The sequence below is a fragment of the Rhinopithecus roxellana genome, chromosome 4, assembly GCF_007565055.1.
Source record: "Rhinopithecus roxellana isolate Shanxi Qingling chromosome 4, ASM756505v1, whole genome shotgun sequence".
Taxonomy (NCBI): domain Eukaryota; kingdom Metazoa; phylum Chordata; class Mammalia; order Primates; family Cercopithecidae; genus Rhinopithecus; species Rhinopithecus roxellana.
The window spans coordinates 28043346-28146999 of NC_044552.1; the positions used below are offsets into that span (position 1 = coordinate 28043346).

The following is a 103654-nucleotide window of genomic DNA, read 5'->3' on the forward strand; positions in this document are numbered from 1 at the left end:
TGGCGGCGCCTGTAGTCCCAGCTACCCGGGAGGCTGAGACAGGAGAATGGCGTGAACCCAGGAGGCGGAGCTTGCAGTGAGCTGAGATCCGGCCACAGCACTCCAGCCTGGGTGACAGAGCGAGACTCCGTCTCAAAAAAAAAAAAAAAAAAAAAAGAAAGAAAAGAAAGTTAAAATTACCTGGCATCCTAAACAAGCAAACAAAAATTGCAAAATCTGTCACGTGTTGAACCTGACGGCCAGCCTTCGCTTAGGTATTCTGCTTGCGTTTAAGGTACAGTGCCACTAGGTGGCGATGGTATCTGGGCCATAGAGGCTTGTTCGAGAGCCATTACCCTCAGGACAATCTCAAGTGTCCTTTCTTTTTATACTTGGAGACAGGCACCCCCGAAGGACCCACTGAGCCTCAATTTCCTCAGTTGTAAAATGAAGATAAGAGTACCTACATGAGGGCAGGTATGTAAGCTCTTCCTGTGCATAGTAATGCCTTTAGTAAATATTTGCTTCTTTCCTAGCTGTATGATTAGGAACATGGCTTTTGGAACCAGACTGCCTGGGTTTGAATCCCAGCTCTACCACCTACCAGTTTTGTGACCTCAGGCAAGTTGCCTAACCTCTGTGGGCCTCCATTTTCCTGTCCGTGAAATGGGGGCTGGTAATCCCTATAGTTTCTATGTGTAAAGCTTAGAAAGTACGAAGGCCGGGTGCGGTGGCTCACCCCTGTAATCCCAGCACTTTGGGAAACTGAGGTGGGCAGATCACCTAAGGTTGGGAGTTCGAGACCAGCCTGACCAACATGGAGAAACCCCATCTCTACTAAAAATACAAAATTAGCTGGGCATGGTGGCACATGCCTGTAATCCCAGCTACTCAGGAGGCTGAGGCAGGAGAATAGCTTGAACCCAGGAGGCAGAGATTGCGGTGAGCCAAGATCATGACATTGCACTCCAGCCTGTGCAACAAGAGCAAAACTCCGTCTCGAAAGAAAGAAAGGAAGGAAGGAAGAAAGGAAGGAAGGAAGGAAGGAAGGAAGGAAGGAAGGAAGGAAGGAAGGAAGGAAGGAAGGAAGGAAGGAAGGAAACGAACCTGGTCCAGGAAAAGGGCTATGTTTGCCACAGTGTCTGTACGTCCTGGGGTGAGTAGGCTGGGTCTGGGTCTTAACTCTGGGCACCTCCCAAGACTGAGGGCCTTGTCAAGGTGAGACGTCATCTTCAGGGAGTTTTTAACCTCCCAGGCATGAGTCATGGACTGAGGAAGGCACAGTTCTGAGGCTCCTGATATCCTGGTTCAGGATTCAGGACACAGCTGGCAACAGCCTCTGTCCACCAGGCAGGTGATGGCACTCAGTTTGCCAGTGTGAAGCCAGCTGGTGGGAGGATAAGGCGAGGGCAGAAGGAGCTGTGAGGCTGTTTTTAAAGTACTTTTGTGCCTTGGGGGTGTCCTGCTCACGCCCCTGCGTGCTGCAGAAAGGCAGCTCAGAAAATAAAACACCACACTGGGCGACTGGGCCAATTGCTTTCCATGCTCTGACCTGCCCACCTCCATGCAGGTTTGTAGGGGGAGGAATCATGTGGCAAAGACAGCACCTGACCAGAAGTCAGGAGATCTGTTTTTAGCCCCAGCTCTGTCACGGATGTGCTGTGTGACCTTGAATGAGTCACTTTCCCTCTCTGGGCTTCAGAGTCCTGCTCTGCCAAAATTAGGGGAAAAATTCCATATCCTTTCTTTTTACCCAGAGATGTGGTAAGAATAGGGAAGCTCGTTAAAACCCCACCTCCTCCTTGAAGCCTTTCATATTGGACGGAACAAAAGGGAACCCACAGTGTTACCACCACCCTCCCGCTCTCCTAGTCTAAACATGCAATATTAATTAGCATCCATTATTCATTTATTGGTTGGTTGATTTCACAGGCTTGTCCAGTGCTGGTCTGTCCTTTCCACATGTTATGTCTGCATGTGAAAAATCCTCTGGGGAGGTCTGTAGGCCTGCCTCATTGCCCTCTGTGGTACAGACAGCCTAACGGAGGGGGCTTCTGATGGAGGGAGGGCTCGAGGCTCTCAGTGGGAAGGAAGGTACCATGGAAACTGAGGCTGGTCAGATCTTAATGAGACTGAGGAAAAAGTGCACTGAGGCCGGGCACCGTGGCTCACGCCTGTAATCCCAGCACTTTGGGAGGCCAAGGTGGGCGGATCATGAGGTCAGGAGTTAGAGACCAGCATGGCCAACATGGTGAAACCCTGTCTCTACCAAAAAGTACAAAAATTAGCCAAGCGTGGTGGTGCGCTTCTGTAATCCCAGCTACTCCAGAGGCTGAGGCAGGAGAATTGCTTGAACCTGGAAGGCGGAGGTTGCTGTTCGGAGGTTGCTGTTAACCAAGATCGTGCTGCTGCACTCCAGCCTGGACAACAGAGCAAGACTTTGTCTCAGAAAAAAGAAAAAACAGTGCATTGAGGAGAAGAAAGATGTGAAAAGTGCTTTGAAAAGTGAAAAGTGCTGTGCAAAAGGGAGAAAGTCTTATTCTCTGAGCAGGGGCACAAAACAATAAGAGAAAGAGGTGAGAGGAGAGAGAGATGGAGAGAGAGAAAGTTTATCTTTGATGAACATAAGTTTTGCAGACAGAAAATCTAGAAGAAAGCTAGTTTAATTTTAGGAGGCATGGAAGTTGTGTCAATTCCTAAAATAACAGTTTATTTTAGATTACACAGGACAGGAGTATGTGTGTGTGTGTGTGTGTGTGTGTGTGTGTGTGTGTGTGTGTGTGTGTGTGTGTGTATGCCACTCTTATTTTTTCAGGGCTTGAGGCTGCTAAGGCCTGAATTCAGCTTTAGGGAAGCCTCAACTCCTACAGGAGTAAGCCCAGCTCAGTCTTCTCTCTCACCCCTTTCCCCACCCACCTCCTCCCTGTCCCTACCTCTGCCCAATCAGGTTAGGGATGTGGAGGATGGCCCAGCCATTGCCCTTCCACACCGTCCCCAAGTGGCTCCACCCCTGCGAAGGCAGAGTCCTCCCTGTGCCCTCTGCATTACACCCCCTTCCCTGTGAATGTCCTCTTCCTGCTCTCGCCATCCTCCACCGACTGCCTGCTGCCGAGGAACATCGAGTGTCCTCTCTCAGTCAGTGTCCTCTCTCAGTCAGTGTCCTGTGCTCTGGACTTCACTGCCTTTTCAAAACCTTCCAGGCCTGGGCTCCATTCCATCTACATCAAAGCTCCTGACGACACATTGAGCCAGGCTAACGTATTAGTAGGGGAGGGGCCAATTGTTAGTCTATCCATCCTAGATTGTCCTTTAAGAGCCTCTTGGGGAATTAGCTTCTTTACATTAAAAAAAGTCCTGGTAGGCCAAGCACGGTGGCTAATGCCTGTAATCCAGCACTTTGGGAGGCTGAGGTGGGCAGCTCACTTGAGCCCAGGAGTTTGAGACCAGCCTGGGCAACATAGCGAGACCTTGTCTCTACAAATAATTTAAAAACATTAGCTAGGTGTGGTGGCATGCGCCTGTAGTCCCAGCTACCCGGGAAACTGAGGTGGAAGAGGATTGCTTGAGCCTAGGAGGTCGATGCTGCAGTGAACTGTGATTGCACCACTTGATTCCAGTCTGATCGAAAGAGTAAGACCCTGTCTGAAAAAAGTAAAAATAAAAATAAAGCTCTGTCTAAAGAGGGGTGTTTCATGCCACTGTGTTAGACCAGAAAAGCAGAAATTTTGGGGTGCATGTAGTTGATGATAATAATAATACCATTATTTTGGCACACCTACTAAGTCCCAGGCACTATGCTAGGTGACTTACGTTCTTTGTCTAATTGCAATAACCCTATAAGGCAAGTGTAATTATCATCATCATCATCATCATCATCAATACAACAAAATTAACTGAGTATGTATGTGCTAAGCAGTTCACCTAATTGTCTTGTGAGGTAGGTGCTGTTGCCATGCCCATTTTCCAAGCCGGGGAACCAAGGAACAGATCAAGTAAGCAACTTGCCGCATGGCTATTAAGATGAAAAGGCTGAATCTCAAGGGGTTGAGTTACCTGTCCATGTTCACCCAGCAAGCAAGCAACTAAGTGAAGTCGATGTTCCTCCCCTCTGCCACCCACATGCTCATTATACCTTCTTCTGGGGCTACTGGGAAATTCTAGGTTGGGGTAAGGGCAGCTAGGACCAGGAACTGCTGGAGTGGGAGTAGAGGGTGGGGCTTCACCATCCCGAGACAAACAGCATACTCCTTGCATAGAGGGTGTCCAGCAGTGCTCCACGACCCAGCCCTAGCCACTTGCCAAATGTCCCCTGGCCTTGCTGGCCTTTCCCAGCAATCCATCCCTGCCTCCTGCCCTGTCTGGCTCATCAGAATCCCAGTTAACCTTTGGCACCCTGTTGGAATGCTGCCTCCTCCAGGAAGCCTTCCTGGATGGCCCTAAACCAGAATCTTATACTGACCTTCTCCAGAACATTGTCCACTCACTTGGCTGTCCTAGTCAGCCTTGAGGTACATACTACCATCTGGCTTCCCCAGCTAGGTGTTGAGTTCCCCCAGACTTCAACACCTAACATGCAACCAGTGCTCAGAGAATTCTTATTGCACGAATAAATACTGCATTCAGGCATTCCCCTGGGTCACTGGGGCCATGAATTTCAGTGCCTCTGGTGAAGTGCGTGGAGAGGGAAGTCAGGAAATATAAACATGTGACTATTCCAGGCTCAAACAGTAGGGAGTAGTTAGGTCTGTGGCAAACTAGAGTCTGCATGCCTACCGAGGGGCTCACATTCAAATTCAGCCACCCCCCCCCCCCCATCCCTACACATGTAAAGGGCAGGGACTCATTCTGGTCCTGAGCAAACTCACTTCCTTTCCCTTCCTCCGGCTTTATTTTTCTACTCTGTGCATACCACTTTAAAATACACTCTGGGCGGGGCGCAGTGGCTCACGCCTGTAATCCCAGCACTTTGGGATCACCTGAGGTCGGGAGTTCGAGACCAGCCTGACCAACATGGACAAACTCCATCTCTACTAAAAATACAAAATTAGCCGGGCGTGGTGGCGCACGCCTGTAATCCCAGCTACTTGGGAGGCTGAGGCAGGAGAATCGCTTGAACCCGGGAGGCGGAGGTTGCAGTGAGCTGAGATAGCACCATTGCACTCCAGCCTGGGCAACAAGAGCGGAACTCCGTCTCAAAAACAAAACAAAACAAAAAAACACTCTTAGCTGCTAATATTGAATATCTATCTTCCCTCACATGTGTGAACTATGAGACGGCGGAGTTTTGGTCTGTTCTGTCCTCTGCTGCAGTCCAGCTCCTCATCAGTGCCTGATACAGAACAGGCCTTCAACAGGTACGTGCCCCGCTCCCCCCTGCAGTGTCCAGGCTCCAGGCAGCATTCAGGGCTCAAGTTCTGAAGAGTGAAGGTCGTTGAGGGTCCCCTGTTAGGCCCCAAGCCCCCTAGAGAGCCCCAAGGACATGGCCTGGAGTTTGCTTGGCGACAGACGGTCCTGCTGGAACTAGGACATAAGGGTTAGCGACCCTGCCCCATGGGGTCACAGGGCAGAAGCTGCGGGCGGGGGTGGGCATTGGTGGGGCAGTGGCGCAGCCACCACACAGGCACCCGCACGCACCAAGGGACGCCGAGGCTCGGGAGAGGAGGAAAGGCCAGGGCGGTGGGGAGATGGGGAAAGAGGCGGGGAGCAACACCCCGGGCTCCGAGCGCGCCAGTTGGGAGGGCTAGGGAGGGGGACGCACCGGAGGAATCCCAGCACGCGCGGGGCCGCGGGCAGACCCCAGAGGAGGGAACCAAGCAAGACTGCTGGGGCAGGGGTCCGCTGAAGCGGCAGGGGGCCGGACCCCACTCTCCACCCGCCACCCGCCACCCGCCACCCCCGGCGCCTGCCAAACTGGTTGCTGCCTCCCAGGCAGCAGCCGCGCGTCCACCTGCGCAGCCACCGCGCCGCCCTGCCGCGCTGCCATTGGCTCGCTAAAAATGCCTCTCTAATCTGCGCTGCTCTGTGCACGCCTCCTCCTCATCCTTCCCCCCTCTCCGCCTCGGCTCTGACCTTCCTCCTTCCCGCAGCCCCGGCGATATCCCAGAGAGACGCGGTGGCGGCGGCAGCGCCAGCCCCCTCCTCCCCCAGGAAGTCGACCGGGCTTGAGGCCGAGCCCCGGACGTCCCGCGTAGCCCCGAGGCGCCGCCGATGGTGCCCGGCGCTCCTGCCCCCAGGTAGGGGGTCTGGCCCTTGAATAGAGGGCGGGGGGTTGTGTGTGTGGGTGTCCAGTTAGGGAGTGCGTGTTGGAAGTGGGCCCCGGGACTGACATCTCCCTGGGCCAGAGCCCGGGAAGGGTTGGGCAGTTGTCTGGAGAGAAGTGGGTGCGCGTCCGGGGATGCTTTCAGGGGACAGAGTTCTCGGGCATCACCCAGGCAGTGTCAGAATGCCCCTGCGCTGGGTCCCTTGGGGGAGCGAGCCGGCAACGGAGGCCCTTACCCCAGGAAAAGCGCCGGAAATAGGTTCCTTGGGAAGCTGGAGCCTGGGCCCGGGCGGTCCGGGTCTCTGGACTGCTACCAGAAGGGGTGGGTGGACTGGTGTCAGCTTGGTGCGTAGGCTATTTATGGATCAGAGTGGGCTGGGGAGAAACAGAGCAGATGATGCCTGTCTGGCTTATGGTTAAAGGTATTTTCTTCTGTCCCCTACCCCTTCCCCCACAGCTGGGATGGGAGCGGGGAGGGAGGAGGAGGCAAGAAGGAGGTGATGATGCTAAAAGGCCCGCAGATATAGAAGCTATGGGCTCCTGGGCACTGCCCTCCCCTGCAAGCCCCAGGTCACTTGCTGCCTGTTGGAGCTGTCTCTGCCCCTTATTTTCACCTTACAAGAGGCCGTGAAAAGGTTAAAGGGTCATCAGGGTGTAGGGGACATGGTGGCAAACCCGGGAGCTTGGCCAGACCCAGCTTCAAGCCCCAGCTGCCCCTATCCACAACAGCCCAGCTCTGCACCACATAGGCGGTGACACATATGGCCGCTTATTTCTAGGCACAACCATAAATAACCCAAATTGCCCCAGCCCCTGGCACAGCTGGGGTGCAAACACGACTGTCTGTCAGCGATTTAGCTTCCATCCTCCATCCTGGCCTTTCTATCACATGCCCAAATCACCACTCTCAAGCCACCGCCTCCAGCGGCTTCCCTGATACCGCAGGTGAGATCCTTGCCCCCCACCCCATGTTCTTGGACTGCCTTGTGGCTGGGTTATTGGTTTTGTTCATCTCCTTCTAGACTGGAAGTACCTTCAGGCTGGGAATCTGTCTGATTCATCTCTGTCATTGCCCCTGCACCAAAGCACGGTTTGGCACCAAGTAAATAATTTGTGGAATGAATGACTTATTGAATGAGTGAATGTGAACTCTGGGAAATAGCTGACAACCTGAGGGAGGGGGTCGAGCCCCTTCTTGGGCTTTCTCTCTATTCCCCAGGACCAAAGAGCCACTCAAACCAGGTGGTTCTCTTTAGGCCCTTCCTTTTTTTTGAGAGAGAGTTTCACTCTTGTTGCTCAGGCTGGAGTGCAATGGCGAGATCTCAGCTCGCTGCAACCTCTGCCTCCCAGGTTCAAGCGATTATCCTGCCTCAGCCTCCCAAGTAGCTGGAATTGCAGGCATGCACCACCACACCCGGCTAATTTTGTATTTTTGGTAGAGACGGGGTTTATTCATGTTGGTCAGGCTGGTCTTGAACTCCTGAACTCAGGTGATCTGCCCGCCTCGGCCTCCCAAAGTGCTGGGATTACAGGCCTGAGCCACCACGCCTGGTTAGGCCCTTCCTAAGCCTGGAGTTGATGGGCAGCTATGGCTTTTGGAGATAGTCTTGCAACCTGCTGGCTCCAGAGTGTCTTATGGGCCCCTGGTTTGAGTGTCCAGGCCTGGTCCTGGCTTGGGGGAAGGCCTGACATGAAGGTCTGACTCTCCTCAGGCTGCTGGGTTGGCACTTTCTTCCTGGGGTGCCAACCTTAGACCAGGGTCTCTGCCTCTGTCCCAGTCCTTGGGAAAATCCAGGTCAACATCAGGAAAGCTGGGAAGGCCCAAGCCAGGCCGTTCTCAGCCTCTGGGGTCTTCATAGCAAGCTCTCAGGGGTCTTATGACCCTAGTGTGTGGAGGAGCAAACCCACTTCAGAGGAAGAGGCTGCCACCAAGGGTTCTGGCCTAGCCACAGGCCTGTGTCTGTGAAGGACATCAACATTTCTAGGCTTAGGAAGGGCCTAAAGAGAACTGTCTGGTTTGGGTGGCTCTTTGGTCCTGGGGAATAGAGGGAAAGCCCAAGAGGGGACTCAATCCTCTCCTTTAGGTTGCCGGCTATTTCCCAGAGTTCACATTCAGTCACTCAATCATTCATTCATTCCACAATGGCCCGTGTTACTATTTGACAGCCATGCAGTCTCACCGTTCCCACACCCAGGCCGTTTCTCCCTTCTCGCCCTCCCTCTGCCCCCTGGCTGCCCTGAGCTGCTTTCAGTTCCTCAGGCAAGTGGGGCTTCTGTCACCTGCAGGCCTTTTGCCCAGGCTGTTCCTATCTCCTCCTCTCCCTCTTCCTTCCCACCCAAATCTCTCACCCTCGGGAGCCCACTGAGACTCCTTTTCCCTCCAGAGGCTTCCCCAGCCTGGGCTGGGAGCCCCACTCATGAATCCCCTCCCCACAGCCTGGCTGCCTCCCCTGGGAACCCTTCCATCACGTAGTGTGCTCTCAGGCTTCTGACCGCCTCTCCCTGCTGGGCTGTGGGGTCTGTGGGGGCAGAGTCTGTGTGCTGTTTCCGGTGGTCCCATGGCCTGGCACAGAGTAAACCCAGCTCTGGCTTGTGGACTGAGTGAGTGACTGTTGGTCCTATCATCTACTTTCTCTCCTCACCAATATCAGGACATATTTTGCACTCTTCTCCCATTAGGAGATGAGGAACCCATTCGGAAGTTTGCAGGTATCCCCACAGCAAGAATGAGTTGGTGATAGAAAGCCTTCCCTGGAGAAGTGAAACTGGCTACAGGTCTGGAAGGACAGAAGGGACAGGAGAGGACATTAGGGGCGTGGGCATTCACTGATTTGGGGGGCCCTCCCTGGGGAACCAGGTGGAGGAGTTGGGGGAGGAGTGGGTATACCAGATAAGAAGGACGCTGCTTGGTTTTGTTTTACATTTTTCTTAAAGAAAAGTAGCTTTTATTATTTTTTCTTATTACCAAAGTAATATGTGTTTGCTGTGGGCAATTTAGAATATACTGGAAAGCTGAATGAAGGAAACCCATTAGCCACATCAGACCCACTCACCACGGTCACTTCGTAGCTGGTTTCCAGCCAGGGGCAGGGTGGACTGGAGGGGAGGGCTGGGCTGGGGACCTGGGGGCAGGTTAGGGTCCCAGGAAGTAGCCGTGAGGATTGGCAGGCAGGTAGGGGAGGAGTCCTGGAGCTTCACTGTGGAAAACAGGGAAGGAAGTGGGACTGGATGAAGGGGAAGTGGACTCTGATGCAGTCCCAACAGGCAACAGGGTGCCCTGGGGCTAGAATAGCCTTTCAGGTCATGCCCATTTGCTTGGGAGAGTCAGGCCCTAGACCCCAGCATCCTGCGCCCATCAGGCATTGGGTTTGGGCATGCCTTCTGGCGGGTGACTCTGTGGTAGCAGCAGTCCCTGAAGCATCTGCCCACTGAGGTCGCCTGCTGACAGCACCCACCCCGTAGGGGCAACAGATAGTGTTCACCACCAGGAAAGATGGGTTGGGAGGAACCCAGAGGTGGGCTGAAGGGACACGATCAACTGGAGCCTGGCCTCAGCTGGCTCTGGGGAGACGGAACCTCTAATGCCAGGGAAGTTGCTGGTGCCATTTCCAGAAAGGGAGCGTGTCTGTGGGGAGCAATTTAGAATGTACTGGAAAGCCAAATGAAGAAAACCCAGTAGCCACTTCAGACCCACCTGCTGTGGACACTTTGTGGCTGGTTTCCAGCCAGCGGCAGGGTGGCCTGGAGGGGAGGGCTGGGCTGGGGACTGGGATGGGGGGTTCCCCTCCACCCTCCCCTGGGTGCTGCCTCTGAAGACCTCAACCTTGGGTGTGAGGGGCTGCAGGATACCTGAAAACTGGGAGGGCAGAGGAGGACTTGGCTATTATTATTATTTTTATTTATTTATTTATTTATTTTTTGAGACAGAGTCTTACTGTGTTGCCCAGGCTGGAGTGCAGTGGCGCCATCTTGGCTCACTGCAACCTCCGTCTCCTGGGTTCAAGCAATTCTCCTGCCTCAGCCTCCTGAGTAGCTGGAATTACAAGTGCCCACCAGCACACCTGGCTAATTTTTGTATTTGTAGTACAGACAGGGTTTCACCATCTTGGCCAGGCTGGTCTCGAACTCCTGACATTGTGATCCACCTGCCTCAGCCTCCCAAAGTGCTGGGATTACAGGCGTGAGCCACTGTGCCTGCCCTACCTTGGCTATTATTTTAAAATCACTCCATATTGTTATTATTATTTTCTTTTTAGAGGCAGGGTCTTGCTCTGTCACCCAGGCTGGAGTGAGTGACACCATCATAGCTCACTGCAGCCTCGACCTCCCGGGCCCAAGGGATCCTCCCACCTCAGCCTCCTGAGTAGCTGGGACTACAGGTTGTGTGCTACCATGCCCAGCTAATTTTTCAATTTTATTGTAGAGTTGGGGTCTTACTACGTTGTCCAGGCTAAAAATCACTTGATATTAAAATGCTGGGTAGGGGCCAGGGTAGTCTTTCTATATAAAATGCAGGATACTCAGGGAATTTTAAATTTCAGAAAAATGACAGATGTGTTTTTGTTATTTTTTAGTCTAAGTATGTCCCAAACATTCCACAGGACATATTTTTAATAAAAAAAAAAGAAAACTGGCTGGGCGCAGTGGCTCACGCCTGTAATCCCAGCACTTTGGGAGGCCGAGGCCGGCGGATCACAAGGTCAGGAGATCGAGACCACGGTGAAACCCCGTCTCTACTAAAAATACAAAAAATTAGCCTGGCGCGGTGGTGGGCGCCTGTAGTCCCAGCTACTCAGGAGGCTGAGGAGAATGGCCTGAACCCGGGAGGCGGAGCTTGCAGTGAGCCAAAATCGCGCCACTGCACTCCAGCCTGGGCGTCAGAGCAAGACTCCGTCTCAAAAACAAAACAAAACAAAACAAAAACTATATTCGTCATTTATCTGAAATTCAGATTTAACTAGGTGTCCTGAATTTTTATTTTATTTTATTTTTATTTATTTATTTATTTTTGAGACGCAGTTTTGCTCTTGTTGCCCAGGCTGGAGTGCAATGCCGCGATCTCGACTCACTGCAACCTCCGCCTCCCAGGTTCAAGCTATTCTCCTGCCTCAGCCTCCTGAGTAACTGGGATTACAGGTGGCTGCCACCATGCTGACACCCAGCTAATTTTTGTATTTTCAGTAGAGATGGGGTTTCACCATGTTGGCCAGGCTGGTCTCAAACTCCTGACCTCAAGTGATCTGCCCGCCTCAGCCTCCAAAAGTGCTGGGATTACAGGCATGAGCCACCGTCCCTGGCCCTGAATTTTTATTGACTAAATGTGGCCAGTGTAGGCTGGGATAGGGAGGAGTGGAGAGAGAGGGTGAGAATTTTCTCTTCTTGAGTGTGGGGGAATAATCAATAGATACTTGTTTGAAGTTGACAGTTTTGAAACATTAACACATCCATTTTTAGAAACAGGTGAGATGTTCCAAATTTCCCATCTGTTAACTTTCTATACTGGCTAGAGAGTAGCCCCTTATTTGTGGATTTTGGCTCCTTACTGATGCTGAGAAATAATAAAACAATAGTTTTCTCATTTATGCAGGTGGGACAAAGGGAGATGTGGTGATCAAGGGTGGAATCGCTAAATAGGGTTAATCCATTTAAGAAATAAAAGTCCTCATCCTAAGAAAGCTCTCATCTGGAGGAGGGCATGGGAAACTGGAACTCTCACGTCAGTCGGGGAGCATACGTTAGCACTGTGTTTTTGGCAACAGTGGTCACAGTTTTGACTTGGCAATTCCACTTTTTGGGACTTATCCCACAGGTACACTCTGAGCAGGGTGCAAAGATTAGCTGAGCAGAGACAGTCAGTGTAGCGAAACTAGGTGTCTGTCAGAGGGACCAGTGACAAAGTCAAGACAGCTTTGTACGCTGTGATTTCAGGCAGTTGTTCGTTCTGGGATTTAGTCAACGGATCTCTCTTGATGTCTGCTGCCTGCCAGGCACCACTTTAGGTGCTTGGGGACACTGAGACAAGACAGGGCGGAGCTTATTACCAGTGTGGAAAGATGGTCACAACGTACTGATAAGTTAAAGCAAGTGGCTTTGTAGAACAATGTGTGTAGTATGATCCAATGTTTAAAGTACATGTGTTCCTCTCTGTTCATATTTACATAACAATGCATAGAAGACTGCATACCTGATTGTGATTAGAGCTTACCTGTGGGGGAGGCCTATCGCCGGGATGGAGGGAGAATGCATCCACTTTATTTCAGCCATTCTGTGCTGTCTGCATTTTATAAACAAATATCATTACTCATGAGGAAAAAAATTAAAACTGCACTTGATGATACTGGGAATTTTTTTCTTAGAAAGCTAAAAAAATGAGCACATAAACTGCATTCCCCTTAATCTGATGGCATTTGAGTCACATACTGCCACGTATGTTTGGAGAGGTTTTATTTGTGGCTGGTTCTTAGCTGGTTCCCTCATGGGCTTATTTCCCCTCTCCCTCCTCCCAGACCTGTGGTGCCTGAAACCTGGCGGGATGGGAACGGGGGTAAGGTAAGGTAACATCTGGGTACCAGGAGGGTTGCAGAAGGAGTATGGCGGAAGTGGGGTATCTGGCAAAGTGGTGGTTGCGTACCACTGGGGAGTTCTGTAGGGACACAAAGGAGGGGCCAGGGATCCCTGACATGTGCCAGGCACTCTTTTGTTTATCCGTATTTATTAACTCATTTAGTCCTCTTAGTAACCTCATGCGGTTATCCCCATTTTACAGATGGGGCAACTGAGGTTAAGTGACTTGCCTGAGGTCACACAGTGAGTTAGTGACTGAGCCAGATTCACAGCCATGCAGTCTGACTCCAGAAGCTGTGCTTGTGAGACTCTGTGTCTCAGCACCTGTTGTCAAGGAGTGGGGATAATCTCTTGTCTCAGAGACTGGAGGCAGGTGTGTTCTGGAAGACTGAAAGAGGGTTGTCTTCTGCAGAAGGCAGACCTGGAAGGAAAGGATGGTCAGATCCAGAGATGGGGGGAGTGCGGGGTACATTCCAGGCAGAGCGACAGCAGGGGAAAAGATGCAAAGGTGGAATGTGAGTGGTGGGCTCCAGGACTGGGGAGGAAATCCGCACAGGAACACGAGGGTGGACATGGGCCGTGAGGCTGGTGGGACAGCCAGCCTGGATTGCTGCTGCAGGGCATTTTAAATGATCCACCTCATTGGACCTTTTGGGACAGGTGGCCCAGGGCCTGCTTCTCCTTGCAGGGCCTGGCAAAGACCCTGCATCCCTCAGCCCCACTCTGCCCAATCTGGGCCTTCCCTGAAGTCACACATTTCATCCCTGGGTCCCCGAGGCCTAGCCTTGACAAGCCACTGAGGACAAGAGGGGCGGCCGAGGCAGGGCTGGAGGGCTGGGGGTTGGGGGTCTAGGCTGAGGTCCTGGCCCTGACAGTGACTCACTGAGGGGCCTAGGGCCACTCAACCCCCTCCCTTGGATTCTGTTTCCTCTTCTTTTATTTGCAAACTTTTTATTGTGAAACATTATAAGCATTTACAGAAGTAGAGAAAATGTTATATAACAGTCATATACTCATGGCTTAGCATCAACAGATACCAACACATGTCCACTCTCATCTCAATCAAGATATTTCTCTTTTTTTTTTTTTTTTTTTTTTGAGACGGAGTCTCGCTCTGTCGCCCGGGCTGGAGTGCAGTGGCCGGATCTCAGCTCACTGCAAGCTCCGCCTCCTGGGTTTACGCCATTCTCCTGCCTCAGCCTCCCGAGTAGCTGGGACTACAGGCGCCCGCCACCTCACCCGGCTAGTTTTTTTGTTTTTTTTTTAGTAGAGACGGGGTTTCACAGTGTTAGCCAGGATGGTCTCGATCTCCTGACCTCGTGATCCGCCCGTCTCGGCCTCCCAAAGTGCTGGGATTACAGGCTTGAGCCACCGCGCCCAGCCAAGATATTTCTCTAAAAGATAAGGACTTTTTCTAACGTAATCACAATACCATTATTATACCCAATAAGTATTAATTCCTTTATATAGTCAAATATTCACTTAGTATTCACATTCCCTGTTGTCTGAGATATGTCTTCTTGTTTTTTAAATAGTTTGTTTAAATCAAGTTCCAGGTAAGGTTCACACATTGTGATTGATTGATATGTCTTAGTCTCTTTCAATCCACAGTTCTCCTCTCTATCTTTTCTTATTCTTTTGCAGTTTATGGGAGAAAGCAGGTGGTTTGTCCTGCTGTGTTTCCTGCAGACTGGATTTTGTTGATTGCATCCCTTTGGTGTTGTTTAGTATGTTCTTCTGTCCTCTCTGTAAATTGGGAGTTGCATTTGTCTGTTTCTGACACCTCATCTTGTCATCAGTAAGTCCTTCAATTCTACATTCAGAACACCCAGAATCCACCCACTTCTTGTCACCTCCATTGCTGCCTTCCCTTCTCAGCCTCCACTATCCTCTCCTAGATGTTTGCAGCAGTCTTTACCTGGTCTTCCTACCCTGTCCTTGCCTCACCAGCCAAAGGTCCTTTAAACTTAAATCAGATCACATCCTTCCTCTGCTAAAGCTCTTCAATGACTCCCCTGCCATTCAGAATAAAGCCCAAAGTCCTATAACAGGCCAGATGCAGTGGCTCATGCCTGTAATCCCAGCACTTTGGGAGGCCGAGGTGGGTGGATCACCTGAGGTCAGGGGTTCGAGACCAGCCTGGCCAACATGGTGAACCCTCATCTATACTAAAATTACAAAAATTAGCCGGGCGTGATGGCACACAGCTGCAGTCCCAGCTACTCGGGAGCCTGAGGCAGGAGAATCCCTCAAACCTGGGAGGTGGAGGTTGCAGTGAGCTGAGATCATACCACTGCACTCCGGCCTGGGTGACAGAGCAAGACTCTGTCTCAGAAAAAAAAAAAAAAAAAAAAGCCCTATAATTGCCTACAAGGCCCTATGTGATCTGGCTGCCCAGTACCTCAGACCTCCTCTTGTACATCCTAGCCTCACTGATCCCCAGGTCATTTCTTGGGCCCCTCAAGCACCCTCCCCCAGGGCCTTTGCACTCCTATTCCCTATGCCTGGAATTCTCTTCCCCAAAGGCCTGCATGGCTCATAATGTTCACATCTCCACCCACATCACCCCCCTCAGGGAGGCCTCCCAGACCGTCTCATCAAAAATAGCCCTCGTTGTCCCCCATCCCCTGATCCTACTTTATCATCTTCATAGCACTTATCCCTGACATTGTGCTCTTGTTGGTTTCTTGTCTGTCTCCCTTACCTGCCCAAGCGTTCCATGAAGGCAGGGTTTGGGTGGGGGCAGAGCAGCATGACTGGCCTTCCCCTGCCCCTCGCCCCTGCCCACAGAGCTGACCGCCTTCTCCTCTCACATTGCTAACTCCTCTACTTTCAATGTTTCCTAAAATTAAAAAAAAAAAAAAATTTAAAAACACATATTTGTGCCTAGTGTGTCATTGTTTACAAAATACTTCCTGTCTCAGGTCTGGTCTTCTAGAAGCAGAGCTGAGACAGGAATTCCCGGGCAAATGATTTATTGCAGGCATGCTCATATTAGAGCAAGAAAAGATGTGCTTACAGCTAGGATCCCATGGAGAGCTCTAGATTATGAACAGCCAGTCTCACAGGGTTACCTTCCTCCAGACAAGGGCCCAGACCTTTGTAGCCCCTTAGCGGATGGTCATTGTCTGCAAGCTGCTCCCAGGGAAGGGCCTAGCCTCCCCCTGCATCTCCAGATGAGGCAGCTCCTGTAAGCTGAGGGCAGCTCTCAGGGGAAGGGGGCAGCGGTGAGCTGTTGGCAGCCAGCACCCACAGCTGCTGAGAGATGGGTACCCCACCTGATAGAATGACACTGGCAGTACCCCTTCTATTTCCATATCCATTTCTGCTTTGAGCCTTGCCACAAGCCTGTGGGGATGGTATTTATTAATGATCATTATTCCCATTTCCTAGAGGAGGAAGCTGAGGTTCTCAGGGCTAAAATGACCTGCTTGAGGTTTTACAGCCAGGAAGCGGTTAGATTTAGGCTCAGATTCTTACTCCGGATCCTCTGATTAGCTGACAAGCTGTCTTAGTGGCTGCTGGTTTGTAGTTTTACTCTCACGCGTTCATCCTTTTGAATGTTAAATGAATATGTATTGCGTGTGGTGTGCTGTGTGCGGAACTAGGCGTCGGGCCATTCAGCAGTGGATGACATACACTGTGTCCTTGTCCCTGGAGTTGCCAGTCAGTGGATCTGCCCAGTATTTAGCCGCCACCACCGTGGTTACTCCTACTGAGCCCTCAGCAGTCCCAGCTTCCATAATGACAACACGATGTCTATTGAGCATGAACTATGTGCTAGCACTGTGCCAGGCTCCCCTTCGCCTTCACAGCACCCCATCTTCAGATGTGTAAGCTGAGGCTGCAGAGAGACTTGCAACTCCCAGCCGAGGTCTCTCGGTAAATGTATGATAGAGCTGAGATTCGAAAGCACGGGGTTGAATTTGGCTCTCCAGCTTCCTGCAGCCCCTTCCTCAGCCCTCCCCATGCTCCCCCGCCGCCACCAGCAGGATATCTGGTGTCACCTCTATCATCAGGTTCATCGGACACTGGGCTGCCACTGCTGCCTGCTCCCCAGGTGTTGGATGACTGGCTGCCATCTCATCTGCCCCACTTGGCCCTGCCCCAGACGGGGCACCTCTGATAGGAGGCCTCCCCTACCCTACAGGGCCCAGGATCCCTGCCTCTGCCCCCTTGCCAGCCCCTTGTCATTGGCCCTGACAGCTGGGTGGGCCTTTCTGCCAGCCCCAGCATGGCCTGGGTGTTGATGGCCCCTCCCCCTTGCACCAGCTGGCCTGGTAAGCTGCAAAGCTGGCTTGGCTCAGCTTGGGGGCCCCTGGACAGGGCTGGGGGCGGGTGACAAATCACAGGGGACTTCCTTCTTTCCTGCCAAACAGGGCCAAGACAATCCTGACAGGGAGCAACCAAATCACAAAATTGCCACCTGAGGAATGTAAGGGTGGAGAGGGCACCCCCCAGGACTGCCTTGGTAATGGGCGTCTATGAGGCAGTAGCTCAGGGGTGGGCACTCCAGGCCTGTGTCAGCTCGGGATTTCCCTTCTCTCCCTAGGACCCCTCGTTCCCTGGCCCTCAGGCCTCTCTGACCGTTGCTCATTTGGGCTGCGGCAGAGGAGGCCAGCACTCTGTTCCAAACCTCAGCCCTGCGGGCTTCCTCCAGGGGCTGCACCCAGGGACTGTGCCTCTCTTGGCAGAACTTCAGGAATATTTGTGTGAATTTTGGACATGAAATAGTATGCAAAATATATGCAAATGAGCATGTCCAGGCCAGGCGTGGTGGCTCATGCCTGTAATCCCAGCACTTTGGAAAGCCAAAGCAGGAGGATTGCTTGAGCCCAGGAGTTCAAGACCAACCTGGGCAACATAGGGAGATGCTGTCTCTATAAGAAAGGACAGGAAAAGAGAGGAGAGGAGAGGGGAGGGGAGGGGAAGGGAGGGGAGGGGAGGGGAGGATCATGTCCATCTCACTGTGGGTGTGGCCTGCTGGGGTATCGTGGTCTGCAGGGAACAGGCACTCCCTGCGACAGCTGGGGGACCAGGGGCACAGAAAGATGAGGACCCCTGAGGGCTCTGGCCATCTCATCTCTACTGCAAGCTTAAGTCCGATTTCCATCATACTTTCTCCTCTCCAGATGGTTACTTTCTTTCTAATTTGATCATTTTGTTTGCATTTATGAGCTAGACTTATACAAAGAACTATTCCTCTTCACCTATTTTGTTATTCTGAAACATGGTGCATACTGGAAGATAAAGGCTCCATTCCTTCCCTTCATCCTTTTTTTTTGTTTGCTTTTTGAGACAGGGTCTCACTCTGTTGGCCAGGCTGGAGAGCAGTGGCATGATCTTGGCTTACTACAGCCTCAACCTCCTGGGCTTCAGTGATCCTCACAACTCAGCCTCCCCAGTAGCTGGGACTACAGCTCTGTGCCACCAAGCCTGGCTATTTATTTATTTTTTTTGTAGAGACAGGGTCTCCCCATGTTGCCCAGGCTGGTCTTGAACTCCTGGTCCCAAGTAATCCTCCCGCCTCAGCCTCCCAAAGTGCTAGGATTGTAGGCATGAGCCACCAAGCCGGGCCCCTTTATACTTTTTTTTTTGAGGCAAAGTCTCGCTCTGTTGCCCAGGTTGGAGTGCAGTGGCGTGATCTTGGCTCACTGCAACCTCCGGCTCCCGAGTTCCAGTGATTAGTTCCAGTGATTCTTCTACCTCAGCCTCCCGAGTAGCTGGGACTACAGGTGCATGCCACTGTGACTGGCTAATTTTTTGTATTTTTAGTAGAGACGGGGTTTCACTATGTTGGCCACGATGGTCTTGAACTCTTGACCTCGTGATCCACCTGCCTCAGCCTCCCCCAAAGTGCTGGGATTACAGGCGTGAGCCACCACACTGAGCCTATTTATCTTTTTTTTTTTTTTTTTTTTTTTTTTGAGAAGGAGTCTCGCTCTGTCACCTAGGCTGGAGTGCAGTGGCGCCATCTCAGTTCACTGCAACATCCGCCTCCTGGGTTCAAGTGATTCTCCTGCCTCAGGCTTCTGAGTAGCTGGAATTGCAGGCACGCGCCACCACTCCTGGCTAATTTTTGTGTGTTTAGCAAAGATGGGGTTTCACTATGTTGGTCAGGCTGGTCTCGAACTCCTGACCTTGTGATCCGCCCACCTTGGCCTCCCAAAGTGCTGGAATTACAGGTGTCAGTCACCGCACTCAGCCTATTTATCCATTTTTAAAGAAATGAGTTGGTGCTATAGCAACCTCCAATGGTGACCAATGAATATTTTTTCCTTTTTAAAAATATAAACATATATAAAATAGGTTGTACATTTGTCTTAGTCTTTTTTGTGTTGCTATAACAGAATACATGAGCCTCGGTAATTTAAAAGGACAAGGAACTTATTTGGCTCACAATTCTGAAGGCTGAGAAGTCCAAGCAGCATGGCGTCGGGTCTGCGTGACTTCTAGTGAGGACCACCTGGCTGCATTCTAATATGACAGGAGCAGGTGCCAGAGCGACAGTGGGCGAATGCAAAAGAGACACAGACGAGAGGCTAGGCTCACTTTATAACAGCGTGCTCTCATGGGAACTAATCCGTTCCCACAGCGCTCCCACAAGGTGGCATTAATCTAGTCATGAGGGCAGTGCCTTGTAATCCAAACACCTCTCACTAGGCCCTGCCTCCCAACACAGCCACATTGGGAATCAAATTTCAACATGTGTTTTGAAGGGGACACACTCAAACCACAGCAACATTTTTAACAAATTTAATATAAAGCCAGTGTCTCCATCATGTAGGTAAAACAAATCAGAACATTGTCACAGCACCGAAGGACCCCCTCAGACCCGTTCCCATCACAAGCCTCTCCCTCCCCAATTGGAATCCGCCATTCTAGATAGTTAGGGTTATTCACTGCTTTGTTTTTGGTTTTATCACGTAAGTATGCATCCAAAACCAAAGAGTTCTGTTTCTTTTTGAATTTTCTGATTTTTCTTTCTTTCTTTCTTTTTTGAAACAGAGTCTTGCTCAGGCTGGAGCACAGTAGCATGATCTTGGCCCATTTAGGCTCAAGCTCCTGGGCTCAAGCAATCCTCCCACCTCAGCCTTCTGAGAAGCTGGCGCCACAGGAGTGCACCACCATGCCCAGCTGTCTTTTTAATTTATTTTTATTTTTATTTTTTTAGAGACATGGGGATTCCCTCTGTTGCCCAGGCTGGCCTTGAACTCCTGGGCTCAAGTGATCCTCCTGCTTCAGCCTCTCAAAGTGCTGGGATTACAGGCATGAGCCACCACACTTGGTCTTTTTAAATTTTAAGTAATGAATTATGTGTTCGTTAAAGTCTGTTCTTTTTTATTTTATTTTTGATTTTATTATTATTATTATTGTTACTTTTTGAGACAGAGTCTTGCTCTGTCACCCAGGCTGGCGTGCAGTGGTGCAATCTCAGCTCACTGAAACCTTCGCCTCCTGGGACCAAGTGATTCTCTTGCCTCAGCCTCTATAGTAGCTGGGACCACAGGCACATGCCACCACGCCCAGCTAATTTTTGTATTTTTAATGGAGATGGGGTTTCACCATGTTAGCCAGGCTAGTCTCGAACTCCTGACCTCAGGTGATCCACCCACCTCAGCCTCCCAAAGTGCTGGGATTACAGGCATGAGCCTCCACTCCTGGAATCTAAAGTTTGTTCTTTTTTTAAACTAACATTTTCTTTTTACCAGGCATCTGGGTTGTTATTTGTAGCATCAGTCCTTTCATTTTCTTTTCTTTTCTTTTCTTTTCTTTTTTTTTTTTTGAGAAAGGCTCTCACTCTGTCACCCAGGCTGGAGTGTAGTGGTGCCATCACTGCTCAATGTAACCTCTGCCTCCCAGGCTCAAAACCTCTGCCACCTCAGCCTCTCAAGTGGCTGGGACCACAGGTGTGCACCACCACACCCAGGTAATTTAAAAATTTTTTTGTAGAGATGGGACTCTCCCCATGTTGCCCAGGCTGGTCTTCAACTCCTGGGCTCAAGCAATCTGCCCACCTCGGCCTCCCAAAGTCCTGGGATTACAGGCATGAACCACTGTACCTGGCATCTCATTTTTCCTTATATATAATAGTTTCTAATATGTGAATAAACCATGATATACCAGTCTAGTCTGTTTACAGACATCAGGGTTTTTTTCTGATTTCTGTCTACTAGGAAAAGTTCTGCTGGCTTCCATGAAGGGATAAAATAAAAAGTACTTAAAAAAAAAAATTCTGCTCTATACATATCCCCAGGTAAATATATGCATGCAGTTCTCCAGGGTTTATGCAAAGGAATGGAATCACTAGGTCATGGGGTATGCGATTTTCAACCTTATAGATAATGTGAAACTGTTTTCCAGAGTGCTTGTACCAAATCACACCTACACAAACCAGTAAGTGCAGAATCCAGTGGCCCACATTCTTGCAGATATGTGGTTACTAGCAGACTTTTTTTCTTTTTTTTTAGAATTTGGTTTTCATTATCATTATGGATTTTTATAAATTTGATGTATTTTAGCACTTGCAGTCATTATTCTCAGTAATGCTCAAATTGTCTCATCTTTGGCCAGTGGGAACTTCTTCAAGTGGACTCTGACATCATTTTCTTTCTTTCTTTTCTTTGTTTTTAGACAAGTTCTCACTCTGTTGCCCAGGCTGGAGTGCAGTAGGTGTGATCTCGGCTCACTGCAACCTCCACCTCCCTGGGTTCAAGTGATTCTTCTGCCTCAGCCCCCCGAGTAGCTGGGGCTGCAGGTGTGCGTCACCATGCCTGGCTAATTTTTGTATCTTCAGTATCTTTAGATGGGATTTCACCATGTTGGCCAGGGTGGTCTCAAACTCCTGATCTCAAATGATCCAGCCACCTTGGCTTCCCAAAGTACTGGGATTACATGCGCAAGCCACTGCGCCCGGCTTCTGACATCCTTTTCATACGTTAACACCAGTCTTTGAAAATGCCCGTGCTTTCTGGTGTGAAGATGTTCCATGTTCCTCAGAGCTAGACTCAGCCAGCTCTCCAAGGAGCTGTGGATCTTTTATATAAACACATTTTTTATTGAAATATGATTCATATACCATAATATTTACCCTTTTCAAATGTACACTTCAGTGGCTTTTAGTATATTTACAAAGTTGGGTAACCACTATCTAATTCCAGAATATTCCATAACTCCGAAAAGAAACTCCATATCCATTAACAGCTACTTCCTAATTCCCCCTCCCTCAGCTCAGGAAACCACCAAACAACTTTCTGTCTCTATAAATTTGCTTATTCTGGAAGATTCACATAAATTGAATCATATGAGCCTTTTGTCACTGGCTTCTTTTTTCATTTGTTTGTTTGTTTTGAGACGGAATTTCGCTCTTGTTGCCCAGGCTCGAGTGCAATGGTGTGATCTCGGCTCACCGCAACCTCCACCTCCTGGATTCAAGCGATTCTCCTGCCTCAGCCTCCCGAGTAACTGGGATTACAGGCATGCACCACCACACCTGGCCAATTTTGTATTTTTAGTAGAGATGGGGTTTCTCCAGGTTGGTCAGGATGGTCTCGAACTCCCAACCTCAGGTGATCTGCCCACCTTGGCCTCCCAAAGTGCTGGGGTTACAGGCATGAGCCACCATGCCTGGCCTATGTTTTTGTGTTTTTGAGGAGTCTTGCTCTGTTGCCCAGGCTGGAGTGCAGTGACGTAATCTCAGCTCACTGCCATCTCTCCACCTCCCGGGTTCCAGAGATTCTCCTGCCTCAGCCTCCCAAGTAGCTGGGATTACAGGCATGTGCCACCCTGCCTGGCAAATTTTTGTATTTTTAGTAGACATGGGGTTTCACCATGTTGGGCAGGCTAGTCTTAAACTCCTGACCTCAGGTGATCTGCCTGCCTCGGCCTCCCAAAGTGCTGGGATTGCAGGCGTGAGCCACCGCGCCTGGCCTTGGTTTCTTTCACTTAGTATAATGTTTCTAAGGGTCATCCCCCTTTGTAGCATGTAACTACTGCGTTCCTTTTCATGGTTGAATCCTATTGCCTTGTGTGAATATACTACATTTTGTTTATCCGTTCATCCATTGATGGACATTTGAGTTGTTTCCACTTTTTGGTTTTTATGAATAATGCATCTAAGAGCATTTATATGCATGTTTTGTGTGAACATATGTTTTCATTTCTCTTGGATATATACCTAGGAGCAGAATTGCTGGGTCGTATGGGGTAACTCGATGTTTTTGTTTTTTTGGTTTTTTTGTTTGAGATGGAGTCTCACTCTGTTGCCTAGGCTGGAGTGCAATGTCATGATATCGGCTCACTGCAACCTTCTCTTGCCTCCCGGGTTCAATTAATTCTCCTTACCTCAGCCTCCTGAGTAGCTGGGATTACATGCGCCTGCCACCATGCCCAGCTAATTTTTGTATTTTGTGGTAGAGACAGGGTTTTGCCATGTTGGCCAGGCTGGTCTTGAACTCCTGATCTCAGGTGGTCTGCCCACTTTGGCCTCCCACTCCCACAGTGCTGGGATTACAGTTGTGAGCCACGGTGCCCGGCCAACTCCGTGTTTAACCTTTTTTTTTTTTTTTGAGACAGGGTCTCACTCTTGTTGCCCAGGCTGGAGTGCAGTGGCACGATCATGGCTTACTGCAGCCTCGACTTCCTGGGTTCAAGCGATCCTCCCACCTCAGCCTCCCAAGTAGCTGGGACTACAGGTGTAAGCAACCACACCTGGCTAATGTTTTGCATTTTCAGTAGATACGGAGTTTTGCCATGTTATCCAGGCTGATCTCGAACTCCTGGGCTCAAGTGATCTGCCCACATTGGCCTCCCAAAGTGCTGGGATTACAGGCGTGAGCTACCACACCCGACCCAGACTTTTTGAATTCTAGAAGTCAACCTAAGGCCCCATCCAATAACCTCTGAAGCTCTGGACAAAGGGCCCTGGGCTGTAGAACCAACCTTGCCCAGCCCCTTCATCTTACAGTAATGCTGCAGGACGGAGGAGGGGAGTGGCTTGCGCAGGGCCACGTAGCCTGTAGGCACCAGAGTTGGGTCTCAGTTTAGTTCCTACTGCTCCTCTAGGGGTCCTCACCCCAGCTGGGCACATGTGCTCCAATCCTCCAAATTCCACTGCTCCCTTTACGTGGGTTCTGGTGCCCTGCTCTGTGGCTCTTAGCCACAGTCTTTCTCCTTCAGGGACTTTTTTCTTTTTTTTTTTTTGAGACGGAGCTTCACTCCTGTCGCCCAGTCTGGAGTGCAATGGTGCGATCTCGGCTCACTGCAACCTCCGCCTCCTGGGTTCAAGCGATTCTCCTGCCTCAGCCTCCCGAGTAGCTGAGATTACAGGCATGTGCCACCATGCCAGGCTAATTTTGTATTTTTAGTAGCGATGGGGTTTCTCCATTTTGGTCAGGCTGGTCTCGAACTCTCAACCTCAGATGATCCACCTGCCTCGGCCTCCCAAAGTGTTGGGATTACAGGCATGAGCCACTGTGCTCAGCCCCTTCAAGGACTTTATGGGCTGCCCCAGCTGAGAGAGGGGACTTGTCATCCTAGTGTGAGCTCCTGTGGCACCCAGGAGGTGGGAGGTAGCACCTGGACAGATTGTCCATGGTCAAATTTGGGAAATTTACTTTTAGGTTCAACCCAGGTAAAGGGTGCTCTTCAGTGCAGGCCTCATCAGGGCCTTTTTTTTTTTTTTTTTTTTTTGAGATGAAGTCTTGCTCTGTCGCGCAGGCTAGAGTGCAGTGGCACATTCTCACCTCACTGCAAGCTCTGCCTTCCTGGTTCAAGCGATTCTCCTGCTTCAGCCTCCCGAGTAGCTGGGATAATAGGCACCTGCCACCGTGCCTGGCTAACTTTTGTATTTTTAGTAGAGACGGGGTTTCACCATCTTGGTCTGGCTGGCCTTGAACTCCTGACCTCGTGATCCACCCGCCACAGCCTCCCAAAGTGCTGGGATTACAGGCGTGAGCTACCGCGTCCAGCCCATCAGGGCCTTTATCATGCTGCTGTGTCCTGTGAATGTCAAGACATTTCATTGCCAACATTTAGAAGCAATCAAGATGTCCTTCAGTAGGCGAATGGTTATATAAACTGTGGCACATCCTGGCAATGGAATATTATTCAGTGTTCAAAATAAATGAGCTATCAAGCCACGAAAAGACAAGGAGGAACCTTAAATGCGTTTTACTAAGTGAAAGAAGCCAGGCCGGGCGCGGTGGCTCAAGCCTGTAATCCCAGCACTTTGGGAGGCCGAGACGGGCGGATCATGAGGTCAGGAGATCGAGACCATCCTGGCTAATACGGTGAAACCCCGTCTCTACTAAAAAATACAAAAAACTAGCCGGGCGACGAGGCGGGCGCCTGTAGTCCCAGCTACTCGGGAGGCTGAGACAGGAGAATGGCGTGAACCCGGGAGGCGGAGCTTGCAGTGAGCTGAGAGCCGGCCACTGTACTCCAGCCTGGGCAGCAGAGCAAGACTCCGTCTCAAAAAAAAAAAAAAAAAAAAAAAAAAAAAAAAGAAAGAAAGAAGCCAACATGAAAAGGCCACATACTGTGTGATTCCAACTAGGTGACATTCTGGAAAAGGAAAAACTATGGAGATAGTAAAAAGATCAGTGGTTATCAGAGATTGGGGTGGGGCAGGGAGTGATAAATAGGTAGAAAGCACAGAGGATTTTTAGGGCAGGGCAACTTTTCTGTATGATACTACAGTGGTAGATACCTGTCATCAACATGAGTCAAAACCTATAGAATACACATCACCAAGAGTGAACCCTAATGTAAACTATGGACTCTGGGTGATAATGATGTGTCAATGTAGGTTCATCAGTCCTAACAAATGTACCACACAGATGCACGGTATGGACAGTAAGGGTGGCTACTGTGTGGGTGGGAGGGGGTGTATGGGAACTCTCTGTACTTTCTAGTCAGTTTTTCTATGAGCCTAAAACTGCTCTAAAAAATAAAATCTATTAATTAAAAAATATATGTATCCACATACACACACAAATATATTAGGAAGTGACAAGTATTACAAAGGAAAATAAAGCAGGATAAGGGTTTAAGTAAGGGGTGTGGGGCATGGGCTGGCTGTTCTGGATGGGGCAAAAGTGGGGGCCAGGATCATGAATCAGAGACTTAAAGCAAGGAAATGTGCCCTGCAGATATCAAGGGAGGAGGATCTCGGGACAGGAAGCCGCAGGTGCTAGCTCCGAGGCAGGGAAGAGGAAGCACAGGGTGTCTGGGGTGGAGTGAGGTGTGGAGAGTGGTCGTGGGGAGTGGGGGAGGTGAGGATGAGTCAACAGGTTGGGGCCCGGAGGCACAGCCAACCTGTTCTCAGATGGGTGAGTCACTCGCTGGAGGGTTTCGGCAGGGGTGTGATGTGTCAAAATTATATTTGTGTTTTTATTTTTCAATTTTAAAAAAGCCAGTCAAATTTAGCAGTGGGGGATTGTATATCAACTTTAGTGACATTATTTATGTTTTAAAAAGATGACTGCAGCTGCCGTCTGGCAGATAGACAGTAGGGGGCGAGGGTAGAAGCAGGGGGGCTCATTAGAAGGCCACATAGCCCTCCAGGTGGGAGAGGGGGCTGGGGCAGACCCTGGCATCTGTGGCCGACAGGTGAGAGGTGGCTGGATTCTGCATATATTTTGAAGGGAGAGTCAGCGGGGTGTAGGGTGAGGGAGATTCCTAAGTTCTTGGGTGAACAATGGTGTTGTGTCCTGAGATGGCAAAGGCCAGCGTTGGAACAGGCTGGGGGCTGTCATATGGGGACATGTTAAGTTGGCCTGTACCTACATCCAAGTGGGGCCGTTGAGGAGGTGGGTGGATGTGTGAGGCTGGAGTTCAGGGAGATCTAAGGCCACTGCTCTGATGAGATCCCAGAGGGAGCAGACATGAGTGGAGAAGAGAAGAGGCCCCAGGCCTGAGTCCTGGCCATGTGAGGACCCACTCAGGGAGACGGAGGTGTAACACAGAGTGGGAGTATGGTGTCTGAGGAGCCCGGAGGCACGGGTGCCAGGGCGGACAGCGTGCTGCCAAGGAGGAGGACTGGAGACTGGCCATGGGGGTCAGCAGTGGCTGGTGAGGGCCAGAGGTCGACTGGAAAGGCGTCGGAGGGAGTGGAGATGGAGAGGATGGGCAGGCCTTTCCAGGAGTATCCTCTGCCACCGGAGGGAGGAGACACATGGGCCCACAACGTGGGGGGCACTGGGCGGTCTAGGGGGCCCTTTTGACTTTCTCTTAAATGAGAGAAACAACAGCATGATTCTCTCTGGATGGGAAAGATTCTATGTGAGGGAAAACGGATCATTGGGGAGAGGGGAGAGCACATCCCAGCCCGGCAGCAGGAGTGCGCAGCCTAAGGGGTGAGGGGTGGAGGGACAGGGGGCCTGGGAACCCATGGGGAGGGCGGCAGGGCCTAGGGGTGGAGTGAGTGGGTGTGGGGCCGCAGTGTCTCTAGGTGCCTCTCTTTTTCTCAGAGAAATAAGCGGCACAGCTGTCAGCTGAGGGGGAGGGAGGAGGAGGTGTTGTAAAATATTTGTCTCCAATGCCGTTCTCACAGCCACCGGGTGAAGTAGGCGCCATCACCCCCGCTTTGCAGATGAAAAAACAGGAAGGGGGCCAGGTAAGTTGCCAGCTAGGGCAGGATTGAGGTCTGAACGGGGCCTGGAGGGCATGGGGTATGGAACTGGGATTCGACTAGACCCTGTCCCTCCCGCCTCCCATTCCAGTCCAGTGCTGCACCAGCTGGGAGGACACTGGGGTCCAGACAGGGTAAGTGATATCCCAAGGCCAGACAGCGAGAAGGTGACGTTGCCATTGCTGGTCCTTTTCCTCCCTCCCCTAAGCTCTATGGGCACAACACACCTGGGCCACTCTGTACCCACTGCTACCCTGTCAGCCGTGTAAGGCTGCCTTCCCGGGGCCCTGCTCCATGGGCCCCTCTCTCTCCCCCTGCCTTGGAGCCTCGGTACAGCTGCTCTGCATGTCAGGACAGCGCCTCTCTCCGCTGCAGCAGACCCCAGCCTAGGGTCTTCTGGACTCTGGCCACACATTAGACTTCTCTGATTTAACTGGGCTGGGGCCTGGGCATTGGTATTTTTTAAATTGAGATATAGCTGGGTGTGGTGGCTCACGCCTGTAATCCCAGCACCTTGGGAGGCTGAGGCAGGCAAATTACTTGAACTCAGGAGTTTCAGACCAGTGTGGGCAACACGGCACTGGTCTCTACCCAAAAAAAAAAAAAAAAAAAAAAATTAGCTGGGTGTGTGCGCCTGTAATCCCAGCTGCTTAGGAGGCTGAGGTGGGAGGATCAGCTAAGCCCAGGGAGGTTGAAGCTGCAGTGAGCTATGATTGCACCACTGTACTCCAGCCTGGACGATGGAGTGAGACCCTGTCTCGATCAATCAATCAGTTAATCAATTAATTAAAGTACAAAGTGCATGTCAGTGAACATGAGCCACTACACAGAACAGGATCCCACATCCCGGAAGGTTCCCTCCTGCCCCTTCCCAGTTCACGTCTGCCCCTGGTAACCACTCTCCTGTCAGGATCAGGATTGCCTGTTCTGGAACTTCATAGACATGGAATCACGTGGAATGTGCTGTTTGGCGCTCAGTGCGCCATCTGTGAGAGTCCGCCGTGCTCCGGTGGGCTGAGTGGTTTGCCCTTCTCCACCACTGTGTAGTTGGTGTAGGTCTAGTCTCTGGAAAAAATAGTCTGAGCTGAAGGTTTGGATGCAGGAGGTTTGGATGCAGGAGGTTTGGATTCAGGAGGTTGCTGCTGGAATCAACAGGATTGAAGGATGGAGGACTGGGCTGAAGGAGAAGTCACAGTAGAGGCCTCAGCTGACCCCACTTGGAGCCCTGAAGCTGGGGTGACTCTTGAACATCATACCATATTAAGGCAAGGGGCCAGGGCTTTGCACCCCCGCATTGACCAGTCACTGGTCAGTGCAGCTGGTCAGTGCAGCCACTGATCAGTGTAGTCACTGGTCAGTGCAGGCTGTCTCTGGGGAGGACGCATAACCTTGGACGAGGTGGCTCCCTTCAGCCCAGGGCAATGTCCAGAGAGGGACTCAGCCGTGGGCCATCAGCAGGCAACACCCCCAACAGCTGGGGTCAAAAGCCACCTCACCCTGAGGAGGTGGCAAACCTACAGCACCCACCGCAGCCTGCCCCTCGTGCTACTTGGAAATCTGAGCCCTTATAATAATCCCACCTGGGAACAGCTTCTTCAGGGTCCTGGTTGGTCTCTTTTCCTGGGGAAGCTAATAAGGGGAAGGTCAGTGAGACGAGCGACAGTCCTGCTGCTGCAGCAGGACGCTGGTCCACAACAGACACTTGCAATCTCCCTCTTCAGTGACCCTGACCTTGGCTAGCACCTCTGTTGGTCTAGGTGGCTTACCTTGTGAGGGGACCCGGCCCCTCATGTCTGAGGGAGTCTGATTCTCTGACCATCCTGCTCTTCTCAAACTGTGACCATTGCCCTTGCCCATTTCCCATCAATACCAGGCAAGGGAACACCAAGAGATGTCCCAGGGAATTGCCTGGCTGCCAATGCTATTCTTCTTCCCTGGCCCTTGCTGTACAAACAGTGTGAGGCTTTTACAGAAGGCCCCTGTGGATGATCAGGGCCAGTTATTCCTGCCAGGATGGTGACTCTGTGTTGTTTTTTTTTCCCTGCTGGTTTCTTGCCACAAGGGACCTGAAGGGAAGTGGTGGTAGTTATAGCTGAAAGTTTAATCTGACTCTTGCTGTCTCTTGGCGGAACTATTTCCCCTTTGGGAACCAGGATTTCTAACCTTGCAGTGCCCAGAGTTGTCCCTGGGTGTGGTGGTGAGTGGGGCTCCTCCTACTTCTACCCTGTAGCTCTTAGATGCATCTATTCTGGTCCCATTAGGGACTCAGCACCATACAGTAGTCATTACAATGTGCGCCGTGTTCCAGGAGACAGCTCGCCATCCTTGCAGGGGATCAGCTCCAAGCTGACACCTCATCTGCATCTTTTTATTATTATTTATTTGATTGACTGGTTGTTTGATTTGTTGCCCAGGCTGGTCTTGAGTTCCTGGGCTCAAGCAATCCTCCCGTCTTGACCTCCCAGAATGCTGGGATTACAGGCATGAGCCACCTCACCTGGCCTATTATTTTTTAAAGTGACAAATAAAAATTGTCTGTATTGGCTGTGCACAGTGGCTCACACCCATAATCCTAATACTTTGGGAGGCCGAGGCAGGCGGATCACTTGAGCTCAGGAGGTCGAGACCAGCCTGGGCAACATGGTGAAACCCTGTCTCTACTAAAAATACAAAAATTAGTCAGGTGTGGTGGCGTGTGCCTGTCGTTCCAGCTACTTGGGGGGCTGAGGCAGGAGAATCGCTGGAGCCGGGAGGTGGAGGTTGCAGTGAGCTGAGATGGTGCCACTGCGCTCCAGCCTGGGTGATAGAGTGAGAGTTTGTCTCAAAAAAAAAAAAGTATATTTTTATGGTGTGAAACATGATGTTTTGAAATTGTGGAATGGCTAAATCAAGCTAATTAACATATGCATAACCTCACATACTTTTATGGTGAGAACACTTAAAATCTATTCTTGTAGCAATGCTCAACAATACAGCACATTGTCAGGAATTACAGCCACCATCCTATACAGTAGAGCTCTTGGTCAGCTGCATCCAAAGGGCTGTTACATCACCCCATCCGGCGGCAGTGCTAGGTGGTGCGGTGTGTGGTGAGACCGGCAGGTTCGACGTCGAAAACCCACAGCCACACTTCCTTTGATGGCAGGTAATTTCAGAGGCAGTTTCAGAGGCTTCCGAGAGCTATCATAGTAGCTTTTGCCCCACGGGCCAAAGCACCAGTGTGGGGGTTCTGCAATGTGTGTCTATTCCAATTATACACTCAGGAACCAGCGAGACCACCACTGGATGTCCTGTGGATCCACTGGACTCCCTGTGAGCCAAAGCCAGGCCAGGACTCCACTCATCACCTGCCCCCATATGCTTCCACCCTAACAGGGGGCCATGATGCCTCTTTGGGTCCCCAGACCAATGTCCATGTGGACCCTGTGTCTGACAGTCTTTGAAATGCCTGAGTATTCATCTTTCTCGCACATATGGTTACTCAAGTAAAAGGCATGTAAGCCCTTCTCGGGAAGGATGATGGAATCATCATCACATGTGCTGATTCAGGGTTGCAGGGTCCTTCCTTCTGGGGACCTGGTCTCTCCTTCCGTCAGTTGGATGTGAAACCTTACTCAGGTCTGGAAACTTCTCAAAGGATCAGGACTTTTCATTGGGTTGCTGCCCTCAACCCCCATCATCAAGCCTTGGATGTTCTCTCTTTTTTTTTTTTTTTTTGGAGACAGGGTCTCACTCTGTCACCTAGGCTGGAGTGCAGTAGTGTGATCAAGGCTCACTGATTGCAGCCTCGACCTCTGGGTTCAAGTGAGCCTCCCGCCCCAGCCTCTTGAGTGGCTGGGACCATATGCATGCACCACCACACCTGGCTAATTTAAAAACTTTTTTTTTTTTGAGACAAGATCTCTCTGTGTTGCCCAGGCTGATCTTGAACTCCTAGGCTCAAGGGATCCTCCCACTTAGGCCTCCCAAAGTGCTAGGATTACAGGTGTCAGCCACCATGCCCAGTCCTTGGGTTCTTTTGATTGCATCGGGTGGGCAGTGTCCTTGTTGGCTGCCCATCTGGCTTGCCCTGGGACACGGGGTCTATGAACCATTTCCATGGCTTGGCGGGTCTGGCAGCTCTGACCTGGCTGCTAGCGGTGGTAACTACCTCCACCTGATGACTCCTAAGCCTGCGCTTCTGATGACCAGGTGCCACCACCTGGCCTCTTTCTTCGTGATCGTGTCATCCCCACTGTTGTCGGGGTACCCAGTTCTGTAACTGCAGCTCCAACTAGCAGGTCTTCAGAGGACATTCACCTGGGCTTCTTAGGGCTTTCCTGTTGGCCTTGGTAAATGAGGTGCCTGCCTGACCTTCCTGCAGAAGACAGATAGTGAGTGGGTTTCTGGCCAGACATGGCAGAAACCCAAGCATGCCCTCTTCTCCAGGTCTTTGGATCCTTTCTTCCACTGCCTGACACGGCATCCCTGGCGACTTCTACTGTGGGCTTTCGTTTTCTCCAAGCAGCATGTTAAGACCCTCTTGCCAGGGTGTTAATCCTCGTATTATGGGATTGACTCTCCTTTATCCCACTTGATGTCCCACCCCGGCCTTGGGCCAGCCCCTGATCCTATCTGCATAGTCTTCAAGCAGGGGGGGTGCTCCCCGGGGGTCACGTCTGCACCTCACTCTTTCCCAAGCAGGTTCTGAACTTGACGCAGCCGACTCATCGTGGGCTGAGCACTGAACTTCTTCTGTTTTACGCTCCACTCATAACTACACCCTGGCCTGCTCCTCAGCTTTTTCCTCCCCTCCAGCTGCAGGAGAGGAGGATTTATTTGCTGCTAAGGAGGCCCTTGGCTTTCTCACTTGGCCTTAAATTAGTGCTGAGTCACACTCAGCCTTGCGTTGTCTTTCTTTAGTGCACGCAGGCCCCAGCACAGCCATCCCCTTCCATAGACTTTATAATTAATTACCACTCCCCCGGCCTCTCCAATTCGGGAGCTCTTGTCCCTGCAGTGCGGTCTCTTCCCTGCTACCTGCTGGGTGCCAGCTCTCCTAGCACCAGCGACAGTGGGCGACCCAGCTTCTGGGTCCCAGGGTTCAGAGGCTGCTTCCTAGAATCAGTCCTGATACCAACTGGGGTAGGTTAGGTTCTGACTTGGAGACTTGTGTGCAGGAGGGTCGCTGGGAAGTGCTCGTTGGAACACCACGTATAAAAAGAGAGGGCTGTGTGCTCCATGGTGTAAATGCACCACATTTTCTTTAATCCACCACGTTGATTCCCTTTTTTGCTATTGTGACTAGTGTAGAGATGAACATACAAATATATGTTCTTTTTGGTAGAATGATGTGTTTTTCTCTGGGTATATGCCCCAGTGATGGGATTGCGGGTCAGATGGTAATTCTGTTTTCAGTTCTTTGAGAAATCTCTAAACTGCTCTCCATAGTGGCTGAACTCATTTACATTCCCACCAACAGTGTATATGTGTTCCCTTTTTTCCTCAGCCTTGCCTGCATCTGTTCTTTTTTGACCTTTATTATAGCCATTCTGACTGGTGTGAGATGGTATGTCATTGTGGAATATTATGCAACCATGAAAAACAATAAAATCATGTCCTTTGCAGCAACATGGATGGAGCTGGAGGCCATAATTCTTTTTTTTTTTTTTTTTTTTGAGACAGAGTCTTACTCTGTTGCCCAGGCTGTAGTGCAGTGGTGCAATTTCCGCTCATTGCAACCTCCTTCTCCTGGGTTCAAGCAATTCTCCTGCTCAGCCTCCTCAGTAGCTGTAGCTACAGGCACACATCACTATGCCCAGCTAATTTTTATTTACTTTTATTTATTTTGAGACAGAGTTTTGCTCTTGTTGCCCAGGCTGGAGTGCAATGGCTTGATCTCAGCTCACCGCAACCTCCGCTTCCTGGGTCCAAGCGATTCTCCTGCCTCAGCCTCCAGCTGGGATTACAGGCATGTGCCACCATGCCCGGCTCATTTTGTATTTTTGTAGAGATGGGGTTTCGCCATGTTGGTCAGGCTGGTCTCGAACTCCTGACCTCAAGTGATCTACCTGCCTCAGCCTCCCAAAGTGCTGGGATTACAGGCATAAGCCACTGTGCCTGGCCTGGAGGCCACAATTCTAAGTGAATTAATGCATAAACGGAAAACCAAACAGTGCATGCTCACTTACAAGTGGGAGCTAAACATTGAGCATCCAAGAATATAAACATGGGAATAGTAGATACCATGGACTTCTAGAGGAGGGAAGGAGGGAACTGTGGGTCATGAAACTACCTATTGGATACTGTGCTTACTACCTGGGTGCAATATATACCCATGTAACAAACCTGCACATGTACCTGTATCTAAAATAAAAGTTATAAATAAATAAAAACCACACACATGAGAAAAGAGGATAGGGAAGTGGGACAGGGCAGAGAGTGGGAGAGGGTGAGCTAAGATGCCCTTTTAACACAGGCCTCAGTTGATCCCATATGGAGTGGTGGGGCTGGGAGGGCACTTCAGAGTTGTCCTGAATCAAGGAAGGGATCCAGGCCTGGGTCAAACACTTGTTGGATATGAGTTGCCCCTGGGAGGGGGCCAGCAAGAGGAGGGGAATTCTTGGAAAAGAACTCTCAGAATTGTCAGCAGTAAATCCCCCCTGCAGCTGGGGGATGGAGAGTCTTCACTCTGATGCTGGGCTTTGGGGTGGCACAGGGCATAGCACTGGACACAGTTTATCTGCTTAGTCTTTCAGCTGTTGGTGGGCACGTGGATTGTTTGGGGGCTACTATGAATATGGCTGCTGCAAGCATTCATGTGCATGTCTTTTGGTGGCCTGGGCACTCATTTCTGCTGCATGTAAGCCCAAGGGTGGAAGTGCTGGTCTAAGGGGTATGTGTGCTGAACTTCAATAGAGATTGCTGCATAGTTTTCAACATGGCTGATCCCATTTTACAATCCCACCAGCAGTGTTTGAGAGTTCTGATTACTCTGCATCCTCACCAACGCTTGAAATTATCTGTCTTTTCATTTTAGTCACCCTGATGGTCCAGACATCACTGATTCTGTTGTGCAGCCTGGTGGGGAACCAATGCTCCCCAGTGGGTAGGAGGATGTGACATATGGGGAGCCCTTGGACCACCCTCACTTGGCTACCTGATTCTAATCCTAAGGGTCTTCCAAACCAAATCCTGGCAGACACATTAAAGTATTGTGAGATCATAACATCCTCAAGTGCCCAGGCTTGTCCAGCTCCTTTCAGCATGGGATTCCAGCTGTCAGGTGTGGGAAGGGAGCAAGGGTAAGCTTTGCTGCCTGGGAGGTCAGGCTTTTGTGGACACTAGGAAGCAGCCGCTTTGACTTGCCCTGTCCAGCGTTTCATGGCCTCCAATGCACTTTTTCTCATCTTAGCTCCTTTGGTTCTCATAATATCTCTAAAGGCAGCAAGAAGATAGAATATCAGCTCTATTTTGACAGAAGACAAAACTGAGGTCAGTTACTTGGGCAAAGTCACACAGAAATCAGTAAAACTGACCCTGAAACCAAGCTGTAGATTCCAAGTCCAGGACACAAAATTTAGCTGCTTGTCCGTTTTATTGGCCTATCTTACCCTCCCCTTCATTTAGAAAGCAACTCAGGCCAGCTCCTTGGTAGAGTTAACCTGCTCTGCCCAGTTCCCCAGTGCCCACCCCCATTCTTTGTTTCATGGTATGCCCCTACCTCTTGCTCATCAATGTCCTCTTCCGAGCAGGTCATTCCCAGAGCTCGCTGTGCTTAAATGTTAGACCAGAGCTTCTCCAACCTTAATGCACACAGGTGTCTCCTGGGGGCCTTTTTAAAAGATTCTGATTCAGTAGGTCTGGTGGTCCTAAGAGCCTGCATTTCTTTTCTTTGTTCTTTTTTTTTTTTTTTTTTTTTTTGAGACAGAGTCTCGCTCTGTCGCCCAGGCTGGAGTGCAGTGGCGCTATCGCGGCTCACTGCAACCTCCGCCTCCCGGGTTCATGCCATTCTCCTGCCTCAGCCTCCCTAGTAGCTGGGACTACAGGCACCTGCCACCATGCCCAGCTAATTGTTTTTGTATTTTTGGTAGAGACGGGGTTTCACCATGTTAGCCAGGATGGTCTTGATCTTCTGTCCTCGTGATCCACCCGCCTCGGCCTCCCAAAGTGCTGGGATTACAGGTGTGAGCCACTGCGCCCGACCTCTTTTCTTTGTTCTTTTTTGAGACAGAGTCTTGCTGTGTTGCCCAGGCCTGAGTGCAGTGGTGCATTCACAGCTCACTGCAGCCTAAACCTCTTGGGTTCCAGCAATCCTCCCACCTCAGCTTCCCAAGTAGCTGGAACCACAGGTGTGTACCACCATGCCTGGCTAATTTTTAAATTTTTTGTAGAGACGGTGTTTGGCTGTGTTGCCCGGGCTGCTCTTGAACTCCTGGGCTCAAGCAATCCTCCTGCCTTGGCCTCCCAAAGTGCTAGGGTATGAGCCACCAAACCTAGCCACAGCCCGCATTTCTAACAAACTCCCAGGTGATGCCAGTGCTGCTGGTCCTTGGACCATACTTTGAGTATTGAGGCGTTAGATCACTCCCCCAGCTATCGGCAATTATAGGCAGGTTTTTTTTTTTTTTTTGAGACGGAGTCTGGCTCTGTCGCCCAGGCTGGAGTGCGGTGGCCGGATCTCAGCTCACTGCAAGCTCCGCCTCCCAGGTTCACGCCATTCTCCTGCCTCCGCCTCCCAAGTAGCTGGGACTACAGGCGCCCACCTTGTCGCCCGGCTAGTTTTTTGTATTCTTTAGTAGAGACGGGGTTTCACCGTATTAGCCAGGATGGTCTCGATCTCCTGACCTTGTGATCCGCCCATCTCGGCCTCCCAAAGTGCTGGGATTACAGGCTTGAGCCACCGCGCCCGGCCTGTATAGGCAGGTTTTTATGCTGTGCTCATCCTCTTCCTCAGAGCTCCAGCAAACACTGGTTAGTTGTCTGAACTCTGGCACTAGTGCTAGTTACTGTAAGTCCAAGCCTCTCTCTGGTTTTCCCATTATGGTATTTACCATTCAAGTCATTTGGCTCAGTTCAAGGCGCCTCACTCTTAACACCTCTCTCAGAAGCAGCTCTATTCCCTCCCTCTTCCGGCTCTCTTCTCTTTCCTCCTCCATCAACACTCCTAATTCTTACCTTCTCCTCCCCCAAAATGGGCAGGATCTCAGCTAGGAATTAGGCAAAAAGCTAGCTGAGTGAGCTTATTTATACTAAAGTGTGAATGACTCACATCTCGTCCCTTAACTCTCTCAGTGGTTATTTAGATGTGCAAAAGAAGGAGCTTTTGGTTGTTGGAAATGGTGATGACAGTGAGGGAAAGAACAAGAAATATTCAGGAATTCTTTCCTTTATCACCTAACATTTCCCATATATGGGCTAATGATTGAAATCACATGAAGGAACTTTATAAGTGAAAACCAAAACAGGGACACTTGGATTTTACCCTAGATCAGCAGAATCAGAATCTCCAACGTGGGGATCAGGAATACGTTTTGTTTTTTTTTTTTTTTTTTTCCCAGAGTCTCACTCTGTCACCTAGGCTGGAGTGCAATGGCATGATCTTGCCTCTCTGCGGCCTCCACCTCCTGGGTTAAAGTAATTCCCCTGCCTCAGCCTCTTGAGTATCTGGGATTACAGGTGCGCACCACCACACCTGGCTAATTTTTGTATTTTTAGTAGAGACAGGGTTTCACCCTGTTGGCCAGGCTGGTCTTGAATTCCTGACCTCAGGTGATCCACCCACCTCAGCCTCCCAAAGTGCTGGGACTACAGGCGTGAGCCACCGCTGGCCAGGAATGTGTATTTTTTAAAGGAGATTTTGTTGCACATACAGGTTTAGAAACTACTTTCCTAAATCGTACTAGTTGTGTTTCCATCTCCCCACTGTTTCTGAAGGAGAGATTACTCAGAGGGTCCCTCTGTCTCACCCAGGCCCAGGAGAATGTAGAGTGGGAAGAAATGGGGTGTAGGTGAGGTGTTAAGATCTAACTCCTATCAGAACTCAACTGCTTACAGACCCCTTATCCTTGGTGAGGCCGAGCCTCAGTTTCCCCATCCCTACAACAGGGATGAAGTCAGCTCCCTGTGTGCTGTGTGGTTGTAGCTGGAGAGCAGAGAGGTAGCAGTTGTGCAGGTGATTGTGCCACGGGACTAAAGGCAGCCTATGATGGGGAGGGTGAAGGACCAAAACCTGGCTGGAGAGGCTCAGCACCTGGGCTGAGTGAAGCCTTGGTCACAGTGGCTCACTGGGGATAATTGCCGTGGTAATTATGAAGATTGCACAGGAAAATGGATTCTAGTTTACATTCTGCTCTCCTGCAAAGGTCATCTGTAATTGCCTGACTTCCTCCCCACAGTGGGGAGGAGGCTGCGGTGGGGGCCTGTCAGAGGGTCTCTGGGCTGCAGGCCCAGGCTGAGAGGGATAGGGGCTGGGGGCTTCTGGGGTGATCTCTGCCAGCCTGAGGCGGGAGGCAGATGGTGAGCTCTTGGCGCAGAGGCTGCTCGTCCTCCTCCTCCTGGATGGTACCCCAGCTCCTTAGTATGCCTTCAGCTGTGTTGGCTGGAGATGGGAGAGGCAGAGCTTGCTGACTCGTGGGGAGACTGATGCTGAGGCCAAGGCCGTGGCTTGTCCTGCCTGTCAGTCTGTTTAGAAGCCTCAGCTCTGCACCCTCCTCAATCTGACATGCTCCCTTCTCTGGTCATCTTTCTCTGCAAATGAAATGGTTAGACCTGACAAAATGGCTTTGAGTGACCCCTTCCAACTCTGGATTCCTGGATTCCAGGACTCCAGCCTCCAGTCCCCAAGTTTTGTGGAAGATTTGTGCATGGGCTTTGGAGCTGGATACAATAGAATCTGAATCCTGGCTCATTCCTGCTGTGTGACACTGGACAATTGACTTCACCTTTCTGAGCTCCAGTTTCAACTTAAAAAAAAAAAAAAGAGAGATAATGATATGCATCTCTCTCTCTCTCTCTCTCTCTCTCTTTTTTTTTTTTTTTTTTTTTGAGACAGAGTCTGATCTTGCTCTGTCGCCCAGGCTGGAGTGGAATCTTGACTCACTGCATCCTCCACTTCCCGGGTTCAAGCAATTCTCATGGTTCAGCCTCCCAAGTAGCTGAGAATACAGGCGCCCACCACAATGCCTGGCTAATTTTTTTTTTTTTTATCTTTAGTAGAGACAGGGTTTCACCATGTTGGCCAGGCTGGTTTCGAACTCCTGAGCTCAGGTGATCCTCCTGCCTCGGCCTCCCAAAGTGCTGGGATTACAGGCTGAGCTCTATGCCCAGCCAATGGTGTGCATCTCTTAGGGTTGTTGAGATTAAAGGAGATAATGATGGAATATATAACTGACAATATTGAGTGCTTCCTGTGTGTCAGGCACCGTTCCAGGTGCTTTTCATGCCTTAGCTCAGGTATCCTCCCAGTCGCCCTGTGAGGTAGGTGCTGCTCTCATCCCCGGTTAAAGATGAGGAGGCACCGTGGAAAGCATGGGCAGATAGGCTTTCGCAGAAGTTAGCTGCTGCAACAATTGGGAAGCTTCTCCAACAAGGCTCCTCGCAGGCTCACCTTGAGCTCTTCCTCCTTCTTGGAATCCCATCCAAGGGTGTGTGTGCCCCAGCCCTGCCCCCAGGCAGCCACACCTCTCTGATTCTGTGAACAGACAACCTGCCCCACACTGTCCATCACTCTGTAGCTATCCGACTCTATAGTCTCTCTCGATCCCTCCCACACTCTGCTGGGACTGAACCCATGGTCAGTTCTTATTCATCTTCTTGAATGCACCTGGCAAAGCAGTGGGCATGGCATGGTGCTGGGAGGCCCATTTATTTGATAATTTCTAGGACTAGAATCTCCCAAAGTCCCCACAGGGCCGAGTGTACACCCTATTCTGTGTGTCCATGGGCCACACCTCATGCTAGAAACTGAGAATACAGAGACCAATACAATTGGGACTAAAATTTCAGTGTCATAGACAATGGTTTTATTCCGGGCTGCCCATGGGAATCACCTGGGAAACTTTGAGTTCTGATGCCTGTGCCCCCACCACAGAGATTCTGGGGTGCAGAAAAGTCCTTTGCCTGTTTTTTGTTTGTTTGGGTTTTTTTTTTTTTTTTTTTTTTTTTTTTTGAGACTTAGTCTCCCTGTGTCGCCAGGCTGGAGTGCAGTGGCATGATCTTGGCTCACTGCAACCTCTGCCTCCTGGGTTCAAGTGACTTTTCTGTCTCAGCCTCCCAAGTAGCTGGGACTACAGGTGCGTGCCGCCACGTCTGGCTAATTTTTGTATTTTTAGTAGAGACGGGATATCACAATATTGGCCAGGCTGGTCTCGATCTCCTGACTTTGTGATCCACCTGCCTCGGCCTCCCAAAGTGCTGGGATTACAGGCACGAGCCACCACACCTAGCCCTTTTGCCTGTTTTTTAACTGGTTTGTTTGGTATTTTGTTATTAAGTTGTAGAAGTTCTGTATATATTCTGAGTATTAATCCCTCATCATATGACATATCATCAGATATATCATATATCATCAGATATATGATTCGCAAGTACTTTTTCCCATGCAACAGCTTGGTCTTGAGGATTTTTAAAAGTGTCCCGGCTGGGCACACCTGTAATCCCAACACTTTGGGAGGCCGAGGCGGGTGGATTGCCAGTCTGGGCAACATGGCAAAACCTTGTCTTAACTAAATATACAAAAAATTAGTCAGGCATGGTGGCACACAGCTGTAGTCCCAGCTACTCTGGAGGCTGAGGTGGGAGGATCACCTGACCCCAGGAAGGTCATGGCTGCAGTGAGCTGTGATTGCACCACTGCACTTCAGCCAAGGCCACAAAGCAAGACTTTGTCTAAAAAAGAAAAAAAATAAGTGTTCCAGGTAAGAAAACTGGATATCCACATGCAAAAGAATGAAATTGGATCCATACCTTGTACCACAGCGGCTCCCAACCTTTTTGGCACCGCGGACTGATTTTGTGGAAAACGGTTTTTCCACAGACTGGGGTTGGGGGATGGTTTTCCACAGACCAGGGTTGGGGGAGGTTTGGGGGATGATTCAAGCACATTACAATTATTGGATACTTATTTCCATTATTATTACATTATAATAGATAATGAAATAATTATACAACTGGCCATAATATAGAATCAGTGGGAGCCCTGAGCTTTTCCTGCAACTTGACAGTCCCATCTGGGGGTGATGGGAGATAGCGACAGATCCTGAGGCATTAGATTCTCATAAGGAGCATGCAACCTAGATCCCTCACATTCACAGTTCACAGTAGGGTTTGCGCTCCCATCAGAATCTAATGCTGCCAGACAGGAGGCGGAGCTTAGGCGGTAATGTGAGTGAAGGGGAGTGGCTAAATACAAGGTTCCTTGCTCACCACTTACCTCCTGCTGTGCAGCCTGGTTTCCAACAAGGGGTTGGGGACTCTTGTTATACTACATACAAAAATTAACTCAAAATGAATCAAAGACATAAATATAAGAACTAAATTTTTTAAATTCTTGGAAGAAAATATAGGGATGAGCTGGACACAGTGGCTCATATCTGTAATCCCAGCACTTTGGGAAGCTGAGGTGGGAGGATCACTTGAGATCAGGAGTTCGAGACCAGCCTGGCCAACGTGGTGAAATCCCGTCCCTACTAAAAGTACAAAAAAATTACGCAGGCATAGTGATGGGCGCCTGTAATCCCAGGTACTCAGGAGGCTAATTGCTTAACCAGGGAGGTGGAGGCTGCAGTGAGTTGAGATGGTACCACTGCACTCCAGCCTGAGCGACATAGTGAAACTTCGTCTCAAAAAAAAAAAAAAAAGAAAAGAAAAGAAAAAGAAAATATAGGGAAGAATCTTTATGACATTGGATTTGGCAATAATTTCTTGGATATAACACCAAAAGCACAGGCAACAAAAGGAAAAAATAAATTGAGCTTCATTAAAATTTAAGACTTTTGTACATCAAAGGACACTATCAAAAGGGTGAAAAGCAGCCCACAAAATGGGAGAAAATATTTGCAAATCATATATCTAATAAGGGGTTAATATCCAGACTATGTATAGAACTTCTACAACTCAATAGCAAAAACACAAACAACCCAGTTAAAAAACAGGTAAAGGACTTTTCTCCAAAGAAGATGTATAGTTGGTCAATAAGCACATGAAAAGATGTTCAACATCACTGATCATTAGGGAAATGCAAATAAAAAACACAGTGAGATACCACTTCACACCCGTTATGATGGCCATTATAAAAACAGAAAATAGCAAGTGTTAGGCGTCTCTGGGCCTGCTCTGGTTTGAGAGGTTTCCTGATTCACAAATAAAACTAAAAATAAAATAAAATTAAAAACCGAGTGTTGCAGGGAAGTGTAGAAATTGAAACACTTGTATATTGCTGATGGGAGTGTAAACTGGTACAGCCACTGTGGAAAACAGTTTGGTGATTCATTAAAAAGTTAATCATAGACTGGGCGTCGTGGCTCATACCGGTAATCCCAGCACTTTGGGAAGCCAAGGCGGGTGGATCATGGGTCAGGAGATAGAGACTATCCTGGCCAACATGATGAAACCCCATCTCTACTAAGAATACACAAATTAGCTGGGCATGATGGTGCGTGCCCGTAATCCCAGCTACTCGGGAGGCTGAGACAGGAGAATCGCTTGAACCAGGGAGTTGGAGGTTGCCGTGAGCCGAGATCGTGCCACTGCACTCCAGCCTGGTGACAGAGCAAGACTCCATCTCAAAAAAAAAAAAAAAAAAGAAAGAAAGAAAAGAAAAAAGAAAAAAAATGGCCGGGCGCGGTGGCTCATGTCTGTAATCCCAGCACTTTGGGAGGCCAAGGTGGGTGGATCACAAGGTCAGGAGATTGAGACCATCCTGGCTAACACAGTGAAACCCCGTCTCCACTAAAAATACAAAAAATTAGCTGGGTGTGGTGGCGGGCACCTGTAGTCCCAGCTACCAGGAGGCTGGGGCAGGAGAATGGCGTGAAGCCGGGAGGCGGAGCTTGCAGTGAGCCGAGATGGCGCCACTGCACTCCAGCCTGGGCAACAGAGCTAGACTCCATCTCAAAAAAAAAGGTTAATCATAGAATTACCATATGATCCAGCAATTCTACTTCTAGGTACAGGGAAACATTGGAAAGATTGTGGGTTTGGTTCTAGACCACTGCAACAAAGTGAATATTGCATAAGCATGAATTTTTTGATTTCCCAATGTATATTATAGCTATGTTTACACTATACTATAATAGTCTATTAAGTGTGCAATAGCATCATGTCTAAAAAGTGTACATACCTGGCCAGGTGGGGTGACTCACACCTGTAATCCCAGCACTTTGGGAGGCTGAGGTGGTCGGATCACCTGAGGTCAGGAGTTAAAGACCGGCCTGGCCAACATGGCAAAACCTTGTCTCTACAAAAATACAGAAATTAGCCAGGCATGATGGTGGGTGCCTGTAATCCCAGCTACTCAGGAGGCTATGGCAGGGGAATTGCTTAAACCTAGGAGGCGGAGGTTGTAGTGAGCTGATCGCGCCATTGCACTCCAGCCTGGGCAACAGAGCGACTTCCATCTCAAAAAAAAAAAAAGGCACATACCCTCATGAAAAAATACTTTGTTGCTAAATATATATGCACAAAAATATATGATCATCTATGATCATCTGAGCCTTCAGTGAGTCCTAATCTTTTTGCTGGTGGAACATCTTGCCTCAATGCTGATGGCTGCTGACTGATTGGGGTGGTGGTTGCTGAAGGCTGGAGTGGCTATGGCAATTTTTAAAAATATGACAACAATGAAGTCTGTTGCATCAATTGGCTCTTCCTTTCATAAAAGATTTCTCAGTAGCACATGATGCAGTCTGATGGCATTTTACTCACAGGAGAACTTCTTTCCAATTGGAGTGAATCTTCTCAAACCCTGCTGCTGCTTTCTCAACTAAGCTTATGTCATATTCTGAATCCTTTGTTGTCGTTTCAAGAATACTTCACAGAGGCCGGGCGTGGTGGCTCAAGCCTGTAATCCCAGCACTTTGGGAGGCCGAGACGGGCGGATCACGAGGTCAGGAGATCGAGACCATCCTGGCTAACACGGTGAAACCCCGTCTCTACTAAAAGTACAAAAAACTAGCCGGGCGAGGTGGCGGGCGCCTGTAGTCCCAGCTACTCGGGAGGCTGAGGCAGGAGAATGGCGTGAACCCGGGAGGCGGAGCTTGCAGTGAGCTGAGATCCGGCCACTGCACTCCAGCCTGGGCGACAGAGCAAGACTCAGTCTCAAAAAAAAAAAAAAAAAAAGAATACTTCACAGCATCTTCACCAGAGGTAGATCCCATATCAAAACACCACTTTCTTTGCTCATCCATAAGAAGTAACTCCTCATCCATTCAGGTTTTATCAGCAATTCAGTCACATCTTCAGGCTCTACTTCTAATTCTAGGTCTCTTGCTATTTCTACCACATCTGTGGATTCTTCCTCCACAAAAGTCTTGAACCCCTCAAAGTCATACATGAGAGTTGGAATCACTTTCTTCCAAACTCATATTAATGTTGATATTTTGATCTGCTTCCATGAATTGTGAATGTTTTTAATGGCATCTAGAATGATTAATCCTTTCAGAAGGTTTTCAATTTACTTTGCCCAGATCCATCAGAGGAATCACTATCTATGGCAGCTACAGCCATGTGAAATGTATTTCTTTCTTTCTTTCTTTCTTTTTTTTTTTTTTTGATACAGAGTCTCACACTGTTGCCCAGGCTGGTGTGCAGTGGTGTGATCTCAGCTCACTGCAACTTCCACCTCCCGGGTTCAAGCGATTCTCCTGCCTGAGCCTCCCGAGTAGCTGGTATTATAGGTGCCTGCCACCACGCCCAGCTAATTTTTTGAATTTTTAGTAGGGACGGGGCTTCACTATGTGGGCCAGGCTGGCCTTGAACGCCTGACCTCTTGATCCATCTGCCTCGGCCTCCCAAAGTGCTGGGATTATAGGCATGAGCCACTGCACCTGGCCTGTGAAATGTGTTTCTTAAATACAAAGACTGAAAAGTTGAAATGACTCCCTGATCCACGGGTTGCAGAATAGATGCTGTGTTAGCAGACATGAAAACAACATTCATCTCTTAAACATTTCCATCAGAGCTCTTGGGTGACCAGGTACATTGTCAATAAGCAGCAATATTTTGAAAGGAATCTTTTTTTCTGAGCAGTAGGTCTCAACAGTAAGCTTAAAACATTCAGTAAACTGTGCTGTAAACCTGGATGTGCTGTCATCCAGGCTTCCAGGCTTTGTTGTTCCATTTACAGACACAGGCAGAGAGATTTAGCATAATTTTCAAGGGCCTTAGAACTTCAGGAATAGTAAATGAGCACTGGCTTCAACTTAAAATCACCAGCTGCATTAGCCCCTAACAAGAGAGTCGGCCTGTCCTTTGAAGCACTGAAGCCAGACATTGAATGCTCTCTAGCTATGAAAGTCCAAGATGGCATCTTCTTCCACTAGAAGGCTGTTTCATGGGCATGGAAAAATCTGTTGTTTAGTGTAGCCACCTTCCTGAGTGATCTTAGCTAGATCTTCTGGATAACTTGCTGCAGCTTCTACATCAGCACTCACTGTTTCACGATGCACTTTGCTGTTATGGAAATGGTTTCTTTCCTTAAGCCTCATGAACCAACCTCTGCTAGCTTCAGCCTTTTCTTCTGCAGCTTCTTCACCTCTCTCAGACTTCATAGAACTGAAAAGCATTGCAGTCTTGGATTAGGCTTTGGCTTAAGGGAATGTTGTAGCTGTTTTCATCTTCTATTCAGACTACTAAAACCTTCTCCCTGTCAGCAATAAGGCTGTTTTGTTTTCTTATCATTTGTGTGTTCACTGGAGGAGCAATTCTAATTTCCTTCAAGAACTTTTTCTTTGCACTAACAACTTGGCTGCACTCCAGCCTGGGTGCCTCCACTTCCCAAAGTGCTGGGATTACAGGCATGAGCCACTGAGGCTGGCCTCCAATTTTTAAAAAAAATTACTTAGCATGTATAGTTTGGTAGACAAAAATCTTTTTTCAAGACAGGGGATTCCTTGGGTGAAGAAATACCTAAAGGGTCTCATGGTGGTGAAGAGGTTAGAAATTGCTAATCTGGTGCAACCTCCTCAGTTTGAGGGGAGCAGACCTACACCCAGAGAGGGGAGTAACCTGGACCAGGCAGTCTAGCAAGGGGCAGACAAGGTCAGGGCTAGAAGCCAGGACCTGGGTTTGTTGAAGAAACCAGTCCTGGGCAGTTTTCTTGGGCCCCAATGTGTGCCTGTCTGCCCCAAGCTGTCAGCTCCCCCAGGATGGTGAAAGTGTCTGTAGCATTTTTTTTTTTTCAATCAGTGACCAGAACAAGTGGAGAGGTTTAAAAGTCTCTTTGGTGGTGGTGTGATAAGATAAAACCTGTTCCCGATTGGTCACGGTGGCTCATGCCTGTAATCCCAGCACTTTGGGAGGCCGAGGTGGGCGAATCATGAGGTCAGGAGATTGAGACCATCCTACTAAAAATACAAAAAAATTAGCCGGGTGTGGTGGCACACGCCTGTAATCCCAGCTATTTGGGAGGCCGAGGCAGAAGAGTTGCTTAAACCCGGGACGCAGAGGTTGCAGTGAGCCGAGATTGTGCCATTGCACCCCAGCCCAGGAGACAGTGCAAAACTGTCTCAAAAAAAAAAAAAAAAAAAAAGCAAATTCTTGGGGCCCACTACAAACCTGCTGGGGTGGAGAAGTACACTGGTGTTTCTCACACCCACTGGTGAACCCTATCTCCTGGTATTTACACCCTGGTGCAGTGTTTTCCACAGTGACACTAGGCTTGGCAGTGTGACTTGGTCTTGCCAGTAAGACATTGGCAAGCATGACACAGGCAGAGGCTTAATAGAGAAATGCTCACACACTGGAACTTGTCCTTTGGAATGCTCACTTTTGGAGCCCTGAGTTACCATCTAAGTGGGTCCAGCTATTGTGCTGGAGAGACCACAATGAAGGAGAAACAGAGAGGAGAACAGGGGAAGGGACAGGGACAAGCATCCAGCCAACTGCCAACTACTACAGCCATCCCAGCTGAAGATAAGTCATGTGAATGAAGAAGCCATCTTGGACATTTTAGCCCCAGCTGAGGGCATGCAGAAGAGAAGAACCACCCAGCTGAGCCCAGTCAATCCACAGTCATCATAAATCATTGTTATTCTAAGTCACTAAAATCTGGTGAGCTTTGCTATGCAGCAATAGACAACTGAAACCCCTGCTGAATCAGAATCTCTGTGGCTGTGGCCTGAATCTCCATTTTGTACAAACCTCCAGTTGGTTCTAATGCTTACTAAAGTCTGAAGACCCCTGGAAGGGGCACTGCGTTTGGTATCCAAAACCTTGATTTAGGCCAGGCACAGGGCAACATAGTGAGACACTATTGCTACAAAAAATAAAAAATAAAAAATTAGCCCAGCGTGGTGGCACACACCTGTAGTCCCAGCTACTCTGGAAGCTGAGGCAGGAGGATTGCCCGAGGCCAGGAGTTCAAGGCTGCAGTGAGCTATAATTGTGCCACTGCACTCCAGCCTGAGCATCAGAGTGAGATCTTGTCTTTAAAAAAAAAAAAAAAAAAAAAAAGCCTGATTGAAATTCCCACAAGCTGTCTGACTTTGGACAATTTCTTGCTTCTTTCATACTCCAATGCTTTGTGTGTAATATAGAGGTGAGTCAAGACTCCAGAGAGCAATGGGAGGAAAGTTCTTTGCGATTTGGAAACACCAGATGGAAGTGAGGATGAGTATCGTCAGCACCGTTAGCCACACTGGAGCATGCATTGAACACTGCTGCATGCCCAGCACTGAGCCTGGTGCAGGCTGCTATGTTGGACTGTGGTTGCGAGTATCCTTGCCCTATTTAATTCCCCTCAGGTACCAGAGGTGAGAATGTGGGCTGGGGGTGCTCATGGAAGTCACTGCATCCACCTCACAGCAAGCCCTGTGCCTCCTTCTCCAGAGGGTGCCCTGAATCCACCCTTTGCCACTGTACTCTCGTGCTCTCACGGACGGTTGCAATAGCCTCTTTTTTGTTGTTTTTAATTGAAGTGTAACTTATAATGTTATATTTTTAAAATTGAAGTATAACACATCTTAGCTATGCAATTCAATGAACTTTACACCTGTGAAAACTGCCACTTGGATCAGAATAGAAAATATTTCCGGTGCCCCAGAGGCCATGCTCCTGCCTGTTGACATCTCCCAGAAGCAACTGCTGTTCTGACCTCAATCTCTATGAATTAGATTTGCCTGTTCCGGCTTATCTGTAGTGTTTTTGAGTGTATCTCTTTGTATAGATTTTTTTAAGTAGTTGCTTTAGGTATTACCACATATAGCTACATACCTATATCTATTTGTCTGTATCCATGTCCATCTACCCATCCATCCATCCATTCACAGCCTGCTGGCGTCAGTGTTTTGCCAGTTCAAGTGAAGTGCAGAAAGCTTACTTCTCCTTAAGTTCCTTTACCCTCCCATTTATAATCTAATTGTCAACAATATTTTTTCTGCATGCTTTGAGAAGCACATCAGAAAATGTTATGTGTGTTTGTGTGTGTGTGTGTGTGTGTGTGTGTGTATATATATATATATATTTTTTTTTTTTTTTTTTTTAACGGAGTTTTGCTCTTGTCACCCAGGCTGCAGTGCAGTGGTGCGATATAGGCTCACTGCAACCTCTGCCTCCGGGTTCAAGCAATTCTCCTGCCTCAGCCTCCCGAGTAGCTAGGATTATAGGTGCCCAACATTGCGCCCAGATAATTTTTGTATTTTTAGTAGAGACAAGGTTTCGCCATGTTGGCTTGGCTGATCTTGAACTCCTGACCTCAAGTGATCCACCTGCCTCGGGCTCCCCAAGTGCTGGGATTACAGGTGTGAGCCACCACACCTGGCCATAATGTTATAATTTTTGCTTCGACCCTCAAACATAATTTAGAAAGCTTAAGAGAAGGAAAGTTGATCATATTTACCCCTATTTTTACTCTTTCCATTTTTCTTTCCTCCTCCCCAATGTTCCAGGAGGATTCTTTCTTTTGTCTTTCCTTTCAGTTTCAAGAACTTCCTTTAACTATTATTTTAGGGCAGGTCTGCTAACAAAAAATTCTCTTAGTTTTTATTTATCTGAGAATACCTTGATTTTCCTTCATTCCTGAAGGATACTTTCTCTGGATATATGGCTCTGGGCTGGCAGTTCTTTTCTTTCAGCACTTGAGAACTGTTTTGCCACTTCTTTCTGGCTTCTATGGTTTTTGAGTTTTAAAAATCTGCTGTAATTTGTTTTTTCCTTGTATTTTTTTTTTATTTTTAGATTTTTTTTTAGGAATAAGGTATCACTCTGTTGGAGTGTCGTAGCATAATCATAGTTCACTGAAGCCTTGAACTCCTGGGCCCAAGTAATCCTTGGGCCCAGGAGGCCTCAGCCTCCCAAATAGTCAGGACTACAAGTGCACGCCACCACACTCAGCTGATTTAAAAAAATTTTTTTTGTAGAGATAGTGTCTTGCTATGTTGCTCGGCCTGTTTTTCCCTTTTAAATAAAGTGTCATTTCTCTCTCTCTCTCTCTCTGCTTTCAAGATTTTTTCGTTGTCTTTAGTTTTCAAGAGTTTGACCATGACGTGCCTTGGAGTGGATTTCTTGGGGTTTTACCTCTTTGGAGTTCACTTAACTTCTTAAATCCATTGTTTGTCTTTTGCCAAGTTCAGGATTGTTTTCAGCTACTATTTCTTTGAATATTTTTTCAGCCCCCACTTTTTCTCCACTTCCTCTTGGACTCTAAAAACATGAATGTCAGAGCTTCTATTTTAGTTCCACAGGTTCCTGAGGTTCTGTCCTTTTCTTTTTTCTCTCTCTCTTTCTTTTTTGTCTGTTTTGTCTCTGTTGTTCAGATTGGGGTAATTTCTATTGCTCTCTCTTCAAATTCAATGACTTTTTTTTATCTCTTACCTCTGTACTATTTTTTTTTTTTTTTTTTTTTTTTTTTTTGAGATGAAGTCTCACTCTGTCACCCGCCAGGCTGGAGTACAGTGGCACAATCTCAGCTCACTGCAACCTCTGCCTCCCTGGTTCAAGGGATTTTTGTACCTCAGCCTCCCCGGTAGCTGGGATTACAGGTGTGCACCAACGTGCCTGGCTGATTTTTGTAATTTTAGTAGAGATGGGGCTTCACCATGTTGCCCAGGCTGGTCTCGAACTCCTGCCCTCAAACAATCTGCCTGCCTTGGACTTCCAAAGTGCTGGGATTACAGGCGTGAGGCAACACACCCAGCTTCCATTCTATTTACAAAGCTCACTGGATGTTGAGCCCATCCAGTCAGCATTCTAAAATTCTATCAATTTGGTTCTTCTTTGTCGTGTCTATTTATTTGCTTGGGCTATCTATTTTTCTTTTTTTTTTTTTTTTTTTTTTTTTTTTTTTTTTTTTAGTTGCCGTCAATAAGAAATTTACTTGTTTTAAAAAAATCCAGGCTGGGCGCGGTGGCTCAAGCCTGTAATCCCAGCACTTTGGGAGGCCGAGGCGGGTGGATCACGAGGTCAGGAGATCAAGACCATCCTGGCTAACATGGTGAAACCCCGTCTCTACTAAAAATACAAAAAACTAGCCGGGCGTGGTGGCGGGCGCCTGTAGTCCCAGCTACTCGGAGGCTGAGGCGGGAGAATGGCGTGAACCCGGGAGGCGGAGCTTGCAGTGAGCCGAGATCGCGCCACTGCACTCCAGCCTGGGTGACACAGCAAGACTCCATCTCAAAAAAAAAAAAAAAAAAAAAAAAAAAAAAATCCAAATGCTGGCATTGTCCAGAAAAATTTAACAGGTTTATTTATAATTATTATAAAGTTGAACCGCTGAAACTTGTTCACTGAAACATTTTAACTTGCATTAATGCTTTACGCCTCTGCATTTATATTAAAAATTCACACACAAATGAAAATGGAAAAACTGCCAATACCTGATTTCTGTCCCCTATTTTTCCACTCGCAATCATATACTTAGGTACCTTTTGACCCCATGGAAAAAAAATATCTAACGTTCAGAACTACCAATAACAGGAAGAAGAGAATTTTTTTTTTTTTTTTTTTTTGAGAATGAAATGTTTCCCATCATAGTGGATTCTTAAGCACGTTCTCCACGTATGCGGCGTGCTAGCTGGATGTCTTTTGGCATAATTGTTACACGTTTGGCATGGATAGCACACAGGTTGGTGTCTTCAAAAAGGCCAACCAGATAGGCCTCACTTGCCTCCTGCAAAGCACCGATAGCTGCGCTCTGGAAGCGCAGATCTGTTTTAAAGTCCTGAGCAATTTCTCGCACCAGACGCTGTAGCGATGAGGTTTCTTCACCCCTCCAGTAGAGGGCGCACTCTTGCGAGCGGCTTTTGTAGCCAGTTGCTTCCTGGGTGCTTTACCACCGGTCGATTTGCGGGCAGTCTGCTTTGTACGAGCCATGGTACAGAGACCTCCTCACTTACCCCCCTTCTCCTTCGGCTCGAGCTCGGCGAGCGAAAGGCGGCGCTGGCGTTGGAGAGCGACGGCTATCTATTTTTCATTTGTTTCAAACATGTTCATAGCTGCTTGCCAAAGCATTTTTTAGATGGCAGCTTTAAAATCCTTCTCAGATAATTCCAGTATGGTGTTGTTGGCATTGTTGGTTGCCTTTACTCATGAAATTTGAGATTTTCCTGGTTCTTGGTGTGACAAAAGTTTTTCCTTTTTTATTTTTTTGAGATAGTCTTGTTCTGTTGCCCAGGCTGGAGTGCAATGGCACAATCACAATTTATTGCTGCCTCAACCTGCTGGGCGCAAGCAATCCTCCCACCTAAGCTTTTAAGTATCTGGGACTGCAGGCATGCACCACTATGCCAGGCTAATTTTTTCATTTTGTAGAGACAGGGTCTCACTATGTTGCCCAGGCTGGTCTCAAACTCCTGGCCTCAAGCGATCCTCCTGCCGTGGTCTCCCAAAGTGCTAGAATTGCAGGTGTGAGCCATTGCTCATGGCCACAAATTATTTTTGTATTATATCCTGGACATTTGGAGTATTATGTTATGAGATGCTGGATCCTCTTGTAATCTGTTTCAGCAGGCCTCCTTTAACCCTGGCCCTTATTAATGCCAGGTGGGGGTAGAAATCCAGGTCCCCTACTTGACCTTGGTTGACACCCTGGTGGGGGTCAGGGGTACCTCCTTACTTCTGGGCAGTGGTGGGAGGTCTGGCTTCAATGATCCTTCCCTGCATGGGAAGGGAGGGTGCCTTGTTACTGCTCCTATGTGGTCTCCACCCACCTGATTACTCTTGGGTGGGGGTGAAAGTCAACCCAGCATGGAGAGGGAGGGGCACCTTGTTATTGCTGGGTGGAGTGGAAGTCCTGGCTCTCCCTCATTCTTCACTGTTATTGCCCTGGCGGTGGGGGATGGGGCTCCTAGTTATGGCCATGAAAGGCTCCCCACCAGGCCTTTCCTCACAGGGGAGCATGGGCCTGGGGCTGTAGTTTCTTCCATGGTGTTTGGCTAGAGTAGGGAGGTCATTGTTTTAAAGGTTTTTGTCTTGCTAGGCTGGGTCTCTGCTGATCCTTTGGCTAAAGAGAGCAGGTTTTCCTCTTTTTTATTTTTGTTTTGTTCTTTTTTATTATGTTTTAGACCCATTAGCAGGAAGCAAAGAACAGGTTTTTTCTTGGGGCTGTTTTTGTCTATGTTTATTGGTATTTCTGGGTTGCTGATTTCTTCCACCTCCAAATCTGGCATATATTGGGCACAAAGAAAACCCAGGGAACTCACTGCTCTGTCACTGTTTGGTCCTGAGGTCTCTGGTCAGCCTGCCTTCTCTCTACCTTTCACAGTCTTCTTCTGTTTGTTTTATATATAGGGGTGGCTTTAGCAGGAGGAATGAGGAGAAGTGTGTCTACTCCATCTTGTTCAGAATCAGAAGTCCAGATTCATCTATTCTTGAACTTCACATAAATAGAATCTACTGTGTGTGCTCTTTTAAGTTTGGCTTCTCTTGCTTGGCATGATGTCTTTTCAAAAAAACTTTTATTGTGGTAAAAAAAAAAAAAAAAACCCACATAACATGAGATCTACCCTTCTAACAAAATCTTAAATGTACAGTATTAACTATAGGCCCGATGTCGTGCAACAGATCTCTAGAATTTTTTCATTTTGCAAAGATGAAGCTTTATACCCATTGAATAGCAACTCCCCATTTCTTCCTCCCCTCGGCCCCTGGCAACCACCATTCTCCTTCCTGTTTCTATGGATCTGACTACTTTAGATACCTCAAATAAGTGGAATAATGCAGTATTTGTCCTTCTATGACTGGCTTATTTAAGTTATCATAATATCCTCAAGGTTCACCCATTTTGTGGCATGAGATAGGATTTCCTTTTTTGAGGCTAAATACTATTCCACTGTGTGTATGTACCACATTTTCTTTATCCATTCATCCATTGATGGACATTTAGATTGTTTCCATATCTTGGCTATTGTGAGTAATGCTGTGATGAACATAGCAGTACAAATTTGTCTTTGAGACCCTGATTTCAATTCTTTTGGATAAATACCCAGAAGTGGTATTGATGGATCATATGGTAGTTCTTTTTTTTTTCTTCTTGAAATGGAGTTTCGCTCTTGTTGCCCAAGCTGGAGTGCAATGACACGATCTCAGTTCACTGCAACCTCTACCTCCCGGGTTCAAGCAATTCGCCTGCCTCAGCCTCCCAATTAGCTGGGATTACAGACATGTGCCACTATACCTGGCCATTTTTTTCTATTTTTAGTAGAGATGGGGTTTCACCATGTTGGCCAGGCTGGTCTTGAACTCCTGACCTCAGGTGATCCACCACCTTGGCCTTCCGAAGTGCTGGGATTACAGGTGTGAGCAACCATGCCTGGCAGTAGTTATTTTTTAAGTTTTCTTTATTTTTATTTTTATTTTTAGTAGAGATGAGGTCTCATTATATTGTCCAGGCTGATCTTGAACTCCTGAGCTCAAGCAATCTTCTTGCCTCTGCCATTCAAAATGCTGGGATTAGAGGCGTGAGTCACCATGCCCAGCCTATTTTTAATTTTTTGAAAAACCTTCATACTGTTTTTTTATAGCAGCTGCACCATTACACATTCCTATCAACAATGCACAAGTGTTCAAATTTATCCACATCCTTGCCAACACTTGTTATTTTATTATAATAACACTTTTAAAATAATGGCCATCCTGACAGGTATGAGGTGATATCTCATTGTGGTTTTGATTTGCCTTGCCACAACGATTAGTGATGTTGAGCTTTTTTTTTTTTTTTTAATTTTTTTTTTGTTGTTGTTGTTTTTGAGACAGAGTGTCGCTTTGTCGCCCAGGCTAGAGTGCAGTGGCGCGATCTCAGCTCACTGCAAGCTCCGCCTCCCGGGTTCACGCCATTCTCTTGCCTCAGCCTCCCATTCTCTTGCCTCAGCCTCCCGAGTAGCTGGGACCCGCCACCACGCCCGGCTAATTTTTTGTATTTTAGTAGAGACGGGGTTTCACCGTGTTAGCCGGATGTTCTCCATCTCCTGCCCTCGTGATCTGCCATGCCTCGGCCTCCCAAAGTGCTGGGATTACAAGCGTGAGCTACCACGCCCGGCTGAGCTTTTTTTATTTTTATTTTTTTTGAGACGGAGTCTCGCCCTGTTGCCCAGGCTGGAGTGCAGTGGCGCCATCTCGGCTCACTGCAAGCTCCGCCTCCCAGCTTCACGCCATTCTCCTGCCTCAGCCTCCCGAGTAGCTGGGGCTACAGGCGCCCGCCACCACGCCCAGTTAATTTTTTGTATTTTTAGTAGAGACGGGTTTCACCATGTTAGCCAGGACGGTCTCCATCTCCTGACCTCGTGATCCGCCCGCCTTGGCCTCCCAAAGTGCTGGGATTACAGGCCTGAGCCACTGTGCCCGGCCCCGGCTGAGCATTTTTAAATATACCAGTTGGTCATTTGTCTGCCTTCTTTGGAGAAATGTGTGTTCACGCTCTTTGCTCATTTTTAAATTTTTTTAAGCTATCAAGTTATAGGAGCTTCTTATATATTTTGGATCCTAGTCCCTTGTTAGATATGTGGTTTGCAATTTTTTTTCCCATTCAGCAGGTTACATTTTCACTCTGCTTTTTCCTTTGCAGTGTTTAGGCTTTTTAGTTTGATAGGTAGTCCTATTTGTCTATTTTTGTTTTTGTTGCCTGTGCTTTTGGTGTCAGATCTAAGAAATCATTGCCAAGGTCAATGTCCTCAAATTTTTTCCTATGTTTTCTTCTAGAAATTTTATGGTTTCTGGTTTTATGTTTAAGTTTTTAGTCTACTTCGAGCTGATTTTTGTCTATGGTGTAAGATAATGATTCAGTTTCATCCTTTTGCACGTAGAAAGCAGTTTTCCCATCACCATTTGTTGAAGAAGAACTATCCTTCCTATCATTTCCCCACTGTGTATGCTTGGCACCCTCACTGAAGATCTGTTGACCATATATGTGTGGGTTTATTTCTGGGCTCTTCATTCTGTTCCATTGGTCTGTATGTCTTTATTTATTTATTTATTTATTTATTTATTTATTGCTGGTGACCATAATATGCATATATGGCTGTCTTTATGACAGTACCATACTGTTTTAATTACTGTAGCTTAGTAATATGTGTTGAAATCAGGAAGTATGGGGCCTTCAGCTTTGTTCTTCTCAATATTTTTTTGGCTATTTTGGGGGTCTTTGTGGTTCCTATGATTTTAGGATTTTTTGTTTTTCTATTGCTATACAAATGCCATTAAGATTTTAAGAGGGATTACATTGAATCTGTAGATTGCTTGGGGTAGTATGGATATTTTAAGAATAATAAGGGCCGGGTGTGGTGGCTCACACCTGTAATCTCAGCACTTTGGGAGGCTGAGGCAGGTGGATCACGAGGTCAGGAGATTGAGACCATCCTGGCTAACATAGTGAAACCAGTGGCGGGTGCCTGTAGTCCCAGCTATTCAGGAGGCTGAGGCAGGAGAATGGCGGGAACCCGGGAGGCAGAGCTTGCAATGAGCCGAGATTGTGCCACTGCACTCCAACCGGGGTGACAGAGTGAGACTCCGTCTCTAAAAAAAAAAAAAAAAATAAGTAAAGAGTATTAAGTCTTCCAATCCATGAACATGAGATGTTTTTGTTTATTTGTGTCTTCTTTAATTTCTTTCATCAATATTTTATAGTTTTCAGTTTACAAGTATTTCATCTCCTAGGTTAACTTTATTCCTAAGTATTTTATTCTTTTTGATGTTATTATAAATAGAATTGGTTTCTTAAATTTTTTCAGAAATTCAGAAATTTTAGAAAACTTTCAGAATTTGTCAGAAATTCTTTGTTATTAGTGTACAGAATCAGTATGATGTCTTGAGATTTATCCATGTGATTATGTGTAGTGGGATTTTTTTCATTGCTGTATAGTATTTCACTATGTGAACAAACCACACAGTAGAATTTATACAGTGAAATCCTACACAGCAAACTACCTCAACTACATGCAGTAAACTGCACAATTTGTTTGTCAGCCCCTCTGTGGGTGGGCATTTGGGTTGCTTCCAATTTGGAGATATTAAGAATGAAGCTTCTATGAACATTCTTGGACATGCATTTTCATGGCTATTAGCACTAAATATTGCAAAAACTTCTTAACTGGTCTCCTTGCCTCAGCTCTGGTCTCCTTCTAATCACTTCTCCATGTAAAAACCACTGTGATCTTCTGAAAACGTAATTTAGATCCCTTTCTCCCCTTGCTCAAAAGTACCAATGGGTTCCCTTCATACTTAGAATAAAATTCAGAGTCCTCACCATGGCCTACAAGGCCCTCTGGGAGCCAGCCCCTGCCTGCCTCTTCTTTATCACTACCTCGTTTGCCACCTCTCTCTGTCTGGTTTGCTCTACCTACCATCCATTCATCCATCCTCCCATCCACCCATCCAACCATTCAGCTGAGGGCTGCTTTCATTGTGCTCAGCTTACTGCCACCTCTAGGACATTTGCCCTTGCTGTTCCCTCTGCCAGAAATACTCTTCCTTCAAATCATCACATACCTCCCTTTCTCCCTTTATTTAGATCTCTGTTCAAATGTCATCTCTTCAAAGGGGGATTCTAAAATGTTCCTGCCTCATATTCTCTGTCTCTTTAACGCACGTTATTAATATTATTATTATTGTTGTTATTATTTTGAGACAGAGTCTCACTCTCACCCGAGTTGGAGTGCAGTGGTGCAATCTAGGCTCACTGCAACCTCTGCCTCCTGGGTTCAGGCAATTCTCCTGCCTCAGTCTCCCGAGTAGCTAGGACTACAGGTGCATGCCGCCACGCCTGGCTAATTTTTTGTATTTTAGTAGAGACATGGTTTCTCCGTGTTGCCCAGGCTGGTCGCGAACTCCTGAACTCAGGCAATCTGCCCGCCTCGGCCTCCCAAAATGTTGGGATTACTGGCGTAAGCCATTGCACACAGCCCACATTAATTTTCTTGGTAGCACTGCTCACCATTTGAACATATTTATTTATGATATGTCTCCCTTTGGCATGAAATCTCCCTGAGGTCATGGACGTCGTCTGTTTATCTACCGTGCTCCACCCTAGAGCAGTGTTGCACATAGCTGCAGTCAGGAAATGCTTGTTAAATGCACGAAGAAACTAGCATGGGATTTAGTCAGACACCTCAGTACTGACACCAGCTTCATCCTGCAGCTGTGAATTACAGTATGGGGCCAGCCCCTTAACCTACAAGTCTCACACTCTGATCACCTGGGATCTTGTGAAAATGCAGATTCTGATGCGGGAAGTCTGGGGTGGGACCTGAAATGCTGCATTTCTGACCAGCTTCCAGGTGGTGCATAGGCCGCTGGGCCTTGGATAGCCAGGCCTTAACTGCCCGGAGCCTCAGTTTCCACACCTGTAAAATGGCTCATTGTGAAAAAACAGTGGATACGGTATAAAGCACCATGCACAGTGCCTAGATGTAGCAGGGACTCAGTGATTGTAATATTTGTTGCTCTTCCTCCGGGTGCCTGCCAGGGCCACTGGACATTTTAGTCTTCCCCCTCCCAAGTACCCACCCCACGTGCTTAGCCGCCTACACAGAATCCCAGTAAAGCCTTTCCATTTTCTTTCTCTAGAGCTGGCCAGCCATGCCTGTTGTGGGCTGGGGTTGGGGAGGATTCTGGCATTTTGACAGTCATGGGAATATTATGCAGATGAGATGCAAAGCAGTAGCTAATGAGCACTGATTGCATTTTCCCTGGCTCTGGGGAACACGTGGGATAACTGTGCCGAGCTGGGGAGAGGGGGCAATGAATGCTTTTGGGGAGCTGGATAAGGAGGCAAGGAGGGGGTTGACAGAAGGAGTAGGCATCTCCCAGGGGCATGAGGGCCGCTGCCTTGTGGTGTGGGCCAGACAGCCTCCTCTGATCTCACCTGTGGGACAGGAACATGGCTAAGGTTCAGGAACAGGAGCTGAGGTTGGGCATGGAGTGTGTGTGTGCGTGTACGTGTGTGTGTATGCACGTGTGTGTATGTGTGTATACATAATGTAGGGGGTGTCCCTGGGCCAGTGTGGGACCTGCAAGTGGGAGAGTAGAGGGCCTTCATTCCCAGCAGCAGATGGGGCCAGATTAGGCTGACAGTGGGGGTGGGGTGGGGGTGGATCCTCTCTGGGCTGGGGAAGGAGGGGGAGACAGAAGGGGTCAGCTTCCTCCACAGGGCCTGTCTGGAATCCGTGAGTGTGGGAGGACAGGACGTGGGGTCTGCTAGGCAGCAGATGGGGCCGGATCAGGCTGACAGAGGGGTGGGTGGGAGGGCAGCTGTCTTTGGTATCCTTGGATGGAACCCGGCTCTTTAGGAGAAAGATGATCCAGGGCTGGGGGCCGGCAGGTGGGCAGGGGGCTCTGCTTACAGCACCTGGGAACTTAATCCCTCCCTATCCCCCAGCTGAGGCCTCCTCACTCTCTAGGAAGCCTCTGCTCTTGGGCACTGGGAGCCCCCACCCTCCTGGCCTAGGCCTTGACCTGAACGCCCTGCCAAGGACCTCCAGGCCTGGGGATGGCTGACATCAGACTTCTGGCCCAAGGAAGGCAAGGCTGGAAGTCACTTCTGAGGTTGATTGTGGGGTCCTTGTGCCCACCACTTGATTGGGACTTCAAGTACTTACGATCTCATCCTGCCTTTTTTTTTTTTTTTTTTTTTTTGAGACGGAGTCTGGCTCTGTCGCCCAGGCTGGAGTGCAGTGGCCGGATCTCAGCTCACTGCAAGCTCCGCCTCCCGGGTTTACGCCATTCTCCTGCCTCAGCCTCCGAGTAGCTGGGACTACAGGCGCCCGCCACCTCGCCTGGCTAGTTTTTTGTATTTTTTAGTAGAGACGGGGTTTCACCGTATTAGCCAGGATGGTCTCGATCTCCTGACCTCGTGATCCGCCCGTCTCGGCCTCCCAAAGTGCTGGGATTACAGGCTTGAGCCACCGTGCCCGGCCTCATCCTGCCTTTAATCTAAGGATAGAAGTGAACTTGGCTATGAAACTTTTAGAAACTGAGTGGCTGGTGCTGTGTTTCCCAATCAGATCTTTCTTAATGGAATCAACGTGAGGCACTGGAAAAGGCTTGGTAGGCTGAGGGCTTGAATCCCAGCCTAGCCACTAGCTGCGTTTGTCATTGTGGACAAACTGCTCAATCTCTCGGAGCCTATTTCCTAATCAGTCCAGTAGCCTCACCATGCAAGGCCCTGTGACAGCCAAAGACTGCAGGAGAGCCCCTGAGACAGGCCCAGGCTTTTCAGGAACCCACTAGCTCGTCATCTCCTCAAGGGCAGGGACTGTGTTTTGCCCACAGCTGTATCTGTGTCTAGAACCATCTCTGACACATGGTAGGTGCCTAGTCAGTGTCTGTTGGATGGATGAAATGCCCCATTTCTCTATCCAGAGATGATTTTTCTCTTATCTCTTGACATCTCTAATACTGGGATGCATCATGCAATTATGTCTGAGTTTCACCAGCAGCTGCCTTGTGATTGAGAGGGGTCTTGGAAGTGATGAATACGGAGGAGCTATCATTATTATTAAAAGAGGGCCTTTCTCTTAATTTGTGGTGGCTTCTGGTTCCTTTCTGTTGTATCTGCCCTCTCTGGGGAGCGTGGGGTCCCTGAGAATTACCCTGGGCACAGGGGCTGCAGTGACCGTTGCCCGAGGCCCTGCGGTGGTGCCGGGCTGGGGACAGCACGTCCTGTGGGGCATGCTGTGTGTCCTGGGCCCCAGTCGCCACTCTGGTCTCCTGCCACCCACCACCCACACTGTCCCTCCTAGGGGGTGGCAGAAGTCTAGAACCCTGTGTGAAGCCTGGAATTCTCTTCTTGGGGAGAGTCATTTCACTGTGCCCTGTCATAACTCCAAGTACCGATGCTAGAGGGGTGAGGAGGGATATGTGTGAGCCCCCTAGGCTGAGGGGGCTCTAGGGGGGATCTAGTGAGGATTTTCAGAATGAGACTGAGGGAGGGTGGGCCCGGTCTCCACCGCCACCGCATTCCCCTTCAGCAGCAGAGCCAAGACACTGCTAAGATCAGATTAGTGCCTGATCCCCAGGTGGGGCAGAGCAGACAGGCAAATCCTCCCCTGGGAGGCCACTCGTTATTCAGCCCCTTGATCCTGACACTTCTACTCCCATCACTGAACCCCGCCCATGAGGCTAGCATCAGGGCTTGTGTGTGCCGCGTTGAGTTTGTATAGGAAGGGTTTGTGTGTTACAGGTTCTGAATCCATGTAGATATGTGTGCACGTGTCTTCAAGATGTGCATATGCTGATGTTAGTGTCGCAGTTACGTGTGTGTTATAGGTGCATGTGTAGGAGGATACACAGACTTGTGGAAATGCATGTGTGCAAATACATGTAATGGGTGTTTGTATCTGTAAGTGTGTCGTTGGGGTGCACGTGGCCTGGACACACATGAGTGTGTATGGGCCACCCCTGTGTGCGCTTGACTGGTGTGTGGCAGCCATGGCCTGTGGGAGAAGCGTCAGAACTGGCATCCCAAGGTCTCAGTGCCGACAGCTGGCCCAGGAACCTTGGACACTCAAATTCTTTTACTGCTGTGGCCCTCAGCTTCCAATCTGTAAAATGGGTATGAAGTCTCATGGCACGAGGTTGTGCATGAGCATCTCTCACACTCAGCCTGGCCTAGAAAAAACTCAAATTTTTGAGTTTTCATCAAATGAGAGAATAAATGATTAAACAAATAGAAATGCCTCACAGAGCAGCATGCGCTGAGATTTTAAGGACCCAAGTGAAGTACATGGAAATGTGCAGCTGTCTGGAAGGACGGTTGGGAGGTGGGATCTTGGGGAGAAAGGGAAGAAAGGGGATGGAGCAGGGCTCCCCAGGCGAGGGTGGCGGCTGAGCCTGTGTACCCACCAGCCTGTCTGTGGCCGTGAAGTGTGTGCGTGTGTGCCCATGTTGATGCGGCGCCGTGCGGGAGGCGGGCGTCCCCTGCTGTACATGGGAGGGAGACTGTCTGTGCAGAGCATTGCCCAGTTGCCATAGAAACGAGCAGAAGGAGGTGGGTGGCTGGAGAAGGAGGCGGGTCGGGAGGGGGGAGTGGGGAGGAGGCAGCGGTGGAGGGAGCTGGCTCCTGCAGTTCTGGCGCTGCTGCCTTCCTGAGTGAGCAGTGGAGGGAACCCTAGAGGACCGAGCCCCCAGCCCGGCGCCAGGCCCCCTCTCCGCCCGCCACCACGGAGGAGAAGGAGGACAGCCAGCCCCTCCGGCCCTGGCCTGGCCCAGCGGGGGCAGTAAGCTCCTACCTGCCCGCAGCTTGGTGCCCACACAGGCCCAGGTAGGCATTTCGATGGCTGGAAGAGGCTGTGTGGAGAGTGGGGAACGGGACTGCCCTGCCTTCCTACCAGCGGCACCTGGTAGGAGCCAAACAGGCCATCCGGAGGGGCTGGGCCGGGGACCCGGCTGGGGAGTGGGCTGTGGGGTGCAGCCAGCATCCTGAAAGGTCTCGTCAGAGCCTTGATCCTCCTCATCGGGGGACTGTCCCTGTTGCCTTTCCTCCTCTGTACCTCTTGTCTCCACCACTGCCACAGGTCCTGACTTTGCAGCCATGCCCCCTCCTTGGGGCAGCTGGAGCCTCCAGGGACCCACAGTCTGAAGCTAGACAGGGTAGGCGGCAGAGGGCAGGGAGGAGTAAGGATGCCCCAGTCCCACTCAAAGGTACTGCTAGGCTCTGGCTGTTTGGGATAAGCAGACTCACCTCCCACGATCTCCCGATGACGCCAGAGCCTCCCTGCTGGCCCTGGATGGTCTCAGGCACTGGGCTTAGAGCTCCCTGGTCAGGTCAGAGGCATCTACCTCCTGCCCCATCCTCAGGCCCTTGCCCTTCCTCGTTCTCCCTGGAGACTTAGTGAACTCTCCCCAACCCTTGATCTCCCAAAGAATCCCCGTGCCCATCCCCAGCAAGCCCAAGGCCTCCAAGTTGGGGCACCAGGGAGCAGGCCTCTGATGGGGTGAGAGTGCCTGTGGCCCTCCCTCCTGCGCTCTCCGTCCCCCTGCTGCAGTGCTCCTGGGGACAGACTCCTGCTGCTGGGGGAGCTCTCCGGCACTGCCACTGCGGAGGAGCCTCTGCCGGCTGCTCAGGAGGGGGCGGGGTGGGGTGCAGGGGAGGAGCTGGGCCCTCTGTCCCAACTCTGGTCAGGGAGGGGACAGGAGGGGGCCCACAAGAGTGCACAGGTGGGGCACACCTGGTCCAGGTTTGCCCTGGATGAAGCTGAGCCTCCTTGGGTGGCATAGGGAGGAGATGGTAGCCTGAGAGGGGGCAGAAGGTTGATGTGTGCAACTATGGGCGTGCTTAAGGTCCTGCCCTTCTCCACCTGCTTTCTCTGCCGCATCCCCTGAGAGCCCAGCTGGGTCTTTCACTGGACCACAGTGTGGAGTGACCCCTTCCCCTGGCACTCGAGTCAGAGGGCCTGGTGCAGGGGCTGAGGAGGGGTCGCATGATGGGGAAGGGAATACACACTGAGAAGCTGGTGTGGCTCTGCTCATTTCTGCAAACATTAGATGCACATCCACAGAGTGCTGGACTTGGGGGCTCCCACTTTGGGATCAAGGGCCTAGGAGGAAGAAGGGCAGGTCTCGGGTTGGCAGAAATGGGATGCAGATTCGCCTGTGCGCACTGACACTGCCTGCCCCTGCTCCTCCGAACCCTGCACTCTCCTCCTCCCCGACCAGGGTGGGAGCTGGTATCTGCCCTGCCTCACCTCCTGCAGCAGGGCCTGCTGGCCTCAGTTGCCTGTCAGCAGCTGCCCCCACCTCCACTGGAGCAGGGGCTGGTGAGGCCTGGAGGGCAGGTTCTTTGGGTGAGAGCTGAAGGAGTGTCTGTCCACTCAGCAGGCCCTCCAGGCCTGACCCCGACCTCCCGCCCCTGGCCTGCCTCCTCTGGGCCCAGGCCCCTCCCTGTCAGGTTGCTGCTTCACAGGTCGGCTTGGGGCTGCCTGTGCTTGCTCTGTCTTTCTCCCACATTCTTGCCACCAGATTCTGGGGCAGTGAGTCCACCAGGATGGGCTTCTGGGATACATTTTCCTGCCCCACTTCATTGCACACAACGCACCCACAGCCCAGGGCACCCACCTGGAAGCCGGATTGAGACTTGACCTCCCCCAGCAGACCTTCTCATGTGAAAGGGAGCTTGAGGGAGGCCCCAGGAGGACTGAGAGGCCTAGAGCTCAGCAGGGGCTGGGGCCTGAGACACAGGAACAATCTGGCTCCTGGCTGGTCCCTCCTCACTGCCCTTGACCCCCATGCAGGAGCTGGCAAGGGTGAGGAGGTATCTCCAGCTGGCTGTCCATGGGCATCTCAGGGCTCCAGAACTGAGCTCCCATCCCCTCCAACACCGTTCCTCCCTCAGTATCCCCAGCTCAGCAAACAGCAGCTCTGTCTGCCAGCTGGTCCGGCAGGAGCCATCCTTGACTTCTCATCTCACCGTCACATCCAAACCATTGGCAGATCCTGTTGGCTGGAATGCCATAGCACTTCCAGACTCCAGCCTCTTCCCACTCCTTCTAACATTACCTCCTTATTCTGAGCCCCCATCTTCCCTCACCTGGGGGACTGCAGCCACCTCCTAGAGCTTCCCTGCCCACTCTGCCCCACCGTGGTTTGCTCTTCCCCCAGCAGCCATAGATCCTTTAAAACAGAAGCCAGATCACATCCCACCTCTTCCCAAACCCTGTAGTGGCTCCATGTCACTCTGCTAAAGGCCTCCTTCCGACCTACAAGGCCCTCCCCAGTCCCCTCCCTCAACCTCTTCAGCCTCACCCCTCCCCTTCCCTCTTCTGCGCAGGCCACATGACCCCCTTGCTCCTCAACCCTGGCAGCCAGCTTCTGCCCCAGGGCTTTTGCACGGGCTGTTCAGAATGCCTGAGTGCTCTGCCTGGCTCCCTCCCCATCTCCCTCAGGCCTTTGCTCCAAGGCCACCTGCTCAGAATGACCTTCTGTGACCGTCCTGCAAACAAAAGCACCACTCCTCTCCCCCATCTTCCCTCCCTGTCCCCTCCCCTGCCTTGCTTTCCTTCACAGCCCTTGTCACCTTCTAACATCCTTAATTACCACTTATTTATCTCGTTTCTTGCCTGCTCAGCCCCTCTATAATGTCAGCCCCACAAGGGAGGCGGTTTTCTGTCTTATTCACTGCTATAGCCCAGCTCTGCACCCTGAGAATCAGGGCTGCAGTGTAAAGCCAGGAGTGTCTCCCTCGGGGGCTGGCTCAGCGTCTGTGCTGTCGTGGAGGCCTATGATTCCGTCCTCACAGGGGAAGATGATGCCCACCTACCTGGGCCATTGCCTCAGGGACATTGGGTCAGACAGGAAGCTGGGCCTGCCCTGGGTCCGCACGTCTTCCTTTTCTCCACTCCAGCTGTGGCCACAGCAGCTCTGCCAGGCCAGGCCCGGGAAGAGAGCAAGCCGCAAGCACCCCAACACAAGCCACTGAAGTGGGAGGGCCACGGCCCCTTCTTCCTGGTCGGAACTCATCCCTGTGTTCCCTGTGTTGCAAAAACGTGCTGCGCTCCCAGCAGGAGTGCTGCCGACAGAGAGGGCGGCGTGGCCCCTGCTCTCCAGGCAGCCACAGAGGCAGTGGGCACAGGACAGACAGATGCATCCCCGCAGAGCAGCCAAGTGTGTGCTAACTGATCTTGAGAAAAGAGATGCCCCAGAGCAGACAGGAGGGGGCCCTGCCTTCCCAACAAGCTCCTGCCCCTGCCTCCCCATCTGTGGGCATCTCACTCTGGGCTCCCCCAGAAGCCAACCCCAAGACAAGGATATGATTCATTTAGGAGGTGGCCCACAGAAACACTGAGGGTGGGGAAATGAGACGGGGAAATAGGCAGCCAAAACAGGGTGCTTTACCAAGCAAGTTACCACTGCAGGTAATTCAGCTCACTCCAGTTGGGGAGCTCTGGGAGAGATTTTGAACACACCTTTGACTCAGTCCAGGAGGGCAGGGGAGCTGGGGTATATATACACCACCTTCCAGTGGCTCTCCACTACCCTTTGCCCTGTCCCTCACGCTGGCTGAGTTTTCTCTGAACTGTTGTCACCACCTAATGTGGTGATATTTATTATATTTGCTTCTTGGCTTTTTGCCTGTGCTGGAGTGTAAGCTCCATGAGGGAAGGGCTGGTCTTATTCCCTGATGAACCTGCCCCACCTGAAACAGGCTTAGAGGCCCTCTAAAGATGTGGGCTGTGCAAAATGGTGTCTTGTCTACTTGACTTGAAAGCAGGGGAGGGATGTGGGCTTTTTGGGGTGATTTTTGGGAGGAGAGAGAGAGGGTCTGGGCTCTTAAGAGGGTGGCCAGAGGAGGAAGGGAGAGCACAGGGATGGTGAAGGGTGAAAGGTCAGACCAGGAGTGGGCTAGGGAGGAGGAGGGGCCAGCCACAGAGGCTGGGGTGCCTGAGGCTGTGTCTGAGGCTTGCCTGTTCTCACAGGTGGACCACCAAGGGGTGCCTTGTGTCCCTTCCTAGCTGGGATGAGCCCACCTGGTCCCCTCTGCCCTGGGCCTCTCTGGAGCCCTCCAACCTTGAGTAAGGTTTGAGCTCTGCCTCCCTGAGTCTCCCTATTTGTGTTTCCATCCTCCTCCTTCCTCCTCACCTTGGGATCATCATTTCTAATGAGCAGGCCCCTTGGGGACTGCCTAGAACACCCCAGGTTAGAAGGGATGGAGGTCCAGGGGACTGGTTTTCAGACCCAAAGAGAAAGCAAGAGGAAGCCAGGCCTGAGATCTTCCTTTCATGGGGAACCTGCATATCTGAAGGTCCCAGGTGAGGCCCAACAGTCCTGGAAGGACTCTGGGGGTGTTAGCTGAGGAGGGGAGAAGGGGAGCCAGGTGATCCAGAGAGATGAGGCTCCTGTCATGAAGACTCTGTACCTGTTAATACCCATAATACTGCAGGTGAACTCTGGACCTTATGTGCACTCATTTCCTGCTACACCAATCCCATGGGGTAGGTGCTATCATCACCTCCATTTTGCAGATGAGGAAACTGAGGCACAGAGAGTTTAACTAACTTGCCAAGGTCAGTGGCAGAGCCGGGATTTGAACCTCATCTCCAGACATTCTGTCTGGCCCCTTGGTGCTGTTAACTATTGTGCTAATCGACTTTTTGGGACACCAGGTTGCCACTCCTGAACCAGCAAGACTGTTTAGGGCAGAGCATGCCTAAGAATGGCACCACAGGGTTGGTGTCAGATGAGGGGAGGGGTAGGCGAGGGCTGGGGTATTTGGGGAAGGCCTCCTGGAGGGACAGGGACTGAGCTGGCCCTTGAAGGGAAGCAGGCTTTTTCTGGGGGAGGGGTGAGTGACAGGAGGGAGGATGGCATACGCTCTAGGCTGGGTTATGGGGAGACATGAGCAAAGGGGCAGAGGCTCTAGTGGACGCGGTGCATCTCAGCTGCCTTGAATCCTCCCTGCTGCATTCGGAGCCCCAGCTCCCAGAGATGGCTCAGAGGCCCTGTGTGGCCCCAGGTCAGGCGCTGTGAGCCTGTCGGTCTATCTCTGGGTGAGGCGAGGGGTGGGTTGGGGGGGCACTGCTGGGAATGTCTGTGGGACCTGAGACCCTGGGGGAGAGGCAGGCAGCTCTGGTTTCTCCATGGCCCTGTCCCTGAGCTGAGCCTGTTCCGGGCAGGGGAGAAGGCCTTAGGCCAGGAGGGCTGGAGTGACACCCACAGAGAGCTGGGAGCAGGGGCAGGGGAAGGACCATCCCTGGGTCTGAGTCTGGCTCTGACTCCTCCCTGCTGTGTGACCTTGGACAAGGTATCTAACTTCTCTGAGACTCAGGTACTCGTCTGTAGACTAGGGAAGACAACAGCCATCTCAGTGGGCTGTGAGGTTTGGAGATAAAGCGTGTGAGGAGGTGCTCACAATGGCACACAGTAGGCACTCAAAATTGCTGTGTCGTCGATGCTGCCTGCGTGCTGCAGCACCCCTGAGGACGGAGGGTGCCATGCTGAGGGCAGGATGGTCCTGGGACCACAGGGAAGAGGAGACCCTGGAACCGGGCCCTGAGGGCTGGCCAAGAGGAGGGAAGGGATCTCCAGGAGAAGCCCGGCCTGGAGACAGAAGGTGGGTGGGACTCGGGGCCTCCTCCTGGCTCCTGGCTCTGGTTGTATCATCATCATCATTGTCAACATTGGCTGGGTGCCCACTGTGTGCAGGTAGCTGTGTCTGGCTCTGGGATAGAAAATTCATCATTTCTGCGGTTTATTAAGTGAATGTTCAGAACGTCCTTGGCATTTATTCATTCATTCATTCAACAAAAGTGCACTGCGCACATACTATATGGCCAGCACTACACTGGATGCTGGGAATACGGCAGAGAACCAGACAGATAAACACCGCTGACCGGACTGAGTGACATTCCTGTGGGAAGAAGGACATGCAACGTGATGAATGCCGTGCTGTGGATGGCGTGTCTGCTGGTGACGAGGGCTGTGGAGAATAATATGGCAAGGACAGGCAGGAGGTGGAGGCTCAGGACCTGCTGGTGTCTGGGAGCAGCTGGGTGACTCCCAGGCCTGTGGTTGGTGACCGCTGAGGTAGGAATCCACACAGCGCCTTGGACCACACCAGGCCTGGCCTCTCCGGGCTCATGCTCTTAATTCCTCTGTCCCTTCCTCAAGCCAGGAGTAGGTGGAACACAGCTGAGGGCCCTGCCTTCTAGGTTCTCCTAGAGGCAGCTGTCAGGAGATGCCTGGGCCTGAGGAGAGACGCTTTTACCCTGGGGCTCCTTTGTCACTGAGGCCTCCATTACAGACTTGGCCCACATCTCACTGGTAGCAGTTGGGGGAGCTGGCTCCAGAGCCCTGCACCCCCCATTCGGCACTTCACAGGCTGCATCATCCTCATGGACAAGAAAGACAAGACCCTTCCTGGCTCCACAGAAAGAGAGGGCTACCCGAGATGGAGCTGTTGCCCCCACTACAGGCAACGGCAGTGGTGGATGGAGAGTGAGTGCCGACACTCATGGAAAGCTCACCGTGTGTCAGGCGCGGTCCAGTGGCCCGAGGTCTAGTGCTCCATTTAATCCTTGCAACAGCCCATTTTACCAATGAGGGCGCCGAGGCCTGGGAAGAGGAAGAGATCCACGCAGTCTCACAGCCCATACATGCGAGAGCCAGGGTTCGAATCCAGGTTATTTGGCTCCAGAGTCTGGGTTGTAATCCTACTTTGTGCTGCACAGGCCCCAGGGTCAATCCTCACTCTGCCATCCTATAGCCGTGTGATCTTGGTTTACCTCTCTGAGTGTTGGTCTCCGCAAGAAGAAAAAGAGAAAGCCCCTGCCTGTGAGGACTGCTGCAAGAATGAATGAGGTGCTGGGTGCGAGGGCCTGTCCTGAGGAAGTGCTCAGTAAGCCTTGCTTCTGCTCTCCCTCGGGGGTCCCGGGGAATGAGGCTCAGCAGGGGCCATGCAGCAGGGGCTTTGGCTGGAGCGAGGACTGAATCCCAGCTCTGCTGTTTACTGTCTCAAAGGCCATGGGTGCACTATTTTAATCACTCTGTGCCTCAGTTTCCCCATCTGTAAATGAAAATAAGGCACACATAAAGCGTCTAGAGCAGTACCTAGCACACAGTAGGCACTCGGTAAATGCTAGCTAGTGATAGCCAATGTTAATGTCAACACCTCTCTATGTAATGATAGTGTGGTGGTCAGGAGTGTGTGCTCTGGATCTGGACGCTGGGCTCAAGTCCCAGTTGCACCTTTCCCAGGCTGTGTGTATTAGGCTCCCCAGAGAGACAGAACCAATTGGATGGATGGGTGGATGGATGGATGGATGGATGACAGATGGATAGATAGGAAGGTAGAAAAGGATGGATGAGAGGGCATTTGTTAGGGGAGCTGACTCACATGATTGCGAAGAAGTCCCTTGTTACGCCGTCTGTGAGCTGCTGAGCCAGGTGGGCCAGTACCATGGCTCCAAGTCCAAAGGCCTAAGAACTGGGGGGCCAGTGGGGTAACTCTCAATCTGCCAAAGGCCTGAGGACCGCAGGGGCTGCTCATGCAAAGTCCCTGGGTCCAAAGGCCACAGAACCTAGAGATCTGATGTCCAGGGGCAGGAGGAGCGTGTCAGCTCCAGAAGAGAGTCAGAACTCACCTTTCCTCTGCCTCTTCCTTCTCTCTGGGCCCTCAGCCGATTGGGTGGTGCCCACCCACACTGCATGAGGGCAGATCTTCCTTCCTCAGTCCACTGATTACAATGCCAGCCTCTTTCCGAAACACCCTCACAGGCATACCCAGAAATAATGCTTCACCAGCTCTCCAGGTATCCCCTAATCCCATCAAGCTGGCCCCTGAAATTAATCATCACACTTAGCAACCTCTGGCAGGTTACTTCGCTGCTCAGTGTAACAGCAGTTCCCATGTCACACGGCCGTTGTCTATTCATTGAACTCCCACATGCAGTGCTGTGCACCGTGTGTGGGACATTCGGCCCTCACTGCCTGCTGGCCACTGTCATTGCTGTGACAGCCTTAAATCATAAGATCACGCAGGGATGGATGCTGTGATGCCCTGGGCTCACTTCTCCCCTTGGTACCTGGACAAGCTCTGTCCCTGTTACATCCCTGAGTCCCTGGATTCTCAGCTACAGTGTGGGGTGACAGCAGAATCTGCCTGGTCAGATTGTGGTGAGGATTAGAGGAGGTAGATTCGACATGTGAATGGTACGTGCCCAATCAATGCCAGCTGTCACTTATTGAGACACTAAAGGGTCTTCAGGGCTGAGTTAGCCTCACAGCCACTGGTGAGAGAAGGCAGATGGGCCTCGTGCCCCTTTGAAAGGTTGAGGAAGGTTAAGAGCATGTCGAGTGTGCCCACAGGGAGTGCCAGGTGCCAGCCACATCCTTTTCTGACGGTGAGAGATGCAGCCTTTTTCGTGACAGCAGGTGCCAACTGCCCTTCAAGAAGGACATGGCATTTGTCCAGAGTTGAGCCTCCTGCCTGCCCCCAGGGTGGGGGTGTGAGGCTAGTTTGGAAGAGGCAGAGGTGGGGTGGGAACGTGTGTCTAGCCACATGATACAGAGGTCCACACACTGTCTCCTGGCTCTAGTTCCTGAGCCCACCCCTGTGTGGGTCAGAACTGAGGCTGGAGTTGGGAGGGCCTGGAGTCTGCCATGGGCTGGACACTAACCACCTCATCTAATCCTTCAGTCAGTCATATCATCCTCATTTCCCAGCAAGGCCCAGAAAGGCCTGCGAATTGCCCATGGCCACACAGCAGGTTGGTAGCAGAGCAGGGACCCCGAGGTTGGAGCTGTTTCCACTACGCATGCTCCCTCAGCTGGAAGCTGCAAAGACGCATTACCTGCCAACACCAAGGGTGGACCCCAGCAAGTTCCAAAAGCCTTGGGCCTGGCCTTTTCTGGACGAGGTGGAGAGTGGTCTCAGCCATCGGGCATTTTGGCCTGACATACCAGGTCTCAGCTGCACTGTCCCTTCCCTCCAGGCTGACAGCACCCTCCATCCTGGTTCCCAGCTCCCTCAGCTCTCCCCCAACACAGGCCGGAGGGTTTCAAAAATATACACACGAGGCACATTAAAAAATTCATGCACATGAGGCAAAATTAAAAGGGCACGAAAGGACCTACAGAGAAAAGTCTCCCTCCCCCTGCGTACCCTGGCCACCCCATTCCCTGAAGACAGTCGCCATCACCAGTTTCTCTTGTGGTCCTCCCAAAACACTCCCTACCTATGTATTTTCCCAGCCACACGGTCAACACCTTGCTCTTTTTGCTTTAGTGATGTGGTCTGGGGAAGGTTCCATTCAGGAGCAGAGCTTCCAAGACAGGCCTGCACCATAACTTACTGACCCAGCCCTCTGTGGACAGGTATTTGGGCTGTTTCCGGCCTTTTGCGTTTACAAGCAGTACTGTAGTAAATAATCTTGTGCATCATCTGGCTGACTGACTGGAAGTAAATTCCTAGAAGTGGTGTTGCTGGGTGAAGGGTGTGTACCCCATAATTGTATCAATGACAATTGTATGGTATTAAGTTACTTTCCCATTACCGTGGGTGAGAGACAAATGGCTCGGGTTCTACCTTTGTTCCCACGAGGAATGCCTCTACCCTCCACCCAACTCCTGCCCACCCCCCACCAGCCCACTGGCAGCTATGCATTACCAGGGGTCGGGGCAGAGTTCTGTGTGACATTAAGGGTTCTAGAAGGGACTGTGGCCCCAGGGATACCTAGCTCACCTGGCTGACCATGCTTCCTTAAACATCCCTGCTTTTTACTTCTCTGTATCTAAATTTAGAATGTTCCTTATGAAGCAAGTACTGCTTTATAAGTGAAAAGTGCCAAGTTAAGAAAAGAAAAATTCAGACTCATTTCTTTGTCCCTTGATGAAATCCAGCCGTCCTCCCTCTCACCCACCCCCACTGTGCATGAGTTTATGGGAAAGTCTGTCTGTGGTTCTTCTAAAAGGGAGGGAACAAAATACGTTTAGATGCCTGAGGGGTGCAAGAGGCAATACGGGGTTATTACTGGGAAAGAGCCCCAGGCCCCGGACAGATGGGGAACCCTAGGGCAAGGGACATCCTCAGCCAACCATTCTTACATGTTATTGCCCCTGCCCTGAGCCTGAGAGCCAGCTGCTGGTAAGGGCTGGGGGTTCCCTGGACCCCCAGGTTGGGCTGAATCTTGCAGAGGCCAGCCCTCCCTGAGCATCCACACTGTCAGGGTTCATAGTCCTGGGACTGCAGTGCAGAAGCAAGAAGGTGTCCCCTAGTGCCGGGATCCAGCTAGAGGCTGGCAGCTCATAGCCGGGCCAGGCCCAGCCTGGACTCTGCTGCCTCTTTGAAAACCAGGCCCCTGGCCCTCTTGAGTCCTGGCTCCTGACTACTGAGCCATTCTTGCCTGGGGTAACAGCGAGGCCTGGCTGGGGGAGGGGAGGAGGGGAGTACCCACCGCGGCCCTGGGGCAGCGCACGGCCTAGATTGGATAACCGTGATGCCTGCCGACAGATCCAGGGCAGACACAGCCACCCCAGATGCTCCCATAGATCTTGGTGGTGTGACCTGTGAGATCTTGGTGGCGTGACCTGTGGGCCAGGACACCACACATCGGGATTCCCAGGAGATTTGTAAGGAGCTAATGGGGGCTGCTGAGGTTGGCAGCAAGGGCAGCCAGAAGGGCATTTACAGGGTCCCAGGGCTCAGATAACTGAGGAGGCGCTGAGCCTGGGCTCCAACAGTCCAGGAGACAGAACCAGCTCTGGGGGCTGGGGCTGGGGCTGGGGCTGGCTTCTGAGTGGAGGTGCTCATACTGGAGCTAGAGGATGGATTCGAGGGAGGGGGAAGGAGGAGGGATGGGGAGTTGGGCATGAGGGTGCTACAGGGCGACTGTTGGGGTTACTCTAGGTCTGGCGAGCTAGTTTCTGGACAGGAAGCTGACATCCTAATGCAAGCCTCCTCCCATGGAGCTCCATCCCATCGGGTTGGGGACCCAGGACTGGAATGGGGCAAAGGGTGGAAGGCCCTTCTCTCATCTCCATGGATCTCTCTCCTGCCCTCCCAGTGCATGAGCAGCTGAGCCTGCTAACCGCAGCTCCGCACTTGTCCATCCCCCTGCGGCTACACCATGTCCGGCTCCTACGATGAGGCCTCACTGGCTCCAGAGGAGACCACCGACAGCTTCTGGGAGGTGAGGCTGTCATGATCTCCAGGTTCTGGGGACCAGACAGCCTGGCTGTTTGGAGGCCAGGCTCCCCTATTACTCACCCCATGACCTCAGGCCCCACTCCCCAGTCCCCCAGGCCCCTCCAAAGCCCTGGGTGTCCAACAGGCAGCGGTAGCCATGAAGTGGCCCAAGAGCACTGCCCACTGAGCCAGGAGCCCCTCTCTCCCCACAGCTGCCCCAGAGAGAGCCTGTGGCATTTCACAATGTGGGAACAGGCCCTTTGTGACTCTGGCACTTCCATCAGGCAGGTACGGCACAGCCTTTCCCAGCTGTTCCTGTTTCCCTCGCTCGCCCCTGATGCTGAGGTGGGCAGGGGTGGAGCGCTGGACACAGAGAGAGGGAGTGAGCTCCCAGAGCCCCACGGGGCCCCTTAAGGCGCGGCCAGAAGCTAGCATTTTCAGAACCTTCGGAAATATTTGAGACCTGGAGGGAAAAAATTGCTATTGGCTCACAAAACCCAAGACGAAAACTGCCAAACCTAAATTAATAAGCGTTTAATGAGATGTCTACAAAACATAATATTATGTCAAGAAGCTGCAGCTCAACTCAACGCTTATATGACTCTATATAAATATAATAGATTTAACTCGCAAAAACAAAATGAATAATTCATTCCAGCCCAAGTCCAAATTCTAAAAATCCTTCTGCATTTTGTGGCAGCGAGGAAATCATGTTTAAATTGGGGTGAGGGTGCGTGTAGACGGTGGGGCCTGGCGCAGGGTGCTGGAGCCTCCGAAAGTTAGTTTCCCTGGTGCGTTGCGGCTGGGCCGCGGGGCTGGGGGCGGGGTCGGGGCCGGAGGCCGTGGGCGGGACGGCGGGGGCGGGAGACAGTGGGCGTGGCCGTGCTGGTTGCGGCGGGCCGGGCAGGGGACGCTAGGAACCCGCGGGAGTGGTGTTTGCTGTTTGGCCGCCAGGTGGGGAACTACAAGCGGACGGTGAAGCGCATCGATGACGGCCACCGTCTATGCAACGACCTGATGAACTGCGTGCAGGAGCGCGCCAAGATCGAGAAGGCGTACGGGCAGCAGCTCACGGACTGGGCCAAGCGTTGGCGCCAGCTCATCGAGAAAGGTGCTCCCCCAGGCGCACATCGTGCGCGCCCCCCGGCCGTCACCGGCCCCCTCGGTCTGGGTCCTGGGAGCCCCGGCTGCTTGCATGCACCATGCCCTGCATCTACCAGCCACAGGACCTTTTCAGGCGCTGTTCCCTCCTAGATCAAACCAGGCCTACCTGTTCATCTGTATTTTGTACAACTTTAGGTTGGATTAAAAAAAAAAAGCAAAACACTTTTTTATATTAAAATAATTCAAACTTTGTGAAAGCTGCAACAGTAGCACACAGAATTCCTACACACCCTTCCCCCAGACTCACTGGCCTCACGTTTGTTTTGTCACCGACTGTTTATTGATATGCATATGTTCTGAACCTTCTGAGAGTAAGCTGGAGCCATTATTCCTGTTTACCCCTAAATTCTTTATGTATCTCCTAAGAACAAGAGCATTTGCTTATGTAACCAGAGTTCAACTATCAAATTTGGGACATGTAATACAACTCATACACACATTTACCATAACAATTGTGCTTGCTAGTCCGGGATCTAGCGCAGTCGCACATTGCCTCTATGCATAGTGTCTTCAGGTTCCTTTAATCTAGAACAGTTGCAAGTTGCGGTTTACATATACTTGTTCATGTTATTCTCTTGCAGTATACTCTAAACCCCATGAGAGCAGGGGCTGGGCCTGCACCACCTAGCACAGTGCCCTGCACAGAGCTGGTGCCAGTACACAAACAACAAGTCAATGTGGAATGACTGGTCCCCAATGGCCTCCTGGCATCTGTCACAAGCTTCAGCTAACATTCCTAGAGCACCTACTGTGTGCTTGGCGCTGTGCTGGGCTTGTCAGAGCTCACAGGGTCCAGGCTGCCCCCCTCTGACCCCACTCTGTGGGGCTCACACGCTGACGGGAGAGATAAGGAGGAGGGAGGTACAGCTGCAGATACTGTGAGAAGAATGCAGCGAGGGCTGCAGGCCATGGCAGGAGGGCAGAGCAGTCAGGGAAGGCTTCCTGGAGATAGTGGCTGATGTGGGCCCTAGAGGATGGGGCCATGTAGAGCAGAGGAGGGCATTTCTGTTGCTATGGCAGGAAGGGAAAAGCCTCAGAGAAGGGAGGTGTGAGGGGGGCCTCTGGGCAGGGGGCTATGAGGTTCCTGTGACCTATTGCCACTCCCTCAGGCCCACAGTATGGCAGCCTGGAGCGGGCCTGGGGTGCCATAATGACGGAGGCAGACAAGGTGAGCGAGCTGCACCAGGAGGTGAAGAACAACCTGCTGAATGAAGACCTGGAGAAGGTGAAGAACTGGCAGAAGGACGCCTATCACAAGCAGATAATGGGTGGCTTCAAGGAGACGAAGGAGGCTGAAGATGGCTTCCGCAAGGCCCAGAAGCCTTGGGCCAAGAAGATGAAAGAGGTGCTCAGTGGGTGCTGCCATGGGTGGGGTGAGGTGGGCCCATCTGATCAGAGGGTTCTGATCCCAAGGAAGGCTTCTATGGATGGGTGGGCTGGGCACTGCCCTCCACGATTGTGCCCACAAGGGAGCAGCACTGCCTTCCAGGAAGAAATATTCACAGATGGGTGGGCAGTGCCCATTGGGTAAGGAGACCCATGGGCAAAAGGGCACTGTCCCCAGGAAAGATACCAGCAGGGCAGACGGGCACATTGGCCCCTGGCTCCCCAGATGGGGTGGGCACTGCACTGCCTGACAGGAGGGTATCTGCAGGGGAGCAGGCAGTGCCAAGCAGAGACACAGCCACAAATGGAGGAGTGCTGCTCCTGAACACCTGGAGCCAGGGCCTGCATCCCTTCTGGCTCTTAAGAGTGTGGGCTCACAGCTCCCAGGGAGTGGGCAGGGGAGGAGTTGATGGATGACCATGTTTGCTGCTGGTCACAGATGAAAACCCTACTCCCTATTCCCCCCTTCCCACAGCTGGAGGCAGCCAAGAAGGCCTACCATTTGGCTTGCAAAGAGGAGAAGCTGGCCATGACACGGGAGATGAACAGCAAGACGGAGCAATCGGTCACACCTGAGCAACAAAAGAAGCTGCAGGACAAAGTGGACAAGTGCAAGCAGGATGTGCAGAAGGTGCTGGCAGGCGGGGATGGCAGCAGGGGGTCTGGGGTCCCCTTGCAAAGGATGGTGGCTGGGAGCTGCAGGCCTGGCTAGGTGTCACCCTCTCTCCATTCTGGTGCCCACAGACACAGGAGAAGTACGAGAAAGTGCTGGAAGATGTGGGCAAGACCACACCCCAGTACATGGAGAACATGGAGCAGGTGTTTGAGCAGTGCCAGCAATTCGAGGAAAAGCGGCTGGTCTTCCTCAAGGAGGTGCTGCTGGACATCAAACGGCACCTCAACCTGGCTGAGAACAGCAGGTACCTGGGCATGGCAAGCACCGAGGGCACAGGCACAGCCAGCAGATGGTGTGACTGGCATGCAGAGCATCCCAGCCCTACATCATAGTGACGGGAAGGGGAGGCAGAGCTGCAGGGGTCAAGAGGGATGAGGCTTCAAACACAGGGGCTGTTGGGTGCAAGCTGACGCACACTAGGTACTCTAGAAATCCATGCAGGGTGATGGGTGAATGGCTAAGGTGGGAGGGAGAAGGGAGTTCACCGAGCATGCCCGGAGCTGCTTCTTGCAAAGCCCACATGATTCCTGGCTGGGCAGCATGCCCAGCACCCTGCTTCCCTGAGTGGACTCTGGTCCCTCACCAAGGATGAGAAGGGGCCATGGTGAATCTGTGCCCTCCACCTCCCCCATTTCCCTGAGCACAGCTACATCCATGTGTACCGTGAGCTGGAGCAGGCCATCCGGGGGGCTGACGCCCAGGAAGACCTCAGATGGTTCCGCAGCACCAGTGGCCCGGGCATGCCCATGAACTGGCCCCAGTTTGAGGTGAGGATATGTGGGGATGGGAAGGGGAGCCTGAAGAGGCTGAAAAGTGCCTCAGGGCATAGTCCCCCAGCCTGACTGCTCCACTGGCCCCACCAGGAGTGGAACCCAGACCTCCCTCACACCACCACCAAGAAGGAGAGACAGTCCAAGAAGGCAGAGGGAGTGGTGCTGACCAATGCCACTGGGGCAGTAGAGTCCACATCCCAGGCTGGGGACCGCGGCAGGTGAGTGCCTCCTGTGGAGCTTCCTGGGGCCAAGAGGGACCCACACTCTGGGGCAGCTGAGTTGTGCTTCAGAAGACAAGAAATGGTCTAGATCATAGCAACTATGTCTCCTCTCTAAAGGAGAGTGGTAGTTCATCACTCTAAAGCAGCGGTCCCCAATCTTTTGGGGACCAGGGACCAGTTTTGTGGAAGACAATTTTTCCACCGATGGGAGGGCGGTGGTTTTGGGATGAAACTGTTCCACCTCAGATCATCAGGCATTAGATTATCATAATGAACGTGCAAACTGGATCCCTCGAATGCGCAGTTCACGATAGGGGTTTGCGCTCTTATGAGAATCTAACGGCGCGGCTGATATAACAGGAGGTGGAACTCGGGCGATAATGCTCCCTCGCCTGTCACTCACCTCCTGCTGCGCTGCCTGGTTCCTAACAGACCACGGACTGTCTGCAGCCCCAGGATTAGGGATCCCTGGTCTAGATCATAGGAACCAAGCCTCCTCTCTAAAAGATAGTGATAGCGGATCCTTCTAGAGCACCTGCTGTGTGTAGCGCGGTTCAAGTGCGTAAATATTCCCGTTTTACAGATGGAGAAACTGAAACCCAGAGAGGTTAAGTGACTTGCCCAAGGTCACATTGCTAGTTAATAAACCTCAGAGCCAGATGTATACCCAGGAGGTCTGACTCCAGGATCCTTGCTCTTAATCATTAGGTGGTACTCTTCCTCCCGGATGAAGACTCAGACGTGCCCTGGGGTCCCCTTAAATGCCCTCTCCCTCTTGGGCTGAATAATAACGCAAATGGTCCTGCATTTAAACATCTGTTTAAAGAGCTCATGAAGGTCACCCCTCCTATGTGGCCAATCCTTGCTCTAGACTTGGTAGAATTCAGGGTCAGAGCTCTGATTAGGAGGAGTGGTTAGCCCTTGGGGTGTGGTGCGGGGAGACATTGAAGCTGGGTCCTCCCTCATCTCAGTGTTAGCAGCTACGACAGAGGCCAACCCTACGCCACCGAGTGGTCAGACGACGAGAGTGGGAACCCCTTTGGGGGCAGTGAGGCCAACGGGGGTGCCAACCCCTTTGAGGACGACTCCAAGGGAGTGCGAGTGCGGGCACTCTACGACTATGACGGCCAGGAGCAGGACGAGCTCAGCTTTAAGGCCGGTAGGGCGGCTGGGCGGGACAGTGCCTGAGCAAGGCTTGGGCCTGGATTGGGTGTGTGGTGGGGCAGGGGCGGTGCCTGAAAGAGACGCTTGGGCCTGGATTGGGTATGTGGTGGGGCAGAGGCAGGATTTGAAGACGGTTTGCGAGGATTTGCAGGGAACTAAATGGGGCGTGGCCTGGGTTGTGGGCGTGACCTGGGCCCAGGATGGGAGTGGGGGCAAGATTTAGATTGGTTGGTGCCAGGGGCGGAGTCAGAACCTGAGAATAGTGTGGATGCGAGGTCTGATTTTGGGGGCGGACCCGACACCCAGATTAGGTGAGTGGCTGAAGTAGGCCAGGACCCCTATGCCAAGGGTGGCATGTGAATGTTGGCATGAAACGGGCTGGTCTCCAGGGGCAGGGCCTAAGAATCTAAGACCCAGTGCAGTAACCGGGAGGGGGGTATTGGAGGGCTCCCCTAGCAACTGGTGTGTGGAGGGAGGGGCAGCCTTCTCTCTGAGGCACCCCCCACGCTGTGTTCTTTTTCCTAGGAGACGAACTCACGAAGCTGGGCGAAGAGGATGAACAGGGCTGGTGCCGTGGGCGGCTGGACAGCGGGCAGCTGGGCCTCTACCCTGCCAACTACGTGGAGGCTATCTAGAGGCCCTCCCTCCATACTCCCCTCACTCCTCCCCACTGCCTCCCCTCCTCTCCCACTCTCATCTTCTTCCCCTCGCCATAGAGTTCCAGACATATTTTCCGATCAAGCTTTTATTTTTTTAAAAGTCAAAACAGAACAAAACAAAGTATACAGAGACAGAGCATTTGCAGGGCCACCTGGAGGCTGCGGTGCTGGGGCTTGGGATGATGGTCCCAGGGTAGGTAACAGGCCCAACATCACAACATCTGCTCTTTAGGTTCCACCAAAGAGACTCCTGAGCCCTGAGAGATGTCTCCTGACCCTTCCACCCTGCCTCACTCCCTCCGTCCCACTCCACTCCAGGCTGCCGGCACCTGTCCCATTCCCTGGCCTGGTTTCCTAACCTTTTCTTCCTCCCCTGCCCTGCTTCCCTTCCTCCACCACCCTGCTGTCAAAGGCCTCCTCTCCAGACCCCAGGAAGGGAGGCTTCCCCATCTTTAGTCTTCCACTCTAACCTGGGGAGCATCCTTCTACTCCTAACTGCGTCCCTTGGGCCCAGTGGGACCTCCTCCCCGCTGGAGGTTTCCAGGGGTCCCCCACACATGGAAGAGGGGTGAGCTGGAGGAAGTCATGGTGTCCCTGGGGTACAGGAGGGTGAATGAAGGGCATGCAGGCTCTCAGCCCGGGTTGTGCCAGCCCTCCCAGCCCCAGGCCCATCAGAGGGACCAAGATGCTGTTACCCAGGCCCTTCTTTTCAGCCATCAGCACTTTGAGCATCGGCTCTTCAGCAGATCCAAACCCCCTCAGCAACTTGCAGAGGACCTGTCCCCTCTCATAAGTCCCCTGGCCTAGGGTGGGGACCCCCAAACTGATGGCAAAGCCAGCAACAGTAGCAGCCTCCTCCTATTTGCTGGGGAGCAGGTCATCTTGTCCCCCTGGCCTCCCACGCTCCCTCCATGTCCATCCAAAAACCATAAAATCACTGGGTTCCACATCAGCCTCCATGAGGCCAAGCCTTGTACCTGCAAAGCTCTTGGCCTAACCATCTCTCCTCTTCTCTGACCTGCCTGGGGAGCCTGCAAGGGCCCCATGGGTGCCTCCAGCCTGAGACATCAGGGGAGAACCTGCAGCTGAGTTTGGCAGAAAGGAGGAACCCTGGCCCTCAAGAGGAAGATAGTCACATGTCTTTCTTCCTTGTCCCCACGGCCCCTGGAACAACATTCCCCCTGCTGGCAGCCCTTCCATCTCTCCAAGCCTGGGTCAGAGTGAAAGGACCTTTGGGGGTGGGTGGAAGCGAAGGGCCCACCTGCTGGTTGGTGAGCAGTAGTGCCGGAGTGCTAGGTACCAGCCTCTCCCACACGAGAGGGTTACGGGGTCTTGGGAAGCAGACCAGGGTTGGACAAAACTCCATGAGGGTGGGGAGCTGGAAGAAAAGTCTCTTGGGGACCTCTGGGGCAAGGAGCTGAGAAGTCCTGCCGCACCAGGTGAGACTTGCTTACAGTGGATGCCACTTCTAGGCCTTTGGACCGCAGATGCCCTCCTTCCTCCTGCACATCTGGCCTCCTAGGCCTCCAGGTAAAGAGAGAGAGCCAGCCCCGCCCTGTTCCCCCTCAGTCCTCCTTTGCTCTTGCTGCTTCTCCCAACAGCCCACTGTTAGGAGGTAGTAGACCCCAGCCTCAAGGTTCTGACCTTCTCCGTGTGGGCACGGAGAGTCCTGACACTCTGGCAGGGGCCTGAGCTGGGGCAGGCCTCCCTCAGGGCCAGGGGCGATGGCACCCCAGGGACAGGCAGACCTCCTTCCTGCTGCCAGCACCCCCTTCCTTATCACTGTCTGGTCTCTGGGCCTTGGCTGCAGCCTGAGATGTGTCCTGGGCTCCTCAGAGCCTGAAGCAAGCTTTTGGAAGCCTGAGATGTGTCCTGGGCTCCTCAGAGCCTGAAGCAAGCTTTTGGAAGCCTGCAGTCCTCCCAGCTCCAGCGCAGAAGTCTCTCCAGCCTTTCCCCAGGCAGGAGCTGGGGTAGGGGGCCTCTGTCCCTCATCACTTACCTTGGAAAGGTGGGAAGCTGGCAATCTGCATCTTGGGGCCTGGGCTCCCCCTCTCTGTGCCAGCGGCTTCCCAGCACCTGGGGAGGGGCTGCAGCCCCAGCTGGACTCCAGCCTGTCCCTCTTAGCACTCTAGCTGCCCACTCCAGGACAGGGACTCGAAACCCCCTCCATCCTGAGCAGCCACCTCCAGGGCCCTGTTTGGGATCACTCTCTCACTCTCCAGGCTCTTTAGGGCCCCAGAGCAGGAGGGTCTCCTACCTGGAAGTCCCCCTGAGCTCCAGGGCCCAGCCCTACCTGCCAGTGCTGGTGTCAGGACACTCAACACCGAGGGTGGGGGCCGCGCCCCTTGCCATGCCCACGGCCTCCTCCTGTAGCCCCTGCCCGCACCCTCGATGCTGCACGGGCCCGCCCTGGCGGGGCTCGGCGAGTAATGTGTTTTGTCCCGAGTTAACCACCATTCTGCGGCCTGGTTCTGTAAGGAACCGGGGCTGCCCCACCACCCGCCGTCTGCCGCCCTAGGCGTCCTGACCCCATTAGTTCCGACACTTGTGAAACTCCGAGAAGTGCTGTGGTCTCAGCAATGCACCTGTTTTGTACATGATTGTGTAATTTAAAGGTATATAAATACAAATATATATATATATCAGTTGTGATTGTATGACTGCGGATAAAATCCAGAATTGTGTCAACCTGGCTGCGCATTGTCATCTTGAGTCTTGTGCGCCTTCTTCAGCCCTGGAGGTTTCTGAGCCCTCTGAGAGCTATTTGTGGTTGGGATGCAGGAGGGTAGGGGTGGTGTCTGAGCAGGGCTGGGTGCTGTCCTGGCCGACCATCCATAGACTGGGCCACTGAGGCCTGGTCCCTTCGCCCTGCAGGGGCCTGGGTCATGTCTGGACTGGGGAGGGTGATACTGGAGGCTCCTGGAGCTCTGGCCCATTCAGGTCCTGGGTGCCTGGTGAAAGGCCCTGACCAGGAGAGCTGGGGCATTCAGGGTTCCACACACATGGATTAAGAGTGAATGAAGCGGCCGGGCGCGGTGGCTCAAGCCTGTAATCCCAGCACTTTGGGAGGCCGAGACGGGCGGATCACGAGGTCAGGAGATCGAGACCATCCTGGCTAACACGGTGAAACCCCGTCTCTACTAAAAATACAAAAAACTAGCCGGGCGAGGTGGCGGGCGCCTGTGGTCCCAGCTACTCGGGAGGCTGACGCAGGAGAATGGCGTGAACCCAGGAGGCGGAGCTTACAGTGAGCTGAGATCCGGCCACTGCACTCCAGCCTGGGCGACAGAGCAAGACTCCGTCTCAAAAAAAAAAAAAAAAAAAAAAAAAAAGAGTGAATGAAGCTTTCAAATAGGTTTAACTTTTTAAAGCAGAATTCCAAAAGTGACTGCTGAGGCCCGTGGTTCCTGGTTGCTCACAGTGCCAAGCTCCCTGTGTGGTGACGTTGGGCCGTGCCACACCTTCCTGCACCCAGCCTGGCTCTGAAGGCATTTCTATGTGGGACCCGTGGGAGGGCTCCTTGGGGAGAATTTCTCAGGGGCATAGGCAGGACCAGAGCTCTGGGTTCTCGGCTATTCTTCCAGCCCCAGGCCCAGCCCTTGCTCCGGCTCCCTGACTCCCCCTGCACCCCAGCCTTTGGGGATCTCTTCTGGGGCAGCACAGGAGTCCAAGGGCAGTCCCAGTTCTGCCATCAGCTCACTGTGTTCCCACCCTCACCTGGGTCTCAGCTTCCCCAGTCTGGTGAGATGTCTCTCTGAGGGTCCTCTGGCCCTGGCAGCCTGGCAGGGCCGTCACACAAGCCCATTACTCAGGGCAAATATACCCCAGCCCCCTCCCTGACACCCCTTGCCCCCAGCCTCAGGGTGTGCCAGGCAGGGAAAAAGGTTGAGATGGAGATTGAATCTATTAGCCACCCTATCTTCCTTACTCCTCCAAACCTACCTCCATGTGAAGCCTGGTTTTAGCCAAACAGAGAAATATTCAAATAAAGACAAAAGGTTGTTGCATTGTCTTATCTGCACAGGCTGTTCCATTTAGTGATGGGGAGCCCTGAGGGTGGGGCCCCATGGAGAAGGGTCAGAGAATACCCAGTCAGGTGGGGTTCTGCTGGGGAGGTGTTTGGAGGAGGGAGAGGAATCTGCAGATCGCTGCCAGCTCACAAGGTGTCACTGGATGGGCGTGTGCTTACCAAGGTTCATGGGCCAGGAGCTGCCTCACCCAGGCCCCCAAATCTACCCTTTCCAGAGCTGCTCCAGCTTTGTACTCTAGCCTCTACTGCCCATACCTATCCTCCTGTCCAACCCCTGACTGAGATCTGAGGCCTTTCCAGGCCCAGGCCCAGCTGGGGACGTACAAGCAAGTGGCTCCAGGGACTCAGTCAGGAGCAGGGCAGGCTGGCTGGAGACAAAACCAGTTCAGCAGAGCCTGGTTCTGGCCAGGGTCCCAGTCTCCCCCCGGCACTCCTCCCTCCAAGGGAGTGAGAGACAGCAGGGGCCCAGCGAGGCACAGGCTTGGGGCAGGGCCCCCTCCTCCCTGCAGTGCAAGCCCAGCTGACAGATGCCAAGGTGCTATTTGCTCACTGCTAGGAGCAAACTTTCTTCTGGACAACAAAATTGCTGAGGGCAGAAGGCAGCAGTACAGGGTAGCAGTTAACCCTTGGTGGTCTGGGTGGTGCTGGCTCCCCTGCTGTTTCCTGGAAGCCAGGCCTCAGAGGATAAGGGTGAAAGAGGACCAAGGGTGCTGACCAGTCAGGAAGCCGGAGGGCTGGAGGGGCAGAGAGAGCCCCGTTCTTGTGGAAAGACAGGTATGAGTTATTCTGTCGATCAGCTGTGTGACCATCAGCAAGTCACTGAACCACTCTGAGCCTCGGTTTCATCATCTGCAAAATGGGGGAGTGGCCCCTACTTCATAGTGTTGTTGGGAAGATAAATGACAAAGCATCTGGCACAGTAGACCATAAGGACACTGAGCCGGGTGATAAATGGGAGGGAAGTGGGAGGAAGCTGGATGAGTTGCTTTGCCCAGGAGAGTGGGTGGCGGGTCCTGGTCACCCCCAGCATGCCCACAGACACCAATGCACGCCCTCTTCCATCACGCACGGGGGTCTCACACCCACTCACAGGAGCTCACGTCTTCACAGATGGTACTGCTGAGGCCTTCAGGAAACAGAAATGGGAGCCGACCAACCTCTCTTCCACCATGTTAGCTGCAAAGCCCTGCTCTGCAACAGAGCAAAAGGATGTGAAAGATAATTTCCCCATTTGGGTCCTGCATGAAGAACCTCTTTAGCACCAGCCTCACCACCCGCTTCTCAGCCTGAACAGGGATAGGGAAGATAAGGTGGCTGTTTTAGCCCCTCCTTGACTTTGAAGCCTCACTATCTGTCTCCCAGAAGCATCCACCAGTCAATTATCCCTTTCCCTTTAGGCTCAGCCCAAAGCCACCTCCTCCAGAAAGCCTCCCTTGACTACTCCAGGCCCTGTGACCACAACCACATTTGACCATTGATGACCTTGGGGCTGTGCCATTCACGGCGCAGACACTGGGACATGTCAGTTCTCTAGTATCTTTATTATCCATTCCTGGGGGCACTCCTGGCTCCCCAACTCAGGGGTGCAGATGTCTCCCTGCACCGTGCCAGGTGTGGTGCGGATTGGGAGGCAGGGGGATGGAGCAGAGAGAGCCCTGGACTGCCTGTGGCCTTGGTCGAGTCACTGCCCTTCTGTAGGCTCTGCTCTGGAAATGCTGGGGTCAGAGGCAGGTGGAGGGGTCCTTTGTTGGGGAGCAGCCCTGGCTCCCTCTGTCCTCCAGGGAAGCAGCTGGGCCTGAGGAGGAAGCACCCCTGCCCTGGGGTCCCGAAGGCCCCAGAGGGCCCATATCCCCCTGAGAGCAGCAGCCGCCCCTCCCTGACCTTGGGCTCTGGAAGGTCAGAGCAGCAGAGCAGGCTGCCCGTTTCCCCCCAGCTCAGGGCCTGGCTGAGGCAGGGCAGGCAGGAGGGAGGCCCCTGAGGGCGGGTTTCAGGCCCTGGGCCAGGCACTCAGATGGGGTGCACGAACTGGTAGACGAGGCGCTGGGAGATGTCTGGCTTCCGGATGATGCCCTTCTTGTAATACTGGCGGATGGAGCGGCTTAGCTTGTCATAGTTCATGGCGGGACGGTTCTTGCGGATGCCCCACAGCCGGGCCACCTGGGCTGAGTCCTCAATTTTGAAGATGCCTGGAAGAGTAGGAGGGCCCCGAGAGAGCCAGCGGTTTGAGTGAGTTGGCAGGAAGGAGAAAGACGCAGACCACCAGGTCAGCCTCATGGCAAACCAAGAGACCCCGTGCAGAGGCCTCCTTCTGCTCGGGCGGGGCTGGGTATTGGGACCCGAATGCCTACTCTCAAGGTGCAGTTGTGGTGAGGGTTAAAGAGATGTGTGCAAAGCAGGTGCCACAGGGCCCAGTGAATGGCAGAGAATACTCTGGAGTCACAAACTTCCCGGCACAGGTGAGTCTGTGTACCTTAGTGGGTTCCCTGGGGCCTGCAGGCCTGGCCCTTGCCAGCCTCTGCTCCTGTGTGGGGTTTGCATGCCCTAATCCAAAGTCCTGTGTGGCTCCCAGCAGTGCCCACGGCTCACTTGGCAAGAGCACTCCTCCCCCATTACAGGCGTCCCTGTGGTTCCCAAGCCTGAAACAACATCTTTGCTATTCCCAGGCAGTTTCGGCCTGCGCAGGCCTTTCTGGCGGGATTAATTAATACGAGACAGTGGAGGGAGAGTCGATTTGGAGCTCGTTCCAGGAGCTGTGCTGTACTAAAGCTCCTAAGTGAGACAGAGTCTAGCAGGAGACAGATATGGACACGAATTGCACACAGACCCCCCAGGGCCATCTCATGAGAGCTGCGTATTTGGCATCCAGGACAAAGGTGGAGATCAGCTTCACCCCTCCGCCCGCCCCTGCCCCCATGCACAGTGCCTGGCAGGAGCCCCCACAACCTCCATGCTCACTGGCCCTGCAGTGCCCCTTGGGCACCCTGCTCACCCTTCTCCTTGTTGAGCCACCTAATGAAGCGGCCATAGCTGTGGGGCTTGAGTAGCAGCTCCTTGAGGAACTGCCACAGGTGGATGGGCTGCCCGGAGCATGACGAGTCCACCTCGCTGTCGGTCCAGCTTTCCTCACTGGTCGAGGCTGGGTGGCCAGGGAGGGTGGCAGTGAGTGGGAAGGGGAGGCCAGTCCCTGCTTCAGTGGCAGCCACTCCTCCACCCCACCCGAGCCCCCGCCCCCACCCTGCCCCTGCCTGGCTCACCGCAGTAGTGAATCGCCCCAGGTGAAGTCCGCTCTTTCATCCAGGCCGCTGCAGGGCAAGGAGAGGGGGTTGGGGACCCAGGACAGGTGGAGGAGGGGAGGCGTTTGGGTGGGACTGTGGGGCCACAGGAGCCCCTTTGTGGCTGGGGGTTGCCCCTGAGGCTCCCTGCCACAGTCCCTGCCTCCTGCCAACCTGGGGAGGCAAGCTGGTTACAAGAAGCTGCTTCCTGGAAGAAAATTCAGGATTTCAGAGCTGGGAGGGGCCATAGAGGGCTTGCATGCATCCGCTTGTTCAGATGAGGACATCTGACATGGGGGCTTGCTGGGGCTGGGGCAGGGCACTGGTCTCTGACAGGGTCATATGAGTGGGCCCTGTTTCTACTCCTTGACTCATCGAGCAGGCACCATCTCCTCCAAAGCACCCGGCCCTGTGCAGCCAGCAGTGGGTGCCCAATGAGATTGAGACAATTTAGACACTCGGGCTGACGCACAGCCATTAGAAACTTAGGGCAGGCCGGGCGTGGAGGCTCATGCCTGTAGTCCCAGCACTTCAGGAGGCTGAGGTGGGTGGATTGCTCGAGCCCAGGAGTTTGAGACCAGCCTGGCCAACATGGCGAAAACCCGTCTCTACCAAAAAATACAAAAGTGAGCAGTGTGGTGGTGCACCTGTAGACTCAGCTACTCAGGAGATTGGGGTGGGAGGATCCAGTGAAACCAGGAAGTCGAGGCTACAATGAGCTGTGACTGTGCCACTGTACTCCAGCCTGGGCAACAGAGTAAGACCCTACTCAAAAAACAAAAACTAAAATTAAAACAGGGCTGCTGTGTACAGACTGACAGGGGCAATACCCAAGACATACTGTGGTATGCAGAGCAGTGTAATACTCTGCTACTATTTATGTCAAAAAAAATAAGAAGAAGAAGAACTGAATATATGTATATGTGCTTGAATATTCATAGACTTTCCCTGGAGAGATACTCAAGAAACTGGTAAGAGTAGTTGCCTCTAGGGAGGGGGTTGGAAGCTGGGGGTCAGGAGCAGGAGGGAGAAACTGTTTATGGTACACTGCTTTTCACTATGGTCTATTCTATAACATGCACATTTATTACTTATTTAATAAAAAACAAACAAACAAAAAACAAAATTTTAAAAGGAAAAAGGACTTCCTAGTATCCATGGTTGCCCCAGCTCTGACACCCTGCATCCTCACAGTCTGACTTCTACCTTTTAACCTCCCAGGTGCTCTGTCCCACAGCTCTCGGGCCTTGACCAGGACTGGGAGTGGGTTGGGGTGAGGAGTGCACCAGGATCCAGGAGGCAGCTCAAACTGGGGTTGAGATTCAGAGTGGAGTCCAGCTGGGGGCCAAGGGGCTGCTGCCCCAGCAGAGAGCAAACTCCTGGCCAGCATCCTGTCCCTGGCTTGGAGCCTCAGAGAGGCTGCTGCCACCCATGCCACATCCTACCTGACTTCCAGATGTCCAGGTGGGCGTGCAGCACATCCCCGCCCAGGGGCGAGCGCTGGCGGAACTGCTCCTCCGACATGGCGCACAGCTCCTTGCCAGCCAGCTCCTGGAACGCCTTGCCCACGGGGGGCAGCCGGTATTGGTGCTCTGTCCACAGGAGCCACTTCTGCACATTGCCGGGACTCCAGTCCACGGGATCTGGGCAAGAGGCATCCCCTCAGCTCAGGGGTGGCCTGAGAGCACCACCCCAAATATGGCCCCCCCTACTGTGATGGGGCACCCACGGGAACCTGTGGCCTGAGACCTTGTGCTCCTGGGGGTGGGTGTAGGTCAGCCCCTGAGGGCCCCTGTGGAAGTGGGTACCCAAGAAGAGAGTGGGACGAGAGGAAGGAACCAGGGCCCTAAAAAATGAACTTGGTTCAGGGCAGGGTAACCTGGTGCATCTATACTGCCCACATCACTCAGGCCTTGGATCCTCCCAGATCCCTCCAGCCTCTCCAAAGGACCTTTCGAGGGAGCCCCCGACCCGGAGGGACAGTGACACTCTACCAGAAACACCTGGGCTTCTCCATCAGGTACTTCTTGCCTTTCCCAAACCCCTTAAGGAACCAGAGAAACACCCATCTGGGAATTAGTCTTAGAACCCCACCATTCCCTCCAGCCCCTGTATCTTACAGATGAGGAAACTGAGGCACAGGGCACTCTATCCCCTTGTCCTCCACGGAATAAAGGGCTGGATGCACAGGAGCTGCTCCATGCACGTGTTAAATAAGTAAATGGCAGGGCACAGGGTGGTCATGGGGCAGCCACAGGCCCCAGAGGCCAGGAGGGGAGCCCTCGGCTAGGTCCTAGATATCCCCCTGGGGTGCTCCTCTGGGGTGAGCCTCATAGGCCTATAGGTGGGGGATAGGCTGGTGGGCATGGTCACAATAGGGCCTCCAAGTGAACACCATGGTCCAGCCAGTGTCCCAGCTGAGTGATCTGCAGGCTGGGCTGCCCCCACTTAATAAGCCCATTTTCCTCCCCGAGGTCAAAGCCATTTGTTTCTGTTCCCATTGTTCAGGGAGCAGGGCCTCCCTAGCCTGTGGGTGGGGAGGAGGTCTGTGGGAGAACTCCTGGAGTTGGCCTGGCATGGGCATTGGGAAACTGGAGGACTGGGGCATCAGCAGGAGCAGCTTCAAATGAGGACATCGAAGGGGCAGCTTTGGGGCCAGGGGCCAGGCCTGAGGAATGCGTGAAGACCCCTGCTTCCCAGGGAAAGGTGCACAGAGTTGAGTGCTACAGTGTCAGGGCCTGAAGACCGAGGGACATCACGCCTTCCAGGTCTGGCTGACAGACACATGTATGCCAGGCCCTGGGAGGTCCCCTCCTCATCGGGGCCTTTCGTCCCACCAGACCAGTGACACATTTCTCTATTTATTTGTGATCTGTTTCCCTCACTATAATGTCAGCCCTATGAACACAGGGACTTTGTGTTCTGTTCGCCACTCAATTCCCCAGTCCTAGAATAAGGCTTGGCATATTAGGAACTGCTTTTTGGCCCAGAGAGGTAACACATGCCTGCAATCCCAGCACTTTGGGAGGTCAAGGCAGACAGATCACCTGAGGTCAGAAGTTTGAGACCAGCCTGGCCAACATGGTGATATCCTCGTCTCTACTAAAAATACAAAAATTAGCTGGGTGTGGTGGTGGGCACCTGTAATCCCAGCTACTCAGGAGGCTGAGGCAGGAGAATCGCTTGAACCCAGAGGCAGAGGTGGCAGTGAACTGAGATCACGCCACTGCATTCCAGCCTTGGTGACAGAGCGAGATCCTGTCAAAAAAAAAAAAAAAAAAAAAAAATAGAGGCCGGGCGCAGTAGCTCACGCCTGTAATCCCAGCACTCTGGGAGGCCGAGGTGGGTGGATCACGAGGTCAGGGGATGGAGACCATCCTGGCTAACACGGTGAAACCCCATCTCTACTAAAAATACAAAAATTAACTGGGCGTGGTGGTGGTCGCCTGTAGTCCCAGCTACTCAGGAGGCTGAGGCAGGAGAATTGCATGAACCCCGGAGGCAGAGCTTGTAGTGAGCCGAGATTGCACCATTGCACTCCAGCCTGGGCGACTGAGCGAGACTCCGTCTCGGAAAGAAGGAAGAAGGAAGAAGGAGGAAGAAATGCTTCTTGTTGAACAACTGTTTATTGAGCATCAATTATGTTCAAGGTGCTATCCTAGCATCTGGGGATGGAGTGATGAACAAAACACATGAAAATCCCTGCCTTTGTGGAGTGTGCATTCCAGTGGAGGACACAGAGAGTGAGTGAGATCAATAGATATGGTGCGGCACTTCCGAGGAGAGTAAGTGCTATGAGAGGAAGCAGGTGGGAACAGAAGGTAGGGGGGTGGGCAGAAATTTTAGAAATTTTTCTTCTTTCTTTTTTATTTGTTTCCATTTTTTGTTTGTTTTCTTTACCATGTCCTGTGCTCATGGGCAGCAATTTTAATGGAGGGGTCAGGGAAGGCCTCATGCGGATGGTGCCATCTGAGCCAAGACCTGAAGGAAGTGAACCACACAGATATTTGGGGGAAGAGCGTTCTAGGCTGAAGAAGCAGCAGCGTAGTGAGTGTTGTGGGAACAAAGAGGCCAGTGTGGCTGGAGCAGAGTGAATGAGGGGAGAGCAGAGTCCAAGAGGAGGTGGGGGGGCACAGAGCTTGAATTCATATCATTCAGCACCTACTAGTGGGGACACTAGGCTGGCATGGTTGGGACACTAGAGATGGATAGAAACCTTCCCAGCCCAGGCTCACAGCTGACTGTGTAGAAGTGCCAGCATCCCCGAAGCTGCCTGAGGCTGGGCCAGAGGTGGCCAGAGTCCATCCAGCAGTACCCCGACCCACCTCAGCAACCTCAGCCTTGCCTGTGACCCCTCTTACGGAAGCGGGCACAGGGAGAGGGCTCACCTGCGGTGATGTTGAGCAGCTTGCAGGCCGTCTCGATGTCCTTGAGCACTTCGCCCACTACCATGGACTGCACCTGCTCCAGTGAGTGCTCCTCCAAGGTCAGCCCGCCGGGCACCAAGTCCAGGCTGCCCCCTGGGGCTTGGCTGTCAATGACCGGGCACTGCTCAGGCTCCTCAGGCGGCTCCTCCCGACTGCTGGCCCCAGGCGCCTTGGCTGCCCAGCTGCTGTCCTCGGAGTACAGCATGTCAAAGTAGGAGAGGTAGAAGGCGGACAGGCCCTGCTCGGGCGTGGCGGGTGGACTGGGACTCCAGTCCCGTCTCTCGAGACCCACTGCCCCCGCTGCCACCTTCTCCAAGCCTGTCCGCGACACTGTGTCGGGGGGCAGCAGGAGGTGGCTAGGGGACACGCTGCTCAGACCCGGGCTGGCGCTGCCCATGCCGCTGCTGTTCGGGCTGGCGGCTGTGTCTACGGAAATGAAAGAGGACTCAGGTTTGACGGCTTCTCCATCCCTGTGGGGGCCGCTAAGCTGGTTATGGGGATGAGGGGCCCTGTGGAGCAGTGGGCTGGGCCTGGGACAGAGTTCGGGGCTTCCGGGTCAATGGGCAGCCAGGACATGGTTGGGCAGACAGGCCTTCTGTCTGGGAAAGACAGCAAGGTAGGAGTGGGTGCAGGACTGGAAATGGATCGCTCCCTCGATCCCCAAGGAAGCCAGGCTGGCTGGGAACAGCAAAGCACATACACTGTGCTTAAAACAGCCTTCGGAGGTTCCTGACCTCATTCAGCCCTCACAATGGAAGGCATGATTGCCCCATTTGGCGGATGAGCAAACTGAGGTGGGGACAAGGGGCCCTCAATGTCCACATCTTTCCTGCTGTAGCAAAGCTTGTTTTTCTTCTGCTCTTTGACAAGGATAGGAGTGGAGGTGGCAGGCAGAGGCCACCATCCTAAAGGTGGCCATCATCTTCACCAGCAGGGGAGAGAAGAGAGGAACAAGGCGGGGGTGTGATGGGGTAGAAACCCTCCCACACGCCGGGCAGTTGGCCAGCCCTTGCCCTCCCACGGGGCTATCTGGGGGATCTAAGTAAACTCAGCATTCTTGAGGTGGCCTCTGAGCAAGAGCTCACGGGTGTGCGTCTCCCCATTCCCCGGGCTGGTGCATGGTACCCACCTCCCCTTCCCCATACCCCAGGCTGGTGCATGGTACCCACCTCCCCTTATCCTCCCTTGGAAGGTGCTGCCCCCAGGGCCCCTTCCAGCTCCCAGAGCCCTCTACTATCCCCGACGCCTGGAGGAGCATGTGGCCACCCGGAGGCAGTGCCACATGCCAGGCTTTCCAGGGGGAGCAGGGGTGGTGGCGAGATGGGGCAGGGCTCCAGGAAATACCTAAAACCCTTAGCAACTCAGCCACCTGCTCCTCACTGCTGCCCCAAGGCCCTCCAGGGGGAACCATCTGGCCTCAACACAAGCAGTCAGAGGCCTTGCTCCCCACGGGCCGCCCAGGCTTGGTTTTGCCCAGGCCCTTTTCCCTGAACCCCATATCAGAGTGCACAGTTTGGGTGAGAAGGGGGACTGGAGAGGTGCGCAAGCACTGATACCCCAGGATATTCTGGGATGGTAATGATATGGGGACCTGAGACTTAAGAATACATCAAGACAGGCCCGGCACAGTAGCTCACGCCTGTAAGCCCAGCACTTTGGGAGGCAGAGGCGGGAGGATCACCTGAGGCCAGGAGTTTGAGACCAGCCTGGTCAACATGGTGAAACCCCATCCCTACTAAAAATACAAAAATTAGCTGGGCAGGTGGTGGGTGCCTGATTCTCCTGTCTCAGCTACTCTGGAGGCTGAGGCAGGAGAATCGCTTGAACTCAGGAGGTGGCTGCAGTGAGGTGAGATCGTGCCACTGCTCTCCAGCCTAGGCGATAGAGCAAAACTCTGTCTCAAAAACAATAACAACAACAACAAAACAAAGAATACATCAAGCCAGAGGCAGAAGATTTCCAACAGATATACACTCCTAATAATACAGAAAACCAGTTAGGGAGGAGGAAAGGAGCAGATCAACCTGTTCAGGGCAAGTTAATTTGTGTCCTTTCTCAAGGGTTATTTATATTTTCAAGCGGTGGTTCTTAAAATGTGCTGTCTGGGCCAGCAGAACCAGCGCCACCTGGGAGCTTGCTAGAAACCTGGATTCTCAGGTACTTCAGAACCACTGCATTAGCAGCTCTGGGGGAGACTCCACAGTCTGGTTTAACTGGCCTCTGGGTGATTCTCACGCATGTTCAAATTTGAGGATCTCTGCTTTAAAGGCAACTGGAAGTGTGGGGGAAGGCTTTAATCAAAGCACTGAAATCCTCTCTAACGGTGACATTTATGGTGCCCTACTGGGACAGCGGGCGGGGAAGGGGGCTCCCTGATCCATCTCCAGTTACCCTGTGGGACTGACCCGCACAGCCTCCGTATGCAACTGGCATTTGCTTCTGCAGGTGGGACAAGGGAAAGAAGCCAGTTTGGAAGACACCTCCACTTCGGTAGGGCCACAGCTAGCCCATTCAATTTCACACAACTGAGAAAAGGACATCCCTTCCCCCTGGATAGCATAGCTTGACAAATGGAGCCCGGGTAGAATTTCAGCTCCCTCTGCCCACCGTCCTTGTGCAGTGCAACCTTCCCAGTGTTACATGGCAGCCCTGCAGCTTCCTGTGGTGGAGAAAATGCCAGCAGGAGGGAAGGGTGTTCCCTTTGATTTCAACTCTCCCATTCAAGGGCTCCTTTAAGTGACAAGGAAGGAAAGGTCAGGGTGGGGTGGGGTGGGCAGAGACCGAGGCGGGGCTGGGGATGTGGGGGACAGAGGGCAGACCTGGAATCATTTCAAGTCCTTCTGTGCAAACACTCGTGTGTGCTGTGGGCCCACATTATTTACTCAGGCAGTGCCAACAGCTCGCTCTGCCCCTGGGCCCCACCCTGGCCGGTGCCCATGCCCTACCCGCTAGGTGGCTCCACCCCTGGGGACTCCCCTCTGCAGCCCCCCACCCCTCCTTCATCACCCCCTGCCTGCCTCCCGCCCCGTCCACATCCCCAGAGCCCCCATGCCTGCCACGTTAGGACAGTTTCTGCCAACACCCTGGGTGCCATGCCAGGGAGACAGAAGCTTTTCCAAGAAGCAGAACTCGCTTCCCTTGCGGCCCTCCTGTTTGCTTGGCCTCAGCCACAGGTAGGACGGGAGGCAGCTTCTGTGTTTCAGGCATGGTTGTGTGAGGGGTCGGTGGGGATGAATGGGCAGGGCAGGTGGCAGCATTTGCCAGGAAGGGATATAATGACACATCCTTGACACATTTGCTGAGTGCGTGCGAAGCCCTCACATCCGTCCCCTCACCAGTAGAAAGGCAGCACAGGCCTTATTCTCTTTTTTTTGAGACAGGGTCTCGCTCTGCCGCCCAGGCTAGAATGCAGGGGCGCAATCATGGCTCACTGCAGCCTTGACCTCCTGGGCTCAAGTGATCGTCCTGTTTCAGCCTCCCAAGTAGCTGGGACTACAGGCATGCGCCATCATGTCTGGCTAATTTTTTAAATCTGTTGTAGAGACATGGTCTCACTATGTTGCCCAGGCTGGTCTCAAACTCCTGGGCTCAAGGGATCCCCCCGCCTCAGCCTCCCAAAGTGCTGGGACTACAGGCACAAGCTACCTCGTCTGGCCCAGCTCTTACTCTCATCCCTATTCTGCTAACGGGGAAGTCAAGGTGCAGAGAGGTAAATCCCCAAATCCAGGTCTTCTGACTCCTGGCTCAGGCTCCTTCCCCCTTTACACCCTACATTCCAGCTTGACCTTGCCCTGTACCTAAATGCCAAGGAATCTACTCCCCACCAAGCCTCAGTCCTAGCTCCAACACTTCCCTGATGAAAAATAAGTTAATGGTTAACTGTGTGGCCGGAGGAAAGGTTCGACTCTCCGCAGATTGGGGGTGGTGGGGAATGCTTCGTCCCCAGAGCAACCCAGGCCTGGAGTAGGGGGGCTTGGTTTACTGGTCAGGGAGCCAGGGCTGGTGTGCCCAACCTACAACTAGGCATCTCCAGGTTCTGGGCTGGCCTCAGGAGGGAAGAAGAGAGGACGGCACTGTGAGCCCCTGGCAGTGAGCACCAGTGCCATGTCCAGGGCTTTCACCCACATCACCCGCTTTCCTACCCACAGCCCCAGCGTGACACAGACTCCAGAGCCCTGCTTTATAGATGCTGACAGTGAGGCTCAGGGAGTCTGTGCAGCTTGCCCGGAGTTCTTCCTGACCAGGCGTGGGTTCTGCTCACTGGACCACACTCTCTCTGAGGCTCATGCTCTGGCCAGTCCCATCTTCCCAGGGGATCTGCCCACCTCCTGACTGGGTTCCTTGATGCTCTAAAGTCTGTCCCCACCTCTTGGCTGTTCATTCCACCCCACTGTTCATTTCCCTGCAGCACCCTTTCATCAGACCCCCCCTGTGCTCAAGAATCTCGCATGGCTCCCCATTGCCTCCCCTGCCCCATCCCAGTGGCTGGTGCCCACCTCTGAGTCCACCTCCTACGCAGCCCAGATAATCAGAGCTGGAAGGGGCCATATATTATGTGATTGCTTCATAGAATGGGAACAAGGAAGCTCAGAGTGGGGAAGGGATTCATGTGCTTATTAGCAGCAGGGTCCAGACCAGAACCAGGGATTGACATAGTGACCACAAATCCAAGCTCTAATGAGAATGGCATTTTATATCCACCCCGTGCTGTGGGCACAACATGGCTATTTTCTTTTCTTTCTTTTTTTTTTTTTTTTTTGAGCTAGAGTCTCGCTCTGTCACCCAGGCTGGAGTGCAGTGGCCGGATCTCAGCTCACTGCAAGCTCCGCCTCCCGGTTTTACGCCATTCTCCTGCCTCAGCCTCCTGAGTAACTGGGACTACAGGCGCCCACCACCTCGCCTGGCTAGTTTTTTTGCATTTTTTTTAGTAGAGACGGGGTTTCACTGTGTTAGCCAGGATGGTCTCAATCTCCTGACCTCGTGATCCGCCCGTCTCAGCCTCCCAAAGTGCAACGTGGCTATTTTCTAAGACGCCCCTTCCTTCTCATCACAATTCATCCCAAAGCCCTCCTGTCCCAGCAGGCCCTCCCTAACAGCTCCTTCCTGCGGCTTTCCAGGCTTGCCTCATCTGTGCCATGCAATTCAGCCCAGGATTAAATCCATCAGTGATGGTCTGCCCATGGGGACACATGTGCACTGGAAAAGCTGAGGCTCAAAGAATGGCAGGGAGGTGCCCATAGTCACACAGCACAGCCAGGGCCAGACCAGAGGCCTCCTGACACTCAGGCCACTGCTCCGTAGGCCGAGGGTCCTGGGACGTGCCAGGTGTCTGCCATGTCCATGGTCCTCAGATGGCAGGCCCCAGCGTTCCTACAGCCTTGGCCTGCCAGCCCCATGGGCTGCTGTCTCCTGAGCGATGGCTCCAGCTCCCAAACCTCGAGTTGATCTCTTCTGGATTAAGCCACATGTCTGGATTAAGGCTCAGCGTGTCCTGGCTCCCTCCTGCTCCAGAGGCCCCGGATCCCACTCCAGACAAAGAAAGTTTGGTAACAGCTGGTGGAGGCCAAGGCCCAGAGACAGGAGCAGATTGGTGGGGTGGCGGCCAGGGGGATTAGCCACCCTGGGCCCCTTCTCTCAGCGCCTTCCATTCCCCCAGGAAGGAAGATTAAGGAAAGAGAGCAGAGGGACCCAAAATGAGAGATTTAGTGCAGCTTTTCCTGCCACTACCCTCTGCCTACTCTCACCCCTCAGGGCTAGGAATGTGCCCCTTGAACCCTTTGCCTCCCAGGTTTTCACTCCCACACCCCAAGTGGCACCAGCAAAAGATGCCCTCCCTGACAGCTCCCGACACACAGTTTCCAGGAATGGAGTCACCTGGGAGGCCTTTGCTAAGGACCCAGGTTGCTGTGGGGGTTGGAGCCTGTCTTCCACATCCTGCTTGGTCCCAGCTCTCAGGCCCTACCTTCTGGCGGGGTGGTGTGGGGTAAATGTACCCTCGCCCCCACCTCAATCCTGAGACCCAAAGCCAGAGCCCAGGACCCCGGCTTTAGTCCCCATTGAGAAGAGCGCTGAGGGAATGACAGAGATGGTCACTCTGGGCCTGCTGCTCAGCCCCCAGCCAGCCTCACTCCAGGAGGAAGGTCTGACGGGGAACAGACCTCCTCTGGCTTTCCCACGTGGCCTACTGAGCTGGCTGTCAGCCCCTCCCTCCACCCATCCAAGCCTCTGGGCCCCCTTAAATGGGCTGGAGTCAGGGGCTGTGGAGGTGGGGCCAGGACAGGAGCCATGCAGAGTGGGCAGGGGCCACATGGGCTTGCCCTGGTCAGCACCTTGGAGAAGAGCTGGGCTACCCAGGCTGCAGGAAGTCCCAGCCAAGGCCACGGCCAGGCCCAGCCACAGCAGCATGTCTGGCTTCCTTGAACCCCCTGACCCCTGCCCTACCCCATCCCCTCAGGGCCCCCGCCTCTCTCTTGCCCTGCCGTTCCTCCCACCCCTTCTCTGCTCCTCCAACCCTCCCATAGGGAGGACCTCGCTGCAACCTCACCCTTCAAATTGCTCTTCAAACTAGCTGGACCCAAGAGATGCGCCAGACCCCTTCCTTATGGCCCACCATTCACTGCCCAGAGCACCACCTCTGCCCACCGGACAGACCACCCCTCTGCCCAGGAAGGGGGCCCAGGCTGCCACCTCTGGGCCAGCAGCTCCTGCCCTCTGTCAAGCACTGCATTGTGGCCATCTCCAAGCACCTGCTTCCCCAGGGTCTCCAAGGGTAGAAGAAGGGAGCGGGGCGGTGGCTGAGTGAGAGAGACCTTGCTGTCTTGGACTCTGCATGAGAGTAGAGGAGGTGGGTTTCTTCTAGACCTCCTGGCTTTCCCCACCTCCTCTGGGCACAGACCTGTCCAGGCCACCTGTCCCCCTAACTTTTGCAGGAGCCCTGATCTGTGTGAGTTTCACCTTAGGGAGCTAGCTAGTGGGCCCAGGAGTTGGGTTCTGTGGGGGGAAGTATAGGGGAGTGGGTGAGGCTTTGTGGGGTGGGAAGCTGGGGGCAGGGCCACGTAGCAGGAGGACGGGGCACAGGAAGCCAAAGTGGAGGGCCAGGGGACCCCAGTGGTTTTGCTCTTCCCACAGTTCCCACGGGCAGCAGGAACACATCTGCATCGGTGGCGCCTCCTCTGTGCCCCGCTGCGTGGGCAGCCCGGGTGTCCACACACACCCTCACTGACACCACCTCCAGCGCTTTCTGGGACAGGAGGAAGGTCAAACTGAATAAACTGCTTTGCCGGGCCCTCCCAGCTGGGGCAGCCAGCATTATTCCCACTTGACAGACAAGGGCGCTGTGACCTGCTATGGGGCACCTGTCCATGCGTGAGCGAGCAGGGACTCGAACTCAAGACTCGGCTCCCCGTCCTTTCTGCTGGTGCTGACAGACCCGGCACCTTCTAGCTCCTAAGGTCGCCCCTGTTGACCATCCCCTTTGCCTCTGCTCAGGCCACCTGCCAACCCAGCCCCACAGCGGTCGCCTTGGTGGGGTATAGGTGGCACAGGTGCCCGTGGCCTGGAGGTACAGAGGCCCAATGCAGCCCCAAGTGGACCATTGTGGCTGAGTTTGCTCCAAAGGGGGATGTGGACTGGAAAGAACTGAAGACCTCCACTTCAGGAGATTCGGGTGACACCCAGCCCTATTCCCTCTGTAGGAGAGACCCTGGGTGAGTCCCTGGTGTCTCCAGCCCTCAGTCTCCTGCTCTGTAGGCCAGGTCATCTGTGAGGACTTTTCTAGCCCGGGCACTGTCTGGATTCTACGATCCATGAATCTTGCCATCAGCCTGGCTTTGGGGACTTAAAGAAGGATGGTGGGGACACAGAGGTGGACACCTGGGGCTCCCCTTGTAAGCAGAGGCATACTCCATTTATAGCTGACACTTTTGGCAGGATGAGGGGTGTGGCTAGGTGTCCCCCACTGTCCCTGGAGTTGGTGTCTGGAGGCTCTGAAAGACTCAGCCCACCCTTCCGAAGAAGCAGAGCCGGCTTCAGGCTGTCCTGCACCTCACGAGCTGCCGTCAGGCCTGGCTCCCACCCCAGCAGCAGCACCTCCCCGCCTCCTCCAGCCAGCAGGGACCCCGGCCCAGACAAACCTGGGGCTTGCAGTGAGTCGTGCTGACAGGGCGGGGACAGAATCCAGTTTCCCACCATAGCAAGTACAATTCTGCTCAACTTTCAGGGATTTCCAGAAATTGCCATTCATGTCTTCCTTCAGCCCTGGTTGAGCCCATGTGTATGTCAACACATTTCACTTCTCAGCGCCCCAGTCAGGCCACTTGGCCCCACCAAGGCTGCCACGCCCCCACCACCAGCACATCCCCACTCCTCGAAGGGCCGGCCACAACACCTTCCCTCTTCCCTACCCTCCTCCAGCCCCGCATATGGTACCTCCCAGCTTGCCACTGGACAGGGGCCGTGAGGTTTCCTGGATCTCTTGCTCCCCACAGCCCTGCCCAGCCAGGCAGCCGGGTCGTTGAGGGCATGAGGACACAGGGATGTCACCAGAGCTCTGCTGCTCCTGCCTGAGGCACCTTGGCCAATCCTCTCGGCCTCAGCCTCTTCAACAGTGAAATGGGGACTCATAAAGACAGCTGTGTGTCTGGATTTTGAAGTCACCAGGCAGGACAGCGATGTGAGAAAGCTTCACCATCTCCCAAGAGGTGTGTGTCTACAGTGGTGACTGCTGTCTCTATCTTGTGTGTTTCTGCGGCCCCCTCCAGACCCAGCACAGGCCAGGGAAGGCAGAGGCCCTCCACACACCTGGTTGTTGATCTGTAAAATCTTGATGGGCTGAAGGGCAAAAACGTTCCTGCGCCCTGATCCTCAGGCCCTGGAGCACACCTCCAGGCTTGGAGAGGGGTGTTAGGACAAAGTGAAAGACTCCAACATCACAGAAGAGAAAAGTCCAGAAAGAACTGTCCTGACAGGCTAAGAACAGAAATTGCTTCAAACAAGGTTGAGATGGGCGGGAGTGGGTTATTAAGGGGCTATCAGGACTGGTTCCCACCTGTGAAGTGTCAGCAGAGACACATCCTCCTTTTGTCCTGGCACAGAGTGTGGGGTGGGGCAGAAGGAGCCAGGTCCCAGCGGCCCTCAGAGCAACTTGCTACCCCAGGAGCAGAGAAGCCTGGGCCTTGCCCCGCAACCAGTCTCAGGTGCTGGAGCCCCGGGCTGGGCAGTCTCTCTAGCCACGTCTCCCCTGTGCCAGAGCTAGAGGGAGAAGGAGGGGGGTCTTTATCCTGGTGGTGCCGTTATAATCCTGGGGAGGTCCTGGTCCCGTCCGACCCCCAGCAGAGTCACACTAAGGTCCCTGGCTGGGGAGGAAGGATGAGCCTCTCCCTCCCCAAGTCTGGAGGCCCTCTTCTACCCACCCCCAACCCCAGCCGCTGAGAGGTGGAAGAGCAGAATCTGGCAGGGGGCGCCTCCCAGGCTGAAAACATGCAAACTAGCCAGGAGAAGGAGCTTGGCATTAAATGTCAGGAAGAGCCCAGGGCAACTCGGCTTGTGCAAAGTTTGCTTTGGGAAGAGTTGTTCCACCTGACAGGCCACTGGCTTGGCTGGGGGCACAGGGTGGGGCATGAACGGGGTGGGGGTGGGGACCAGGAGAGGGTCCCAGACCAGGTTTGATCCCTGACTCTCTGCTCTCTAGCTCTGGGGCTGGGGCCAGTGACTCGGCCCCCTCTAAGGCTCAGTTGTCTTGTGTGTTAAATGGGGTGTCAAGAGCATGTCGTAAAGGGGTTGTGGAGATTGAGATGGAGGGTGAATGGAAATCATTTATGATGGGCTGAGCGTATGTGAAGGGGGCCCTGGGCGCAGGTGAGGGGATTGGCTGGAGAAGAGGAAAGAGGGAATGGGGTGAGGAAACCAGGGAGCAAAGGAAGAAGCAGAAGGTGATGGAGAGTAGAGGGGGTGGGCCAGAGGGTGGAGTCTGGGGGGAGCTGAGGATGGTGATGAGGGAGGCTGGGGCCATGTCCTGCTCTCTAGCCCAGTCCAGGCAGCTGCAGGCTTCGCCCATCCTCCCTGCCCTCTAGGAGGAGCCAGAACCAAGAATTCTTGCCCCACCCACTTCCCCACCGCCCAATGCCCAGGAGACAGGCTGGCAAATCCAACTCCTACACAGCCTTCAAGGTCCTGCTCCAGGCTGCCTCCTCCATGAAGCCTGCTTTTTTTTTTTTTTTTTTTCTTTTTTTTTTTTTTTGAGAAGGAGTCTCGCTCTGTCACCCAGGCTGGAGTATAGTGGCCAGATCTCAGCTCACTGCAAACTCCGCCTCCCGGGTTTACGCCATTCTCCTGCCTCAGCCTCCCGAGTAGCTGGGACTACAGGCGCCCGCCACCTCGCCCGGCTAGTTTTTTGTATTTTTTTAGTAGAGACGGGGTTTCACCATGTTAGCCAGGATGGTCTCGATCTCCTGACCTCGTGATCCGCCCGCCTCGGCCTCCCAAAGTGCTGGGATTACAGGCTTGAGCCACCACGCCCGGCCGAAGCCTGCTTTAATAGACAACAGCCTTGTCTGACCTTCTTGTTTCACAGACAAGGTGTTGCAAGTACAGTGAGGAAAAGTGACCCACCCACGGTCCCACATGGCGCGACCTCACCTGTTTCTTCTTGCCCTCCACCTAGAGGGTCTTTGTCCCCCTGTCAGCCTAAATTAACTTCCCCAGGTTACACTCAGGCTGCAACAAGTCATTTAGCACAAAACTGCTCTAATGGTTTCAGGGCCATTCACTTCACACTTGCAACGACCTCATGGTAAAAAGTGGGTTCTCCTGGTTTTTGCACTTCCTGCCAGCATCACACTTTCTGAGCATCGACTGAGCACTACTGAGTGCAGCCCTATTCCCTCAGACTTGGTTGACAGGGAAGTCCGTCTAATTCAGAGGGTCCTTGTGAAAACCGAAGTGTTTTACAGCTGACAGTGTGCAATAAGCAAGTCTGGTAGTTTTCAGCTCTGGATCCCCCCTCATGGGGCCTCGCTCAGAGGAAATGCACTATCAGCCTCTCAAAGGCGAGGGTGGGTCCCCTACGCAGTGAGACCACCTCCTCCACACAGTCCAACCTGCCTGGGAGCTCCAAGGATGGCCCCCGCCATTTGTTTGTGAATTTGGGGTGGTGGGAATCCAAGTTGGGGGTCCTTGGCTCTGGCCGTTCTTGCAGGTGGGTGGAGCGAAGCTCAGCTGGCCTGGCTGAACCATGGCCTGGGCCTACCTATCTGGTGGGGCGTCTCCTCCCCATCCCTGCCCACCAGCTTGGGCCTGGGGCAGCCTGGACGCCTGTTTGCTTTGTTACTCAGCTGAGCAGCTGGTGATGGGGAGATGGAGCTTTATTGGGGAGGTTGGGGCAGGAAATGAGGCAAGTCCCAGCCCTGGCTGAGGAGGAGGAGAAAGCCTATGGCCATCATAAAGGACACAGGCTACGCAGGGCTCACGGCCTGGGTGTGGGCTGCTGGGTGGCCCCAGCTGATAGGTGAGGTGAGGGATCTGGGCCTGCCCATCCCCAACATGCATTCACACACACACACACACACACACACACACGCTCACACGCACATGCGCACACACACACACATGCGCACACACACCTTGGTCAGCCTCAGGGGCACCCAGTTGCCCCGGCCCTTCAGCTTCCCACCCTGTCATCCCACCACCCACTTCCTCTCACTACTGCAGGAATCTGGCAAATTGTAGAAATGAGCACCTTCGAGGGACCGCTACTGTTGCTTTCCTTGTGTGTCAAGACCGGGACCCAAGGCTCTCCGCTTCCCCCAGTGTCCAAGGGCTCAGACAGTGTGCTCAGCAGTGACCCCCGCCCCCTGTTTCCTGTGCCCATCTCTGCCCAGCCTAGCTCCTGGGTTCTGGACCTGTCTCCCCTGCCCCGACCTGGACCCGGCCTTAGCCTCAGCCCTGACCCATCAGGCTCCAGCAAGCCCCTGCCCACTGGTGGCCTGGCACCAGGGAGACCCTTCCTCAGCAGAGCAGCTGGGCTGGCAGCAGCAGGAAGCCGCTTGTGTTTTGCCAGCCAAGCAGAACTGGCTGGGTCTCAGGGGCTGCGGCTCTGCATTTGCGTAGCGGCCTCCCCTCAAGCTGCGCAAACTGGGCTCAGTGTGGGGTACTCCAGGCCTTGCTAAGCAAGGGGGCTCACCCAGCATGTAGAGTTGGCCCAGGGAAGCAGTCTGGGGAACATGAGGAGGGGGCAGGGAATTCTGAGGGTAAAGGGACCCAGGTCACAGGGTCACTGATGACAGGGAGATGAGCTCTGAGCTGGCAAAGTGCGCTCCCTCCAAGTCCTGCCTGCAGTCGCCCACCCCTAAGCTGGCAGGGAAAGACCCCGTGCCAGGTTACCCGCACCTCCCGTTGGACTCACCTGTTAGCTGCCTGGTGCCCAGGGAGCTGTCTGCTGCAGTGCCAACTTCAGGGGCTGGGAAGAGGTGTGGGCTGCTGAGGCCACTGGTGTCTCAGCCAGGCATCTGGGGGGCCAGTGGAACCAGGGGCCAGCAGGGCTGGTGGCAGAGGCAGCACTCAGATTGGCCACTGGGGACCTGGCCACCCTCAAAGGGTGGCACTCTGAGGTCTCAGGGCTGCGTGCCTGTAGGGAGTCCCCTACCCCTAGCCCAAGGCTGCCTGCTGGCACTATGGCAAGGCCAACCTGAGGAGTTTGCAGGGGGCTGGCAGCAGGCTTGGAGGACTGGGTCTGTGGGGCAGTGTGAACGCGGCACAGTGCAGGAATGTGCTGGGAGGAAGTCAGACAGCCGCGAGATGAAGAGTTGGCCAGGGCCTGATTTCCCATTATAAGTAATCCTTCCTTATTTACCTGAACAAATACACTCCTTGCTTACCTCAGACCACAGGCAGGCTCCCGGTTAACCCTTGCAGGTCTCCCCCTCCTTGCTGGGTGATTCATGCCCTGACACCCAGGGGACTCATTCATTCACTTGCTCATTCACTCGTTCATTGGTTGCTGCATAGCCACTCAGCTCATATTACGTGCAAGGTGCCGGAGATACGTCAAGTGGGTCCAGGGCTGGAGTTCTAAGATGGATCAGCTGAGGGCCAGGGACAGAGAAGTGAATAGCAGTGGAGATCCAGAGCCACCCATGCCCTGATGGAGGGCTGAGGGGACTCTGAGGGTGGGCACCAACCAGGGAAATCAGTGAGGGCTTCCTGGAGGAGGTAC

The 103654-nt window shown here is 52.4% G+C and overlaps 2 protein-coding genes and 1 pseudogene across 8 annotated transcripts; 1 reads left to right on the forward strand and 2 right to left on the reverse strand.

Moving 5' to 3' along the window:
* The first annotated feature begins 6002 nt into the window (after positions 1-6002).
* PACSIN1 (protein kinase C and casein kinase substrate in neurons 1) lies at positions 6003-81403 on the forward strand. Of its 4 annotated transcripts, XM_030929275.1 has the most exons (11): positions 27374-27419; positions 27526-27568; positions 72551-72676; positions 73627-73783; positions 74946-75181; positions 75698-75853; positions 75967-76142; positions 76545-76665; positions 76762-76889; positions 77864-78051; positions 78582-81403. In XM_030929275.1, the coding sequence occupies exons 3-11, from the start codon at positions 72614-72616 to the stop codon at positions 78689-78691; spliced, it is 1335 nt and encodes a 444-aa protein (XP_030785135.1). In that variant the 5' UTR covers positions 27374-27419; positions 27526-27568; positions 72551-72613; the 3' UTR covers positions 78692-81403. The 4 variants fall into 4 exon arrangements, with proteins under 4 accessions (XP_010356369.1, XP_030785133.1, XP_030785135.1 ...); XM_010358067.2 differs by lacking the exons at positions 27374-27419; positions 27526-27568 and adding an exon at positions 6003-6212; XM_030929273.1 differs by lacking the exon at positions 27526-27568 and having other exon boundaries at positions 27297-27419.
* On the reverse strand, positions 50267-50997 carry LOC115896961 (annotated as a pseudogene). Its single transcript, XR_004056912.1, has one exon. The product of XR_004056912.1 is annotated as a histone H3.3-like (transcript).
* Positions 81404-84267: 2864 nt separating the features above from the next.
* On the reverse strand, positions 84268-103246 carry SPDEF (SAM pointed domain containing ETS transcription factor). Of its 3 annotated transcripts, none has more exons than XM_030929276.1 (7): positions 102845-103246; positions 90406-90870; positions 89918-89998; positions 87463-87660; positions 86000-86047; positions 85735-85881; positions 84268-84931 (listed from the first exon to the last, which is right to left on the reverse strand). In XM_030929276.1, the coding sequence occupies exons 2-7, from the start codon at positions 90839-90841 to the stop codon at positions 84753-84755; spliced, it is 1089 nt and encodes a 362-aa protein (XP_030785136.1). In that variant the 5' UTR covers positions 90842-90870; positions 102845-103246; the 3' UTR covers positions 84268-84752. The 3 variants fall into 3 exon arrangements, with proteins under 3 accessions (XP_030785136.1, XP_030785137.1, XP_010356364.1); XM_030929277.1 differs by lacking the exon at positions 102845-103246 and adding an exon at positions 99491-99559; XM_010358062.2 differs by lacking the exon at positions 89918-89998.
* Between the last annotated feature and the right edge of the window lie 408 nt (positions 103247-103654).

Coding starts and splice junctions, on each gene's coding strand:
- SPDEF (XM_030929276.1), bottom strand. CDS start 90,841: ATGGGCAGCGCCAGCCCGGGTCTGAGCAGCGTGTCCCCTAGCCACCTC. Junction 87,661..89,917: donor GCCCATGAGCACAGGACATG/GTAAAGAAAACA, acceptor CCTCTTGCCCAG/ATCCCGTGGACTGGAGTCCC. Junction 86,048..87,462: donor CCTGGACATCTGGAAGTCAG/GTAGGATGTGGC, acceptor CTTGCCCTGCAG/CGGCCTGGATGAAAGAGCGG.
- PACSIN1 (XM_010358067.2), top strand. CDS start 72,614: ATGTCCGGCTCCTACGATGAGGCCTCACTGGCTCCAGAGGAGACCACC. Junction 75,182..75,697: donor GGGCCAAGAAGATGAAAGAG/GTGCTCAGTGGG, acceptor CCCTTCCCACAG/CTGGAGGCAGCCAAGAAGGC. Junction 75,854..75,966: donor GCAAGCAGGATGTGCAGAAG/GTGCTGGCAGGC, acceptor TGGTGCCCACAG/ACACAGGAGAAGTACGAGAA.